Source organism: Piliocolobus tephrosceles, chromosome 2 (assembly GCF_002776525.5).
Source record: "Piliocolobus tephrosceles isolate RC106 chromosome 2, ASM277652v3, whole genome shotgun sequence".
In the NCBI taxonomy this organism is placed as follows: domain Eukaryota; kingdom Metazoa; phylum Chordata; class Mammalia; order Primates; family Cercopithecidae; genus Piliocolobus; species Piliocolobus tephrosceles.
The window spans coordinates 103,713,278-103,833,697 of record NC_045435.1 but is presented as its reverse complement, the minus strand read 5'-3'; the positions used below and the strand labels follow the sequence as shown (position 1 = coordinate 103,833,697).

At 42.1% G+C, this 120,420-nt stretch overlaps 1 protein-coding gene and 1 long non-coding RNA gene across 7 annotated transcripts; both read right to left on the bottom strand.

The window, feature by feature from the left end:
* Positions 1–15,132: 15,132 nt before the first annotated feature.
* Positions 15,133–98,077, bottom strand: MCCC1 (methylcrotonoyl-CoA carboxylase 1). Of its 6 annotated transcripts, none has more exons than XM_023187491.1 (19): positions 97,842–98,071; positions 92,406–92,452; positions 90,314–90,450; positions 84,657–84,752; positions 69,366–69,487; positions 68,169–68,316; positions 67,958–68,079; positions 55,853–55,964; positions 51,026–51,107; positions 43,998–44,125; positions 40,180–40,363; positions 37,646–37,755; positions 35,836–36,052; positions 32,710–32,796; positions 24,344–24,393; positions 21,002–21,139; positions 18,725–18,832; positions 16,768–16,839; positions 15,133–15,488 (listed from the first exon to the last, which is right to left on the bottom strand). In XM_023187491.1, exons 1-19 carry the CDS (start codon positions 97,928–97,930, stop codon positions 15,360–15,362), a joined length of 2,178 nt encoding a protein of 725 aa, XP_023043259.1. In that variant the 5' UTR covers positions 97,931–98,071; the 3' UTR covers positions 15,133–15,359. The 6 variants fall into 6 exon arrangements, with proteins under 6 accessions (XP_023043259.1, XP_023043260.1, XP_023043261.1 ...); XM_023187492.3 differs by lacking the exon at positions 97,842–98,071 and adding an exon at positions 96,973–97,783; XM_023187493.2 differs by lacking the exon at positions 90,314–90,450 and having other exon boundaries at positions 97,842–98,077.
* Positions 57,094–60,921, bottom strand: LOC111523147. Its single transcript, XR_002725458.1, has 3 exons — positions 59,381–60,921; positions 57,251–57,389; positions 57,094–57,153 (listed from the first exon to the last, which is right to left on the bottom strand). It is a non-coding gene; the product is annotated as an uncharacterized LOC111523147 (long non-coding RNA).
* Positions 98,078–120,420: the final 22,343 nt, after the last annotated feature.

Here is a 120,420-nt window from a genome sequence, read left to right as displayed (position 1 = left end):
AGCAGACCAAGGGGTGCTCAGGTCCAACTGGCCCTGTCTGGTGGACAAGACCACCCTGCAGAATTCAGGTCCATCAGTTCCCCTAGGGCAGAAGTCTCTTATGGGAGCAAGTTCAATCTAGGGGGATTGACATCCCTGGCTGTGCTCTGCTACAGATGCTCCCACATGAAATCTTCTGGGCTCCACATCCGCTGGTGTGCTGCCCCTATCACTTCCCTAAGCAGCTCTCCCTGCCAAATTGAGTGTCTGTTGTGGTCCAGGGGTCTCTTCCTGACAGGGTTCCAGAGGCCAATGGTGAGAGTGGATTGCTCCTTGCCAGTTCAACTCTCCCATTCCCCCGGAGCTCTTGGGGGCCAGGAAGGAGCCCAGGTGTGCTTAGCCTTGTGTAGGGTTCCCAGCTTTCTCCTGCTTCAGCCCAGCTTTTGTATTTTCCTCCACCCACTCAGTGCCTTCCCTCACAGTAAGGGTTTTCAATTGCTATTATTGAGTGTCACAAAACATGACAAACGTCCATTGGTATCCTCTCCTTCAGGACCCTGTTTAGGGTCACAAACTTGGGATGTTGACCCAGTTTAAATGTTCTAGGCTTAAAAAATAGAGGGACAAAGGCAATGTCAAGGGCAGGAAATACTTTGTGTGTAGATCTGCTCTTATCCCCCAAACACACAAAAGCAAGCTTTGCATACTAGCCCCCAGCAGCAAAATTGCTAGTCATTGCTTTGCCTCTTCCTTTTCCACATGAGCCTTCCAGATCTTCTAGCTACCCCTCACCTGAAATATATACGGGGCACCAGAACCAGGCTCTCCAGTCTGTCCTGTTCACCACTGCAATCTTGTCACTCAGGCCACGGTGCAGTGGCACAGTAACAGCTCACTGTAGCCTCAAACTCTTAGGCTCAAGTGATCCTCACACTTCAGCCTCCCAAGTAGCTGGGACTTCAGGAATGCACCCCTACTCCCAGCTAATTTTTAAATTTTTTGTAGAGATAGTGTCTCCCTAAGTTGCCCAGGCTAGTTTTGAACTCCTGGGTCTTGAACTCCTGGGCTCAAGCAATCCCCCCACCTCAGCCGCACAGAATGCTGGGATTACAGGCATGAGCCTCCATGCCCAGCCTCACACATGTCGCTTCTGGCTCAAAAAAGATTTCAGTGGCCACTCATTGTCCATATCAACCAAACTTTTTTTTTTTTTTTTTGAGACGGAGTTTCGCTCTTGTTGCCCAGGCTGGAGTGCAATGGCATGATCTTGGCTCACCGCAACCTACGCCTCCCAGGTTCAAGTGATTCTCCTGCCTCAGCCTTCCGAGTAGCTGGGATTACAGGCATGCACCACCAAGCCCAGCTAATTTTGTATTTTTAGTAGAGACGGAGTTTCACCATGTTAGTCAGGCTGGTCTTGAACTCCTGACCTCAAGTGATCCACCCACCTTGGCCTCCCAGGTGGGATTACAGGCATGAGCCACTGTGCCCGGCCCAACCAAACTCTTTAGCTTGATTTTCAGGAACTTTATAGTCTGGACACAACTCGTGCTGGCTTGGAATGCATCTCAACTATATTTCCCTGTATTCCTTTCCTTGTATGTTTCCCATTAGGAAGGGCCCTGAGGAAGATTCTTGGGAGATTTGAAGGGCACAAGGGAAGCAGCAGCCAAGCCTGAAATTTCTTTCCCTTGGATCTTCCTTTAGCTTCTCCAACTCTTAGGACAGGTTTAAGTGTTCAGTTCTTTGACAAAGGGCCCCAGCTTCTGCAGAACAGCCTTGACACCAAGATCAGAGACAAGAAAAACTGACACATCTTTTAGTTAGTTCATCCTTGTAGGTTTCTCTCATCCAAGAGAATTCAGGATTTCACTGGCCTCTGAGGAAACTCATAAGATGAACCATTTCTGTTTTATTCCTAAATAAGTGGAGATTTTAAAGTTCAGGCAAGAGTCAAGCCATCACAGTTTCTCACTAACCACACCATTGTCATTATATCCCTCCAGGGTACATGCTTCTGAGAACCACAGGACAGATACTGAGACCTATGTACAGGCAGTGGAGGAAACAAGAGGCAGGCTTGCTGGGATCTTAAAGTTGAGAAAGCTTCAAATGGTGATGGCAAATCACTGAGGCTCCAGTAATATTTAGTGTTTTCATTTCACAATGAAAGAAAGATTAAATAAGGTGTAGTAATTTTTATGCTAAAAGTTTATAAACGTATGCAAAAGTAGACTGAATGGTTTCCTATCCATGTACCCATCACCTGACTTCTACAATTATCAACTCAAGGCCAGCCTCATCTCATCTATACCGCAGTCATTCCCCATGAGCTGCTTTTTTTTTTTTTTTTTTTTGAGACAGGGTCTTGCTCTGTTGCCCAGGCTAGAGTGCAGTGGCTTGATCACAGCTCACTACTGCCTCAACTTTCTGGACTCAAGTGATCCTCCCACTCCAGCCTCCCAAAGTGCTGGGATTACAGGTGTGAGTCGCTGCACCCAGTCAACCTGCATAATTTTGATGCAAATCTCAGATATCATAACATTTGATTTGTAGTATTTCAGGATATGTCTCTAAAAGAAGGTGGCTCTAGGGGGAGAACTTACAATACTGTTAACTCACCTACAAAATTAAGAATAATTCCTGAGGTCGGGCGTGGTGGCTCTTGCCTGTAATCCCAGCACTTTGGGAGGCGCAGGTGGGCGGATCAGGAGGTCAGGAGATCAACACCATCCTGGCTAACACTGTGAAACCCGGTCTCTGCTAAAAATATAAAAAATTAGCTGGGCGTGGTGGCGGGCGCCTGTAGTCCCAGCTACTTGGGAGGCTGAGGCAGGAGAATGGCATGAACCTGGGAGGTGGAGCTTGCAGTGAGCCGAGATCGCACCAGACAGAGCGAGACTCAAAAAAAAAAAAAAAAAAGAATAATTCCTGAATGTCTTCAAATATCTAGTTTGTGTTTACATTTCCCTGGATGTTTTATACATTTTTTAAGAACATAAACTTTATTTAGCAAGTTAATTGATTCAGGTTTATGTTTCTGATTTCCTAGTAAATTATCAACTGCTTGAGCCGTGGGACTATTTTGTTTATGCCTCCTTCTGAGTGCTTTGCCCCCATATGTATGCCCAGACTTCACAGCAAAGGTAATTAATTAAACGTATAATAAAATAGCTCTTTAATAAGGTTTTACGTAACTACACATTCACAAATTAGGAAAAATTATCACACTACCTGTTCAGATTTTGATACTGAAAACAAGGATAATATAGATCCTTAATTTCTTGAATTAAATAGGAATGAAAATGGCACATGTAGTATAATTAGGTAATTGCAAATCTGAAAACTCTGGCTATTAAAAATCTCTCATGTGGCTATCCTAATTTCTGACTACTTGAGAAACTGATTTTCCAAAGAGTGATGTACTCTGTCAGTTTGGACACAATATCAAGCATCACCAAAGAAAAGTAGCAGAACATTTCTTTTAGGAGAAAGATGCATTTTATAAATTGTAATAAAAAAATTGAAGATTTGCCTTGGATTAACTCAAGATAAATAACTTCAAATATCTACACATGATGGATGTTCCCTTTTGTACCTCCCTCTACCTGTTTCTCTTGTCCATTTCTCCTCCAATCCTAGTTCCTTATTAGAGTGGACAAATATGGGTTTGTAGGATAAAAAAAACAGAGGGTCAGGCACAATGGCTCATTCCTGAAATCCCAGCAATTTGGGAGGCCGAGGCGGGTGGATCACTTGAGCCCAGGCATTCGGGACCAGCCTGGGCAATGAGGCAAAACCCTATCTCCACAAAAAATGCAAAAAATAGCCGGGTTTGGTGGTGCACACCTGTAATAGTCACAATTACTAGGGAGGCTAAGGTGGGAGGATCGCTAACCCCAGGAGGCAGAGGTTGCAGTGAACCATGATCACACCACTGCACTCCAGCCTGGGTGACAGAGACCCTGTCCCCCCCCAAGAAAAGGTAAAATGAAGTAAAATATAATTTTCTCTCATTAAATCTTACTTCTCTTTTTGCTTAAAATACTATACTATACTATAATAATACTATAACTTTTTTTTTTTGAGACAGAGTCTCGCTCTGTTGCCAAGGCTGGAGTGCAGTGGCGCGATCTCGGCTCACCAATCTAAGCTCACTGCAAGCTCCAGTCTCCTGCCTCATCCTCCCGAGTAGCTGGGACTACAGGCGCCCGCCACCACGCCCGGCTAATTTTTTGTATTTTTTAGTAGAGATGGGGTTTCACTGTATTAGCCAGGATGGTCTCGATCTCCTAACCTTGTCATCTGTCCACCTCGGCCTCCCAAAGTGCTGGGATGGTGTGAGCCACTGCACCCAGTCTTTTATTATTATTTTTTTTTGAGATGTAGTTTCACTCTTGTTGCCCAGGCTGGAGTGCAATGGTATCTCAGCTCATTGCCACCTCCACCTCCTGGCTTCAAGTTATTCTCCTGCCTCAGCCTCCCCAGTAGCTGGGATTACAGGTGCACACCACCACACCCTGCTAATTTTTGTATTTTTGGTGAGACTGGGTTTCACCATGTTGGTCAGGCTGGTCTCAAACTCCTGACCTCAGGTGATCTACTTTCCTCAGCTTCCCAAAGTGCTGGGATTACAGGTGTGAGCCGCCACACCCAGCCACTGTAAAATATTTAATAACATGTCCTTACACATTTAGGCCTTTACTATATATTTTCTGAATATATTTGAAAATCATTCATTCATTAAATTCAACAAGTATTTATTGAAGACCTACTTCATCCAATGAGTATTTTTCCTAACTTAGAAAAGGGCCAAATTATTTCTTAAATTATGAAATATAACAAGTATACATAAAAGTGCAAAAAGTAGGCCAGGCACCTTGGCTCATGCCTGTAATCCCAGCACTTTGGGAGGCTGAGGCAGGTGGACCACCTGAGGTCAGGAGTTCGAGAGCAGCCTGGCCAACATGGTGAAACCCCATCTCTTTTAAAAATACCCAAAATCAGCCGGGCGTAGTGGCAGGTGCCTGTAACCCCAGCTACTCAGGAGACAGAGATTGGAGAATCACTTGAACCTGGGAGGCGGAAGTTACAGTGAGCTGAGATTGCGCCATTGCACTCCAGCCTGGGCAACAAGAGCGAAACTCCATCTCAAAAAAAAAAAAAGCAAAAACCCAAGTGTGCAGCTTAACAGATTGTTGTGAAATTACCCACTGTGTAGTCACCTTCCTACCTAGGTCAAGACACAGAACATCACCAGCTTCCCAGAGCACCAACACTTGCATTCTGAACGCTACCCCTCCCAGCCCTCCAGTGGTCACCAGGACACAGGCTGATGTTCCAGGATACTTAGGAACCTCCAGGACCCCGGCTTGTATGGGCCCCTTCCAAGTCCCTAGTCATTTGATTTTTGTAAAATTTCAAAAGTAAACATTCTACCACATTTGGCTAAGACTGCCGTGTACTTTCAAAACTATTTTTGTATATGTCATTTCACACTCTTTTTCTTAAATAAGTTCTCTCCAAATTGTATAAGCTTCAGGACCTGCAAAACCTGGATCTGCCTCTGGAATTACTTTCCTGTTAAGTATTCTTTGCTTCTAGAGGGATTACACAATCTGAAACTTCATTTTCCAACATGAAGTGTTCCAACAATTTCCACGGGCGCTAACCCTCGACTGATCACTTTGCTACTTGGAGAGAGGAGCTGACTTACCTTTCATGGGGCCTGGAAAGTAATTGGTGGTTGGGTTTCCCAGCAGTGGACCACCAGAGCTGGGCGATACCTCAGCTTGCCTTGCTTCTTTGTTTGTATTTTCCTCATCTCCCCCTTCCCGCTGTGCACCTGTCCCATCCTTTCTGTGTAATTAATTGAGGAAGGCAAAGAGTAGTAGTCTCTGTAGAAACCTGTTTGGAGGCTTTGTAGTTTCCACAGCATGTTAGATGACATGGAATCTCAGATACTACTCTGGATTTAATTTGACAACAATGAAATACTCAATGGTGTTTTGAAAGCAAAGGACCTGCCAGGTGTGGCGGCTCACGCCTGTAATCCCAGCACTTTGAGAGGCCAAGGTGGAAGGATCATGAGGTCAAGAGATCGAGACCATCCTGCCCAATGTTGTGAAACCCTGTCTCTGCTAAAAATACAAAGATTAGCCGGGTGTGGGGGTGAGTGTCTGTAGTCCCAGCTAGTCGGAAGGCTGAGGCAGGAGAATCACTTGAACCCGGGAGGCGGAAGTTGCAGTGACCTGAGATCGCACCACTGTACGCCAGCCTGGGGGACAGAGTGAGACTATGTCTCAAAAAAACAAAAACAAACAAAAAACAGAAAGCAAAGGACTCCTGGGGAAAGTGTCCAAGGGAGAGAAGGGAATTCTCATATGTAAATTAATTCTTATGAAAACCCCAGAAGTAAGTAATAGTGTTATGGGAAAGGGGTCTCAATCCAGTCCCCAAGAGAGGGTTCTTGGATCTCACGCAAGAAAGAATTCAGGACGAATCTATAAAGTGAAAGCAAGTTTATTAAGAAAGTAAAGAAACAAAAGAACCACTACTCCATAGGCAGAGCAGCCTTGGCTTGCTTCTTTGTGAGGGTGACCCATGGAGGGGCAGCAAGACTGGTGAATCATCTTCCCAGCTAGTTCCTCCAAGGCAGAGCTGCCGACCAAGGCCAGCTTGGTCAGGCACACGGAATATTTACCATGAATCTAAGAGTTGGCCAAAATTTCAAAATCAGGAGATTTCATGCAAAAAGTTGGAAGTTGTGACCGCCCTGAGCCCACATTCCCGCCTAGCCTGGCACTAGCTGGGTGGGGCTGAGGAGCAGCTGCTCTCCAACGTCCAAAGCTCACCAAACCTCTCCTCCCCTTTACCCCATGCTGCCTCACTCACTGCTGTCTGTGTGCTTGTCCCTTTCCCATTTGCATTTGCAAAGCCTGTTCTAACCTAACGCGGTTTCCGTAGTGATCTTTAAACATTAAATTTGAAGCTAACAAGGAACAGGTTCCCCCAAAATACCCCAAGATGACTTTCTTGCCAATAGTCCCTGAACTCTTTACAAAGGGGCTAGCAAGGCACCTCCCCAAGTGGAGTTAAACTATGTAAATGTACACAAAACAAATAAGATTAGAAATATTCAAAGGTTCATCTCCAGTGAAATAACTTTCCAGCCAGAAGCAGTAAGAAGCAGCTAAGCCTAACTAACTACAGATCTGATCTGTGGTTCTTGATTTTTCATATGTATAAAAATCTCTCTGGACGTCTTGCTGAGCCTCACCTGCAAGATTCTGATGCCAGAGATGTAGGGTGGGGCTGAGAGTTTGCATTTCTAATAACTTCCCAGGTAGTGCTGCTGCTGCTGGCCCTGGACCACCTGTTGAACATCACTGATGCATGTCACTCAAAATGCAGTCCTCAGGCTGCGTGTGGTGGCTCATACTTGTAATCCTAGCATTTTGGGAGGCCGAGATGGGCGGATTACCTGAGGTCGGGAGTTCAAGACCAGACTGACCAACGTGGAGAAACCCTGTCTCTACTAAAAATACAAAATCAGCTGGGGATGGTGGCACATGCTTGTAATCCCAGCTACTTGGGGGGCTGAGGCAGGAGAATCAGTTGAACCTGGGAGGCGGAGGTTGCAGTGAGCCAAGACCATGCCATTGCCCTCCAACCTGGGCAACAAGAGCAAAACTCCATCTCAAAATAAAATAAACGCAGTCCTCGGGCTGCAAGCCTGGCAGCTTGTTAGAAATGGAGACTCTCTCATCCCTTCTCCACACCAGTGGAATTGGTGGCTGCAGGTGGTTAGTAGGAATGTTACATTTTGAGATGCACTAGACCAACTCATTGTTCCCAAACTTTCCTGGTCAGAACAACTTGGAGCATTTGTTAAGTATACAGAATGCCAGGCCTTTCCCTTAGAGATTCTAATTCAGAAATCTACTTTTGGCAAGCACTCCAGGTGATTCCTGTCATCAAACAATTTTAGGGAAAACAGGCTAATGGTATTAATACATCTAAAGAAAGAATATGTCAACAAAATGGAGATGAGCAAGTGAAGGAGAAAAATGGGAACTCTGCAGGGAGAGAACTCCTAGCGTGTATCTTCAACCTGTAGCCCCCATATGCATGCATTCCTTTTGTGGAGAGACATGTATCAAATTGTCATATCCTCTGCAGAACAAAACCATGTGCCATCTTCCTTTTATTCGGGTCCCTGCTCATCAAGGAACCTCATCATTATAATTTGGCTTCCATCCTCTTTTCACTCAGGAGAAACACACAAATCAGATCAATATAAATATTCTGATTTGAGCGAGAGGTACATTTCTCGCTGTGAATCAAGAAGTCATAAAAAGGCCAGGCACAATGGCTCACGCCTGTAATCTCAACACTTTGGGAGTCCGAGGTGGGAGGATCGCTTGAGACCCAGAGTTCAAGACCAGCCTGGGCAAAAAAGTGAGACTACAAAAATAATAAATAAATAAAAAACAGCTGGGCATGGTAGTGCATGCCTGTGGTTTCAGCTACTTGTGGGGCTGACGTGCGAGGGCCACTTGAGCCCAGGAGGCTGAGGCTGATGTAAGCTGTCATGATGACCATTGCACTCTAGCCTGGGTGACAGAGCAAGATCCTGTCTAAAAAAGATAAATATAAAAAAGAAGAAATCATAACTAAAGTGTTGATACATTATACTGTTTGTTTTATTAGTGTATCTAAGAAATCAAGTCACTTTGTTTTAACAGCAATGTGAAATTTCTGTTTGAGGAAGAGACAAATATTTCTGCTCATAAAGGAGTTTCCTAAATGTGGATTCCACTGTGCAGTTTTTAACTTCTTTAAACATTCACTTAAGCAAGTCAGATTTTTTTTTGGAAAGGAGAATTACATTAGCAAATAATAAAAATGTGCAAAAAATACAAGAATAAAAACATCTGAAAAAGCAGGGTTGATGATAAGAGTTTCTAAACTGGTATATTCTTTCAGTGTTCATAAATGTAATATTGCCCTTGGTGAGTCACATCTTTCTCATTAATCCATCTCCCTGATGTTCTAGGAGGAGGGTGAAATTTTGTCCTTGTGTATATAAGACGTAAACTGTCACAGACCCCACCTCCTAAGTACATTTCTCCAAATTTCAGAAACTTCCAAAGCCCTTTCATGAAATGCAAACCTCTGAACGTTGGCCCGCACTGCCTGTTCCTCTATTCACCACTTAATCCCAGAATTTTCATCTGCGAAGTTAACAAATTCCTCAGCAATGTTGAAACACATTATTCCTATTAAGGTTTCAAGTGATTAGTCTTCTTCTGTAAGTTAAGCAATCAGAGGATCAGTGAGTCTGAAGAAATGTTTTAATATAAACTCCCATTCTAAATAGATTTTTATTATTATTTTTTTTTTTTGGCTGAGTTTCGCTCTGTCGCTCAGTGGCGCGATCATGGCTCACCGCAGCCTCAAACTCCTAAGTTCAGCCAATCCTCCCACTTCAGCTTCCCAAGTAGCTGACACCACAGGTGCCTGCCACTATGCTCAGTTAATTTTTTAAATTATTTGTAGGGATAGGGTCTCCCTACCAGGCTGGTCTTTAACTCCTGAACTCCTGGGGTCAAGCAATCCCCCTGCCTCCTCCTTCCAAAATTCTGGGATTACAGGCGTGAGCCACTGCTCCTAGCCTGGTGGTTTCACCTTCTTATCATTTGTGTGTTCACTGGAGTAGCACTTTTAACTGCCTGCTTTCAATAATGGAAAAAAACCATAATGCTTTTATGACATAGTTGGTAATGATAAAGGAATAACTGGGAAGAGGGAGAAGCCCCAAATTACCCTGTTTTTGTTAGTGGATTTTTGTTTCTGGGGGAGGCTGGTTTTGGAATAAGAATTATTTCTAATCTAATCTAACAGTTTAGCAAAATGGTAATGAGGGGTGGTATACATACAGAGAATGACATCAGCCATTCTTAGCAGGGAGGGAGTTGACGTCTGTGCTGTGGCTTGGAGGTGGCAGAGGAGAGTGCACACTTCACTTGGAACTCGCTGCAGGAGACTGAGCCAGTTAGAGGCACCAAGGCATTCTGAGTCCCCAGGGATCCAGCAAATGCGAGACAAATGTCAGGGTGACAAGGTAATCATCGGTATCAGGGCTATAATCTCCTAAAGGCCCAGGCACCCCTTGGTCCAGAAGGAATGGTGTCCCCAGGGACATTCCCAGGGGTTGGGGGAGGATGGGCAAGAGTGTTTCCACTCAGCCTGTGGCAGAGAGCTGACAGCTGTGGGCAGGGCCTCTTGGGATGCCCTATACTCCCAGTCTGGTGGGGAAAAACTACTAACCTCTAGGGGCAGCACCCTGGGGTCAGCCCTCAGGGATCAGTGTTTTATTAGCAGGAGGAGACTGGTACCCTACAGTTCTCTGCACTAAGCAAGGAGCAAAGCATCTGGGGACAGCCATCTCTTCTACCACACAGTTTAAATCACATTTTCCTCTTCCGGGGTATTTTGAAGTCTAGTGTGAAAATCTAGAAGTGTGTGTTTTTTTTTTTTTGAGACAAAGTCTTGCTCTGTCACCCAGGCTGGAGTGCAGTGGCATAACCTAGGCTCACGGCAACCTCTGCCTCCCAGGCTCAAGCAGTTCTCCTGCCTCAGCCTCCCAAGTAGCTGGGACTACAGGCGCATGCCACCATGCCTGGCTAATTTTTGTATCTTTTTTTAGTAGAGACAGGATTTCACCATATCAGCCAGGTTGGTCTCGAACTCCTGACCTCAGGTGAAATGCCCACCTTGGCCTCCCAAAGTGCTGGAATTACAGACATGAGCCAACACTCCCTGCCTAGAAGTGCTTTTTTGAGATCTTCTGATGAAAGATGTAATAGAGGTGCAAACATTACTGTCAACACTGTAAATACTTTCATGACAACAGCAGAAGAGCCCCGGCTAGGCAGGGCACAGATGCACATTTCACCTTCTAATATTCTTAAGAGGACTAGTTGAGGGTTAACAGTAAGTGTGCAGGAGTGAGAAGTCGATTGTGGAGGAGGAAAAGGGGGAAAGAGTTCAGCTAAATGAAAGACCGCCCTACTTGGCTGCCCAGCAGCAGGTATGATGCCTGCCCACACTGAGGCGCAAGCCAGACACAGGCTTCCTCTCCAGCACCAGCTACAAACATGTGACAACTGATGGTGGCAGGTGGAGCAAGTCCAGACCCAGCCTTCATGCAAGTGAGTTGTTCCAAGTTGACCCTGCCTTCATGCAAATGGGTGGGCCGCTGTCCCACCAGCACACAGCTCTAGCTACTGACGGAGGCTTCCCCCACAGTCCGGCAGCAACACAGTCTGTCAGTGGTTGACAGGTTCCTGGGTCACACTGGAGCAGGCTACAGCTGGGGAAGGGAGGGGAGAGAGGGGTCAGGGTGATGCATGTCCAAGCAGGATTTTTCACCATCCTAGGACCTGGGATTTTTCCTGGCAAGAGTAACCAGCTAGGCTGAATTTACGGCAGTTTCTGAATTGCTCCCTAGCAAGAACCAGAGTTGGCAATAACTACCAGGCAAGTATAAATGATTTTCCAGGTACAATGCTAAAGGCAACCTCTACATTTTCTCCTTTAATCTCCAAAACAAGCATGTGAGGTAGTGCTGCCACCTCAGATTTTACAAATAAAGCTCAGAGAGGTTAAATGACTTGCCCAAGGCAATACAGCTAATAAGTGACAAAGCTAGGGTCTGAATGCAAGAATTTTAACTGCTGTATTTCAACTACAATGCTATGTGTTCTCCCCTGTGATCAAAAAGCAATCATTGGGGTTCTTAAATGTTGTTCTTCTCTTGGTTATTAAATATCTGAGCCACGCTGCTATCAAAGAGAAGGTAGTTAGCTGCTTTTTTCCAACCAATGACTGTTTTGGGCCATGCCTGCAATGGGTCTTATCCAAGGGAGAAGTACTTTTAAGTCACGATGTGCACCATAGTCTGTTTTCCCCACCCTGACCTGTACTTTTTCTTTTTCTTTCTGAGACAGGGTCTCACTCTGTTGTCCAGGCTGGAGTGCAGTGACATGTGATCATAGAGCAAGGTAACCTCGAACTTCTGGGCTCGAGCAATCCTCCCACCCCAGCCTCCCAAGTAGCTGGGACTACAGGGATGCGCCACCATGCCTAATTTTTCAATTTTTTGTAGAGACATGGGGCAGGCAGTGTGGGGTTGGTCTCCAACTCCTGGTGTCAAGTGATCCTCCAGACTCTGCCTCCCAAAGTGCTGGGATTATAGGCTTGAGCCGCTGCAGCCAGCCTGGCCCACATACCTGGTGTCTGGGACTGTCTCCAGCCTCTCTCCACTTTCCAGCCTGTACTCCAGACTGTGGACATTATACAACTTGAAAAACTTAAGTTGGTTGAAAATCTCCAGCAGCTCCTCACTGCCTCCAGAATGAAGTCCTCTGGGACAAGAGAAGGCCTTTTACTGCTAGACAGCTGCATCCCTTGCTTGCCCTTCTCTGCCTAGTGGCCTGAGCCATCCACTCTGTGCCCCGAACATGTTGCATGCCTTCATGCCTTACCGTTCTAGACCTTCCCAGTCCCTCTGCCTGCAACAGCCTGGACTCACCACCTTTCGCCATCTGGCAAATGGCTATCCTCCAAAGCCCAGTTCAAACATCACTGCCTCTCCCTCAGCTTCCTGACCCAAAGCAGAATTTAGTACCTCACTCACCTGACCGCACATGGCACCTAGTAGACAGGTATATTATACCACTTATTGTCAATTACATTACTTTTTTTTTTTGAGATGGAGCCTCACTCCATTGCCCAGGCTGGAGTGCAGTGGCACTATCTTGACTCGCTGCCATCTCTGCCTCCAGCATTCAAGCAATTCTCCTGCCTCAGCCCTCTGCGTAGCTGGGACCACAGGCATGTGCCACCATGCCCGACTAATTTTAGTAATTTTAGTAAGGATGGGGTTTCACCATGTTGGCCAGGCTGGTCTCGAACTCCTGACCTCAGGTGATCCACCTGCCTCGGTCTCCCAAAGTGCTGGGATTACAGATGTGAGCCACCACGCCTGGACTATATTACATTTTTCTATGCAGCTGGATCCTGTTTCCCATTAGATAGGGCAAGGGCAGAGATCATTTATTACCATCTTTGTTTCCAGAGGCCCTAGTATACAGCAAATGCTCTGTAAGTGTCTGTAGCATAAACAGATGCATTCACGTGCAAAACAACTCTGCTCACACAGCACCAGAACTGGCAAAGATCCTAAAGAAAGAATTCTACCAATATGTGGGTAATTGGGCTGGCTGGCTTCGAATTCCTTCAATACACATATCTCCAACACAGTCACTTAACAATGCAACAGTGAACTCAACCATGTTCCACTGAAGGATACAAACAGCATTCTCCAAAAGGGGGCAAACAGCAATGTGAAATTTCCATCACATCATCTTTGCTTTTCCCTCTTTTTTTTTGTAGACAGAGTCTCACTCTGTTATCAGGCTGGAGTGCAGTGGCACGATCTCAGCTCACTGCAACCTCCAACTCCCTGGTTCAAGCAATTCTCCTGCCTTAGCTTCCCGAGTAGCTGGGATTACAGGCACGCACCATCATACCCAGCTAATCTTTGTATTTTCAGTAGAGACGGGTTTCACCATGTTTTGCCAGGATGGTTTCGATCTCTTGACCTCATGATCTGTCCACCTCGGCCTCCCAAAGTGCTGGGATTATAAGCATGAGTCACTGTGCCGGCCGCTTTTCTGTCTTTTAAACAGAGAAAATTTTGTTTGGAAAGGGGAAAAGGCTCCCTTGCTAAAACCGTAACTTCTGACATTGTCATGGTCTGTTTTGCACTGCTAAAACAGAATATCACAGACTGGATAATTTATGAAGAAATTTGTTTCTTACAGTTATGAAGTCTGGGAAGTTCAAGATCAAGGGGCCAGTGTCTGCTGAGGGGCTTTTTCCTGTGTCATAACATGGTGTAGGGCATCACATGGCAAGAGGGCAAGAGCGAGCCAGCTCAGGTCTCTCTTTCTCTTTTAAAGCCACCAGTCCCTTCATGGGGGCCCCACCCTGATGACCATATCCGATCCTCCAATCCTAATTACTTCCCGAAGGTCCTACCTCTAATCAACGTATGAACTTGGGGATTAAGTTTTTAACACGTGAAATATAGGGCACACATTCTCATCATAGCAGACATGATTATGTTTTACTTTCCCAATTATAGGCATCTTAAAGTACGGAGACCATCTTTTATATTTCTCTATATTTTCCACAACACTTAGCATAGTCTTATGTATTCAACAAGAACTCAATTCAACAAATATTTAACACTTCAATGAATATATAAAAATGCAAAGGGCTGCACATCTGTTAGTAAAAGTAACACAGAATCTAGACAAAAGTAAACTGAATGGTTTTTCTTCATAATGAAAAAAGTATTTCTAAAAAAAAGTATTCAGCAGGCTCAGGCTTTTAATTCTTATCTTTTTCTGTAAAATTATGCTTTTCAAATTTACCATTTATATTAATATATTTTAGCATGTAATAGATATAAAATACATATATTTTTATAAGCTTAGAAAGTACAATAAAGGCAGAGGCAATCTAGATAGAAACTTTCCAATCACAAACACTAGAAACAATATCCATGTCTTTCCTTATTTATATTTATGCATTTGTTTTGAGATGGAGTCTCACTTTGTCACCCAGGTTGAAGTGCAGTGGTGCGGTCTTGACTTACCTCAACCTCTGCCTCCCAGGTTCAAGCGATTCTCCCACAGCCTCCCAAATAGCTGGGACTACAGGTGTACACCACCATACCCGGATTATTTTTTGTAGAGATGGGGTTTCACTATATTGGCCAGGCTGGTCTTGAACTCCTGAACTCAAGTGGCCCACCCGCCTCAGCCTCCCTAAGTGCTGGGATTATAGATGTAAGCCACTGTGCCCGGCTAATATCCATGTCTTTTAAACCACCTAGTAAGTTACTTTTTGGCCAGACAAAACCTTAGTTGTTGAACTCCAGGGTATCTCTGAAACATGTTACTGCCCATTTTCTTCATAACAGCAACTGGAAAGTAATTCATTTAATTAAATGTCCTTTTCTCTTCCTCCCTTCCTAAAAGAGACTACAGTGTATAAAATTTGAGGCAGAAATAAACATTGGTTTCCAATAAAAAGAATAATTCAACTTTGTGTGAAATATTTTGAGATAATTTATTATATTTGTGATCCAAATGCATGATTCTCAAATATGAAAGGCATTCAGCACAAGCATACAATCATTTAGTAAAACTGCTTTTTATGAGACCCCAAGAAAAGCAGGAGGCACTTTCTCTTTTTGGTGGAGACAGAAGACACTACTTAATTGGCCATTTCCTTGCTGGAGTTTATTCTGATTCCCTTTTGTCTGACTCTTCCTCCTCAAACTCCACTAAAGGAGTGTGTCTGTCGGCCTGAGCACCTTCTCTGTAGAACACTTTCTTTATTGTGCCATCCTTTGGCGCCTTTATGGTATGCTGCAGAGACACAAGATGGGACAAAAGACAGCTGCAATACTAATGAGGACAGTATACACCAAGTCAAGAAAGGGAGACCAAAAATGAAAACTGTAGCCAACTCTGATGTTTTGTCGTCTCTCAGTGCTTTCCAACACTTTGTTGTTGTTGTTTTTATTTTTAACATCATAGCACACAGGGAGAACGGTAACAAGTTGAGAGGAATTAACACTAGGACACAGCAGTGACCATTCAACGATATGACTGGGAAGCTCTGGTGTAGCTCTCAGTTCTCAACTTGAGCTTCATGTTAGAATTGCACCTAGGAAGCTTTCAACAGGTTTTGTTTTTTTTTTGTTGTTGTTGTTTGTTTTTTTAAATTGAGACAGAGTCTTGCTCTGTCACCCAGGATGGAGTGCAAGATCTCAGCTCACTGCAACCTCTGCCTCCCAGGTTCAAGCAATCCTCCTGCCTCAGCCTCCCGAGTAGCTGGGATTACAGGCATGCACCATCATGCCCAGCTAATTTTTGTATTTTTAATAGAGATGGGGTCTCACCATGTTGGCCAAGCTGGTTGTGAACTCCTAACCTCAAATGATCCACCTGCCTCGGCCTCCCAAAGTGCTGGGATTACAGGCATGAGCCACTGTGCCTGGCCTTTCAAAAGTATTGATCCTAGGGCTTTATCCTGGAGATCGCAATTCAATGGGTCTGGGGAAGCAGTTTTTAAGATCTCCCCAGGTGATTGTACACATGCTCCTTGACTTACGATGGGGTCAGGTCCAGATAAATTCAATGTAAGTTGAGGAGTATATTCAACGTGTATGGTTTTACACTATTGTCAAGCTGAAAAATCCTTAATTGAACCACTGTAAGTTAAGGACTGTCTGCAACATTCAGCCAGGGCTAAGAATCACTGACCTACCATTTGAACCAGCTAAAAACCTAAACAGCTAATTTAATTTGATTCAGGTTTTCACTTTGAAACTGATGCCTGGTATCCTTGATTCGGCCTTAGAAAACACCAACAGTTAACATTCCGTTGGGTTACTACCTGATTCCAAGCTACTGATAATTTCATTAATTTCAGAATCAGAAATGACAGGTACAATTTCACAAAATTAAAATAAAAATCTTTTTATAAGAAGGATAGTTTGGTTTTGTTTCCTACAATTAATGCTTTGTCAATTCATTGCTCTTCATATTTAAGGTGGTATTAACTTACAAAATAAGGCAAAAGAACAATTAGGTCTGATTGCTCCCAAAGTCCTCTTAGCAACTGAACTCATAATTTCCTTACCTCCATCTTCATGGCGATCATAACCATGAGGGAATCTCCCGCTTTCACTTTGTCTCCAGCTTTGACAAACACCTTGAGATTCAGTGCGACAGGTTAATATTTGAAAACACAGAGGTCCTAGATACGTTAATCTGCTTCCATTTTACTGTCTATATGTACTCACAACATGTTGTAAACCACGAATATACACAATAATACATTAATTAAAAGAAAAAAAAAAAACCACCAACACAGAGGTCCTTTGTGGTCCATAGAGTTGCTATATAAACTTACAGGCAGAAGTAGAGTCTATGTGGTTGTGCTATCTGCCAAATGTACTGGTCGAATCAGAGGCCTACAGCCCAAATGTACTGGTTAAATCAGAGGCCTGCAGGTCAATCTGGCATTGCTGGCACTGTCGTCGATGGGTAGCACTGCTTAGTCCCGTCCCCACCCCCAAAACCACTTAGTTTTGCTTGAATCACATGAATATACTCCATATATTTTGATATCCTTCCATTTTTTTCAAGAATGTAGAAACAAGACACATTGCCTACTGTAGGGAAGGACTAATATACTTAAATGTCTTCACCAGACAGGGAAGAGGGATGAGGGTCTTGACTGGTTTTCTTGTTTTGGGGTTGTCTAGGGCCAAGTATAGTAAGTGTGTCTTAAGTCTTCAGAGCCCTGTGAAAACAACCTTCATGCAACAGAATTCAACTTATTAGCGACCCCAGAAAGCGATTTCTGTTTTCCTTTGTATACATATGAGTGGACTCATAGATCCTGTGTGGTCTCACTTTCATTGTGGTTAACATGGCTACTAAGTGGGAGACTAACAGAGTTGTGCAGAGATGCCTACACTATGAGAGGCCGTGGGAATGAAATCCAATGAGCTAACGGCAGATCCAGGTCTCCTAGCTCATACCCACTTGGGATAAATATTTCCAAAGGAGAATGGTGGCTGAAATCACCCATGCTATTTAAGTAGTTATTTTCTTCTTCTTCTTTCTTTTTTTTGTTCCAAGCATATCCAGTTGAGTTTTTATGACTTAAATGGATTTGAGGAGACTCTACTGTATTCAAGTATATAAAAGGAGACTACGGATACTGATCTATCACCAGTTGATGTTATATCAATACGTGCTACGGTCTAAATGTCTATATCCCTCCCAGAATTCATTTGTTGAAATCCTGACCTCCAGGATGATCGTATTTGGAGGTGGGGCCTTTAGCAGGTGATTAGGTCATGAGGGATCTGACCTCATGAATGACATTAGTGCCCTTATGAAAGAGGCCTGAAGAGAGGTCCCTTGTCCTTTCCACCACGTGAGGACACAGAGAAAAAATGGCTGTTTATGAAATCGGTAAGTAGACTCTCACCAGACACCGAATCTGCTGGTGCTTTGATGGATTTCCCAGCCTCTAGCATCGTGAGAAATAAACTTCTATTGTTTAGAAGTTACCCAGTCTATGGTATTCTGTTCTAGCAGCCCGAACTGACTCAGACAGTATGGACTGCAAATGTGAATTATACACTGCATTTAACACGAAACCATATCGTTCTTCACCGATACCAGCCTTTTACATTAACACAGATGCAACTATGTACACTAAAGAAAATGTCACTATTTCATGAAAAATTTGTTGCTATTAAATTTAACATTCAAAACCAGCTTTTTGGAATAATGCTTAATGAATGCCCAGTTTTAATCATAAAAAGACAATTTACATTATTTGTACTTTGATGCAAATGCCTGCCTTCAAAAACAGCAGTCTTTTTCATAAATGAGGTAAATGGGTATTTTCAGAGAGGACTATATAAAACATTTGAATCTGTAATAGATCCTCGTTTTTGTGAAGTGGATGCTTGCCAATGGGCAAGGTTAAGAAAGGGAAAAGGCCATAAAGGACAAAGTTCAACAAAGCCACGTATTAAAACTTACTGAACATCACTCTACAGATGCTATGTAATTACCTTTTCAATGGTTCCAGTCATAGGAGCTAGGGGGCCTCCCTGAGTTCCTTCGGAGCTCACAGAAGATAAGTATTTGGGCACTGGAATGTCAATCTCAATACTTCCTTCCTAGAAACAGAAAACAAACTGAAAATGGAATCAAGATCCTATCACTATATTTTTACTAACATACCTGAGGTAATTGTTCCCCACTATTTGTTAAATATTAGTCATCATGGCTGGGCGCAGTGGCTTACGCTTGTAATCCCAGCACTTTGGGAGGCCAAGGCAGGCAGATGGCTTGAGCCCAGGAGTTCGAGATGAGCCTGGGCAACATAGCAAAACCTCATCTCTACAAAAAATACTAAAATCAGCCCAGTGTGGTGGTACGCACCTATAGTCCCAGCTATTCGGGAGCTGAGGCAGGAGGATCACTTGAACCTGGGAGGTAGAGGCTGTAGTGAGCTGAGACTACGCCACTGCACTCCAGCCTGGGTGACAGAGACTCTGACTCACACACACACACACAAAATTAGTCACCATTAATACCAGGGTTCTACTCTAGCTTTATGACCTTGAGCAAATTATTAAACCCCTCTCAGCCTTGGTTTCCAATTGTAAAGAGGTAACGGTATACATGCCTCACAGTATATTAAAAGATTTAGGCCAGGTGCTGTGGCTCACGCCTGTAATCCCAGCACTTTGGGAGGCCAAGGCGGGTGGATCACGAGGTCAGGAGATCGAGACTATCCTGGCTAACATGGTGAAACCCCGTCTCTACTAAAAAATACAAAAAATTAGCCGGGCGTGGTGGCAGGCGCCCGTAGTCCCAGCTACTTGGGAGGCCAAGGTAGGAGAATGGAGTGAACCCGGGAGGTGGAGCTTGCAGTGAGCCGAGATTGCGCCACTGCACTCCAGCCTGGGTGACAGAGTGAGACTCCATCTCAAAAAATAAAATAAAAATAAAGCATTAACTGTAGACCATAAGTAGCCACTGTGTGGAAGCCATTTTCAGTAGCACCGCCATTCTCAGACGCTCAGTATGCTAGAAACTGGTTTTAACACACATATATTATGTCATTAGTCATCACAACAACTCTATGAGGAAGGTATTGTTAATATTTTTTAGAGGCAGGGTCTTGCTCTGCCACCCAGGCTGGAATACAGTGGCACAATCATAGCTCACTGCAACCTTGAACTCCTAAGCCTATTAATCCTCCTGCATTAGCCTCCTGGGTAGCTAGGATTACAGGCACACACCACCATGCCTGGCTAATGTTTAAAATTTTTTGTAGAGATGGGGTCTCACTATGTTACCCAGACTGGTCTCAAACTCCTGGTCTCAAGCAATCTGCTTGCCGTGGCCTCCCAAAGTGTTGGGACTACAGGCACAAGCCACTGCACCTATTATTATTACTGTTACTGCTGCTATTATTACTGTTTATAGATAGGAGAACTAAAGCCCAGAGAGTTTAACAGCCAAGGTCACACAGCTGTTAAGTGGCAAGGCCAGGATTTGAACCAAAGCAGCTTCACATTTTAGAACTTGTGCTCTTCACCATTCCATCATACTGCCTCTATCATCATATTACTACAGTACAATTGGCTATGGAAAGGAATGCCTGGCAAAGTGGGATCATCCTCAACTCCATACATAGTAGTTTACTTACTAGACTACCAAAGGAATCTCATCACAAAGCCTGTGAGGCCACAGCATATTTGATAATGCATTATCCTCCTCTGCCCAGGCAGAAGGTTACAGACTCACTGGCCAGCAGGCTCCTAACCAAAACCATGCAAAGCCTGCCTCGGCTCTGACTGTCCAGAGACCACCACTAATGCCATCCACCTTCCTACTGTCCACCTTCCCCACAAGGAACATCTGGTCCACAGACTCCTCTCAGTGGTCACCTCCTCCAAAATCACCAGGATTCCAGTTGTCACGGTGATGGTGGGTGGGGGAAAAGTGTTCAGACATCAAAGCCCTGAGACAATACCACCCACTGAGCAGGGAGATACTCTTTGACAAAGAAAATGTAAGGATTTGTTTCAGAATTCAGGAAGAAAATGGAAATGTCTCTATCAATGAGCATCTGTGTGAACGAGAGAAGTGAATGGGAAACTAGAGAGGGCAGCAATTCAGCAAAGAAACACAGAATGGCGAGGGAAACTGAGGGAAAAGGGTCACAGCAATGGTCGAAGGAAGCTGGATCTTTCTAATCTCTTTCAGTGAAATGTCTCAGGTCAAACAGTTTTTTTCCATGCCCCAGGAGTGATATTATAAAGAAGAGACATTACCTTGGAAAATAGGTAAATAGTGTTTTCCAGGATAATCAGCTTAGCTTTACTAGCAACTCCATTAACAGAACATTTCAGGTAAGTGCAGTCTTCCTCGCTGTAAAGATCGCCAAGGACCTGGAAAGTTTTATCTTCAATCTGAAAAAAATGGAAAATAAGATCTTTAAAATAAATGAACAACCCTACAGAATTAATAAGATCAGAATCAATTCTTCACTATTGGTGGTTTTAAAACATAAAATATGTCTTAAACATATATATATATTTTAAAAAGTCATGGAACTTTCCCCCTATTCCTAACCAAGATACTTCATATAGAAATGACAGGAAGATAATTAAAAGGGGAAAAAAAGTTATATAACTTATCCATAATGCTATAGATTAAGGTTCATGTAAATATATAAAGATAGCACTAAAAATATGAAACAAAAACACAAATCAAGGTATGCAAAATTATTAAAATTCATTTGCATATATTACTTTTGTAATACAAAATTATTTCTGCGTATTTGAAGTCAAATTTAGTTTTCCTGTGCCAAAGTCAGTCACCAAAAAGAAAGCCAGAACCACATAATTAGACGATATTCTTTTATCAACACGTAGGCCCAATTCATGGGTTTCAGTTATGATTTAAGAACATAAATTAGCTGGAGATTGGCCATAATTTTCTCACTTTAAGAGACCATATGCCAAAGAACAAAGTTCACAATGTTTCAAGGAAGCTGATAAAAGGACATGGAACCTTTCTGTTTTAAAATTTCCCTTAGGTAAAAATTCCATTTAAATCTTCTCTCTATAGTCTTCATTTCAATTCCCACAATGCTAGTATAGAAGTTAAATGGCTATTCTTTTCAAATATATTACGTAGACTAAGGTGAAATAGGTCATACTGCAATATTTATACATTGGTTCTCATCTATCCTAAGTTAAATATGACATTTTACTATGCTTTGTAACCTACTAAAACAGCCATTTGAATGTTTGTGGAATTCTTAGGACAAAGGTTAGACTGGAAACTGTTTTGTTTAAAGATTCATGAAAACACATTTTAAAATTGTGAATGTAGTTCCATGAGCAGATTAGAACAAATTGGCAATCTACTTTACCAGCTACCATGGGATAAGAAATCATCTCAAACCAAAGGCATTAATATGAATTATAGCCCTTTTACGCAAGTAGGCAGACTTTCCATGGTTTTTCTGAAACTCAGAGAAAGAAAATCAATGTGTCTCAAAGTGTTGGGAGGTCTAATACATATCACTGACAAATCTATTCTGCAGGATTTGATATCTCTTAGCTCATATTAAAAATGAGTTATTCTATTTCCTGAAGTTGTACCTTACTATAGGAATTTGATTGAATTCCCACTTTTTAAAAACCATTTAAGCATTCCATTTAGCCAATGTAACAGTCTTCTTCTAATTGAGGATTACCATGAACTTTACACTAGAGGTTCTCAAAATATGACCTGTGTGTTCCTTGGGGTCCCTAATACCCTTTTAGGGCATCCACAAAGTCATAACAAGACTAAGAAGGCCAGGCGTGATGGCTCAGGCCCATAATCCCAGCACTTTGGGAGGTGGAGGTGGGCGGATCACCTGAGAGGCCGGGAGTTCGAGACCAGCCTGACCAATATGGTGAAACCCCGTCTGTACTGAAAACACAAAACTAGCCAGGCATGGTGGTGCATGCCTGTTATCCCAGTTACTTTGGAGGCTAAGGCAGGAGAATCACTTGAACCCGGGAGGCAGGGGTGGTGGTGAGCTGAGATCACGCCATTGCACTCCAGCCTGGGCAACAAGAGCATAACTCCATCTCAAAAAAAAAAAAAAAAAAAAAAAAGATTAAGGTATTGTTTTTAATAACCTCATTCTCTCGTAAGTACACAATGGAATTTTCGAGAGGCTACTGAACGTGTGATAATGTTATCACTGTTATCACTGTGATGACTAATGGAATGTGTACTTGTGATTAGGTTTTAAATTTTTTTCAATTTATCCTACAACTCAACAACAACGATAAAACAACCAGATTAAGAAATTGGCAGAGGACTCGAATACAGATTTTTCTAACAAGATACACAAATAGCCCATAAGTACATGAAAAGATGCTCAACATCATTAGTCATTATGGAAATGCAAGTCAAAGTCACGGTGAGATACTACTACCTCACATTCATTAGTATTGCTATTATAAAACAAAAAACTAAAACCCCAGAAAATAATAAGTGGTAGCAAGGATGTGAAGAGACTGGAGCCACTGTGTACTGTTGATGGGACTGCAAACTGCTGCAGCTGCGATGGAAAACACTATGGCAGTTTCTCAAAGAATCAGAATCACCATATGATCTAGCAATTCCACTACTGGATATATACCCAAAAGGACAAAAAACAGGGTCTTAAAGAAGTATTTGTACACCCCTGTTCATAGCAGCATTATTCACAATAGCCAAAAGCTAGAAACAACCCGAATGTTCATTAATGGCTGAATGGATAATCAATATGTGGTATATACATACAACAGAGTATTTTTCAGCCTTAAAAAAAAAAAACCAGGAAATTCTCACATATGCTACACCATGGAAGATACCTTGAAGATACTGTGCTAAGTGAAATAAGCCAGTTACAAAATAACAAATACCACATTATTCCGCTTTTATCAGGTACCTAGAGTAGTCAAATTCATAGAGACAGAGAGTAGAATTGTGGTTCTCAGGGGATGGGGGGAAAAGGATGGAGTGTTACTGTTTAATCAGTGAGTACAGAATTTTAGTTTCACAAGAAGAAAGAAGGTCTGGATATGGATGGTTGTGATGGTTACATAACAACTTGAATGCACTGAATGCAAATAGTTAAAATGGTAAATTCTATATTATGTGTATTTCACCACAATTAAAAAATAATAATAAATTAGTTCTTCTCAGTTAAATTGTCTAAATGGTAAATATCAAGAGATATAATTAACACAAACAGAAGTGCTCTGGTGGGTATTTTAAAGAGTGTACAGGGTTCCTGAGACAACAAATTTGAGAGAACTGCTGCTTTTGATGTAAACACATGCACATACTTTAGGGGCTTGTGAATGTCTGATTCGAGCTTTTGCTTTTTGCCAAGTTTTTATTCTTAAAGGAATAACAGCCCAACTGAGTAAACAATCAGTTAGAAACTGTATGGGGGTAATTTCCCCAAATTGGGTCTGAAATAAAAGCATAAGATATTCTCATAACTACAGTCATAATAGTCAAAGGCTTAAGAGAAACCACAGAGTAAAAAAAATACCCTATTCAGTATAAAAGAGGTCAGATTCAGCTCTGCACTGTAGAACAAAACCAGTAAGGCTTACCTGCATGCTATAAGACCCATCATGGTTATACGTTACAGCTATGGCTACATCTTTACAGAAAAAGGGAAAAAAATGAAGAAAAATTAGAAAACATTCATTTATTTAATAACTGAGATATAACGAATCTTACTCTCAACCTGAAGACAACCAACTATTCAAAGGAAAGTCAACATCTTTGAACTTCTTGGAAATATGTTGTTACAAAAGCATCTGTCAAATTAGTACCAATAAAGATGACTTTCAAACTTTTCTTTTTTAAAATGGAATTTCAGGGGTTTTATTTTCATTTTTATTTATTTTTTAAGACAGAGTCTCACTCTGGCTGGAGTGCAGTGGTGCAATCACGGCTTACTGCAGCCTTAACTTCCTGGGGTCAGGTGATCCTCCTCACCTCAGCCTCCCAAGTAGCTGGGACTACAGGTGTGCCACTACGCCTGGCTAATTTTTTGATTTTTTTTAGAGATGAGGTTTCACCATGTGCCCAGGCTGCTCTTGAACTCCTGGACTCAAGTGATCCATCCGCCTGGGCCTCCCAAAGTGCTGGAATTACAGGCATGAGTCACCACATCCAGCCTTGAGTTTTAGATATTTTAAGGCTGTCAAATATTTTACATATTTTTCCCTCAACAAAAAGGCTGCAGTATTATAATTTTAAAAATGCAGGCCAGGTGCGGTGGCTCACACCTGTAATCCCAGCACTTTGGGAGGCCGAGGTGGGCGGAGCACGAGATCAGGTGTTTAAGACCAGCCTGACCAACATGGTGAAACCCCATCTCTACTAAAAATACAAAAATGAGCCAGACATGGTGGCACGCGCCTGTAATCCCAGCTACTCAGGAGGCTGAGGCAGGAGAATAGCTTGAACCTGTGAGGCGGAGGCTGCAGTAATCCAAGATCGCACCACTGCATTCCAGCCTGGGCGACAGAGCGAGACTCCATCTCAAGAAAAAAAAAAAAAAAGCAATGAATTGGTAAAGAGAAGTGTTTGGTTGAGAATGGCATCTGCCACCTGATCACCTCTGTCATCCTGACTCACTAAATCTCTGAGCCTTGATTTTTCTGAGTCATTAAATGGGTATAAAATGTAATAATTATTAAATAAATGTGAAAATGCTTTATAAATGGTAAGACTACACACACCTAATAAATTATTCATGTTACAGGCCCATCTCACTTTACTGCACTCTGCAGACACTATGTTTTTTACATACTGAGTTTGTGGCAACACCATGTCAAGCATATTTTTCCATCAGCATGTGTTCACTTTGTGTCTCTAGGTCACATTCTTATAATTCTTACAATATTTAAAACTTAAATTATTATATCTGTTATGGTGATCTGTGATCTCTGATATTACTACTATGTAATAGTTTTACGGTGCCTCAATCTGTGCCCATGTAAGATAGAGAACTTCCTCAATCAACACTGTGTGTGTTCTTACTGCTCCACTGACCAGCCATCCCCCTGCCTCACTCCCTCTCTATGGGTCTCCCTATTCCCCGCGACACTACAATATTGAAATCAGACTAATTAATAACCCTACAATGGCCTGTAAGTGGTCAAATGAAGAGTTACATGTCTCTCACTTTAAGTCAAAAGCTTGAAGTGATTAAGCTTAGCGAGGAAAGAACGTCAAAAGCTGAGATAAGCCAAAAGTTAGGCTTCCGATGCCAAACCACCAACTTGTGAATGCAAAGAAAAGTTCTTGAAGGAAGTTAAAAGTGCTACTCCAGTGAACACATGAATGATAAAAAGGTGAAATAGCTGGGCTGGGAGCAGTGACTCATGCCTGTAATCCCAGTGCTTTGGGAGGCCAAAGCAGGACTGCTTGAGCCTGGGAGTTTGAGACCAACCTAGGAAACATAGCAAGACCCCATCTCTAAAATAATAATAATGATAATAATAAATACTGTGAAACAGCCTTGTTGCTGATATGGAGAAAGTTTTAGTGGTCTGGATAGAAGATCAAACCAGCCACAACATTCCCTTAAGCCAAAGTCAATCCAGAGCAAGGCCCTAACTCTCTTCAATTCAATTAAGGCCAAGAGAAGTGAGGAAGCTGCAGAAAAAACACTTGAAGCTAGCAGAGGCTGGTTCATGAGGTTCAAGATAAAGCAGAAAGTGCTGATGGAGGAGCTGCAGCAAGTTACCAGGAGATCTAGCTAAGATAATTGACAAATGTAGCTACAAAAAACAACAGACTTTTAATGGAGACAAAACAGTCTTCTATTGGAAGAATATGTCATCTAGGACTTTGATAGCTGGAGAGGAGAAGTCAATACCTGGTTTCAAAGCTTCAAAGGACAGGCTGACTCTCTTGCTAGGGGTTAATGCAGCCAGTGACTTTAAGTTGAATTAAATGCTCATTTACCATTCTGAAAATCGTAGGGCCTTTAAGAATGATGCTAAATCAACCTATGCCCTACAAATGGAACAACAAAGCCTGGATGACAGCACTTCTGTTTACATCATGGTTTACTGAATATTTTAAGCCCACTGTTGAGACCTACTCAATAGTGCTCAGATAAAAAAGATTCCTTTCAAAATATTATCACTCAGTGACAATGCACATAGTCACCACCCAACAGCTCTGATGGAGATATACAAGGAGATTAATGTTTTCATGCCTGCCAACACAACATCCTTTTTGCAGCCCATGGATCAAGGAGTAATTTCAACTTTCAAATCTTGTTAAGAAATATATTTTGTAAGGCAATAGCTGCCATAGACTGTGAGTCTTCTGATGGATCTGGGCAAAGTAAATTGAAAACCTTCTAGATGCCATTAAGAACATTTGTGATTCATGGGAGGAGGTCGGATTATCAACATTAACAAGTTTGCAAGACGTTAATGACTCATGGATGACTTTTAGGAGTTTGAAACTTTAGTGGAGGAAGTAACTGCAGATGTGGTAGAAAGAGGAAGGGACCTAGGATTAGAAGTGGAGCCTGAAGATGTGACCGAATTGCTACATCTCAACAATAATGCATACTGCAGAGAAATCTTTCATGAAAGGAAGTCACCTGAAGCAGCAAACCTACTTGGTGTCTTATTTTACAAAATCTGCTACAGTCACCCCAAACTTCAGCAACCACCACTCTAAATCAATCACAGTAATCAACACTAAGGCAAGACCCTTCGCCAGCAACAAGATTACAACTCACTGGAGGCTTAGATAATCATTAGCATTTTTTTTAGCCATAAAACATTTCTTAATTAAGGTATATACTTTGTTTTTTTTAGACATAATGTTATTGGCACACAATAAACTAAAGTATAATATAAACATAACTTTTATATGCATGAGGAAACCAAAAACTTTGACTCACTTTGTAGCAGTGGTCTGGAACCAAACCTGCAATAACTCCAGAGTATGCCTAGATTACATGAGTATGGAATTGGTTGACTATCTGAGGAGATGAAAATCTAAAGTTTTGTGGAGTAGAGTATAGAGGTCAAAATCAATTTGTCTGCTTTTGATACTTCAGTACTCATTTTGATGCTGCCAGCTCACATCTGTTTCCAGCCCCGACGTTCCTTCTCCAGGTGACCTCTCATTATTATTATCATTACCAGCTGGATGCTCCACTGATGACTTAAGATGAACACGGTGGGGCCAACCAATCTTCTCCCTCTACCTTCTTCTCCTCCAGACCTGTGAGCTCCCTGACTGGCACCCCGATGCTCCTTGTCATCCAGGCTTAAAACCTGTCATCCTTGCCTCCTCCTCCTTTGTTTTCCACATGCAACATGCTTGCCTCGTCCTCTTTGCTTTCCACATGCAACAGTTTACACTGCTGGGTTCTGTGAAACATGGCCTCTAATAGCAAAGTAAGAATAGCTTGCAAGTCTTGAATACTTAAAATAGTTGGTCATTCTCACTGAGGTCACTGAAAGTTGCTTCTGCTTTAGACTCATAAATGCTTCTGGCATCTTATTTTTTTTTCCTGTTTAAAAATTTTTATTTTATAAACAGGGACAGTTACTACAATGCTACCAAATTCTTCCCTGTCCTATGCATCTCTTCCGTCCATTCCTACTGCTCTACCCTGCCTCGGGCCCCACTGCTTCAGGCCTGGCTGAATCTGAGGAGGTCCTCTGGGGTGTTCCTGTTTCTCATCTCAATACTCAGAGCTGATGTCCTGACCCCATTCCAAATACTTCACCTGATATTGGAGGCCCCAACCTCTTAGTCTTATTTCCTACCATTCTCCTCCATGGACGGCCTGATACTCCACCCAAATGGGAAAGTGGGACAATTAACATTCCCTAGGCCGTGCACGGTGGCTCACACCTGTAATCCCAGTACTTTGGGAGGCCGAGGTGGGAGGATCGCCTGAGGTCAGGAATTGGAGACCAGCCTGGCCAACATGGTGAAACCCAATCTCTACTAAAAACACAAATATTAGCTGGGCATGGTGGCATTCACCTGTAGTCCCAGCTACTTAGGAGACTGAGGCAGGAGAATCGCTTGAACGCGGGAGGCAGAGATTGCAGTAAGCTGAGATCACACCACTGCACTCCTGCCTGGGCGACAGAGTGGGCCTCTGTCTCAGAAAAAAAAAAAAACAAAAAACCACACACACACAAAAACATTCCCCATGTATGCCCCCAGCTTTCCCTGCACTGTGGCTCTATGCTCACACTTCTCTTTTACTACACTGCTGGTGCCCTGCCACAGCACAGAAACCTCACTGCCCATTCACATCAGGCTCACTGTCCTTGGGAAGAGTCAGCCTGGGCAGAGTAAATTCTCCCTCCTCTGAACATTTAGCCTTCTGCATACAAAACACCCACTATGATTCTCCTCTCATCCTGGTTTATAAAGAGTGATTTTCCTCTCTATCAGTTGTTTCAGAAAAATTATCAAAATTAAAATGTTCACAAAAGTCAAATACTAAAGTACGAGAACTCCAGGGCCTGCACTCTTGACCACTATGCTCTCCATCTTCTCAACATACACACTTCCAAATGGCAAATTCCTTAACAGAAAAAAAGCAGGGACAAAGACATTTCCTTCTCTTCTCCACATCACTTGGCATATCTATTTTATCAAAAACTTTGTACTGAATGTATGAATGAATAAAACTTCTCCACCCTATATCATGTTGACAGGCTTTAACTCTTCTTATCAGAAAGTGCCTCCAATTACACCACAGCCATTTTCTTTGAATTTATAAAATATGACATGTATTTAACTGGCACGAATGCCAACAGATCACAGTAAAGACACTACCAAAAAAAACTCCTACCCTAGATATCTCTTGTCACCTACAAGAGAACCTTAAATATCCTCTTACACATTTAATAAGGTATGCAAGTATGGGTATGGAATTGGTTGACTATCTGAGGAGATGAAAGTCTAAAGTTTTGTGGAGTAGAGTATAGAGGTCAAAATCAATTTGTTCGTTCAGCACATGGATCCTGGAGTGTGGGTTCAAATCCCAGCTCCACCAATTACTTTTAGTGTGACTTTTTGGAAAATTACTCATCTCTCTCAGCCTTGACCTTGGCTTAGAGAGATTAGTAATTGATAAAGTTCACACTAATAATAACACCAATCTCATCGGCCAGTTCTGAAAATACAAATGAAATAATCTTTGGAAAATGTTTAATACAGTAACTGACATATATCAAATACTCAATAAATTTTAGCCATTATTATCATTGAGATTGGGCCGGGTTCTGTGAAACATGGCCTCTAGTAGCAAAGTAAGAATAGCTTGCAAGCCTTGAATACTTAAAATAGTTGGTCATTCTCACTGACTTCACTAGAAGTTGCTTCTGCTTTTGACTCATAAATGCTTCTGGTATCTTTTTTTTTTTTTTTTTTTTTTTTTTGAGATGGGAGTCCTGCTCTTCTGGTATCTTATTTTTTTTTTTCCCCCTTTTTAAAAATTTTTATTTTATAAATAGGGGCAGGATCTCACTATGTCACCTAGGCTGATCTCGAACTCCTGCCCTCAAGCAATCCTCCCACCTTGGCCTCCCAAAGTGCTGAGATTACAGGTGTGAGCCACTGTGGCCGGCCTGGTCTCTTAAGCTTCCTATTTCATGCATTCTATTTAATTGTGGTCATGGCTTATTAGCATTTTTTTGGAGACTTAGCAATATAACATTTTCTGAAAGCTGTTACATACACACTTGGATTATTTTCATAGAATATTGCCAAAAGGATGTAGTGAACAGCAATCATGTTGGCTTTTCAATTATGTACTCATTTTTTAATGAAAATATTTTTTAATTCCAAAAAACACAGCATACTTCCAATCAGTGCTTGCTGCTTTAGTGAAGAGCCATGCCAAATAACACAGTTGGCTTATATGAATTACAATCACATATTAATTCTTCTGTTTAATTCAGGTTGAAGAAGCCAGTGAAACTTTACCGCTTTTGATACTTGTATTTAGCATATAGGAGTCTAGAGTAAGATACTTCCAGATTTGGGGGGCTGTATTTCTTAGGATGAAATGAGCATAAATGGATGGGTTACCCATTTGCAGAATGCTACTATATAAAGGATGTTTGCAAATTTTCGTTATAAAGGCTTGACAATATGCCCAATGCACTTAAGGCAATGACCATCTAGGCTCAGAAGTGAAAAATAACTGAAGAGCTGTAACCCAATAAACTTGTGTGAACAAAATATTTGTTACTTGCCGGGCACGGTGGCTCACGCCTGTAATATCAGCACTTTGGGAGGCCAAGGTGGGCGGATCATGAGGTCAAGAGATAGAGACCATCCTGGCTAACACGGTGAAACCCCGTATCTACTAAAAATACAAAACATTAGCCGGGTGTGGTGGTGGGCGCCTGTAGTCCCAGCTACTCTGGAGGCTGAGGCAGGAGAATGGTGTGAACCCAGGAGGCGGAGCTTGCAGTGAGCCGACATTGTGCCACTGCACTGCAGCCTGGGCAACAGAGACTCTGTGTCAAAAAACAAAACAAAAAAAGTTGTTACTGAGTTAGTGTCTTCATAGAGGTGAAGTAAAAAGGATTTTCCTATGTCCAAGGAAGAAGATTCTGTGATCAGCTGACAAAAGTATTCTGCCCTACCTGGGAGGCATATTTTTATAACAGAACTGTCACAGTTCAATGACATCTCACACTCAAGGTCAGCCAGGACTCTGAGCTCTGACTCCTCCCATTGGGCTTCCCACACAAACTGTCTTACAGCAGAAGGGATACAATGACCAGCTATCAGAGAATTCTGGTCCTGCTGCTACACTGCTCCAGCCAGAAGTTTATAAACTGCCTTCTGGCTTAAGCATCAGCCTCTTTTGACTTCAGTTAAAGAAAGTCAGTCCCTAAGTTGAGTCAACTCAAATTAGCTGACAATCAAAAATCAATTTTCTATTGGAAAACTGGTGGAAATAGCCTAAGAGTCAATGTCACAAAGAGTGGGTGTGAATCCTAGCTTGGCCACTCACTAGCCTTGACTAAAGTACTTCACTTCTGTGCCTTATCATCCATGCTCTCATCATCCATACATGGGTATAACAGCGACTCCCCCTCATTTATGTTGTGAAGATAAAAACTTATATGAGATAAGGCACTTAATAAATTATAGCTCTGCAGTGACCCACTTCCACTTGAACCCCTGAAACACTGCCTGGGCAGTGGGTAATCGTCCCTCTCTGACATAGTTTTGAAAACTGTTTTTCTTTTTTCTTTTTTTTTTGTGATGGAGTCTCGATCTGTCGCCCAGGCTGGAGTGCAGTGGAGCGATCTCAGCTCATTGCAAGCTCCGCCTCCCTGGTTCACGCCATTCTCCTGCCTCAGTCTCCTGAGTAGCTGGGACTACAGGCACCCACCACTACGCCCAGCTAAGTTTTTGTATTTTTAGTAGATACGGGGTTTCACCGTGTTAGCCAGGATGGTCTCTATCTCTTGACCTCGTGATCTGCCTGCCTCAGCCTCCCAAAGTGCTGGGACCACAGGCATGAGCCAACGTGCCCACCTGAAAACTGTTTTTCTTATTTAAGAATAATACACTCTCGCTGCAGAAGAATTGCAAAGCAAGAAAAAAAGTACAAAGAATTAGGGAAAAAGAGGTGGGTTTTTTTTTGCATATTTCTAACTTTCTGGCATATTTCATTTCAGCTGTTTTGCTACGTTTATTTTATGACATATTTTTACAATATTTACAAAATATTTAAAAAGTGCAAAGAAGAAAAGCAAATACCATCAACTCTACTACCCAGAGCCAATCAATTCTATTATTTTGGCATATTTCCTTCCAATGTTTAGCCTAGGCATTTAAAAAATGTAACTGACTGATCATGACCAGGCTGGAATCCTCTTTTTCAGACTAATGTGATACATTTCTATGACTCACATTTCTCTTTTAATGAAACATTACTTACTGTTTTTACCATCTTTAAGAGTCATGTTTCTGGTATAAGAGATATTCAGTCTTCTTCCACTGCTAGACGAAAATGGAGAGAATTGATCTAGAAAAAATTTAAAATTCAGTAACAAATTTATGAGCATCAAGCCTATGAAATTTACACCTTACAAAAGAAAACATAAAATGCAAGTCCTGGTCAGGCATGGTGGCTCACACCTGTAATTCCAGCACTTTGGGAAGCCAAAGCAGGGAGATCACAAGGTCAGGAGATCGAGACCATCCTGGTTAACACAGTGAAACTCCGTCTCTACTAAAAATACAAAAAAATTAGCTGGGCATGGTGGTGGGTGCCTATAGTCCCAGCTCCTTGGGAGGTTGAGGCAAGAGAATGGCGTGAACCTGGGAGGCGGAGCTTGCAGTGAGCCAAGATTGTGCCACCACACTCCAGCCTGGGCGACAGAGCGAGACTCCATCTCCAAAAAAAAAAAAAAACCACACACAAGTCCTAAACTGGCAGCTCAGATGTGCTGTTTTTGTTTTTGTTGTTTTAAGTTTAAAGGGATACTTTTGTTTACATCTTATGAAATTTCATATGAAAAATTCTAGCTTCTACTGAAGAATCTATTTGCAACCTAAACTCTAATCCTACGGTGGCATAAACTGTACCATGGTCACCCCCTTTTGATGGGGCAAATTCATTCCAGGTCACCAAAGTCTCTACTGCTCACTATTTTTCTTTCACCTGGCCTCTTTTACTCTTTTATGTTGTTGGCTCAGCCCTTACAGCCTTTTTTTTTTTTTTTCGAGACGAGTCTCGTTCTGTTGCCCAGGCTGGAGAGCAATGGCATGATCTCGGCTCACTGCAACCTCCACCTCCTCCTGGGTTCAAGTGATTCTCCTGCCTCAGCCTCCTGAGTAGCTGGGATTACAGATGCATGCCACCATAGCCGGTTAATTTTGTATTTTTAGTGGAGACGGGGTTTCACCATGTTGGCCAGGCTGATTTAAGGTCAAACTCCTGACCTTAAGTGATCCACCTGCCCTGGGCCTCCCAAAGTGTTGGGATTATAAGCGTGAGCCACCGTGCCTGGCCCCTTATGGGCATTTGGGTGTACATCCTCTATTGGACAATATCCAGGTGCTTCAGCATAGCTAAGCTGATGCAATTTATTCTGAACCTCATATCTGTACCAATTATAAACTTTAAAAAGGAAGGTCACAGTAAGAGAACACTCCATTCTAAAAATGTTAAGTTCAGGCTCAGGAATACCACATGGGACATATTTAGATGCATTTTCATTCAATGTAAAAGGATAAAATGAGGATAGAGCACAAATCTTCTAAAGATGTAGTTTTCAGCACTTAAAACATGTTACATTTTAAGCTTTCAAAATAGCTATCTTGAATGAATCTAAATGATATAGAAGTTAAAGATTCTAATGATAGGATCGTATAATAATATAGGTTCAGTATCACTTATCCAAAATGCTTGGGACCAGAAGTGTTTTGAATTTCAGATTTTTTTTTTTTTTGATTTTGGATTATTTGCATTATATTTAACTGGCTTAGCATCCCTGATCCAAATATCTGGAATCTGAAATGTTCCAATGAGCATTTCCTTTGAGCATCATGTTAGTGCTGAAAAAGCTTCCGATTCTGGAGCATTTTGGATTTGGGGATTTGGGATGCTCAAACTGTATAGGGTAATATAATAATTACCAATAAAAGAGAAAAATAGATTAGATTTTTTAAAATTCTGTTTGTTCCGAAGGTCAGAGCTAGCCTGAAATGCAAAGAGTATGTGAGAGCTGAGATTCTGTATCAATTTAAAGGGCAGAATTTTTTTTTTTTAATACTTTAAGTTCTAGGGTACATGTGCACAACGTGCAGGTTTGTTATATATGTATACATGTGCCATGTTGGTGTGCTGCACCCATCAACTCGTCATTTACATTAGACATTTCTCCTAATGCTATCCCTTCCCCTTCTCCTTCCCCCAACCCCACAACAGGCCCTGGTGTGTGATGTTCTCCACCCTGTGTCCAAGTGTTCTGTTCTCATTGTTCAATTCCCACCTATGAGTGAGAACATGTGGTGTTTGGTTTAAGGGCAGAACTTTCTAATGGAGAACTGACTGAAAGTATAAACTACCCGATGAAGTAATGAACTTTCAGTTTCCCAAGGTGTTAGGAAGAAGTTGGGCAACAGCTTAGTGGGTGTGCTGGGGCAGGGATGCAATGTATGTGTGTGGTAGCCAGGATGAACCCCTGTTATGGCCATTCCTATGTTTGGATACTATGACACTATGAAGTCTCTAGGTAGACATTCAATCATAGGATGGAAAAAGAGGAAGAAGTAATTCGACAGTAAGTCATGGGTAACCCAAGGGAATCTAAGTCTCTGGTGTTCTGTCTTGAGACTCTGGGACAAAGGGAGTTGCTGCAGGTTCAAAGGACATAACAAAGTAGGGCCATGAGGAGTGGTGAACAAAATAAGTGGTAAGAAATTAGCACAGGATGTGGGGAGTACAAGTGCTTGACTGAAAAGAGATCCATTTCTTTCTTTTTTTTTTTTTTTTTTGAAATGGAGTCTCGCCCTGTTGCCCAGGCTGGAGCGCAGTGGCGTGATCTCGGTTCACTGCAACCTCCGCCTCCTGGGTTCAAGCAATTCTCTTGCCTCAGCCTACCAAGTAGCTGGGACTACAGGTGTGTGCCACCACGCCTGGCTTATTTTTTGTATTTTTAGTAGAGATGGGGTTTCACTGTGTTAGCCAGGATGGTCTTGATCTCCTGACATCATGATCCACCCACCCTGGCCTCCCAAAGTGCTGGGATTATAGACGTGAGCCACCGTGCTCACGTCTGTAAAAAAAGAGATCCATTTCTACAATTTTAGGTGATTCGTTACACTCCAGTTAACGGGTTAAACAGTGTTTATGGGTGCATCCATGGTAAGTGAAGAGCTTTCCTTCATACTAAAAAACACGTCTGCAAACTTCATACTAAAAAAGAAAGAATGCAAAGAATGATGTCAGTCACTGAGAGGAGAAAAGAGAGGCAAGGGTGCCATACAGAAAGAAAAGCATGTTCAATGATGATTTGCAAAACTTGACAAGCAGAGGAAAGAGAACAGCCTTCCGTACCATGTGCCTGAAGAGTGAAAGCGTCGGTCATGGCTTTCTCCTTGAGGATGAGACCCAGGGCTGCCTGGCATAAAGACTCTTTGGCTGCAGCCTTCCGACTAAGCAACAATTCTTTGTGGTGTTGAGGGATGAAATCAGTGTGCACGTTCCCAGCTTCAAACTCTGGGTGGCCAGACAGATTGAGTAAGAAGTCAATGTTGGTATGCAGTCCAACAATCTAGGAAGAGAATAAAGCCCCAGTTCCTCATGAGTGGGAAAAACAATATGTTCAGAAAACCATCTGCTCTTTTTATCTAAGCATTTTCTACTGTGAACAACTCTTACGAAAAATAAAAAACCTACTAAGGTACCATGTGGCAACAGGACAACTCTCAGGAAAAAAAACCACAAAAAACCATCTCACTATCACTATGTCCATCCACTATTACTATATCCATCTGGACTTGACACTCAAAATTACATTTTAATATGACAAAGAATATACTGGAAATACCGAGGCACTTACTTGACTCAGGTTAGGAACATAATGAATGTTAAGAAACATAAATGAAATTCATTTGCAAGGTATTGAAGACTTGCTGCTCAGAACGCTTCCACAGAATAGGAAGACTGCAAACAGCAAGCTGGATTGCTATACTGGGGAGAGGATAGGATTAAATGACCTCCTTCCATTAAAAGAGCTTCCTTCCAACAATAAAATCCAAATTTTATATACTGATACAAAAATTTTAAAAGGTATAAAATTAACTCAAATACACCAGTAAATGGGATCAAAAGTAAAACCAGCCATCTGAGCTTTGGGTTCATTCATTCACTCATCCATTCCTTCATTCATTTAAGAGCCATTTCCTGAGCATCTCTTAAGTGACAGGCTCTGATCCAGGCACTGTAAGGAACAAAAGGTATGAAGTCCCTGCCTTCACAGTCTCTGTTTACATTCTAGGGCAACAAGTAACAATATCTGTAAACAGGTATTGAATATAATGTCACATGCTACGGAGAAAATGAAGGCTGGCTACGAGGATAAAGAATAACAAAAGGTCATACTTTAAATGCGGCAGCCTGGGAAAGGGTTCAGAGCAGGAGAGCGGGGTAGTCAGGAGTGAGCCCTGCAATCATGTGGAGGAAGAACATTCTGGAAGATTGGACAGGAATGCATGGCTGCATGCTGAGTGAGTCTCAGAAGCAGCAAGGCGGCCAGTGTGGTTGAAGCCACAGAAACCAGAGCTTTGATCAATTATTAACACATAACAAGTTGAATAACTGGGTGAATAAATCCTTCTATGGGCCAAATCAATGTGATATGGGACTTTCTGCACCAAGGAAATTAATGTTCTACAGAAAAATAACAAACTCTATTAAAGGGATGAAACTGAACATAATTATTTTACTTTAGAGAAAATAAACCCAGACTGCAGGCATACTGGGTAGCGAAAACAACATTAAGGAAAACATCTGCCTTTATTTCCTAAGTATCTTCTACTGTGGACAGCTCTTAGGAAAAATAAAAAAACCTACTAAGGTACCATGTATAGTTGGATTTATCTACAGAGTGAATAGGATTTCACCGAAACATAGCACTGACACTAACAATTTTACTTCTGCAATCTTTCTTTTGTAACTGAAATGAAGAAGTCCTCAAACCCTGCTCTGGCCCTTGCAAAATTCTCCCATATGAAACTATTTTGTTTGGGCAATTGATGGAAATCGAAAATACGCTGACAAGACCAAGGCCTTGCCAAAGACAAAGGCTGACCTCTGGTGCTGAGCAAACACATCAAGGTCACTGGCACGGTCTCAGATCACTCACATTGTACTGACGAAGGCTGTACCTCAGTTTTGTCAATGCTGCCTGGCGATCTGCAGCCCACACGACCAGCTTTGCAATCATGGGGTCGTAATGCACAGAAACTTCATCTCCTGAAATTGAAAACCACGATAACCTCTTCAAGTCAAAACATAAAGGAATAAAATACAACAATCAAGACGTTTTGTTATGTACATTTCACGCTTAATCCTCATAAACCCCTGCATGATAAGTAACATCGACACAAATTTATTCTTGAGGACCCTGAGGTTCAGAGGGCTTTGAAAACTTGCCAGGTGTAACAAGGGTGGGTCACCCAATAGCACTAGGCCCTAATGTGGTGATTCAATGGCACACAAGCTGGCTTTCCCTCTCCTATCTTCTTCTGAAGCTTCTTTTCCCTTTTCATTTTCAAAGTCAGCACAATCATCCTCCACCCTCTCACATTCCCCTCATTTCTGCCCTTAGCATTCCCCACCCTCCACTCCTTCAGTTTCCACGCCAGTCAAGCAAGTTTAATAATTCCTCTGTCCTGCAGGGTTGCTGGGAGGAGTGATAATAAAGTGACAAGTGCCATACCTGGCAAAGCTGATAAACCAATGGCAACTATCATCACTAGGATGGTTACAGTCCTAGAGAACAAGAATTTGAACCAGGGCGCATTCCACTAGTTAGAAATGGTTCAAGTAGAAAGGATGTAGTGCGTTGTAAAGAATGTTGTTGTAGGGTCTTTCCACGATTTTGGCAAGTCACTTGACCTCTTTGAACCCCAGAGTCCTCACTGGTAAGATTAGATGCCTACAGGTGGCTCACGCCAGTACTCCCAAAACGTTGGGAGGCCAAGGTGGGCAGATCACAAGGTCAGGAGTTGGAGACCAGCCTGGCCAACATAGTGAAACCCTGTCTCTACTAAAAATACAAAAAATAAGCCAGGCGTGGTGGTGGGTGCCTATAATTCCAGCTACTCAGGAGGCTGAGGAAGGAGAATAATTTGAACCTGGGAAGCAGAGGTTGCAGTGAGCCAAAATTGTGCCACTGCACTCCAGCCTGGTCGACAAGAGTGAAACTCTGTCTCAAAAAAAAAAAAAAAAAAGAAGGAACCAGTGGGGCAAGCAGAGTTAAGATGCTTTGCTAAGTTAAAGAGTCTACTAACTACCAAATCTTGCTGTGGCTTATCCAGAGCTCTCAAAATGCTACCAATTTATTTTTAAGAAGACCTAAATCCTCATTTTGGCTTTCAGGACACTAGGATTTACCTTCAACCCATCTCCAGCCAGTAAGAAACATATTTTCTTACTATTCTTCGAACATACCTTTCTCTCTTTTCTTCACTCTTCATTATGCTGTTAAATCTACCTATCTAAATCCATTCCAGACATCCATTTAAAAACTTGTCCTGGCCAGGCACGGTGGTTCACCCCTGTAATCCCAGCACCTTAAAGGCCGAGGCAGGCAGATCACTTGAGGCTAGGAGTTTGAGACCAGCCTAGCCAACATGGTGAAAATCTGTCTCTACTAAAAAAAAAAAAAAAAAAAAAAAAAGAAATTAGCCAGGCATGGTGGTATACACCTGTAATCCCAGCTACTCGGGAGGCTGAGGCCTGAGAATCGTTTAAGTCAGGGAGATAAAGGTTGTAATGAGCCGAGATCATACCACTGTACTCCAGCCTGGGCACAGAGCGAGACCATCTCAAAAACAAAAACAAAAAAACAAACAAAAAAAATCTGTCCTGATTATATCAGTCTAGCGTGACTTCTTACCCCTGAAAATTGCTATATCCTATCACTGTATAACTTATTCCAGCAACTGCAATTAAGATGATAGGAGACCATGGAGGCTCAGAGCACTGACTCTGGAGCCAGACTGTCTGGGTCTGAATCTTGGCTCCAAGGATGACCTTGAACAAGTCACTTAACTCTTCTGTGCTCCAGTTTCCTCATCTAGAAAACAGGGATGATAATAATGCCTACTCACAGGGTAGTTCTCATGGTGAAAGGAACGCATGTAGAAAAATCACCTAGAGCAGTGCCTGTAAGTAGGAAGTCCTAAATAATCACGAGTTATGACCACTCTTATTAATCATATGCTGAACTGTGATAGCTCTTCCACTGTTTCTTCACTGTAATTTTTTTATTATTGTTCAGCTTAAACTAAGTTTATGTATTAATTCTCCAACTTATACTTTATGTACCTTGAAGGCAGTCTGCCTTGTGCATAGCAGGTATCAGTCATCTTAAATCAGTTTTGTAATGACGCAAGGTCAAAAACAGTATGCACAAAATATTTCCTGGTTAGGTTTGACCAAGTACTGCTGAATTTCAAAGAAAAGGAGTTCACTGCTTAAAAACACTCACTATTCTTTAAAAATAACAATTCCAGAGGGAAAAACTAATGGTTACTGGGAAATCACTTAAATTCTTTATTTTAAAATATGCTAGACAGTTCCGTAAGACTCAGGGATCAGAATTTGTCCAAAAATAATAATGTACTAAAAACTTAAAAACTGAGTGAGACTTTTCATTTTCTTTGACTTTACCTTGCCGTACTCCAGTTTCAATCCTGGTAGAAGGATCTGCTCGAGGGGTAGAGAGGTGCACTAATGGGCCAGCCCCAGGCATGAAGTTATTGCTAGGATCTTCTGCATATATTCTAGCTTCGAAGGCATGGCCCTGCAGAGTTATTTCTTCCTGGCTCAGAGGAATCTTCTCTCCTGCTGCAATCTGGTAACAGAATAGTGTTTCTTATGAAATCTACCATATAGCGGCTACCAGACTTAATAGATCAATGGTCTTGCTTTTTTTCTAGGTAAAACGTATATTTAGGTTTTGCAATGCAGCCAAATAAAAACTATTATTTTGTCTACTCATTTGAGTATTGGGCAAAACAAAAATAAATTAAAAAACAGACACAGCTCGGCAACAGTCTATCATTTGGGCATCAGAGTTTTTAAATGGCGAAAGCAGGCAAAGTGATGGCTAACTTACAAATATAAAAATCAATGTTTGTTCAATATAATCAAAACCAAAATTTCTTACTGGCAACATACTCTCAGTTTTCATTTAAAACATTAGCACTCAATTCCCAAATCAATTTTTTAAAAAAATAGTACATTACTAGTGTTTACAACTAGATTCACAGCCAAGCAAAAAGTGTGGCTGGCGTTGTCATCCTATGCTGTAATCTTCATCAGCAAGTGGGTGATAAAGCAAAACAGAAAGGGGAAAATTATGGTTTTTCAATTTTGTTATGTTGATGTGTACTGCATAATACCAGATTACAAACAGGGTGATCACTATGGTTTGTTGTTACTATAATTATTACTATTTTGGCTATTATGTACCAATACAACAAATCACTCTCTTCAATTAACTAGTATAAACTGGAAATGGCTATTGGAGGACACACTGCACTTTTCTCTATTTACTCTCAAGTTTTTTTCCAAGATGAGAAAATGACAACCTAAAAAAGCAATCTAGATACAGGAAAAAAGACTTAGCATGACATTGAACTACACCGGTTAAGTATAAAACAGAGGCAAAAGTTTCATTTTTCTGAATCTGTAAATATGAAAGATCAGGATGCACAGCAGTTAAGAATGAAAGGAAACGGAACTAAGTTAAATGCCTTTATGGCAGTATATTTTGAAAATACCTCAGGTTCTGCAGCCAGATTGCCTAGGTTCAAATTTTGTCTCTATACTTACTCATGTAGACAAGTTTCTTAAGCCTTCCAGGCTTCAGAGAAAAGTGTCTGGCATACAGTAAGCATTATGTTACCTATTATCATTCCATCCTTAGGATCTAGAACCAAAAATACCATTTGACCCAGCAATCACACTACTGGGTATATACCCAAAGGATTATAAATCATTCTACTAAAAAGATGCATGCACACGTATGTTTATTGCAGCACTGTTCACAATAGACTTGGAACAAATTCTTTAATATTTTAATAAAGAATTCTGGGCCAGGCGCAGTGGCGCATGCCTGTAATCCTAGCAATTTGGGAGGCTGAGGCAGGCAGATCGCCTGAGGTCAGTAGTTCAAGACTAGCCTGGCCAACATGGTAAAACCCCGTCTCTTCTAAAAACACACAAATTAGCTGGGCATGGTGGTGCACGCCTGTAATCCCAGCTACACAGGAGGCTGAGGCAGGAGAATCGCTTGAACCTGGAGGTGGAGGTTGCAGTGAGCTGAGATCACATCATTGCACTCCAGCCTGGGCAAAAAGAGCAAAACTCCGTCTCTTATGTTCACCTTGACTTGTCTTTGCCTGTCCATTTTCCTCCAAGCTTGGCATCCACTTGAGTGCCTCTGGGTCTTTGGAGATAGTGCCATTTGAGTTCTCTCAGGCTGACATTGGCTCTCTGGAACCCCTAACCTTGACATTTTCACCAGCTTTCCCTGAACACTGTTAACTATCTGTATCTGTAGCCTGAACCCGGGACACTCACATCAGTCACTGTTCAACCCTTGTTCTAGGAAGGCTTGACTACACAGGCAGATCCTCAAGCTTGGACTCTTGACTCACCAAATGGTGAGCCCCTTTGTTTTACCTCTGTTTAAAGGCCAGATGTCAAATGCCTTGAACTGTATAAACCAGGTCCAGCAGCTTCCCTGAGTTCTAGTGTCCCTCCCCAGATGATAAAAGCTGGCTTCTCTTTCTGAAGATCCTTGACAAGCTCTTACAAAAAATAAATGTCTGTTGGTTTCCCTAATGCCCAAAAGCTTTCTCCTTCCTTAATCCTTAGAAATCTTTTTTTCTCTTATGATTTCCAAAGTCAACTGCTTCAGAAAAATTATCCTCCTTTTCCTTGAATTCTGGAAATATAAACACTCTTTCCAGAAGTTTCCAAAGCCACTACAGTTTTTCTTGACACTCACTAAAACTTACTAGCTTGCTGTGCCTGGTTTTCATTAGTGCCCTAGGATATAGAACCCCAGAAGAACCTTTTGGCTCAATTAAAACCACCAATCACCCCCAAGGAACCAACAAAAGGAGTATTATATTATTATTTACAGAAGTTCTGAAAAGATAAAATTTTCAAAATAATCAAGACTTTAGCATCACACCATGAAAAAAATAATTTAGATTCAGGATATATAAGGAACCAAGAATCCTACAGATATCAGGAATGTCTATATTGCTTAACAAATTTTTTTCATGTTAAGAAAAAGAAGGCTAAAGTAAAATCTATTGTTCTCACGAGAACAAAAACAGACTAAGCTATTATTAATATTTGAGAAGTATGTTTTGTGGAATTCTGGTTTATACCAGTGCTTCTCAAATAATCCACAGTAAAAGAACAGTTATAACCTTACGTGTTTGAAAAATACAGTAGACATGTCATAGCAATGCCAAAATGCTTTATAAGTTTCCAAACAATCACTCTGAATGAACATTTACTCATGGGCCAGTAACAGCCATAAATCCGCACTTTACTTGGATCATTCTAGACCATCTCCTTGGCTCTTCATTCCCAACTCTGCCTTAGCTCATTTCATCTTGTCTAGCATCTGCCCTGCCTCTAAAATCGAATGATGGCCTGGTCCAGAATGCTGAGGCTTTAGGTAGACCATGAGGCTTTTCCCTTGAGGTGATGTGGTTGTGAGCAAGCCTCTGTGCCAGAATCTCACCTGCTGGCTGCCCATGCCTAAGGGGAAATGAATCTGAGTCCTTAATGTGCCAAAAAAAAAGCTACAGCATCAAATGTGGCTTCACTTTTTACGTCCCATCTTCCTGTTCTCATCACAACCACCAAGAACTGAATCCGGTCCAAAATGACACCTGCTTTAGGAGGTCAGAAGGTAGTAACCTATTCTCAAGACTGTGTTGTTGCTGTTGTTGTTTTTGGTATTTTGTAAATTATAGATTTAGGTGGAACATGTGAACGTTTGCTACACGGGTATTTTGCATAATGCTGGGGTTTGGGCTTCTGGTGCACCCATCACTCAAACAGTGAACATGGTACCATTTATGTAGTTTTTCAACCCTAGCCTCCCTCCCATCAAGACTGATTATTTTTTCTTTTCTTTTGTTAAGATGGAGTCTCGCTCTGTTGCCCAGGCTGGAATGCAGCAGTGTGATCTCGGCTCACTGCAACCTCTGCCTCCCCAGCTCAAGGGATTCTCCTGCCTCAGCCTCCTGAGTACCAGTGACTACAGGCACCCAGCACCACGCCCAGCTAATTTTTGTATTTTTAGTAGAGACAGGGTTTCACCATGCTGGCCAAGCTGGTCTTGAACTTCTGACCTCAGGTGATCCACCTGCCTTGGCCTGCCAAAGTGTTGGGACTACAGGCGTGAGCCATCGCACCCAGCCAAGGCTGATCTTTAATAGAAAAAATATTCGCACTCTAAGCTGCCACTCCACCAAGTCAGTTCCTGTGATCATCTCAGTAACAGGATGTTCCACTTGCAGCCTTGTATTCATCTCCATGAAATAGAAATTATGTTTCGAGTCCATAATAAACTCCACAGTCCCTAAAAGATAAAAAAACCAATGGTCATATTCAATAGTGTATAATCAATCAGTAGCAAACCAAAATCTCCCATGATGCACCACATCAAGTTTTACGGCTGCCTTCATTCAATGGTAACACTTTGCATTTCATGAAGAAAACGTCTTGCATTTGCAGCAGCATGAGGCTTAGTCAAAAATAGAGAGCTGTATGAAATTTGGCAACGGAAAGGTATATTCGGGGTTGTGAGCAAATGGTAAGCCCAAATTATGAATCCGTTTCAGCTGCTGTAACAGTGAGACCAAGAGTGGACCACATGTTACTGCCTCAGAGCACCAAGATCCTGGGAGCCTCATAGCATGACATCCCATCTCACCCTAACCCCATGGAGAAAAAGACAACTTTTTTTCCATGATTGTGGGCTCCGAGGAATTTCCTTTTAAAGTCCTTTGGCTGGTAACCCATTGAAAGATTGTTTGGCAACTAAACCTTATGTTAATATCTATTGGCATTCTATTAAGCTCTAAAAAAATTTCCCCTAACTTTATTAAGGTTTAATTTTGGACAACAAACTGTAACTACTGTAAGTGTAGGTGTGTGATTTAGCAATTGAATACAATCATAGAACCACAATGAAACTACAGAACATTTCCATCATAAAAAAAGTTCCCTTGTTCCCATTTGGAATCAGTCCCTTCACTAAACCCTGGGATCCAGGAAACCACCAATCTGCTTTCTGTCACTATAGTTTTTCTAGAATTTTATATAAATGAAATCATATAGTTTTTAGTCTTCTGTGTTTCTGTGTTTGTGTGTTTTTCTCTTAGCTTAAAGTGAATACAATGTAAAATTGTTTTTAAAAGTGTGGTCACAACCCATTAGTGGATTTTAAATTCAATTTTTTTTTTTTAAAGACGGAATCTCACTCTGTCACCCAGGCTGGGGTGCAATGGCGCAATCTCGGCTCACTGCAACCTCTGCCTCCCGGGTTCAAGCAATTCTTCCACCTCACCCTCCTTGTAGATGGGAACACAGGTGCACGCCACTATGTCCGGCTAATTTTTTGTATTTTTAGTAGAGATGGGGTTTCACCATGTTGGCCAGGCTGGTCTCGAACTCCTGACCTCAAGTGATCCACGTGCCTCGGCCTCCCAAAGTGCTGGGATTACAGGTGTGAGCCACTGTGCCCAGCTTAAAATCAATTTGAAGACTTTTGGCATCTGATCCAGCATCAAGGAGCTTAGAAGTTGCCACTCTGTCCTATCAAGTAAAAAGCTGAACAAGCTGAAAATCAACAATTCTTAAATTTGTCAGAGAAATCAGGTCACAGGGCAAGCTGCTTGTCCACAGAACCAGAGAGACAGACAACTGACAGGCAGATACAGAGATGCCATGAGGATAAGCCTGAGCTGTAATTGACAAATTCCTGGCAGCTCAGTGTGGACAACTCTGAGAGTTAAAAACTCCAAGGCGACCCAGTTACAGGAGGACCCCACACTTTTGTGAGTTTTACCTCCAGGAGCTCTGCCAGGGCTTCACAGTGAATATCAGAGAAAAATCCTCCCATGCTTCCAGCATCAGAAGAAGGGAAATGAAACCAGTTTGAAATACACCAAAACATTCAAGGTTTGCCCTTGAGAAAAACTATTTTATCAGAGCCTAAACGATTGGGATTTTATCAGAGCCTAACCTCACTGAGGGAGAAGAAATACCCAATCCCAGCCTTTGCCAGACATCCTGTCCAATCTAAGGGGTGGAGGAGAACAAAACAAAAACATACTGGGAAGCGCTGGTGAAGTTCACACACCAGGGGCACAGGCTCAGCAAGACTGACATCCAATCATGGGACAGTAGAACACGCCCCCTCCAGCCATATCACATTACAAAAGGCCTGTTTAGCAAAATTCTCTTTACCCAGTACACCATGTCCATCTTTCAACAAAAAATTACAAGGCATACTAAAAGGCAAAAAACACAGTTCGAAGAGACTGAAGAAGCATCAGGTATGGCAGGAATGTTAGAATTATCAGACACAGAAATTCTAAACTGTGATTAACAGGCTAAGGGCTTTAATGAAAAAAGTAGACAATATGCAAGAACAGATGGACAATGTAAGCAGAGAGGTGAAAATTCTAAGAAAGAATAAAAAGGAAATGCTAGAATTGAAAAAAAAAACAAAAAACCATAACCCTAATAGAAATGAAGCATGCTTTGGCGGGGCTCATTAGCACATTGGGTATGGCAGGGGAAAGAACCTCTGAACTTGAGGATATGACAACAGAAACTTCCAATTCTGAAAAACAATGAGAAAAAAACCTTAAACAGAACAATACCTAGCACTGTAAGCCAACTACAAAAGGTACACAGAATGAGAATACCAGAAGGAGAAGAAAGGAACGGAAGTAATATTTGAAACAGTAACAACATGTTACTGCATACTGTAGGCAACTGTAACACAGTGGTAAGTATTTGTATATCTAAATATATCTAAACCTAAAAAAAGTAATGCATTGTACTATGATGTTATAGTGGCCACAATGTTACTAGATAGGAATTTTTCAGCTGCATTTCAATCTTATGGAACCACTGTTATATTGAACAAAACGGTGTTATGCAGCATATGACCATACTTGATATGCTAAAACAGGAGAGGAAATTGGATCATATAAGATGCTCAATTAAAACCATGAAAGGCAGAAAAAGTCTGAAAGATAAAAATAGGAAAAAGGGGAATAAACAGAAAACAAGAATAAATATGGTAAATATTAATCAAAGTATATTAACAATCACTTTAAATGTTGATGTCTGAATATACCAATTAAAGGACAGAGGTTGTTCGAGTAGATAAAAAAGCAACAGACAAATATATGTTATCTACAAGAAATCCACTTTAAATATAAAGACTTGTAGATTTAAAGTAGAAACAGAGAAAGATAGAATATGCTAACACCAAAGAGAGTGGGAGTAGCCATCTTAATTTTAGAGCAAATTTCAGAGCAGGAAAAGTTATCAGGGATGAGGGGCATTAAACAATGATAAAGGGGTAGACATAACAATTTTTAACATGCAAGTACCTAACAACAGAGCATAAAATATATGTGGCAAAAAAGAATTGTAAGGAGAAATAGATTAATTCACTATTATAGTTGGAGACTTTAACACCTGTTATTAAATAAATATGGATGATCCAGCAGGCAGAAAATCAACAAGGACATAGTTGAACTCAACAGCACCATCAATCAACTGGATACAACTGTCATCTATAGACTATTTCATCCAACGACAGCAGAACACATTCTCAAACTAGAAAAGAATATTCACTAGGATAGACCACATTCTGGAACATAAACCACATCTTAACAAATTTAAAAGAATAGTAATCACACAGTGTCTGCTCTCAGAACATAACAGAATTAAACTAGAAATCACTAACAGAAGGATATCCGGAAAATCCTAAGATATTTGTATATTAAACAACACACTTCTAAATGACACCTGAATCAATAAAGAAATCTCAAGAAAAAATTTTAAATATTTTGAATTAAATAAAAATACAACTTTCAAAATTTGAAGAATGTATCAAAAGCAGTGCATAGTGGGAAATTTATAGCATTGAATGTATATATTAGAAAAGAAGAAAATACCAAAATTGATAATCTAAGCTTATATTTTAATTAATGAGAACAGCAAATTAAATCCAAAGTAAGCAGAAGAAATAATAAAAATTAAAGCAAAAATTAATGAAATTGAAAATGGAAAATCAATAGAAAAAAATCACCAAAACCCAAACCAGTTCCTTGAAAAGATCAATAAAATCAATAACCTTGGCTGCGGCAGGCAGATCACAAGGTCAAGAGATCAAGACCATCCTGGCCAAGATGGTGAAACCCCGTTTCTACTAAAAATACAAAAACTGAGCTGGGTGTGGTGGTGCACGCCTGTAGTCCCAGCTACTCAGGAGGCTGAGGCAGGAGAATCACTTGAACCCAGTGGGTGGAGGTTGCAGTGAGCCAAGATCTCACCACTGCACTCCAGCCTGGTGACAGAGTGAGATTCTGTTTCAAAAACAAAACAAAACAAAAACACAGTAACCTTTAGCCAGGTTAACCAAGAAAAAAAGAAGAGAGAAAACACAAATTGCCAGTAATGGAACAAAAAGAGGGTTATCACTACAGATCCCATGGATATTAAAATGATAAGAAATACGAATAATTCTATGCCCACAAATGTGATAACCTAGATGAAATGAACCGATTCCTTCAAAGACACAATCTGTCAAAACTCATACAAGAAAGAGAGAACCTAGGGCCAGGTGCAGTGGCTCATGTGTGTAATCCCAACACTTTGGGAGGCCAAGGTGGGAGGAATGCTTGAGCTCAGGGGTTTGAGACCAGCTTTGGCAATATAGGGGGACCCTGTCTCTACTAAAAGTTTAAAAATTAGCTGAGTGTTGTGGCACATGCCTGTAGTCCCAGCTACTTGGGAGGCTGAGGTGGGAAGACTGCTTGAGTTCAGAAAGTGATAGTTGCAGTGAGGATTGGCCAGGCATGGTGGCTCATGCCTGTAATCCCAGCACTTTGGGAGGCTAAGGCAGGAGGATCTCTTGAGGCCAAGAGTCTAAGACCAGCCTGGGCAATATAATGAGACCCTGTCTCTATAAAGAGAAATAATCTGAATAGCTATGTTTATTAAAGAGATTGAATCAATAATTAATAACCTTCCAAAAGAGCACAAGGCCAGCCGAGTATAATACAACCTAGACAAGCTTGACTATGGTGATGACTTTCTATATACAACACCAAAGGTATGATCTACAAATAACTGATATGCTGGACTTCATTAAAACTTAAAACTTCTGCTCTGTGAAAAGGAAAGTCAGCCGGGTGTGGTGGCTCATGCCTGTAATCCCAGCACTTTGGGAGGCCAAGGCAGGCGAATCACCTGAGGTCAAGAGTTCAAGATCAGCCTGGCTAATGTGGTGAAACCCCGTCTCTACCTAAAATGCAAAAAAGTAGCTGGGTGTGTGATGGCGCATGCCCGTAATCCCAGCCACTTGGGGGGCTGGGATAGGAGAATAGCTTGAATCTGGGAGGCGGAGGTTGCAGTGAGCCGAGATCGAGCCACTACACTCCAGCCTCAGAGACACAGTGAGACTCTCTCTCAAAAAAAGAAAAAAAGAAAGGGAAAGTCAAGAGAAGTGAAGACAAGCCTCAGACGGACAGGTTTGAAAAGGCACATCTGATAAATAACTGTTATTCAAAATATACAAAGAACTCTTAAAACTCAACAATAGGAAAACAAACAACCTGATTAAAAAATGGGTGAAAGACCTGAACAGACACTTTATTAAAGAAGATACACAGATGGCAAGTATGCATATGAAAATATGTTCAATATTGTATGTCATTAGCGAAATGCAAATTAAAACAATGAGATACCAAATGACCCGAATCCAAAACACTGACATCACCAAAAGCTGTTGAGGATTTGGAGCAACAGGAAATCTCTTTTGTAGCCGGTAGGAATGCAAAATAGTACAGTCACTCTAGAAGAGAGTTTGTCAGTTTCTTCCAAAACTAAACATTCTCTCACCATATGACCTAGTAGCACGCTCCCTAGTATTCACCCAAATAAACTAAAAAATTATGTCCATACAGGCCGGGTGCGATGTCTCATGCCTGTAATCCCAGCACTTTGGGAGGCCGAGATGGGCAGATCACGAGGTCAGGAGATCGAGACCATCCTGGCTAACACGGTGAAACCCCGTCTCTACTAAAAATATAAAAAATTAGCCAGGTGCAGTGGTGGGCGCCTATAGTCCAGCTACTCAGGAGGCTGAGGCAGGAGAATGGCGTGAACTTGGGAGGCGGAGCTTGCAGTGAGCCGAGATTGCGCCACTGCACTCCAGCCTGGGGCACAGAGCGAGACTCCGTCTCAAAAAAAAAAAAAAAAAATTATGTCCATACAAAAGCCTGTTTGTTTCCAGGGCGTTCATAGCAGCTTTATTCATAATTGCCAAAACCTGGAAGCAACCAGCATGTCCTTCAGTAGCTGAATGGATAATAAACTCTGGGACATCGAGACAACAAAATATTATTCAGCATAAAAAAGAAATGAACTATCAAGCCGTGAAAAGATATGGAGGAAACTTAAATGCATATTATAAAGAAGCCAATCTGAAAAGGCTAAATACTGTAGGATTCCAGCTATATGACATTCTTGAAAAGGCAAAACTACGGAGGCAGTAAAAACATGAATGGCTGCCAGGGTTTAGGGGGAATGGAGGGATGAATAGACAGAGCACAGAGGATATTTAGGTTACTGAAACTATTCTATACCATAGTACAATGGTGGATACATATCATTACACATTTGTCAAAACTCACAGAATGTACAACACCAAAAGTGAGCCCCAATGTCAACTACGGACTTGGGTGATAATGATGTGTCACTGTAGGGTCACTGACTTTAACAAACGTTACCACTCTGGTACAGGGATGCTGATACTGTGGGAGCTTGTGTGTTGGGGAGTGTCAGCGGGGGACGGGGGTATATGGGAATTCTCTGTACTTTTTGCTCAATTTTGCTGTAGGCTTAAAACTGCTCTAAAAAATAAAGTTTATTAACTATAAAGAAGTAAAAAAAAATCAATCTAGTGATTTTAAAATAGAATACAAAATATCAAAACTCATATAATTAAGACAGGTACTGTTTAATGAAACGTTTGTTTCAAATATATATGTATGTAAAAATAAACATTTATGTGTACATACCAGGTCTCAATATAAAACGTATTTCTTACTGTGAATATGGTCAAAACAGCTTGAAAGTGACTGATTTAAAACTTGTGTTTCTCCTGCCTTCTAAAACATAAATTAATCACTGTTAACATCTCTTCCATTAGAAGCAAATCTTAACATACCTGCTCCAACATAATTTACAGCTTTAGCAGCTCTGACTGCAGCTTCTCCCAGCTTTTTTCTTACTTCAGGTTTAATACCAGGCTATGAAAAAGATATTTAAATAAATCTCCATTAGTAGCTTGCCTTACTAGAAATTCCATTAAAATTCAATTCAGTCAGGTGCCACGTAATGACGTTTCTCAGTCAACGACAGATCACACATACAACAGTTGTCCCATAAGATTATAATGGAGCTGAAAAATCCCTATCACCTAGTGACACTGTAGCTGCCATAACATCACAGCACAGTCATTACTCATGTGTTTTGTGGTGAGGCTGGTGTAAACAAAACGAATTCACTGCCAGTATACAAAAGTATAGCACAATCGGCCGGCCACGGTGGCTCACGCCTATAATCCCAGCACTTTTGGAGGCTGAGGCAGGCAGATCACGAGGTCAGGAGATCCAGACCATCCTGGCTAACACGGTGAAACCCTGTCTCTACTAAAAATACAAAGAAAATTAGCTGGGTGTGGTGGCAGGCACCTGTAGTCCCAGCTACTCGGGAGGCTGAGGCAGGAGAATGATGTGAACCCAGGAGGTGGAGCTTGCAGTGAGCCAAGATCGCGCCACTGCACTCCAGCCTGGGTGACAGCGAGATTCCGTCTCAAAAAAAAAAAAAAAGTATAGCACAATGATGTGCTGCATATAATACTTGATAATACAACTACTTTTTTTTTTTTAATTTACTATACTATACAATTTTAATAGTTACTTTAAAGTGTATCCCTTTTACTGGAAAAAAAAAAAAGTCACCTGTAAAACAGCCTCAGGCAGGTCCTTCAGGAGGTATTTCTGAAAGTGGCATTGTTATCATAGAATATGACAGCTCCAAAGATGTTATTGACCCTGAAAACTTTTAGTAGGACAAGATGTGGAGAAAAGAAAGTGACACTGATGATCCTGACTCTGTTTAGGTCTAATGGGTGTGATTGTATCTTCATTTTTAAAAGAAAAGTTTAAAAAGTTAAAACAGGCCAGGTGTGGTGGCTCACCCCTGTCATCCCAATATTTTGGGAGGCTGAGATGGGTGAAGCGCTTGAGCCCAGGAGACTGATAACAGCCTGGCGAGAATCAAACCATAGAGCAACATGGTGAGCCCCCGTCTCTACAAAAATAAAAAAAATTGGCCAGGCATGATAGCACACAACTATAGTTTTAGTCACTCAGGAGGCTCAGGTGGGAGGATCACTTGAGCCCAAGATGTCAGGGGTCTAGTGAGCCATGTTTGTGCCACTGCACTCCATCCAGCCTGGGTGACACAGCAAGACCCTGTCTTGAAAAAATTTAATTTAATTTAATTTAAAAATTTTAAAATAGGGGCCGGGTGCAGTGGCTTACACCTGTAATCCCAGCACTTTGGGAGGCTGAGGTGGGCGGATCATGACGTCAAGAGTTCGAGACCAGCCTGACCAACATAGTGAAACCCCGTATCTACTAAAAATACAAAAATTAGCCGGGTGTGATGGCAAGTACCAGTAGTCCCAGCTACTCTGGAGGCTGAGGCAGGAGAATCACTTGAACCCAGGAGGCAGAGGCTGCATTGAGTCAAGACTGCACCACTGCACTCCAGCCTAGGCTACAGAGTGAGACTATATCTCAAAAAAAAAAATAAATAAATAAAAAAAAATAAAAATCAGGAAAAAGGTTATAGAATAAGGCTATAAATAATTTTTTTCTTTTTTTGGAGATGGAGTCTCACTCTGTTGCCCAGGCTAGAGTGCAGTGGTGTGATCTCGGCTCATTGTAACCTCTGCCTCCTGGGTTTTTTAAAGCAATTCTGTCTCAGCCTCCTGAGTAGCTGGGATTACAGGTGCCTGACACCACACCCAGATAATTCTTATATTTTTAGTAAAGACAGGGTTTCAGTATGTTGGCCAGGCTGGTCTCGAACTCCTGACCTCAAGTGACCCACCCGTCTCAGTCTCCTAAAGCCCTGGGATTACAGGTATGAGCCACCATACCTAGCCAAGAAAAAATATTTTTATATGTCTGTATAATGTGTTTGTGTTTTAAGCTAAGTATTATTAAAAAAGAGGCAAAAAGTGAAAAAAAAATTTGAAAGTTTATAAAGTAAAAAAGTTACAGTAAGTTAAGGCTAATTTATTAAATATTTTTTATAAATTTAATTGAGTGTAAGTGTACAGTGTTTACCAGGTGTACAGTGATGTACTAGGTCTTCACATTCACTCACTGTCCCACCCAGAGCAACTGAAAATCTTGCAGGCTCCATTCATGGTAAGTATTCCATACAGGTGTATCATTTTAATAATCTTTTTTACTGTATTTTTACTGTACCTTTTCTATGTTTACATATGTTTAGATACACAAATACCACTGTGTTACAACTGCCTACAGTATTCAGTACAGTAACATGCCGTATAGGTTTGTAACCTAGGAGCAATGGGCTCTACCAGCAGCCTAGGTGTGTGGTAGGCTTTGCTATTTAGGTTTAAATACACTCTATGATGTTCACACAATTACAAAATGACCTAAGGACACATTTCTCAGAATGTATTCCTATTGTTAAGCAATGCATGACTGCATTATATTTCTATGTATCAAATTCTGCATTAAAAAGGATAAAAAGTTGGCCGGGTGCGGTGGCTCACACCTGTAATCCCAGCACTTTGGGAGGTCAAGGTGGGTTGATCATGAGGTTAGGAGTTCAAGATCAGCCTGGCCAAGATGGTGAAACCCTGTCTCTATTAAAAAATACAAAACAAAAATTAGCCAAGTGTGGTGGTGGGTGCCTGTAATCCCAGCTACTTGGGAGGCTGAGGCAGAGAATTGCTTAAACGCATGAGGCGGAGGATGCAGTGAGCGGAGATAGCGCCACTGCACTACAGCCTGGGTGACAGAGCAAAACTCCGTCTCAAAAAAAAAAAAAAAAAAGGATAAAAAGCTAATATTACATACTTCATGAAGAACTGTCCCATGCTAATTTAACTGTCAATATACCAAAGTTTAATGATTCTGCTACTAATTTCTATGCATTGCAGATATTACTCAGCATAATTACATATCTTTGTCCATTTGTATCTACGTGACAGCTTTCATAACTATATGTCCACTTAAAATTATATGCTTCAGGCTGAGCACAGTGGCTTGGGCCTATAATCCAAGTGCTTGGGAGGCTGAGGTTAAAGGATCACTTGAAGCCAGAAGTTTGAGACCAGCATGGTCAACACAGTAAGACCCTATCTCTACAATAAATTAAAAAAAAATTAGCCAGGCATGGTGGCATGCGCTTGTAGTCCCAAGTACTCTGGAGGCTGAGGAGGGGACAGCTTGAGCCCAGGAGTTGGAGACTGCAATAAGCTATGATCACGCCACTGCACTCCAGCCTGGATGACAAAGCCAGACCTTGTCTCAAAAAAACAAAACAAAACTATATGTATCAATACGGTAACTTTCAACAGTCCTTATTGTGTTTCAGGATGATAAGCAATCTGAGTGATGTGACTAATGATTATCTTAAAATAATGGGAAACCTTGAGATTCCAAGTTAATAAGAAAGGTATATAAAATGAAATATATGTCAAGAAGTAAACAAAGTTTTTAACTTTTTAAAAACAGTGCTATACAGGTATAAATTTAAGTAATCACCACTTGAAAATAAGGCTTTACTGCAATTTCTATTGACATTTAATATGTCAATATTCACGGCATAACATATTCTGGTATAATATATAATGGTATAATATATTCTACAACAGAAGTTAATATATTCTGCAACATAAATTAAAATTTGAATGGTATAAGAATAATGTACTGATTAACCAGAAACCTCTGATCCCTGACTTTTTGGAAATAAATATATATTGGAAAAAACATCTATATAACATTGAACAAGAACCCTTGGCAGTAGCAATCTTCACAGAAATGTAAATCCAAAAATAGGTAGTCCTAGTTGCAGGCTTTGACCCAGGTAATCACCTCAACCAATCAGGGGTAAGGCTCAAAGAGATGTAAACAAATAATGTTAAGCGAGCAAGCGCTGCCAAATGAGAGACCCTCTCATCTCTATAATATAACCAATAAGGCAGGAAAATCTCTCACATATTTTGGGAACATATGAAACGGTAATTAAAAAAGCCTTCTCCACAAAAAATACATTCAATTAATCAGACCATTCTATTGCAGTAATTAATTCTAGTTCATTACGATTTTCTGTATTTTTTTTTTTGAGACGGAGTTTTGCTCGTTGCCCAGGCTGGAGTGCAATGGCGTGATCTTGGCTCACCGCAACCTCCGCCTCCCAGGTTCAAGCAATTCTCCTGCCTCAGCCTTCACGAGTAGCTGGGATTATAGGCACACGCCACCAAACCTGGCTAATTTTGTATTTTTAGTAGAGATGGGGGTTTCTCCATGTGGGTCTAGCTGGTCTTGAACTCCCAACCTCAGGTGATCCACCCACCTTGGCCTCCCGAAGTGCTGGGAATACAGGCGTGAGCCACCGCACCCAGCCGTTCATTACAATGTAAAATGTGCACTGAAACCTCACTATACAGCTTTTCACTGTAAATCAGATAGGTGAATCAGAGTAGATTTTCCCATATTTTATCCAGAAGGAACATGGCCCTGTTGTGTCTACCCCCAGAACATCAATCTCCTCCTCATCCCCAATACCGCAGGAGGTCTTTTCATTACACTGTTATTAGGAAACAGCTGTCCAGCAGGAGTTTGAGGGGTCAGAGACACCAGATTTGCAGACTTCTGATGTGAAAATCAGAATAAGATTCACATTATAGAGAAGCTTAGAAATTTCTTTCCAAGGTACTTACCGCTGGGGCCTCCTCAATGATCTTCTGATGTCGTCTCTGCACACTACAGTCTCTTTCAAACAAGTACACAGCATTGCCATGGTGGTCACCAAACACCTGGACTTCTACATGCCTATATAAAAGCAAACACATGTTAATATATTTGTTAGGGGTGATAAATATCACATTTGTTAAGCTAAACTGTTAGGTACAATCACCAGGATTTCTCCACTTTTATTTTATTTAAGTAAGATCTGATATTTTGACCTCAAATTAGAGGTTACAGACTTAGAAAAAGAACCACAGGCCAAATGAGATGGCTTACGCCTGTAATCCCAGCACTTCAGGTGCCAAGGCAGGCAGAATGCTTGAGCCCAGGAGTTCAAGATGAGCCTGGGCAACATGGTGAAACCCCAATCTCTACAAAAAAACTAGCCAGGCATGGTAGCACATGCCTGCAGTCCCAGCTACTCAGGAGGCTGCGGTGGGAGGATCATTTGAGCCCAGAAGGTTGTGGCTGCAGTAAGCTGAGATTGTGCCACGGCACTCCAACGTGGGTGACAGAGTGAGAGACCCTGTCAAAACAAAGAAACTATAATCTTGTAAAACTCAGTGAAAACATTACCATTTGCAGGATGAATATTAAAGAGAAAAAAATCTCACTACATAAAATGGCAAATAATAAAAGACATTTCTCCAACCTGAAGGAGAATGAATAAATGAATGAATATTTTTAAAAGACAGAAAATAGAGACTAAAGTAGGGATACATAACAAAAAGAACTGTCAAAGAAAAGACTAATAAATTTGACTACATTAATATTACAAATTATAGTCACTTCATATATTGTCAAAAGACCAATGAAAAATTTTTGTGACCTTTTGCTTTTAAGCAACTCTTACAGTTAAATTTTATGAAAATAGAAGACTGAAATTAAAATGGCTCATCCAGAAAAGTTAAATATATTACATTAATATGGACCATTAGTATCTTAGAAATATACTAATAATAAATCATAATAAAACCCAAAAAAGGGCCGGGCACAGTGCCTCACACTTATAAATCCCAGCACTTCGGGAGGCCGAGGCAGGAGGACTGCTTGAACCCAGGAGTTCAAAACCAGCCTGGGCAACATAGTGAGACTGTTTCTTAAAAAAATTTTTTAAAGAATAAATTAGCCAGGCATGGTGGTACATGCCTGTAGTCCTAGCCACTCAGGAGGCTCAGGCGGGAGGATTCCTCAAGCCCAGGAATTCAAGGTGGTAGTGAGCTACGATTGTGCCACTGCATTCCAGCCTGGCTGATAAAGTCAGACCCCATCTCTAAGGAAAAAAAAAAAACAACCAACAAAGGTACTTACATGTTGATTATAAAATAGTAAAATTATGATAAATCATATTAAGAGTGAATGCACATAACCTTTGTGGAAATAAGGCTAATACGGTCTATTTGGTGAACATGAAAGCATTCTTCTCGGTAGATTTGTGATATGGTCACACTGCAGTTCACTTCACCTATTCACCATCATAATTCAGGGGTGATCAGCAAATATGTTTTCCTGTTGATTTTTTAAAATAAAAACTGTCAAACATAGAAGAGGCAAAAAGAAAAAAAAAGCCAGGAAGTTGTACAAATGTATTGCTTCAGCACAATAGGTCATTTCTATTCTTGTTTACTTCATGAAGTATGTTATTTAACCACTTCAAAGAATTTCTCTTCTTGCTGGGCATCGTTGGTGCACACTTGCAATCCCAGCACTTTGGGAAGCCAAGGTGGGCAGATCACCTGAGGCCAGGAGTTTGAGACCAGCTGGGCAACATGGTGAAATCCCGTTTCTACTAAAAATACAAAAATTAGCCAGGTGTGGTAGTGCACACCTGTAATCCCAGCTAATCAGGAGGCTGAGGCATGAGAATCACTTGAACCTGGGAGGCAGAGGCTGCAGAGGGCCGAAATTGTGCCATTGCACTCCAGTCTGGGTGACAGAGTAAAACTCTGTCTCAAAAATAAAAAGAATTTATCTTCTTGATATATCAACTTTTCTGAATGTTCCCGTTTTGAATTTTCTAACCTGTCCAATACGTTCTCTTAATAAAATTCTTGGAGCTGATTTTTTTTTTGGATTTCTTGCCTTGTTGACTTTTCCTCTTTATCCATAAGCTATATAATCACCAAATACATTGTTGCCATTATTTTGAACAAACTGTTATCTGTTAAATCCATTCAGAATAGGAAAACATTCCTATGTTAGAACAGGAAAATATTTTACTTCCACCTATTCCTTAATTCTTTTCTGCTCTTTATGTAGCTCCAAGTTTCTGACCAAAAACATTTTATTTCACTCTAAAGAACATCTACTAATATGTCCTGCAAGGCAGGTCTACTGGTGACAAATTCTCTTAATTTCTGTTTGTCTAAGAAAGTCTTTATTGCTCCTTCATACTTGAAGCATAATTTCACTGGATACAGAAGACTAGCTTAGTTGTTTTTCTCTGAACACTTTATATGTCACTCCACTCTGTTCTTGCATGGTTTCTGGTAAGATTTCTTATCTTTATTCCTCTAGTATTGTCCTTCCTTGTGGTTTCTTTCAGTATTTTCTATTTGTCTTTCTTTTCCTGCATTTGAAGATGATGTGCATAGGTGTATATATCTTGGTATTTATTCTTCTTGGTGTCCTCTAAGCTTCCTGGTTCTGTAGTTTTGCATCTGTCACTAATTTTGGAAAATTCTTGGCCATTACTACTTTAAATATCTCTCCTGCTGCTAATTCTTGTGGTATTCAAATAACGTGTTACATCCTTTCAAATTGTCCCAGAGTTCTTGGACATTCTGTCCTTTTTTCTTTCATTTGTTTCTCCTTGCATTTCCGTTTGGGAAAGTTCTATTTACCTATGTTCAGGATCACTGATTCTTTTTGTAGCTGTGTCTAATCCACTGATGAGCCCAACAAAGGCATTCTTCATTTCTATTATAGTGTTTTTTATTTCTAGCATTTTCTTTTGATTCATTTTCAGTGTTCCCAACTCTCTGCCTGCATTATGCATGTTCTTGCATGTTGTCTATTTGTTCCATTACAGCTTTTAATATATTAATCAGTTAAATTCCTTATCTGATAATTCCTAAATTTGTATCATATCCGTCTAGTACTGCTTACTTTGTTTTAGTCCGTTTTTTTCCCTTGCCTTTTAGCATGCTTTGTAATTGCTAAAAGTAGAACATGATGTATTAGGTAATAGGATCTGAGGTAGACAGTCTTTTAAAGTGAGGCCTTAGGGTAATCTGGCTAGAAAGTAGGCAGTGTTTAATGTATGCAGTAGCTGTAGGTGCCAGATGTTTCCGTTTCCTTTAGTGTCTTTGTTGTGTTTTGTTTTTAATACCAGTGTCTCTGGTTTCCCTAAGAACTCCTTACATAGTTACAGCTCCTCCATTTGTAATCCATTGTTACTATATGGGAGTTTTGAAGACATGTGTCTTAGTCTTTTTGTACTGCTATAACAGAATACCTTAAATTGTGCAACTTATAAACAACAGAAAATTATTTCTTACAGTTTTCAGGCTGAGAAATCCAACATCAAGGTACTGGCAGATTCAGTGTCTGGTTCGAGTCCGTTCCTCATAGATGGCATCATGTTGCTGTGTCCTCACATGGAGGAAAAAGGAAGGGGCAAATAGGTTCCTCAAGCTCTTTTATTGGGGGAACTAATTCCATTCATCAGGGCAGAACACTCAGGACCTAATCACCCACCAAAGGCCCCACCTCTTAATACCTTGGGGATAGGGGGTTAGGTTTCAACATGTAAATTTTGGAGGGATACAAACATTTAGACCATTACAACCTGGTAGTGGGGTGTGGGGTAGGGAAAGCAAACTTATGACTAAATCTCAAGTCTTTTAGTGGTTCTGTGTTTGTGCTGTGAAGTGTTTCTAAGTTTTTGTTTTTTTTGCCCTCCCCTTAGGTGAAATGGGAAGGCTAAAGGGGGTTGTGGTTGGCTAACTACCTTCCCCTTGAACACAAAAGGCTCTGGCACCACCTCCCTTGGAGTTAACGATTTCTTTTGTTATGGAGAATAGAATGCTCTGGATCTCTTTCAGATTGGTTACTTTTCCCTTCTCACTGCTGTAAAACATGAGGGATTTATTTTTCTTCTTGGATTTTTACTGTGGGAAGCTGATGAGGTTCTTGGAGGCAAACCCCATGAAAGTGAGAGGTTCCTCTAGGACTGGGTCCCAAGGAGTTTCTCACTTGCACACTGACCCACACTTAGCCTCAGCCATTTCTGCTCCAGGTAAACTGATCTGGCTGTGACTCACTGTACTTGCATGCTTGTCCCATGGCCTCAATTCTCTGATGGTTCTAAAGCCACGGACTTTCATTTTGGTTAGGCTTTTTCTTTTTAGATGTGACTGATGACTTTCAAGCTCTTTACATGTTAGAGCTGAAATGTTTGTTTTTCTAATTCCAATTGTAAAATTCTACCATGATATGGTTTGGCTGTGTCCCCACGCAAATCTCATCTTGAATTGTGGCTCCCCATAATCCCCATGTGTGGTGGGTGGGACCCAGTGGGAGGTAACTGAATCATGGAGGTAGGTTTTTCCCATGTTGTTCTCGTGAAAGTAAGTCTCACCAGATCTGACAGTTTTATAAAGGGTAGTTTCCCTGCACAGGCTCTCTTGCTTCCTGTCATGTAAGACATGCCTTTGTTCCTCCTTTGCCTCCTGCCATGATTGTGAGGCCTCCCCAGCCATGTGGAACTGTGAGTCCATTAAACCTCTTTCCTTTAATAAATTACCCAGTCACAGGTATGTCTTTATTAACAGCATGAGAACAGACTAACACATACCACTTCTGACTCTCCCTCATCTTTTAGCTGCTCCAGGTAAGAGGAAACACTACAGTAGGGATTCCAGGTTATGAAGGGAATGTGTGGGTGCCACATCAAGAGCACAGAGCAATTCTTGCCTGAGTTTTGTTTTGTTTTGTTTTTGAGATGGAGTCTCGCTCTGTTACCCAGGCTAGAGTGTAATGGTGCGATCTCAGCTCACTGCAACCTCTACCTTCCAGGTTCAAGCGATTCTCCTGCCTCAGCCTCCCGAGTAGCTGGGACTACAAGCCATGCCGCCATGCCTGGCTAATTTTTTTTTTTTTTTTTTTTTTTTTGGAGATGGGGTCTCCCCCCCCCCCCCCGGCGGGAGTGCAGTGGTGCGATCTGGGCTCACTGCAAGCTCCACCTCCCAGGTTCACGCCATTCTCCTGCCTCAGCCTCCAAGTAGCTGGGACTACAGGCGCGCACCACCACGCCCGGCTAATTTTTTGTATTTTTAGCAGAGACGGGTTTTCATCGTGTTATCCAGGTGGTCTTGCTCGTATCTCCTGACCTCGTGATCCGCCCGCCTCGGCCTCCCAAAGTGCTGGGATTACAGGCATGAGCCACCAAGCCTGGCTAATTTTTTGTATTTCAGTAGAGACGGGGTTTCACCGTGTTGCTCAGGCTAGTCTCGAACTCCTGAGCTCAGGCAATCTGCCCTCCTTGGCCTTTCAAAGTGCTGGGATTACAGGCATGAGTCATTGTGGTCAGCCTTGTCTGAGGTCTTAGAAGTTGGAAACACTTTTCCTTTGGCTGCTTATAAGGGAAGTTCAATGAAGATCTGTGTTCTGTTAAGATTTCTGTAGTTATTAAATCAGTCTTATTTACCTTTTTCTGATTGACCCTTTTCTGTGCAGCTTTATCTAACTTAGAGTTTCTGGAGCACAGCGTCTAGAAGTGTCTGAGAACCAGGCAGTGCATCAAATCCCAGCTGCCCTAATTCAGCCACTGCCAGAGTATGGTGAAAGAGACAGACAGATGCAGCTAAGTCCTATCATGAGTGCCTTGATATTTTCTAAGAGTCTTAACATTTTCATTTTCATATTTACTTTTTTTTTTTTTTTTAAGATGGAGTCTTGCTCTTTCACCCAGGCTGTAGTGCAGTGGTGTGATCTTGGCTCACTGCAAGCTCCACCTTCTGGGTTCACACCATTCTCCTGCCTCAGCCTCCCGAGTATCTGGGACTGCACGCGCCCAACACCATACCTCGCTAAGTTTTTGTATTTTTAGTAGAGATGGGGTTTCACTGTGTTAGCCAAGATGGTCTTGATCTCCTGACCTTGTGATTCACCCACCTCGGCCTCCCGAAGTACTGTGATTACAGGCGTGAGCCACCGTGCCTGGCCCCAATTTACATTTTTAATCCATCTAGAATATGTATTATATATGAACTGAGGAAGAAATCTGATTTCTGTTTTTTCTTTCAAAATAGTATACTTTAAAGGTGGTTTCTTATCCCAGTCTTTAAGATGTATTAAACAGTTTTGATAAGATTTGTGAAATATCTTGATATTGACTCTTCTCAGTTATCAGCACCATTTTGACACTCTTCTGGCACTGCATTAGTTCAACAGGTAATTATTTAGCAGGACATGAACACACAGTATGATTATCAGGATATTTAAATGTTATTAGTAGAGGCTATTCTCTCTATGGAGTAGCCATTCTTTATTCCTTTACTTTCTTAATAAACTTGCTTTCACTGTACTGTATGAACTCGCCCTGAATTCTTTCTTGTGTGACAGCCAAGAATCCTCTCTTGGGGTCTGGATCAGGACCCCTGTCTGGTAACATCTTTCTGGTGACCACAGAAGGAACAATACTAAGGAAATCCTGACCCAAAGGCTAACTCTGGGTAAGTACTGGGGTCTGGTAACGTCTTTCTGATGAATCACGGAAGGGATGATACTGAGGAGACCCTCCAACCCAAAGACTGCAGCACTGATTGGCCAACTGTGGGTAAGTGGGGTGCATATACCTGGGTAAAGAATGGGATTGGGTTACAGGCCCAACTTAGTGGAGTTAAAGTCTCTCCTAAGACAGAGTGGGTTAAAGGCCCCTCTCAATAAAAGGCAAGGATGCTTGACTGAACTTGGGTTTGAAGCCCAACTTAGGAAGGTTAGATTCCTTCCTAAGATTTAGGGGGTTAGAGGCTCCTCTCAGTAAAATCCCTCTTGGCTAAGAATTGGTTTGGCACTACGGATGTTAACTGCTTTTCTGTTTGAATTAATCTGCCTTGCACTCTTTGCTGATGGTGGTGGGTGACAGGATTAGGCATGTACAGGATGGTGGGATATGGGGAGCTTTTACCTCCCCAAAAGGAGAAACTTGAGAGCTGAAGGAACTGCTAGAAAAGATCCCTCTTAACTGACAAATGGCCACCTGAACTTTTGATTTAGTGTCAGTTGCAATGGGTGGGTCTTTCTCTGGCCTCTCTGAGCACCTTGCCTTCCCCGTCCTGCCACAAAGCAATGCTTTTCTTCCTTCCCTTCCCTTTCTCTTTCTGTGCAAACTGATTGAATGAATGGCAAAAATCACTGTTTATCTCCTCTGTAAAGTTTTGATTAATAAAAAAAGGATTTGTGAGGCTAGTCTTAAGCTGTAGTGAATTTGGTGTGCTTTGTGTGTCTTTCTGTATTGTTCTGTCATAGAGATGGGTACCTTAGGATAAAACACAGGCTTAGAACCCCACAAGCCCACTGTTTAAGATGGCCCAGCAAACTAGTGAGTTATAAACTTTGCTGCAGGTCCCTGGGAAAAAAACTGGATGAGGTTTCCCTCTTGTATGTCCTTGGGAGCTTGACCACGTGATCATGTGGCCTAGCTTTGTCTTTTCACAATGGTGGCCCAGGTTCAGGGTCCAATTCCTGGCTTAGGAAATGAGTCCTTTTCTTCTGTTTGTCTGTGTATTTATATGTGTTGTGTGTATAATATGAAAGAGCTTTGATTAAATGGTTTAAAAATAAGTGCTTTTATCAATTATTTTGTCAGAAAAGCAAAAAGTATAATGTCTTTTAGTTTACGTGATTTAAGTAATTTTTGAGAAATTGAAACAATTCTACACGTAAGGTGTGTATAGAAAGTGAAATGCGTTTTTGGCAAAAGATTATAAGAAGGCATAGGAATGTGGATTTTTTTTTGTCTAGATTTAAAAGTTAAAGGATTGTTTTAAGTTAGGTAAGATAAAGCTTAAGGTTTAAGCAAGTTTTGGAAGGTTTGTAAAAAATTAATCTTTATAAAAGAAATTGTGTGAACATATCGTCTAAAGTTAAAGGGGTATTCAGGCTTTCTGTAAATTGAACATTGGAATAAAAGCACAACAGATTTTTCTTAGAGCATTAATCTGCTCTTTAACAAAAATTTGTAAAGGGTTATAAAAGGTTTATGAGAACCTCACTTTATGGTCAAACATGAAAATTGGGTAGATATGTCTATAGGTTTTATTGAAAATTGGGTTTAACATTAATAGTACAGTTATGTAAAGGTGAAATCTGGCATAAAAGTCATACAGGAAGCAGTGTCAAATGTGAAACAGTGTTTAGCTTTTCTCGGGCTATATTTGTATAAATATGTTATTAGTATGCGTTCCAAAATAATGGGAAACTCCTATAATTCTGATATGACTTAGTGCACCTTATCAGTATAATTGTTACATAAAACCATTGTATGTAACAGAGGTAACCAAATTTCTTTGTCAATTGTGTTTTTAACTGTGGCTGTCTTAAAACTTTTTGCCATCCATAGACAATTATTTTGTTTTGATCCTCTTCAAAAGGAGATTTTTATTATTATTATTATTATTTTGAGACTGAGTCTCACTCTGTTGCCCAAGCTGGAGTGCAGTGGTACAATCTCAGTTCACTGCAACCTCCGCCTCCCAGGTTCAAGTGATTCTCGTGCCTCAGCCTCCCAAGTAGCTGGGATTACAGGAGCGTGCCACCACGCCTGGCTAATTTTTGTGTTTTTATTAGAGACAGTGTTTCACCATGTTGGTCAGGCTGGTCATGAACTCCTGACCCTTGTGTAGAAATGCAGGATAAGCTTACCAAATGTTTTTTTAAAAAACACGCATTAATCTTCCAGACATCACCTTTTGTTGGAACTCAAGAGTTATGAGTGGCTCTCGACATACTGATGCTTTCTAACTAAGCTCCTCTCTATCCTGAACATGAGAGATCCTAATAGTTAGGCAGGAATATCATCGCCCCATTCAGCCTGAAGAAGTTACAGAAGATGGATTTTTGTCCCTCTGCAACCCTTAGGATTAAGCGTTCTCTTACAAAAGAGAACAGGGAAATGTCAGAGGCATTTGAACTAGAGCAACTCCCATCTTAAATAGGAGCTGGGTAAAATAAGGCTAAGACCTGCTGGGCTGCATTCCCAGTGGCAAGTTAAGGCATTTTTAATCACAGAAAGAGACAGAAGGTCAGCAGAAGATACAGGTCATATGGACCTTGCAGACAAAACAGGTTGCAGTAAAGAAGTTGGTTAAATCCCACTAAAATCAAGATGGTAACAACAGTGACCTCTGGTCGTCTTCACTGCTACACTCCCACCAGCGGCATGACAGTTTACAAATGCCATGGCAACGTCAGGAAGTTACCCTATATGGTCTAAAAAGGCGAGGCATGAATACTCCACCCCTTGTTTGGCATATCATCAAGAAATAACCATAAAAATGGGCAACCAGCAGCCCTTGGGACTCCTCTGTCTATGGAGTAGCCATTCTTTATTCCTTTACTTTCTTAATAAACTTGCTTTCAATTAAAAAAAAATTATTAATAGAAATACAGAATAGAAATAGAGTCACACAATGTGCCACACAATGACGTTCAGTCAATGCCAGACTGCATATATGATGGTGATTTCATAAGATTATGATGGAGCTGAAAAATTCCTATAATTTAGTTACATAATAGCACAATGCATTACCTTTCCTGTTTTGAGATGTTTAGATACATAAATACTTACCACTGTGTTACAAATGCCTACAGTATTTAATACAGTAAACTGTTGTACAGCTTTGTAGCTCAGAAGCAACAGGCTGTACCATAGCTTAGGTGTGTAGTCGGCTATACTACCTCAGTTTGTGTAAGTACACTCTATGTGTGCACAACAATGAAATTGCCTAACAATGCATTTCTCAGAATGTATCGTCATTAAGCAACACGACTGTATATAGAAATATTAATAATAATTAGGAGAATACAATTATGGGTTGGTTTCCATCTTCTGCATTTTCCAAAAGTTTGTAATGTATTCATATTATTTCTACAGTTCAAAAAATATTACTGATGCCTGTTACAAGGAAAGTGGTATGCCAGGCAATATATACAAAAAAGTAAAAATGTATATACTACCATGTCTTTGATTCCCAGGGGCTTTCCAGCTATTGGGGGAATAAATTACAATGTGAGGCAATGTATGGCTAACATTTCATAAGTAAAGAACTTACATATTCAAAAAATGTTGCAGGCATTGAGTTACATAGTTACTGAAATAAGCTATTGATGTCTCCACAATTCTAACTTAAGAGCATACTAATTTGGATGGCTAGCCTATTCTTTCTTGAAAGGAAGCCTTCAATTTACCTTAGAAATGCCTTTTTTTTTTGTCTTACTTCTCACTAACAGATGGCATAGGCTGTGTTCTCCTTATCAATTTACCCATTTTAAGACTGACTTCTTTTTTTTTTTTTTAACTATCAAATTCTAATCGAATTTCATTTACTACGTCATGCTCAGGATAGTTCTCAGTTTTATAGGGCCTGAAACAAAAAACAATTTTGGGGTCTTCTTTAAGGAGAAGAATACAAAACTGCAAATACAAAATTAGGTCAGGGTCTTGGAAGAGGTTAATGCCAAAGAAGGGCCTGAAGCTTCAAGTCTGTTACCTTTAAGGTAAATCTTTTTCCAGTCACGGTTCCCAAATGAATTATTCTTTTCATTTGACTTACAAGTCAAAAAGAAAAAAATATATATATATGTATCATTTTTTTAACAACTGTCATAAAAATCTATGAAATGAGAAACTTTATAATCAGCATCTTAAACAAACATGAAAATAAAATTCCAGAAAAAAAAGTAGGGAGTCACATTGCATTTGCTATAGTGGTACTCAGAGAAGTAGCTTAGTGCAGTGGCTTAGATATGAACTCTGGAGTCAAACTGCCTGGGTTCAAATCTCAGCTTTACTACTTCACAGCTGAATGACCTCAGACAAGTAACACAATACAACCACTCTGTTGCTTAGTGTCCTCACCTGTAAAATGAAAACAGTACTTACCTAATGAGATTGTTGTAAGAATTATATTAGAAATAGAAGGACAGCAAGATTATTTAGCATGTGTAAAATACTTAGAATCTGGCACATGATAAGTGCAATATAAGTGTTAGCTCCTATTATTATTAGTATATCACTTATAATTCAATTTAGAAAATTACTTCCATTTCCTGAGCATCTCAACTGACAGAGTTCTATAAATATAGCTGAATTTATTACAATAATTTGCTAATATTGAAAAAAACCCTAAATTTCATCAACAAGAAACATACTGAATGAATTAATGGTATATTAAGATCATAGAACCACTAGGTCACCAACAAAAAGAATGAGGTTGATCTATAATTACTGACATGGAAAGATATCTGTGATAATAGTATTAGTAAATAATATTAGTGTATAAGATTCTATTCACTGGCTGGGCACGGTGGCTCACACCTGTAATCCCAGCATTTTGGGAGGCTGAGGCAGGTGAATCACAAGGTCAGGAGTTTGAGACCCGCCTGACCAACATGGTAAAATCCCATCTCTACTAAAAACACAAAAATTAGCCAGGCATGGTGGTGTGTGCCTGTGATTCCAGCTACTTAGGAGGTTGAGGCAGGATGACTGCTTGAACTTGGGAGGCAGAGGTTGCAATGAGTCGAGATCATGCCACTGCACTCCAGCCTGGGCAACAGAATGAGAGACTCTAGCTCAAAAAAAAAAAAGATTCTCTTCACTGTTCTCAAGTATGTATTTTGTTTGCTGTATGTGTATATATATATATATATATATATATATAGGCTTCTATTCACATAGAAAATGCCTGGAAGAATGCATACCGTCCAGTGGTTACATCACAGGACAGAACTGGGAAACTTATAATAATATACTTATATACTATTATAGTTTTATATTTTATAGAATGTGCATGCATTATTTTTACAATTTAATTTTCCAACTCTGAGTCAGAAAAATAAGGTCAGCCCACCTCGGTGTGTCTACAAACTTCTCGATCAGCACAGCATCATCATTGAAAGACTTCTTAGCTTCTCTCCGTGCTGATTCTAACTGTTCTTGAAATTCTTGCTCCGATCTAACGATCCTCATTCCCTAAGAGAGAAAAGATGATTATGACTACAACATAAATAAAACAAAGAAGAGGAGCCTGAATTGGCAAACACAAGCATGCACAATCTTACTTTTCCTCCTCCACCCCGGATGGCTTTAATCATGACAGGATAGCCAATTCTCCCGGCGTGTTCCTTCAGGCACCGATCTGATTGGTCCTCACCATGATAACCCTCCACAACAGGTACTCCAGCAGCAGCCATTATGGATTTGGATGTGCTTTAGAGTGGGAAAGCAAAAACATGCCCCAAATTCTATAAACTGTTTCATTCAAAAGAAACACAAATATAGCCCAGTCTATAAATTACAATGGAACCCTTTAAAGAAAACATCTTTAAATGTTTTCTCTTATTAAAACATCATATTAAATGTTTTGAGATGACAAAATAATACAAATTCAAGATGTCTATTAGTTAGTTTCCCTCAATTCATGTGGTAGCTCATCTCACCCTATTTTTAATCCCAAAATACTAATATGTTGATTAGGAACATTAAGTATTTTCTGTAACTCAATGGAATTTCCCTGTCGCAGATAAATAACTTATGCCTATGACAACAGAAGGGTAGAATTAAAATATCTATTAGGGGTAAAACAAACTATTTTTTTTTGTTTTTAAAGAGACAGGGTCTCACAATGTTGCCCATGCCAGAGTGCAGTAGTGCAATTACACCTCACTACAGCCTTAAACTCCTGAGCTCAAGTGATCCTTCTGCCTCAGCCTCCTAAGCAGCTGGGATTACAGGTGTGTGTCACCATACCCAGCTGAAATCTTTTTTTTTTTTTTGAGATGGGGTCTTACTCTGTCACCCAGACTGAAGTATGATGGTGTGATCACAGCTCACCACAGCCTTGATTTCCTGGGCTCAACCAATCCTCCTACCTCAGCATCCCAAGATGTTGGACCCACAGGCACGTGCCACCAAGCCTGGAATTCTTAAAAAATGTTGTAGAGACAAGGTCTCCCTATGTTGCCCAGGCTGGTCTTAAACTTTTGGGCTCAAGCGATCCTCCCACCTTTGCCTCCCAAAGTGCTGGATTACAGGTGTGAGCCACTGTGCCCAGGCCTGGATGAATTAAAAAAAAAAAAACAATTTAGAGACAAGGTCTCAATAAGTTGCCCAGGCTGGTCTTGAATTTCTGGCCTCAAGCTATCCTCCTGCCTCAGTCTCCCAAAACACTGATATTACAGGCATAGCCACCATGCCTGGCCCAAACTATTTCAACTGACCTTTATACAGTTAAAATTTTAAAAGATATAAACTCATACCTCTTTATACCCATGTCTCTAATTGCAGATGGAGGAGGGCCTATAAAAATAATTCCTTCTTGCTTACAAAGTTCAGCAAATTCCATGTTTTCTGAAAGAAAACCATATCCTGGATGGATAGCCTAGAAATGAGAAATAAAATAAAAAACTTACTCATTAGTGCTCAGCTGGCAACACCTTAATGCAGGTGAGGCTGTCTTCCTCTGGGAGGCCTCTCCCTACACTGCTAACAGTATGATCTCTATTAAAATCTGTTTCCAAAGAAATATCGGAAATATTCACATGAAAGCTCTGAAGCCTTACCTAAACTAGATGAATCTATATTTCTTTTTATTGTGATAATATATACATAGCAAAACATTGACCATTTTAGTTACTTTTAAGTATATAATTCAGTGGCATTAAGTACACTGACAACGTTGGGCAATTGTCATCACCATCCATCCTCAGGATGTTTTAATCTCCAAACATAATTCTCCGTTCCCTCCCTTTCCTTAGTGCCTGGTAACCAGCATTTTACTTTCTGTGTTTATGAATTTGTCTAGCCAAAGTACCTCATGTAAGTGGAAGTATATAATAATTTGTCTGAGTTTGGCTTATTTCACCTGCATAATGTTTTCAAGGTTCATTCATGTAACATGTGTCAGAATTCCATTTGTTTTTAAGGTCGAATAATATCCAGTTTGTATACATATTGTTTACCCATTCATCTCTTGATGGACATTGTGTTATTTCTACATATTGTGAATACTGATGCTATGAAAAACAAGTATTGGTATACAAGTATCTGTTTGAGTCCCCGCTTTAAATTCTTCTAGTTGTATACCAAAAGTGGAATTGCTGGATCATATGGCACAGAAGTTACTGTATACTTAAATTTAAAACAACACTGCAATTAGGGTAGAATGTCAAGGAGTAAAGAGCTTCAGAGTGGTAAGGGAAATTTGTCTATTCTGTCTCTATAAAACTGGCCTAGAATTGAAATCATGGCATCCAAAAACCCCAAAGAGAACACTAGCTCAATAAATACCTCACTTATCTTCAGGTCACTATTTATCAATGTCATCTTTCCAGAAAAAAGCTAAGAAGCAAATGAAAGTCATGTATTAAAGTCCACAGGAGTGCCCCTTATCCAGGGGGGATATATTCCAAGATCACTAGTGGATGCCTGAAACTATGAATACTACAGAACTGGACTGATACCAATTGGACCACGCTTCTGTTCTTGTCTTCCAAACACAAATTTAATGCCTTTCCCATCTTAACTAAGCACTTGCCATGCACTGTGGCCGTAACTTTCGCAGTTTGAGGTGCAACAGGAAAATAACATGAATTTGTTTTTTCTTCTTCACAATTTCACAGATAGAAACTTTGTCCTTACCAAGAACCAAGAAATCTCAACATATACATATATATTTTTTCTTTCCTTGAGAATGTTCACCTTTTCACTTAAAAGAAGCATTTTATGGCTTCTCTTTGGCATAAGTGAATTGTTACCATCATTACTCTTGCACTTTGAGGCCATGATTTAAATAAAATAAGGGTCACTTGAACACAAGCATGGTGGTACCATGACAGTCGATTTGATAACCTAGATGGCTCCTGAGTGACTATGTTGGGGAGTGTAGACAGCGTGGAGACACTGGACAAAAGGACGATTCACATCCTGGGAGGGACAAAGCAGACCGTGCAAGATCTCACTGTGTAATTCAGAATGGCGTGGAATTTAAAACTTATCAATTGTTGATTTCTGGAATTTTCCATTTAATATTTTCAAACCATAGTAGACTGCAGGTAACTGAAACCACTCAAAGAGAAACCTTGGATAAAGGCGGACAACTGTATGTGTACTTTTAGTGAAAAGGGCATCCCTCAGACTTCAGCCTAGTTACTTCTAATGTACTCAGAATTTTAACGAACATACTTACTCGGATTTAGCCCACAGAACAGGAAATTCAGTAACTGAAGGACAGCAAGATTTCTAAGAGCAAACACACTGACAGCAAAAAGGGAAGAAACAGAAGGAGGCAAAAGGCAGAGTGGGCTTGGATGATTTAATGAGTGATGAAGTCACTCCCTCTCCAGTATCAGTAGCCCTGAGGGGATTTGTTCTTCTAACATGTATTATAATTATGACCAAAACAATATAAAAAGACAAATGCTTCGCCAATACTATTTCAAAATAGTTACACTCAAAGAACATTTCAAAATTAAAGGGGCAAGCTTCAGATATCTGGGAAACTCATACGAATGGAAAAACCCACATCCTAGTGACAGAAAACAAAAAAATGCCAGATACAGATAAAATGCTGGATAGTCACAAGTTGCAGCCAGTGTGGAGTTTTATTTCTTTTAAACCAAAGTTCAATTTTATTTTATTAACTTTTATTTTAGGTTTGGGGTGCATGTGAAGATTACACAGGTGAATACATGTCACAGAGGTTTGTTGTACAGATTATTTCATCATCCAGGTATTAAGCCCAGTACTCAATAGTTATCTTTTCAGCTCCTCTCCCTCCCACCTTCCCCACTCAAGTATACCCCAATGTCTTTTGTTTCCTTCTTTGTGTTCATAAGTTCTTATCATTCAGCTCCCACTTCTAAGTGAGAACATGCAGTATTTGATTTTCTGTTCCTGTGTGAGTTTGCCAAGGATAATAGCTTCCAGCTCCATCCACGTTCCTGCAAAAGATGTGATCTCATGCTTTATTACAGCTGCATAGTATTCCGCGGTGTTTATGTACCAACTTTTCTTTATCCAATCTGTCACTGATGGGCATTTAGGCTGATTCAATGACTCTGCTATTGTGAATGATGCAATGAACATACATGCACATGTGTCTTTATGGCAGAATGATTTACATTCCTCTGGGTATACAACCAGTAATGGGATTGCTGCGTTGAATGGCAGTTTTGCTTTTAGCGCTCTGAGGAATCACCCTGCTGCCTTCCACAATGGTTGAACTAATTTACATTCCCACCAACAGCATATAAATGTTACCTTTTCTCCACAACCTCCTGGCATCTGTTATTTTTCTGACTTCTTAATAATAGCCATTCTGACTGGTATGAGATGGTGTCTCACTGTGGTTTTGATTTGCATTTCTTAATGATCAGTGATATTGAGCTTTTTTTCATGTCTGTTGGTCGCATGTATGTCTTCTTTTGAGAAGTGCCTGTTCATGTCCTTTGCCCACTTTTTTTTTTTTTTTTTTTGAGACGGAGTCTCGCTCTGTCGCCCAGGCTGGAGTGCAGTGGCCGGATCTCAGCTCACTGCAACCTCCACCTCCCAGGTTCACGCCATTCTCCTGCCTCAGCCTCCCAAGTAGCTGGGACTACAGGTGCCCGCCACCACGCCCTGCTAATTTTTTTGTATTTTTAGTAGAGACAGGGTTTCACCATGTTAGCCAGGATGGTCTTGATCTCCTGGCCTTGTGATCCCCCTGCCTCAGCCTCCCAAAGTTATGGGATTACAGGCATGAGTCATCGTGCCCAGCTGTCCTTTGCCCACTTTTTAATGGGGTTGTTTTTCTCTTGTACATCTGTTTAAGTTCCTTATAGATACTAGATATTAGACTTTTGTCAGATGCAAAGTTTGCAAATATTTTCTCTCACAATTTGGGTACTTTATATAAAATGGTCAAACATCTACACTACGAAAATGAAACAAGTCTATGTCCTAGTCCTCCCTGGGTTGGGTTTTCTTTTGAGATGTGATTTATAATACATAGCATTCATTCATTCATAGTTTGGTGAATTTAGTAAATCTATACAATTGTGCAACTATCACTACAATCCAGTTTGAGAACACTTGCATCACTAGAGAAAGTTCCCATGTGCCCACCTGCAATCTGTTCCCACACCCAAGCAACAACTGAGTTGCTGTCTCTATGGTTTCGCCTTTAAAAAAATTCATATAAACAGAATCATACAGTATTATGTGTCTGGCTTCTTTAACTTCACATAATTTTTCAAGGTTTATTCATGTTGTGGAGTGTGTCAGTAGATCATTTCTTTTTATAATATGGATTCTGTTACATGGATATACCACATTTTGTTTACCCATTCATTTGAATTGTTTCCCAGTTTGTGGTTATCATGAATAACGGTGTTATAAACATTCACAGACAAGTCTGTGTGAAAATATTTTTCATTTCTCTTGGGAAAATACCCAGGAGTGCAACTGTCATAATATGGTAAGAATACATTTAACTTTTCTAAAGGGATGATTTTATTTTGCATTTCCACCAGCAATTTATGATGCTTTCAAGGGTATCCATATCCCTGCCCACATATTGTATTGTCAGTCTTTTTGATTTTGGCCAACCTCGTGGGTGCATAGTGTTACTGCACTTTTTAAACATAGTTGTTGAGATATAATTCATATACCATAAAACTCGGCCAACCCAATGATTTGTAGTATACTCAGAGTTGCACAATTATCACTATAATCTAAAATATTAAGATCTAATAATGTAAGTTTTTAACACTGCAAAAAGAAATCCTGTGCCTATTAGCCATTTCTCATTCCCCATAAACCCCCAGCCCTAGGCAACTGTGAATCTACTGTCTCTATAGATTTACCTATATGAACATTTCGTATAAATGGAATCATATAATATATGCAGTCTTTTGTGACCAGCTCTGTCACTGAACATAATGTTTTCAAGGTTCAGCCATTTTTTTTTTTAACACAAATCAGTAATCCATTCCTTTCTGATGGCAAAATAATACTCCATTGTATGGCTATGCTACATTTTATTTATGCATTCATCAGCTGATAGACATTTGCGTTGCTCCTACTTTTTTGGCTACTATAAATAATGCTATGAACATTCAGGCATAAATTTCTGTGTGGATGTGTTTTCATTTCTTTTGGATACAGACTGAAGAAGTAGAGTTACTAGTTCATAAAGTAACTCTACGTTTAACATTTTGAGAAACTGCAAAACTGTTTTCCAAAGTGGCTGCTCCAGTTTACATTCCCATCAATAACGTAGAAGGGTTCCAATTTCTCTAAGTCCTCACCAATACTTGTTATCATCTCTTTTTGATTATAGCATCCTAGTGAGTATGAAGTGGTATCTCACTGAGGTTTTGATTTGTATTTCCCTAACAGCTAATATGTTGAACATCTTTTAATGGGCTTTCTGGTCATTTGTGTACCTTCTTTGGTGCAGGATCTATTCAAACATTTTGTTCATTTTTTAAAAATTGGGTTTCTTAGCAACAGTTTCAAGCTTTGAAGTCAATTTATCATTTCTTTATTTCATGAACCTTTCTTATAGTATTATGTCTAAGAAATCTTTGCCTAATCCAAGGTCTCAAAGATTTTCTCCTATGTTTTCGTCTAGAAGTTTTAGTTTTAGTTCTCACATTTAGGTCTATGATATATTTTAATTTTTTTGTTTAAGGTGTAAGAGTCTAGGATCTAGGCTTCAGGTTCATCTTTTTACAAAGAGATATCAAATTACTGCAGCAACATTGTTTAAAAAACTCTCCTCTATTGAACTACTTTAGCATCTTTATTCAAAAATCAATTGACTACATACGTGGGAGTTTATTTTTGGATTTTCTATCCTGTTCTACTGACCTATGTTTTTATCCTTATACAAATACCACACTGTTTTGGTTATTGTAGATACATTTATTCATTTATTTATTTATTTATTTATTGAGATAGAGCCTTGTTCTGTCACCCAGGCTGGAGTACAATGCCACGATCTTGGCTCACTGCAACCTCCATCTCCTGGGTTCCAGTGATTCTCCTGCCTCAGCTTCCTGAGTAGCTGGGATTACAGGCACCTGCTGCCATGCCTGGCTAATTTTTGTATTTTTAGTAGAGACAGGGTTTCACCATGTTGGCCAGGCTGGTCTTGAACTCCTGACCTCAAGTGATCTGACCACCTTGGCCTCCCAAAATGCTGGGATTACAGGCATGAGCCACTGCACCTGGCATAATGAGTTCTGAGACAGTCTAAACCCTACAAATTAGTTAAGCTTTTCAAAAATTGTTTTAGGTATATATTAGGCTCTTTAGCTATTTTAGGATTAGCTTGTCAATTTCTATTTAAAAAAAAAAAGCCTTCCAGGATTTTTATAAAGATTGCATTAAATATATAATGCCACTTGAATAATATTGAGTGTTCTGATGAAATATCTGTTTCTTTAGAATTTCTTTAGTATCTCTCAGCAATGTTTTACAGTTTTCAGTAAATACGTCTTGAACTGCTTTTGCTAACTTTATTCCTAAGTATTTGATTGCTATTGTGAATGTAACCATTTCCTTAATTTCATTTCCAGAGTATGTGTTACTAGTCTCCTTTCTTTTTAACAGATACTGAATTCGATGGAACTTTTTGGTACACTAGATAAATGTTCTCCTTTCATAACCGTATTAGTCTGTTTTCATGCTGCTGATAAAGACATATCCAAGACTGAGCAATTTACAAAAGAAAGAAGTTTATTGGACTCACAGTTCCACATGGCTGGGGAGGCCTCACAATCATGGCAGAAGGTAGGGAGGAGGAATTCATGTCTTACATGGATAGTGGCAAGCAAAGAGAGCTTGTGCAAGGAAACTCCCATTTTTAAAACCATCAGATCTCATGAGACTCATTCACTACCATGAGAACAGTGCAGGAAAGACCTGTCCCCATAATTCAATCACCTCCCACTGGGTTCCTCCCACGATACGTGGGAATTGTAAGAGTTACAATTGAAGATGAGATGTGGGTGGGGACACAGACCCAAACCATATCATTTCGCTCCGGGCCCCTCCCAAATCTCATGTCCTCACATTTCGAAACCAATCATGCCTTCCCACAGCCCCCCAAAGTCTTAACTCATTTTAGCATTAACCCAAAAGTCCACAGTCCAACGTCTCATCTGAGACAAGGCAAGTCCCCTCCACTTAAGAGCCTGTAAAATCAAAAGCAAGCTATTTACTTCCCAGATACAATGGGGGTATAGGCATTGGGTAAATACAGCCATTCCACATGTGAGAAACTGGCTAAAACATAAGGGCTACAGGCTCCATGCAAGTCTGAAATCCAGCAGGGCAGTCAAATCTTAAAGTTCTGAAATGATCTCCTTTGACTCCACGTCTTGCATCTGGATCACACGGATGCAAGAGGTAGGTTCCCACGGTCTTGGGCAGCTCCACCCTTGTGACTTTGCAGGGTATAGCCCTTCTCCTGGCTGCTTTCACAGGCTGGTGTTGAGTGTCTGTGGCTTTTCCAGGTACATGGTGCAAGCTGTCAGTGGACCTACCATTCTGGGGTCTGGAGGACGGTGGACCTCTTCTCACAGCTCCACTAGGCAGTGCCCCAAAAGGGACTCTGTGTGGGAGCTCTGACCCCACATTTCCCTTCTGCACTGCCCTAACAGAGGTTCTCCATGAGGGATCCACCCCTGCAGCAAACTTCTGCCTGGACATCCTCTGAAATCTAGGCGGAGGTTCTCAAACCTCAATTCTTGACTTTTGTGCACCCACAGGCTCCACAACATGTGGAAGCTTCCAAGGCTTGGGGATTCCACCCTCTGAAACAACAGCCCAAGTAGTACCTTGGCCCCTTTTAGTCACAGCTGGAGCAGCTGGGACTGAGGGTACCAAATTCCTAGACTGTACACAGCAGTCTGGCCTGGCCCAAGAAACCATTTTTTTCTCTCCTGGGCCTGCGGGCCTGTGATGGGAGGGGCTGCCACGAAGACCTCTGACATGCCCTGGAGACATTTTCCCCATTGTCTTGGGGATTAACATTTGGCTTTTTGTTACTTATGCAAATTTCTGCAGCCAGCTTGAATATCTCCTCAGAAAATGGGATTTTCTTTTCTATCACATTGTCAGGCTGCACATTTTCTGAACTTTTATGCTCTGCTTCCCTTACAAAACTGAATCCCTTTAATAGCATCCAATTGAATGCTTTGCTGCTTAGAAATTTCTTCTGCTAGCTCCCTAAATCATCTCTCTCAAGTTTGAAGGTCGACAAATCTCTAGGGCAGGAGCAAAATGCTGCCAGTCTCTTTGCTAAAACATAACAAGAGTCACCTTTGCTCCAGTTCCTAACAAGTTTCTCATCTCCATCTGAGACCACCTCAGCCTAGACTTCACTGTCCACACTGCTATCAGTATTTTGGGCAAAGCCATTCAACAAGTCTCTAGGAAGTTCCAAACTTTACTACTTTTTCCTGTCTTCTTCTGAGCCCTCCAAACTGTTCCAATGTCTGCCTGTTACCCAGTTCCAAAGTCACTTGAACATTTTTAAGTATCTTTTCACCTGTGCTCCACTCTACTGGAACCAATTTTCTGTATTAGTCTGTTTTCATGCTGCTGATAAAGACATACCTGACACTGGGCAATTTACAAAAGAAAGAGGTTTAGGCCTCACAACCATGGTGGAAAGGCAAGGAGGAGCAAGTTACAACTTACATGGATGGCGGCAGGCAAAGAGCTTGTGCAGGGAAACTCCTGTTTCTTAAAACCATCAGACCTCATGAGACTCATTCACTATCATGAGAACAGCACAGTAAAGATCCACCCCCATAATTTAATCACCTCCTACCGGGTTCCTCCCATGATATGTCAGAATTGTAGGAGCTGCAATTCAAGATGAGATTGGGGTGGGGACACAGCAAAACCGTATCAATAACTAAAAACAAAAGGAGCTATCTCCTTGCGAAGATAAAATTCAGTCGTACACTCTGGGAACAGCCTTAAGAAGTTTAACTAATTTCTCTTAGGAAGAACAATTTAATATACCCAAACCATGATGTTCTTGAGCATCTGAATGGATTAAAAGGGAAAACAACAGCACCACTACTATTACCAGCGGGCTAATTCCCTTGTTTCAGGCATGTATTGAGCTGCCACTTCACCCTGGTGGTCACAAGATTGCAAACCTGTCGAGATTGTTCATTGCACAGTACTAATATGTCTTTATTAGTAAACACAGAAAACTATTATCTCTTGTCCTCCTTAATGTCTGCCAAAATAATTTCTTCCAAACTTTTAGTTTGTATTTACTTTGCTCTGTAACTTGCTCAAGAAGACACATACAAGCAAAGTTGTTGGTTCTACTCTCAAGCACAGTTTGCCAAAAACTTCAAGCAAAAATGAGAAGTGTCCTTTCCATGGTGAAGCGGACAAGTCATGGTCTTTAAATTCTTATCACCAAGTGTAAGGTACATGGATGTGCTCTGGTCAAGGAACAGGCTGAGGCAGACGTCCAGGCCTGCATGACTCAGCAAATTTACGGCACAGGCACATACTGCACTTGTTATATAACTGTTTGTGTAAGCTCATACTTGGCTTTATGCCACTATTGTCTGTAAAAGGTATAATTGCCTGGCTAACGCTGTTCAGGGGCTCTTGGGGCACAGCTCGGCTCAACATGGCTTGACATGGTGGGAGTGTTGGCACCCAGAGAGAGAGAGAGAGCGAGCCAAAGTTGTCCGTCTTGCAGCCGGACAGGTGGTAGCCAGGACACAGCTTGGCTTGCTCATGCCCAGAGAGAAAAAGGTTAAGCTGCTGACCCTGAAGGCAAAGGAGAGCCAGCTATGCAGCTGCAAGCATGGGAGTGGCAGGAGCCACAGAGCCAGAGCAGACAGCTAAGATAAAGGTGAACAGTGTGAGAGAGCTGGTGTAACTAAGCTGCTAATAAGAGCTGCTGCTGAATAAAACCATATTCACCTGCCTATGGCCCCCTAAGTGTTTTTTCTGCTCATCCACCCACTCTCCTCAGACTTCAGCATGGGCTGGACAGACCCTGGGACCTGACACCAAGAATTTCCTACCTTCATCTGTGATACTTAAAACATATGGGCTTCCTTTTGGTCAACCACAGAGTACCTGTATTTAGTAAATAACTTGCTATATGCATTTAAGTTACTTGTCACTGATTTTCTAGTACCTGTAATAAAGTTCCTAATTCTTGGTAGCACAAAAAAAAAAAAAAAAAAAAAATGGAGCACTTTTATAAAACATTCATGCCCAGGAGCTACTTCAGATAACTGAGGGGACTAAAGTATAATACACATATAGAAAACTGCATTTGCCCTAAGTGTACAGCTCTTACGTCCACAGTTTACTTAAACTGAACACACCTGTGCAGCCAGTGCTCGGCTCAAGAATCACAACATCACAAGCATTCCAGAAACTGCTTCATGCTCCTTTGCAGTTACTACAGACCTCTTCCACAAGGCAGTGCAACAGTCTCTTTAAAAGCTCAGGGGGTTCTAATCTTCAGACAGGGTTAACTATGGCCTCTTTCCCAACCAGAGAAGACTGAAGACAACCGACAATCAAGAGAACTAGTGTGGCCAGAGTTGTGGCTCACGTCGGTAACCCCAACACGTTGGGAGGCCAAGAGGGAAGGATCACTTGAGCCCAGGAGTTTGAGACCAGCCTGGGAAACATAGTGAGGCTTTGTTTCAAAAACAAACAAACAAAAAATTAGCTGGGCATAGTGACGTGTGCCTACAGTCCCATCACAGCTACTTGGGAGGCTGAGGTGGCAGGATCACTTGAGTCCATGAGTTCAAGGCTGCAGTGAGCCATGATCATAACACTGCACTCCAGCCTGGGAGACAGAGTGAGACATCATCTTAAAAAAAAAAAAAAAAAGCCAGCCTAAAACATATTGATATCTTCTTGAGTTTCTCAATATAGCTATATCACCAGGCATCACCAGAAATTTAGCTCACTTATAAATTTTACTTTAATTTCTTTTTTTTTTTTTGAGACGGAGTCTTGCTGTGTCTCCTGGGCTGGAGTGCAGTGGCCGGATCTCAGCTCACTGCAAGCTCCGCCTCCCGGGTTCACACCATTCTCCTGCCTCAGCCTCTGGAGTAGCTGGGACTACAGGCACCCGCCACCTCGCCCGGCTAGTTTTTTGTATTTTTAGTAGAGACGGGGTTTCACCGTGTTAGCCAGGATGGTCTCGATCTCCTGACCTCATGATCCGCCCGTCACGGCCTCCCAAAGTGCTGGGATTACAGGCTTGAGCCACCGCGCCCGGCCTTACTTTAATTTCTATAAAAGTGCTTATGTCAAAATGGCCACATTAAGAACAATTCTAGGCTGGGCGCGGTGGCTCACGCCTGTAATCCCAGCACTTTGGGAGGCCGAGACGGGCGGATCACGAGGTCAGGAGATCAAGACCATCCTGGCTCACACGGTGAAACCCCGTCTCTACTAAAAAATACAAAAAAGTAGCTGGGCGAGGTGGTGGCGCCTGTAGTCCCAGCTACTCGGGAGGCTGAGGCAGGAGAATGGCGGGAACCCAGGAGGCAGAGCTTGCAGTGAGCTGAGATCCGGCCACTGCACTCCAGCCTGGGTGACAGAGCCAGACTCCGTCTCCAAAAAAAAAAAAAAAAAAAGAACAATTCTAGAGTTTTAGAAAACTTCTTTCAAATCACTGTACAAGTGTTATTCAATGTCCTTTACTAGATGGCCAATAGGTTTCTTCTTTAAAGTCGACATTAAAGGAAGGTTTGCTCTAATTGGCAAGTATCTTTTTATTAGAGGAGAACTTTGTAAATTATAACCCACCAAATTTCCTTTCTGATCTGGTCTGTCCCAAAGAGCTAAATAGCTTTACTTAGGCTAAATTTTCTGATTTAATTCCAACGTTCATTCACTCATGTTACTTGGCTTCTGTTCTTTTATCCTTTGTTTTCACCACTAATTTTTGCAAGACACTCCAAATCTTCAATATCCAGGCCAAATGAATATTTTTTGAAAATATTTTATTCTTTTAAAAATACTGTCTAAAAATATTTTATTATTTTCAAACATTCTTTGGAATATACTTCAAAATAAGTATTACTCCTTTCTCATTGTTTGTGTTATAGCAACTAACATGATACTATTGTAAATAGTACAAGCTTGATAAAGTCCCTCGAATTAGAATATCATACATTTGCTAGAGGGTTGTTATTTAAACTAAAAAAATGGTCTCAGAAAAATGGCCATTAAAAAGAAAGTGGATTTTCAACTCTTGAGGAGGCAGCTTAGAAGAGAAAGCAATAATAAAATAAAAAGGAAGCTCACTGGCCTACAAGAAGTAATTTTTAATTAATAAAAATTTCTAATTAAACAACACCTTCCCTTTTTCCAAAATGCAGGGAAAGAAAGTTCTACTGCTCAGTCTGGTCCAGTGAACAGGGAATGGGGCTGGGAGTCAGAATACTCTTGTTTAATCCTTTTCTCTTTCAGTGATTAGACATGTTTTGATATCAGATCACTGGGGTATCTTGATAAAAATGCAAATTTTGCATAAAATGCAAATTACAGTGGGTTTAGGGTAGGACTTAAAGGCTGTTATTGTTTTTTATTTAGAGATGGGGTTTTGCTATCTTCTACAGGCTGGCCTCAAACTCCCGGGTTCAAGCAATCCTCCTGCCTCAGCCTTCTGAGTAGCTGGGATTACAGATGTGAGCCACTGTGCCCAGTTTAAAAGTCTGAATTCCTAACAAGTTCACAAGTAATGTCAAACCTGCTGTCCATGGACCACACTTTGACGCAAGATTTACATGATCTGGAATAACATCATGCAACCTTCTGTGCATTAGATGTTACGCCCATAAGATGAAGGTAATAATACCATGGCATTTATGCTTAAACACATGATAAATACATAAAGTGATGTTTATGTTAAAGGGCCTGAATGCCTAAGGAGATGTGAGAGAGATATATATATATATATATCTCTCTCTCCATGTATTATCATCATCTTCTTACCCTCCTAAGGACCTTTTACTTCAAGCTATAACCAAAAAAGCTTTATAAACAAGCATATTTTAAATATGCGTTTGTATAAATTAATACCTATTCAGTTTAAGAACTCTATTCTAAAGAAGAGAACACTGATTTAGGGACACATCAATACAAAACAACTATACATATTCACTAATTTGAGTTAAGGACTTGGCTGGGTGCAGTGGATTACACTTGTAATCCCAACACTTTGGGAGGCTGAGGTGGGAGGAGGACTTGAGGCCAGGAGTTTGAGACCAGTCTGGGCAACATAGGGAGGCTCCATCTCTACAAAAATTTAGAAAATCAGCTGGGTATGGTGATGCAAGCCCGTAGCTCTAGCTACTTGGGAGGCTGAGGTGGGAAGATCACTTGAACCCTCACTGCTGCACTCCAGCCTGGATGATAAGTGAACCACTGTCTTAAAAAACAAAAATAAAAACAAATTGAGGACTGTGTACAAGCTCACTGGGTTGCTAGGAGGTATGCTAAAAAGAAAAGGTGTAAGATATGAGTTCTTCCCTTAGGAGAGCACAAAGGAGTTATGGAGGAGCCAATATCTATATTAAACTTGTTAAACAAAGCACTAATTAAGTATAAATATGACAAGAACAGGAAATCAAATGCTGAATGATCAATGTGCTAGAGGCAACAACGAAGAATTTTTTTTTTTTTTTTTTGAGACGGAGTCTTGCTCTGTTGCCCAGACTGGAGTGCAGTGGCCGGATCTCAGCTCACTGCAAGCTCTGCCTCCCGGGTTTACGCCATTCTCCTGCCTCAGCCTCCCGTGTAGCTGGGACTACAGGCACCTGCCACCTCGCCCAGCTAGTTTTTTTTTTTTTTTGTATTTTTTAGTAGAGACGGGGTTTCACCGTGTTAGCCAGGATGGTCTTGATCTCCTGACCTCGTGATCCGCCCGCCTCGGCCTCCCAAAGTGCTGGGATTACAGGCTTGAGCCACCGCACCCGGCGACAACGAAGAATTTCTAAGGAGCAGGAATTCAGGCGAGGGTGATGGGCAACACTACAGCAATTTACTTTTAATTGTTTTGCCTTCTTTCAGTGTTGCTGTCCCTACCTTTGCCCCCACTCCAATCATCCATTTCCCTGCCCAGAAGCCACAATGATTTTATTAAAAAGTAAAGCCGATGGCTTTACTCCTCAGCTTTAAAAAACCCCCCAATGGCTACTCAGAATGAAATACGAACTCCTTATCAAGACCTATAATGTTTTCACTTTGGGAGGCTGAGACAGGCAGAACGCTTGAGCCCAGAAGTTCAAGACCAGCCTGGGCAACAGGCAGAAAGCCCATCCCTACAAAAAATAAAAAATTAGCCAGGTGTGGCGATGTGCATCTGTGGTCCCAGCTATTTGGGACGCTGAAGTGGGAGCCTGGGAGTTGGAAGCTGCAGTGAGCCATGATTGTGCCACTGCACTGCAGCCTGGGCAGCAGAGCAAAGACCCTGTCAAAAACAAACAAACAAACAAACAACACTTGTAATGCTCTAAATGATGCTACCCCTACTTCTCTCTGCTCCATCATCTCCTACCACTTTCTTCCTGTAAGTTGGTTCTCCCAGCTGCAAACCCAACCTTCTACCTGGTGCCTTGTGAAGGAGCTCTGCCTGTTTGCCAGTGGGCTTCCTGTTAGGTTTCGCCAGTAGGGGTCACTGTAGGCAAACCTGAACAAGGAAGCTTTCCTACTCCTTGCCGCTAGGAAGCGGCGGTTGGTTCCAGTCTTCAGGTTCTTTTGGAACTCCAAGAACTAGCCTCATTAAGCCCCCTGCAGCCAGGTAGGGCCCCTCCACAGATCTGAGAACAGCTGCAGAAGGTCCCTCCACCAGTCTCTCCTACAGCCCAAAGGGTGGTTGTCAATTTCTGTTATTATTATGGGGCAATTTCAACATCCCCAGCCCGCCTTCAGCTCTCTAACACTGGTGGAACTAATTCCTCAACTAAGTTCCTTCTGCTGAAATGTCAAATGGAATTTTGGTTTTACTGACTATACCTGAATGACACAGCCCCTTACTGCCTTCACTCCAACCACACTGAACACTTTCCTCCCTTGAACACCAGCTTGTTTTCATCTCAGAGTCTTGGCAATTCCATTTGCCTGAACCGTCTTCCTTAAGTTCCTTACGTGGCCCTAGAATGAGACTGGGAAGTTGGGGTGGAAAAATATTTCTTTCTTGCTTATATTTTACCTTGAAATTTAGAGCCCTACCTACCTATTTCTCCCAAAGGATTTGAGCATGTAGTTTTGAGGACAGAAGAGCTGAATTCTCTCCTAATTTTAACTTATAATTTAGACCCTCTTTCCACCTATTTCCCAAAGTATCTGAAGTACAAAGGAGCCAGTAAAAAGGCAGCCTGGCTGAGAAATGAGATGGGACATGCCTAGTTTACAATGATAATCCAATAATCAAATGTAAAGATCTTGTGAAGGGCTAAAAATAGAAAATTTCTATAAGTAACTTTGCATCAGTTGCACAAAACGTATTCCTTTTGCACTGCAAATCTCTTCACAACCCTCACCTGTGCAGCAGAGGTCTTGGCCACTTGAATGATTTTCTCCATAGATAGGTAGCTCTGCTGGGAGGGAGCGGGACCGATGGAATATGCTTCATCTGCCTGTTTAAGAAACATCACATGCTTAGAAGACTTTGTGGCTAGTACATACTCATACACTATACAGAACTGCTTCGGGGTCATTTTATTATTGTAAATAAAAATGCCACTCCCTCAAGAACAGTGCAAAAATTGAAAAACTGAAGTACCAGCATATGTCTATGCTATAAAAATAAGCCAGTCTTAGAATCTTTTGCATGAAGAGGGTAACAAAACTTGGTTTTCATGCACAAGCCACACACTGGTGTGAAACTAAAGTGTCTCAGGATAGAAAGCAACAGACATTAGTCATGATATTATTACAAAAACAATAATAACCTTAAATGTATTCAATGCCAAAAATTTATATTTGGTAATAGAAACAAAATATGTGACAGATATACACAAAGAAAAAAGCTTACAAAGTTGATTAAAGTTTATATAATTATCAGAGTATGATGATAATGCTCCTTTCGTACATTTGTGAATTATTTTATATCATTCCTTAAAACTTTCACATAATCATAGCATCCCTTAAAGTAGACCATTTAGAGTACATCATTCATTCATCCCAAAATGTAGGCCTTACTGAAGGCCTACTATGTGCCACACTTTGAGGTGGGAGCTGCCTGTACCATAGTGAACAAATGTCCCTGTCTAGGGAGAGAGACAGACATTAAACATACACGTACACACTTAATGACAACTGTGATGAACATCATGGAGGAAAAACCAAGGGCATAAAGGCTATAGGAGGAAGGCCTGATCTGGTCTGAAGGTGGTCAGGAAATGCCTAGGAGGGAAGTCAGGGGAGGCTCCTCAAGGATGATCAAGACTTTGCCTGGCAAACAGATCAAGAATGTGGAGTTGGGAACAGGAATGGAGCTGAGGTTGAGGCTCTCAGGCAGAGAAAACAACCTACAAAAAGGTGGGAGGAAAACTGGTCCATTTGAGCGACCGAAGAAAGGTTTGTGTGGCTGGAACACAATGAGCAAGGGGTCCAGAGGCCAGAGAGGATGCTGGACAGAAAGCTGGGCACAGATTTCAAAGGGCCTATAAGAGGTTAAAAAGCTTTGGGCTTTCTCCTAAGTGAGCACACAAAGAGATCATTTTAAATGTTTTTTGTTGTTGTTGTTGCTGTCTTGTGGTTTTTTTTTTTTTTTTTTTTTTGAGGTAAGTCTTGCTCTGTCGCCCAGGCTGAAGTGTAGTGGTGTGATCTCGGCTCACTGCAACCTGTGCCTCCCGGGTTCAACTGATTCTCTTGCCTCAGCCTCCCGAGTAGCTGGGATTACAGGTGCATGCCACCACACCCAGCTAATTTTTGTATTTGTAGTAAAGAAGGGCCTCACCATGTTAGCCACGACCTCAGGTGATCCGCCTGCCTGGGCCTCTCCAAGTGCTGGGATTACAGGCATGAGCCACAGCACCCAGACTGGTTTTTACTTTTAACTCCACAAAACACAAATCTATTCTCATTCTATAAGAATATGAATATAATACAAATGCAAAGTAGCCCTTTGGTACTCCCTCCATTGCAGTCTCCTTCCAGATAGAACATCCACTATAATCAACTCGGGACATATTGTTCCATATCCATATTCCAAACTAGTCATATATGTTTATATAAACACATGCAGTTTTAGTTCTTGTTTTTACATAAATAGGAGCATACTATATAATTATCTTCTGCAACTGCTTTTTCCATTAACAGTATGTCTTGGGAGCTCTTTTTCTTGCTAGTACACATGTCTATACCTTATTTTGTTTAACATTTGCAAAATATTCCATAGTATGGCGGTATTACAGCTCATTTAATCATGTAGCTCTTAATGCGCACCTAGGTTATAATGGCAAAAACCTGGGTGTGGGCAAGGCTAAAGCAGACATTCCTGTACACACTTCTCTTAGCACATATATGTGAGCATGCCTGAAGGACAGAAACCTACAAGAATGTTTGCAGGGTTGGGTTGAAGGATATGCATAGTTTATTAGCTTCTGGTTAATCAGCCTTGAAATGGTTTTACCAATATATATTTCCATCAACATACCAGTTTCTAACCACCCTCATCAACAATGAATATTATCCACCTTTTAAATTACTGATAAGCTGGTGGACCATATAAAGGTTTAAAGCATTTAAGAAGAGGAGTAACTTAAGTACATTTTTATTTTATACTCTCAGTCTGGCTGAAAAGCAGAAAACAGACTGTTGGCTGGGGATGGGGGACAGTTAAGAGTGGAGGTAGACAGGCTACTTAGGAGGCTGCAGCATTTGGTCAAGCAAGGAGTGATAGTGGGGCCGGGCATGGTGGCTTATGCCTATAATCCCTATAATCTCAGCACTTTGGGACAACATAGTGAGACATCATCTCTACAAAAAAATTTTAAAAATTAGCCGGCCATGGTAGCAAGTGTCTGTAGTTCCAGCTACTCAGGAGGCTGAGGTGGGAGGACTGCTTGAGCCTGGGGAGTTGCGGCTGCAGTGAGCTGCGATTGTGCCACTGCACTTCAGCGAGGTGACAGAGTGAGACCCTGGCTCAGAAAAAAAGAAGGTGATTGTGGCTTTGAGTTAAGTTATAGGTGGGACGGGGTAGAAAGAAGTGGAAAGAAATGTTTGCGAAATACAATTAATAGTACTTGGTCATTTACTAGATGAGGGGGGAAGGATGTAGAGTGGGAAAGAAGACAGAAAAATGTTCAAAGACTTCTAGATCTCTGACATTATTGTTTTTATTAGCAATGGTGTTGTCCTCTATGGGGTTAGGGAATTCTGTAAGAAATGCAGGTTCAGTACAGGTGAAGGGTCATGAGTTCAATTTCAGTCACACTAGTTTGGTATCTGTGGCAATATCAAAGTGGAGATGTTGAATGGGCAGCTGTATATACATCTATCATGCTCAAAAGAAAGTCTGGGCTAAAAATAGAAATTTGTTTCTCAAAGCTACAGGAGTATTTAAAATGATCCAGAATGAGAGTATACACTGAGAAAAAGAGGGCCAAGGACCAAGTCCCAAGAAACTTCAACGTAAGGTTCTGGTAGATGGGCAGGGTCCAGAGTAAAGGACACTGGGAGAACACAAGAAGGCAAGAGGTTGAGAAAGCCATGAGAACTTATTTCTAAAAGAAGGGAGCAGTGTACAAGTTGTTAAATGCTGCTGAGGGGTAGAGTCAGCTCAGTCCTGGAGATTCCACTGGATTTTGGGACACGGATATTACCAGTCTAGTAGAGAGTGGTTGAAGACCCATCACTGAAAAATGGAAGATCCTTTTCTTTTTGACATAGGAATGTCTCCTTTTGCTTTATGTTTTGTTAATACTGTTTTTTTTTTTTGAGGCGGAGTCTCGCTCTGTCGCCGGGACTGGAGTGCAGTGGCCGGATCTCAGCTCACTGCAAGCTCCGCCTCCCAGGTTTACGCTATTCTCCTGTCTCAGCCTCCTGAGTAGCTGGGACTACAGGCGCCCGCCACCTCGCCCGGCTAGTTTTTGTATTTTTAGTAGAGACGGGGTTTCACCGTGTTAGCCAGGATGGTCTCGATCTCCTGACCTCGTGATCCGCCCGTCTCGGCCTCCCAAAGTGCTGGGATTACAGGCTTGAGCCACCGCGCCCGGCCATATTAATACTGTTAATTGACAAATCATAATTGTATGCATTTATGGCGTACAATGTGATGTTTTGCCACATGCAATGTGGAATGATTGAATCAAGCCAATTAACCTAGCCATCATCTCACTTACCTACTATTTTTCATGATAATACATTTAAAATTTACTCTCTTGCTTTGGGAAATTTTTTTTTTCTTTGACATGGAGTATTGCTCTTGTTGCCCAGGCTGGAGTGCAATGACACGATCTCAGTTCACTGCAACCTCCGCCTCCCGGGTTCAAGCGATTCTCCTGCCTCAGCCTCCCCAGTAGCTGGGATTACAGGCATGTGACACCACACCCAGCTAATTTTGTATTTTTAGTAGACACGGGATTTCTCCATGTTGGTCAGGCTGGTCTCGAACTCCTGACTTCAGGTGATTCACCTGCCTTGGCTTCCCAAAGTGCTGGGATTACAGGCGTGAGCCACTGTGCCCAGCAGGGGAAATTCTTAAAAAGACAAGAGAAGGGATCCAGAGGGATTGAACTTCGATGGGAAAAGATGGATGCAGACGTAACTAAGTCAGCAGATTCTGTGTCAGGAAGCTCAATTTTATTTTCTCTGTGAAATCAAGATGACCTGCTGCAAGTAGGTGGGTGGAGGGAGAATTGGAAGTTGGAATGAAGAGAAACAGGTATGAAATACTCATTGGACAGAATGAGAAAAAAAGTGGCTAGAGAGCCACAAGGGCCTGCTGTACATTGATAAAAGCCCGGGTGAGGCTGCTCATCATGAATCGATGCTAGTGCTTGGAGCCTTGCGGCAGGTATAATGAAGGCCAACAGTTGAATTCACCCACACTTGGAGTTATTTCTGGTGGATAAAAGCTAGTGATAGGCTGGACGCAGTGGCTCACACCTGTAATCTCAGCACTCTGGGAGGCCAAGGTGGGTGGATCATTTGAGGCCAGGAGTTCGCGACCATTTTGGCCAATGTGGTGAAATCCCATCTCTACTTAAAATACAAAAAACTAGCTGGGCATGGTGGTGCATGTCTGTAATCCAGCTACTCAGGAGGCTGAGGCATGAGAATCACTTGAACCTGGGAGGCAGAGGTTGCAGTGAGCCAAGATGAACACCCCACTCCACTCCAGCCTGGGCAACAGAGTGAAACTCTGTCAAAAACAAAAACAAAACGAAAAAAAACTAGTAATAACTCACTCATAACATTCACAAACTTCAGGGAGTTGGGTCTTTTTAGTTATAATTTTACAGATGAAGCAAGGCTCAGAGACATGAAGTGACTTGGCTAAGATCACTCAGCCAGTAAGTAGCAGTTGCTAAGAATACAGCCTGGATTGGCCGGGCGCAGTGGTTCACGCCTGTAATCCCAGCACTTTGGGAGGCTGAGGCAGGAGGATCATGAGGTCAGCAGATCAAGACCATCCTGACTAACACGGTGAAACCCCTTCTCTACTAAAAATACAAAAAATTAGCCGGTCATGGTGGTGGGTGCCTATAGTCCCAGCTACTCGAGAGGCTGAGGCAGGAGAATGGAGGCAGGAGAATCGCTTGAACCTGAGAGGCAGAGCTTGCAGTGAGCTGAGATAGGGCCACTGCACTCCAGCCTGGGCAAGAGAGCAAGACTCAGTCACAAAAAAAAAAAAGAATAGAGCCTGGATCTTTCTCCTTGTATATAGGGAATGTGGACATGAGCTACTGAAAGTGTAGTCAATGGATCAGCAACATTCTGTGAACTGTTTTAACCAATCCTCAAGGAGATAAAGACCTTCCCTGTAAATCAACTGCTCTACCAAGCACACTGCTTAGTTCAACTATGTTGTATCTGAAAAATGTTCCCAAGAATTATCAGTGAGCAGTTTGAACTTACCTACTTCAACCCTGTTAACACTAGCAAATATCAACTGTCATCATAAAGAACTGAAATACTGACACAGTAAATGAATAAACGTAAGACGTGGCTTCCAATTTTTAACACATACCATATCTACATGCATGGAATTCCTGTCAGCCTCACTATAAACTGCCACAGACTGTACACCCAGTTTTCTGGCTGTGCGCATCACCCTGCAGGCAATTTCTCCTCTGTTTGCAATGAGGACCTTGGTAATGTTTCTTCCTGTTTAAAACACCATGAAAATCACACAGAAATGTTACTGGAGAGCAAAGAATGAGAATGAGAATACGATATTAACTGGCTGATAAGGACTCGAACTGGTAAGTTCAGACTTTTTGGTAAAACTAGCAAAACTGAGCCCAAAATGACCACTTTAACTAATATTAGACAGTGCACTTCTTTTCACTGAAATTCAAGATACTCATTAACATAAATTACTCAGCCTTTTTAACTTAAAATACAAAGCAACACAAAATAAAAGATGCTTTGTTATGCCAAAGATCAAATTATAATAGTGCTAAAAATTATCATCATTAATAATAATGAATCTTTATTTTATTTATTTATTTATTTTTGAGACACAGGTTTTGCTCGTCCCCCAGGCTGGAGTGCAATGGTGCGATCTCAGCTCACTGCAACCTCCACCTCCCAGGGTCAAGCAATTCTCCTGCTTCAGCCTCCTGAGTAGCTGAAATTACAGGTGCCTGCCACCACACCCAGCTAATTTTTGTATTTTTAGTAAAGACAGGGTTTCACCACATTGGCCAGGCTGGTCTTGAACTCCTGACCTCAGGTGATCCACCTGCCCTGGCCTCCCAAAGTGCTGGGATTGCAGGTGTGAGCCACCACATCCGGCCAATAATAACTAATCTTTAATAAGCACTTTCTGTGCCTCAGGTCCTGTGCTAAAGACTCAACATTGACTTAAATTTTCACAATAATCCTAATGAAATAGATACTATCATTGTTACATCAATTTTAAAGATGAAGAAATTAATGCTGAAAGAGCTATTCTTTTCCCAAAATTACACAGCTAAAGGAAGAATCCGGGATTTCAACCTAGATCTGTGTCACTCCAGAATTTAAGGTCTCAGTTACTCTGCTCCTCTGCCTCTACCCCTATGTACACAGGTGTGTGTGGTTCTCCTGCAACACAAGTGACTTTTGTACTAGTCTACTGGCATGGCACCGTAATGACAAGCTACTGCATGTATAAAATGTACTTCTAATATCACACATGAAATAAATGTTCTTTGACAGTTCATAATAAAGTTATTTATTAAATAGAATCCATAGGCTCAACATAATAAAGTTATTTCTTCTTTAAAAAAAAAATAAGGTTGCACCCAATTCAAAAGTGTTTTTCCATGGGGCTCTATAGAGCCCAAGAGTTGTCACAGGGGCTGATGGACGACATATGTATGACTGTGGGCAGGGGAAGGAGAGCAGGGTAGGGAGAGGGTTATACCCATTCAGCTGGAAGTTATACTTTATTACACTTTTATATGTTTTATAGTTGGGAATTCCATGTTAAAGTTTATTTGGAAAAAAAGGTTTTACTACTTAAAACAGCTTTTTCAAAGCACTGCTTTAGACCATCGTAGTTATGATTTTCCAATGCAATACACTAAGAAGGTCAAACAGACAGAAAGAACAACACGGATATAAAATGTTCTCCATTATTGCCCTCTGTATTTTATTTATTTATTTATTTTACTTTTTTTTTTGAGACGGAGTCTTGCACTGTCACCCAGGCTGGAGTGCAGTGGCATGATCTTGGCTCACTGCAACCGACGACGCCTCCTGGGTTCAAGCGATTCTCCTGCCTCAGCCTCCCAAGTATCTGGGATTACAGGCACCAGGGTTTCACCATGTTGTCCAGGCTGGTCTTGAACTCCTGACCTCAGGTGATCCACCTACCTCAGCCTCCCAAACTGCTGGGATACAGGCATGAGCCACTGCACCCGGCTGCCCTCTGTATTTTAGACTTAACAGCAAGAGAGATTTGATATAAAAGAGGTGAAAACCATGACTTAACACTTCCTAGAAAATTATCATGAAAATCCAAATGTTATAACTAATTATATTACGCACATATTAAGGGATTAAACATTTCCCTTTCTTAAACACTTCCAATCTGAAGCAAAATCAAATAGAACAACAAAGTCTGTCAGTACCTGTGGTGGTTGTGTACTTCATGGTTCTTTGCCTCCACACCCATGTCCTATAACATAAATCCAAAAGGAATTATAATTAAACAGAATAGGCAACGCAATTGTTCTTTCAAAAGAATTTCAGTTTCTTAAAACATGAAACCTTAAGTCAACTAACAGTGCTTTAGTAAGGCTTTCTTAGTGGGTAGAAAACTAACCTAGAGCTCAAGCCTGTAATCCCAGCACTTTGGGAGGCCGAGGCGGGCGGATCACGAGGTCAGGAGATCGAGACCATCCTGGCTAACATGGTGAAACCCCATCTCTACTAAAAATACAAAAAACTAGCCGGGCGAGGTGGCGGGCGCCTGTAGTCCCAGCTACTCGGGAGGCTGAGGCAGGAGAATGGCATAAAAACCCAGGAGGCGGAGCTTGCAGTGAGCTGAGATCCGGCCACTGCACTCCAGCCTGGGCGACAGAGCGAGACTCCGTCTCAAAAAAAGAAAAAAAGAAAGAAAGAAAACTAATCTAGAACTCAAGAGTTAGAGATCTGGCTGTTTTCCTTCATACTACCTGTCCTTGAATGGGTCACCTAGCTGCTTGTTCCTGTGGGGAAAAGAGAGGTCAGCCTGTTACTGTGTCTATATAGAAAGAAGTAGATTTAAGAGACTCCATTTGGTTCTGTATTTGAGATGCTGTTAATCTGTGACCCTACCCCCAACCTTGTCCTTGCAAGAGACATGTGCTGTGGTGACTTAAGGTTTAAAGGATTTTGGGCTGTACAGAATGTGCTTTGTTAAACAAGTGCCTAAAGGCTGCTTGTGGTTAAAGGTCATCACCATTCTGTTAATCTCAAGTAAGAGAAAAACATTTGTCTCCTGCCCATCCCTGGGCAATGGAACATCTTGGTGTAAAACCCATTGTGTGCTTTGTTTACTGAGCAAGGAGAAAACCGCCTTTAGGAATAAGGTGGGACTTGCTGGAGCAATGCTGCTTAAAGGTTTATGGAGATGTTTGCATATGCATCTCAAGGCACAGCATTTTCCTTTAAACTTATTCATGTCACAGAGAATTTTTGTTCTTATGTCTTACTGCTGATTTCCTCCCTAAAACAATCATGTTGTCCAGCCTCTCCCTTATGTTTAAGATGGTAAAGATAATTATCAATAAATACTAAGGGAACTCAGAGACCGGTGCCTGCGTGGGTCCTCTGTAAGCTGAGCGCCGGTCCCCTGGGCCCCGCTTTTCTTTCTCTATACTTTGTCTCTGTGTCTTACTTCTTTTCTAAAGTCTCTAGTTCCACCTAATGAGAAACACCCACAGGTGTGGAGGGGTAGGCCACCCCTTCAGTTCCTGAGCTGGCATAAGACCACAGAGTCAGAGATGATTAAACAACCAAGGTATACCAACATCATCTAGTTTAGCTTTTTTGAAACCTTTTTTGGCTACTACTCACAATACAAACCACCGAGGACACACACTTCATGAAAACAGATGTTTTGTTAAAAATGACTCATTCTGCCTTTTGGTACTTTCAGTTGTATCCTATTTTATTAAAATATGTTGGTCAATCTACAGTTTGAAAAATACCAATCAAGTTGAAACATGAGACATGTTTAAAAAGTAAGACCAGAGAAATAAACGGAAGTTAAACAGGGGCAGCAGAAAGAATGTTGGCTGTGGGACCAGAAGAGCTGCGTTCTCATCCGAGTCCCTCCAATGACCAGCTTGCCCAGAGTCGAGTCACTTTACATCAGTGTTTCTCAAACTTTTTTTCATTATTACTCTCCTAATGAGAAAACTTGTAAAAGATTTTATTCCTTGCAGGAAGGGTGGGGTAAAGCTGAGCTTAGGTAAGCCGTAAACCATGAAAAAAATCTAAGATTTTCTGGCTCTCCCAAGAATCAATTTCCACCCTTTAACGGTGATATCATCCCAGTTGAGGATGCAAGATTTAATATCTTGGGCTTCAGTGTTCTCACACATGAGATGAGACTGTAAGAGGTGATCTTGAAGGTACCTCTCAGTTTTAAAAGTATTATATAATGCTATTCCAAGTCCTTGTACTAAAAGAAAATGAAATGGGGAGACAAGATGATTTGAGGTATCTTAACGAGGTAGAAATCTCAACAATTTTTAAGTTTCATGATACCTGTTTATAAAAGAAGGTAACAATGAACCATTAACCAAGAGCTGACAGAAAACAGGCCAGATTCACTTTACGAACAAAAAAGTATAACGTCTATTAAGTTTCAGCTAAAGAGGTTAAGTGGGCTGGGCGCGGTGGCTCACACCTGTAATCTCAGCACTTTGGGAGGCTGAGGCTGGGACATCACCTGAGGTCAGGAGTTCGGGACCAGCCTGGCCAATATGGTGAAACCCCATCTCTACTAACAATACAAAAATTAGCCAGGTGTGGTGGTGCATGCCTGTAATCACAGCTACTTGGGAGGCTGAGGTAGGAGAATCACTTGAACTTGGGAGGCGGGGGTTGCAGTGAGGCAAGATCACGCCACTACACTCCAGCCTGGGTGACAGAGTTAGACTCCGTCTCAAAAATAAATAAATAAATAAAAATTTTAACAATTTAAAAAAGCATAGGCAGGGAAACCAACAGATTACAGAAGCAATTCCACCTATCTTTTTGTCTATACCTAGAAGATGTGGTTATAAAGGACTAACTAACCATTTTAGATTATTCACAAAGCACAAGATAAAAGCACAGCATGTGCATTAGAAACTATGTAACTAGGCAATAGTATATACATACTATGTATATGATTATGTAGTTGAGCAGGACTAGTATTTCACTGGAGCCAAGATGCGGGAGATACCTACACATCTATATGCATCTGTACACTCACTGCCCTACAAAGCACACTCAGATGCTGCCATCCATGAGGAGCTGCTGGGAAGACCCACAGCTTTGGCAGGAGAGTTCCCTGAGCTGGCTTCCTCAGGAGGCTGCTGCTTTCCCACACCTTTCCATTTCAGCTGACCTTACCTTCTTGATCATGAAGGAGGGGGATCATCTTTCCTGATCTTTATGAAGTATTTTCTAGCTCATAGCATCATCTTCCCTTCACATTCTTCAGATAGGTTTCTGACACATTTCAAGGCCTATTCTGGGCAGATTTATCTATTAAATGGTTGTTTGTTGGTAAAGGTAGCTTAAGACTGATTAAGTTTCAAGGCTACTGTTGACCTAAAGCTTTCTTTTGCAATCTTCTAGTGAAGACAGAAGAAAGGAGGCAGGGGGAAGGGGGGGGGGGGGGAGGGAGAGGGAGAGGGGGAGGGGGAGGGAGAGGGAGAGGGAGCCCACTTAACTATAATCCTCTATCCCAACAACGTTCTGATCGTCTATTCCATTTTTCACAATTTGCTAAGCTGCAACTTAAAAGCAATGGCTTAAACAAGATTAAGAAGCTGCTTCCCTGATTCAAGGTGGCTCTATACCAGCTTACTGTCATGTCTACAATTCTGCCACGAGAAATTATTTTCTCTGAGCTACTAGAGATTCGTAACATAAAAATAGTGTAAACTATCTGCACTGTTAAGATTTTTTTTTTTGTTTTGAGATGGGATGTTACCTAGGATGGAGTACAGTGGTGTGATCATGGCACACTATGGCCTGGAACTCATGGGCTCAAGCTGTCCTCACCCTCCTCATCCTCCCAAGTAGCTGTGGCTACAAGTGTGTGCCACTACGCCTGGCTAATTTTTTAACGTTTTGTAGAGATGAAGCCTCACTATGTTGCCCAGGCTCGTCTTGAACTCTTGAGCTCAAGCAATCCTCCCACCTTGGATCCCACAGTGCTGAGAAAGTGCTAAGAATACAGGCATGAACCAACTCTCCTGGCGAAGAGCTTTACTTCTATAAGCCATTAACAACTCTAACACTCTCCAGAGAGAAAATGGGTCTATGGTACTAACCTGAAGAGCCCTGGAAACCTAAGAAAACAAAAACCAGAACAAGAAGAACATTAACATTACTTTCACCAACTTGTTTGTTTTAGATGGAGTCTCACTCTGTCGCCCAGGCTGGAGTACAGTGGCATGATCTCAGCTCACTGCAAGTTCCGCCTCCTGGGTTCACGCCATTCCCCTGCCTCAGCCTCCTGAGTAGCTGGGACTACAAGCGGGACTACGGGACTACAAGCGAGACTACAGGACTACAGGCGCGCGCCACCACGCCCAGCTAATTTTTTTGTATTTTTTTTTTTTTAGTAGAGACGGGGTTTCACCGTGTTAGCCAGGATGGTCCTGATCTCCTGACCTCGTGATCTGCCCGTCTCAGCCTCCCAAAGTGCTAGGATTACAGGCGTGAGCCACCGCGCCCAGCCAACTTGCCACAACTTTCTTATGTTTCTCTTGAGCAGTCCTACAATTAACTAAAAAGGGCATCTACAATATTTCTGGAAAAAGCAAGCAAACGTTCATTTAAATGGTTGAATTTGCGTTTATAGACTGATTTTATGTACGAGATTGTGCTTAAATCTCATTCCATGGGTTAATTCATTTGATTTTCACAACCCAAGGTACTAGTATCATCTCCAAGGTGAGAAAATTAAAGAAGAAATATTAAGTAACTTACCCAAAGTCACACACCTAGTGAGTAGCTAACTAAGACCCCAGCCTTGACTGCAGAATCTGTGCCCTTGAACACTAAACTGTCAATCTTTCCAGAATGATGGAGGATGATAACCATGAAGCAAAAGAAGACAAAGAGGCAAGCTATCTACAAGCCTGAGGGTGTTTCCACTGCCAGAGTTATTGCCACCAAAGCTTAGAGCTCAAAATTTGAAACAGAGCTGGAGTCAGGTGAGCTAGACTGAGTCATCTGATAGCGTTGTTCAAACTTGGGTACAAGAGTTTTTGACAAAATAATTTCCCAGCTCTGTGGAAGGTACATTTGCTCTTCTTGACAACTTCATTCCTTCTAACAATGAGAATGAACTCCAGGAGTCTTTTTCTGAACCGGACACCTGATGGGGCACAGCTGAACTGAAAAAGGCTTTGAGGGCATCCTGACCCCATTTCTTAACAGCTGTGTTCCATTAAGCAAGTCGTTGATCCCTTCGGGCTTCCCCGGAACCGGATTATAACAACGCTCCCACCTAAGAGGTGCTGCGAAAGCCCGATGCAAACGGCTACGAGCTGCAGCGACGGCGAGGGGGGCCTGGAGGATGGTGGGCCCAGTCCTCAGAAACGGAAAACCGGAAGCCAACGGCGCGCTGAAGCGTGGATGTGCGGAAGCGGGGAAAAAGGGAAGGACCGGTGGGGATGTCTTCCTCCCGACGCCGTGACTGCCAGCAGACCCGCCCCGCGAAAGAGGCTGGGGTTTTTCTACCGTCCTCCGCACCCCGACCCTGGGTCCTGCCGCACCTCCCACCGCTCACTCAGGTCGGCGCACCCTCGCTTCCGCTCCGCTTCTGCCCACTGCGCCACGGCCCCTCCACCCACCTCGGCGGCAGGAGCAGGCTCGGGAGACGATGCCACCGGTTCCTCTCCGCCGCCACCAGAAGGACCGACACCGCAGAGGCCGCCGCCATGTCCCTGGAGCCCGGTCGCTCCGCGACTACCCAGCACAGAGGCGGCTGCGTCCCACAAGCCAAACCCTTCCCTTCACTCCGAAGCTTCGTGACCCCCACCGGCCACCGTCGGAGCCTGAGCCTAGCTTTGGGCAGATCCAAGAATGTGAGGGCGTCTCCAGGAACACCAATCAAAGACCAGAGCCCAGCTTCAGTAGCGACGATTGGACAGTCTGGCCACGTGCTCGTGGGGGGTGTGGCCTTTGTTTCTGCGCCCCGTGGGGCCTGCGCCAACTTTAGGCAACGGCGTTCTCGGTCCTCCGCCTCCTGGTGCCCTGTCACTGTTTCTTCCTGCAGCCGGTGTAGTTCTTTTCTCTCGTCAGCTTCTGGACGAAGAACCCTGGGGAAGAAGCCAAATGCGGATGGAGAGCAGGATACACAATTCTCTAGTGCTCTCGGGGGATGAAAAAATAAATAAATAAATAAGCTAAAGTGAAAATCTTTAAACCACCTGAGCTTAAAACAGGTGTTCTAACGGACTATTGGGAAAAAGAGGACGTCAAAGAGCAAACTGAGGAATATCGAGGGAATAAAGAAACTGTAAACACTACATGCAGATGCTTCATGAGGAACGCAAGAGGGAGAAATTAGGGAAGATAAAGGAAGAAATAAATGAATTCAGGAAACCAATTTCAAAAGACTAATAAACCCACAGGTTCACAAAAAATAAAATAGTTATCTAATCAGAAATAGAGAAAAATGTACATTTGACATGATTTAAAAAACATAAGCGGGGTAAAATCACAGACATAGGAAACAAATTATAGATTTGTAAGATGCTAATTTTGCTTAACTTCAAGTGAACTTAAAATTCTGGATGACCGAGGCGGGCGGATCACGAGATCAGGAGATCGAGACCATCCTGGCTAACATGGTGAAACCCCGTCTCTATTAAAAATACAAAAAATTAGCCGGGCGTGGTGGCAGGAGCTACTCGGGAGGCTGAGGCAGGAGAATGGCGGGAACCCGGGAGGCGGAGCTTGCAGTGCTCCGAGATCGCGCCACTGCACTCCAGCCTGGGCGGCAGAGCGAGACTCCCTCTCAGAAAAAGAAAAAAAGAAAACTCTGGATGAAATGGATGATGTTACAAGAAAATACAATTTATCGACCAGGCGCGGTGGCTCACGCCTGTAATCCCAGCACTTTGGGAGGCCGAGGCGGGCGGATCACGAGGTCAGGAGATCGAGACCATCCTGGCTAACACGGTGAAACCGCGTCTCTACTGAAAATACAAAAAATTAGCCGGGCGTGGTGACGGGCGCCTGTAGTCCCAGCTACTCGGGAGGCTGGGGCAGGAGAATGACCTGAACCTGGGAGGCAGAGTTGCAGTGAGCGGAGATCGCGTCACTGCGCTCCGGCCTGGGCGACAGAGCCAGACTTTGTCTCAAAAAATAAAATAAAATAAAATAAAAATACAATTTATCAAAATAGATCCTGGAAGAGACAAAATGTAAGCAAACCATTACCATAGAAAAAATAGATAAGTTTATCAAAGAACTACCCTTGCTACCACCAAGACCCACTTTCACTTTCACCTTCACCCCTAAAAGTTACAAAAGCCCTCCATGTCTTGCAAGAAAATTCCACACAAATGAGTAGTTGACTAAAATGCTATTAATTCTGTCCCAGAGCACAAAAAAGATGGAAGTCTTCCAAATTCTTTTAAAAAAGTAAACATAACTTTGATACCAAAATCAACAAAGATACCATGCACACACACACGACAGACCAATTTTTATGAGTATCAGTGGAAAAATTCTAAATAAAATATTAACTGCTCTGGGTCCTGTGGCTCATGTCTTGTAACCCCATCACTTTGGGAGGCCAAGGTGGGAAGACTGCTTAAGCCTAAGAGTTTGAGACCAACCTGGGCAACATAGTGAGACCCCCATCTGTACAAGAAATTTTTTAAAAAACTGGGCGTGATGAGGCACACCTGCAGTCCCAGCTACTCGGGAGACTGAGGCAGGATCACTTGAGCCCAGGAGTTTGAAGCTGCAATGAGCTCTTATCATGCCACTATAATCCAGCCTGAGTAACAGGGTGAGAGAATGTCTCTAAAAAAAAAAAGCAAAAAAATTAACTGAAGTATCCTGTAGCATATGAAAAGAATAACACACTGTAAATAGGCAAGGTTTATTCCAGAAGTGTAAGGATGATTCACTATTAAGAAATCAGTTAATAAAGGCCGGGCGCGGTGGCTCAAGCCTGTAATCCCAGCACTTTGGGAGGCCGAGGCGGGCGGATCACGAGGTCAGGAGATCGAGACCATCCTGGCTAACACGGTGAAACCCCCGTCTCTACTAAAAAAAAAAAAATACAAAACACTAGCTGGGCGAGTTGGCGGGTGCCTGTAGTCCCAGCTACTCGGGAGGCTGAGGCAGGAGAATGAGGTAAAACCCAGGAGGCGGAGCTTGCAGTGAGCTGAGATCCGGCCACTGCACTCCAGCTGGGAGGTCTTAAGAGTAGAGAAAGTTTTTCCTCTTCTTTTTCTTCTTCTTCTTTTTTTTTTTTTCTTTTTTGAGAGTGTCGCCCAGCTTGGAGTGCAATGGCATGATCTCGGCCCTCTGCAACCTCCACCTCCCAAGTTCAAATCATTCTCCTGTCTCAACCTCCCAAATAACTAGGATTACAGGCATCCACCACCACGCCTAGCTAATTTTTTGTATTTTTAGTAGAGACGGGGTTTCACCATGTTGGCCAGGCTGGTCTTGACCTCCTGACTTCAAGTGATCCACCTGCCTTGGCCTCCCAAAGTGCTGGGATTACAGGCATGAGCCACTATGCCCAGCCAGAGAAAGCTTCTCTAAATATAACACAATACTCGGAGGCTATAATGGAAAAAAAAGAGGAAGGATAACTTCAACTACATGAAAAACTTTTAAAATCTGCACAGCAAAACATACACTTAGAGAAAGTCAAACAGCAAACAGAATAATTCTGCAACTGTTATCACAGATTAAGGGCTACTTTCCTTAATATATAAAGAATTATAAATCGATAACAAAAAATCTATAATGAAAGAGAAAATGGTCAAAGAATAGGAGGAATTCACAGAATAGAAAAAGTAAGCAAATATAAAACCCACTTAATCTCATACCATAAAAGAGAAATACAAAATAAAACTATAATGATACACCACACTTCACCTATCATATTAGCAGATAACATAAAGTTTAGCACACTGTAATTAGTGAGGGGTGTGGGAATATTATTACACTTTACTGTTGCAAGTAAAAATTGGTACAACCATTCTGCATAGCACTTTTACAATATTTATCAGAAATGCAAATTCACAAACTCTTTGATCTAGCAAAAGTATTTCTTAGAATTCACCTACAGTTACACCCATAGATGTTTGAAATGATATATGATTAAGGAAATTTTTTATAGCATTGTTGGAAATAGCAAACTAATTAAAGAAACTAGTTACATAATGTACATGCAGGCCAGGCATAGTGGCTCACGCCTGTAATCCCAGCACTTTGGGAGGCTAAGGCAGGCAAATCACCTGAGGTCGGGAGTTGGAGATCATCCTGACCAACAGAAACCCTATCTCTAGTAAAAATACAAAATTAGCTGGGCATGGTGGCACATGCCTGTAATCCCAGCTACTCGGGAGGCTGAGGCAGGAGAAGTGCTTGAACCCGGGAGGCGAAAGTTATGGTGAGCTGAGATCATGCCATTGCACCCCAGCCTGGGCAACAAGAGCAAAAATCCGTTTCAAAAAAAAAAAAAAAGAAAGAAAGAAAAGGCCGGGCGCGGTGGCTCACGCCTGTAATCCCAGCACTTTGGGAGGCCGAGACGGGCGGATCACGAGGTCAGGAGATCGAGACCATCCTGGCTAACAGGGTGAAACCCCGTCTCTACTAAAAAAAAAAAAACCAAAAACAAAAAACTAGCCGGGCGTGGTGGTGCGCGCCTGTAGTCCCAGCTACTTGGAGGCTGAGGCAGGAGAATGGCGTGAACCCAGGAGGCGGAGCTTGTGGTGAGCCGAGATCTCGCCACTGTACTCCAGCCTGGGCGACAAAGCGAGACTCCCTCTCAAAAAAAAAAAACAGTACATGCAGAAAAGCAATGAATTACTATGCAGTCATTGAAAAAGAATGAGACAGAGCAATATGTACTCATAAAACACTGATGAGTGAAAAAAAGCAAAATAAAAAACTGTGATTATTATTTCATCATTTACGTAAAAGTAGGAGAAAGAAAATTCCCATATGCTTATACATGTGGAAATATCCTCTAGGCAAGAAAAGTTTTCTTGTTGTCTTGAGGACAGAGACGATGGAGGTGAACATTTATTGTACACATTTTTACATCTTTTGCATTTAGTACCTTAGGCCTGTATTAGCTATTGTGAAAGCTGTCATAATCAAAATGGCATCACTAATGGTATTCTACAGACCTACTTCGACTTTCAACAATTGTTCCAAAAGAAAACACTGTAGTGGCTGGGTGCGGTGGCTCATGCCTGTAATCCCAGCACTTTGGGAGGCTGAGGCGGATGGATCATTTGAGGTCAGGAGTTCGAGACCAGCCTGGCCAACACGGTAAAACCCCATCTCTACTAAAAATACAAAAAAATAAAAAAGTAGCTGGGCATGGTGGCACTCACCTGTAGTCCCAGCCACTGGGGAGGCTGGGGCAGGAGAATCGCTTGAACACAGGAGATAAAGGTTGCAGTGAGCTGAGATAGTGCCATTGCATTCCAGCCTAGGCAACAAGAGCGAAACTCCATCTCAAAAAAAAAGAAAAAAGAAAAAGAAAAAGAAAACACTGTAGTACACATTGCATTGACTCTTAGGTCACTTAATTTGGAATGATTCCTCTGTTTTGTTTTTATTATTATTATTATTATTATTTGTTGTTGTTGTTGTTGAAATGAAGTCTCACTGTGTCTCCCAGGCTGGAGTTCAGTGGCGTAATCTCGGCTTACTGCAACCTCTGCCTCCTGTATTCAAGTGGTTCTCATGCCTCAGCCTCTCGAGTAGCTGGGATTGCAGGCACACACCACCAAGCCTAGCTAATTTTTTTTTTCTTTTTTTCTTTTTTTTTTTTGTAGAAACAGGGGTTTCACCATGTTGGCCAGGCTGGTCTCAAACTCCTGACCTCAAGTGATCTACCCGCCTCAGCCTCCCAAAGTGCTGGGATTACAGGTGTGAGTCACTGCACTCAGTCTGATTCCTTCATTTTTAAAAAGATGCTCATGATGCTGACATTTTTTATGAGCACAGGCCAGTTGTTTTGTACAATATCCTTGAATGTGAGTTTGTCTAAAATAAAATCAGATCAAATTTAAATTTTTAAAAAGATTATTGAGCATACAAAACAACAGTTCCCTAACTAGAGATCTCTGTGCAGCTTCCTAAATGAGGAAGTACATTGATCTTTGTTGTGCAAATAAAGCGGCATAAGCTTGTTTGTATTGGCTTAATGTTATTAGGCTGACAAGGAGGGAAAAGTGTGTTATGGTTAGAGCTAGCATTTTCAGGGAAATTAGGATAGTTTAATTTTTAACTACACATGGCTGTGGGTTGTTGGCCTGGGGAAATATCCAAACTGTGGCCTCTAATTTTATTTTCCTTTAACAGGTTCATCTGGTATTTCCTCATGATTCGATTAGGTAATTAGATTCCTCCCTTTGGGCAGGAACACCACAGAAGTGACATCGTACCCATTTCAGTGCATCGTATCTGGAGGTACGTAATGTGAGTAAGTTCCATCACTGCTGATGTTTACTTTATCACTTGATTAAATTGGTGTCTGCCAGGTTTCCTCACTGTAAATATATATATATTTTTACATTCCATATGATTTTGTCTCTGAGAGGTAGAATTGTGTTTCATTCTCTACCACTCCTTCTCAACATTACTTCTTAGTAATTTTCTGCACTTTGCAAAGTTCTACAAGAAACAGACATGACTTTAACAACAAGCAATGTTTAAATCTGGTTGAAGAAAATGTTGGTGGGGAGGAAGCGGAAGTGGAGGTACAGAGTTAGAAGCTGGTGTGCTGTTCTCTCTATAACTCCACCCACTGTTTTAGAGCAGGCATGATTATTTCCAATTTCTGGGGCAAGGGCAGTTATATTAATCCATCATCCTCGCAATTGCTCCAACAGAAGCGTAGAACAGCCCGAGTAGCCTCTTGGGTGTTCAATAGGTGTATCTGGGATAAAACTAAAGCCCAAAGGAATAACCCATTATACCATCAGATGTATTGAAGGACTTTGACATGCTGGTTTTTTTTTTTTTTTAATTTTTATTTTAGGTTCGGGGGTACACATGCAAGTTTGTGGTTTTTTGTTTTGTTTTGTTTTGTTTTTTGAGACGAAGCTTCTCTCTTTGTTGCCTAGGCTGGAAGGCAGTGGTGCAATCTCTGCTCGCTACAACCTCCGCCTCCTGGGTCCAAGTGATTCTTCTGTCTCAGCCTCCCAAGTAGCTGGGATTACAGGCGCTGGCCACCATGCCTGGCCACGTGTAGGTTTTTTATATGGGTATATTGCATGTTGCTGAGGTTTAGTGTACAAATGATCCCGTCACCCAGGTGAGCATAGTACCTCATAGTTCTTCAACTACTGCCTCCCTCCCACCATCTCTCCTCTAGTGGTACCCAGTGTCTATTGTTCTAATGTTTGTATAGATGTGTACTCAACGTTTACCTCCCACTTGTACGTGAGAACATGTGATATTTGGTTTTCTGTTCCTGTGTTAATTTGCTTAGGATAATGGCCCCTAGCTGCATCCATGTTGCTGCAAAGGACATGATTTCTTTCTTTTTGATGGCTGTGTAGTATTCCATAGTATATGTGTATAACATTTTCTCTTCCAGTCCATTGTTGATGGGCATCTAGGTTGACTCCATGTCTTTGCTATTGTGAATAGTGCTATGATGAACATACTAGTGTGTGTGTCTCTTTGGTAGAATGATTTATATTCCTTTGGGTATATACCCAGTAATGGGATTGGTGGGTCATATGGTAGTTCTGTTTTAAGTTCTTTGAGAAATCTCCAAACTGCTTTCCACAGTGGCTGAACTAATTTACATTTCCACCAGCAGTGTATAAACATTCTCTTTTCTCTACAACCTTACTGTCTGTTATGTTTTTGACTTTTTAATAATAGCCATTCTGATTGGTGCAAAATGGATGTCATTGTGATTTTGATTTGTATTTCTCTAATGATTAGTGATATTGAGAATTTTTTTCATGTATTTGTAGGCTGCATGTATGTCCTCTTTTGAGAAGTGTCCATTCATGTCCTTTGCCCATTTTTAATAGGATTATTTGTCTTTTGCTTGTTGAATTAAGTTCCCTATAGATTCTGGGTACTAGACCTTTGTCAGATGCATAATTTGCAAATATTTTCTCCCATTCTGTAGGTTATCTGTGCATTCTGTTGATGGTTTATTTTGCTGTGTGGAAGCTCTGTAGCTTAATTAGGTCCCACCTGTTGATTTTTGGTTTTGTTGCCATTGCTTTTGGAGACCTAGTCACAAATTTTTTGCCAAGGCTGATGTTCAGAATGGTATTTTCTAGGTATTTTTCTAGGACTTTTATAGTTTTAGATCCCTTTAGTCACAATTTTTTTTTTTTCTTTTTGAGACAGAGTCTCACTCTGTTGCCCAGGCTGGAGTGTAGTGGCACGATCTCAGCTCACTGCAAGCTCCTCCTCCTAGGTTCACGCCATTCTCCTGCCTCAGCCTCCTGAGTAGCTGGGACAACAGGCTCCCACCACCATGCCCGGCTAATTTTTTTGTATTTTTTAGTGTAGATGGGGTTTCACCGTGTTAGCCAGGATGGTCTCGATCTCATGACCTCGTGATCTACCTGCCTCAGCCTCCCAAAGTGCTGGGATTACAGGCGTGAGCCACGGCAACCAGCATAGTCACAAATTTTTTGGCAAGGCTGATGTTCAGAATGGTATTTTCTAGGTAGTCTTCTAGGACTTTTATAGTTATAGATCTTATATTTAAGTCTTTAATCCATCTTGGGTTAATTTTTGTATATGGAGAAAGGTAGGAATCTAGTTTCAATCTTCTGCATCTGGCTAGCCAGTTAGCAGCACCATTTATTGAATAGGGAGTTCTTTCCCCATTGCTTATTATTATCAACTCTGTTGAAGATCAGATGATTGTAGGTGTGTAGCTTTATTTCCAGATTCTCTATTCTGCTCCATTGGTCTATGCGTCTTGTTTTTGTACAAGTACCATTTGACATGCTTTTTAATGGTGATAAAGATGTTTACATATGTATTATATCACAGGACTGTTGTTTGCTTGTGTCTCTTTGGGAAAATTCCATAAAAGTTCCTTATTCTCCTGAAACAGGCAAACTCAGGACAGGATACACAGCATGGCAAGTCGAGTACAAGTCTGGATTTCGGCTTCCATCAACCCCCTTGGCTGGGAACCCCAGTGCAATAAGCAGCACCCTGTATTTCTGTTATCTCACAGGGTCATTATGAAGATTAAATAAGTTACGTCAAATGACCTTTTGTTTTGTTTTGTTTTGAGATGGAGTCTCGCTCTGTCGCTTAGGCTGGAGTGCAGTGGCATGATCTCGGTTCACTGCAAACTTTGCCTCCCAGGCTCAAGTGATTCTCCTGCCTCAGCCTCCCAAGTAGCTGGGATTATAGACGCCCACCACCATGCCTGGCTAATTTTGGTATTTTTAGTAGAGATGGAGTTTTGCCATGTTGGCCAGGCTGGTTTTGAACTCCTGACCTCAGGTGATCTGCCCGCCTTGGCCTCCCAAAGTGCTAGGATTACAGGCGTGAGCCACCACGCCCGGCCTTCAGATGACCTTTGAAGACTGTAAAGTGGTACATGCATGTGAGTTATTCTTAGGCCTATTGCAGGAAAGACCAGGAGGTCCAGGAGGGCTGTCAACCCAGACTTTGCATTCAAAAAGGGTTTTAAATTTAAACCTTCTCCGAATGAAGTCATTCATGTAGTCCCAGCAACACAGTGATCAGACGGACAGAAATTTGAACCTGTGCCTCAGTGCGGGACCACACTCTCTACACTGTGCCATGAATTGATATTTTATTTTTATCTTATAATTATCCTATGAATAGCCACAACTTTGCGTTGTAATTTTTGTGTTAAAATGTTATTTTGTTATATGTCAACATGTAAAATATACCATCATTTTTGAAACATTGTTTTGGCTTTCCTAAATTTAAAAAAATACATTCCTCAATCAATGGAAGTGCTCTGAGTCTCTCCGGTCTTCTGAAAATCCATTTTGTAAAATAGAGCAAGGCTCAGTGGTTCTGAAAAAAAATGTATGCCAGCTCAGCTTTCTAATACCTAAAAAGGGCCCAGGCATTTTCCTTATCATCAATCTCATCATTTTAAATGAAACTCTATGACTCCGTTAGTCCTACAAATTTCTTGGTGTTTCCCATGTCAGTTAAGATGTTTTTGCCTGTAATTCACAGAACATCGAACTGAAAATGAGGGACACTTATTTCACATAACAAGGATAGAAGGTAGGGTGTTTCCAGGACTGGTTAACTCAATAGCTCAATGTTACCACCAAGGATGTGGCCATGTGCTTTCTATCCTGCTCTGCCATTTTCAGCGAGTGTCAAAAGAAGGCTGCAGTGGCTCCTGCCATCACAGCAGACACAACATCAAGCAAAGAAAAGACATTTTCTCTCATGCATATGAGTTTTTCTCCCCCAGTTTAAAAAACCTTTTATTATGGAACAGCTTTACTATTACAAGAGTGGGTAGAATTATAGAATTATATAATAAATCCCTGTACCCATTACACAATTTTAAAAATTATCAACTCACGATTAACCTTTTTCATCTATATCCCACCTATCACCACTTCCTATCAGATCTTTCTGTGGCAAATTTCAACCATCATTTAATTTCATCCATAAATATTTCAGCATATATATATTCAAAAGTAGCAACTCTTTAAAAAATAATCAAGGCTAGATATGGTGGCTCACACCTGTAATCCTAGCACTTTGGGAAGCCAAGACAGGAGGATCACTTGAGGCTAGGAGTTCAAGACCAGCCTGGACAACATAGTGAGACCCTGCCTCTACAAAAAATTTTTAAAGATTAGCCAGGTGTGGTGCTCACCTGTAATCCCAGTTACTAGGGAGGCTGAGGTGAGAGGATCACTTGAGCTCAAGAGGTCAAGGCTGCAGTGAACCATGATCACACAACTGCACTCCAGCCTGGGTGATAGAGTGAGACCCTGTCTCTAAAAAAAAAAAAATCAAAATATCATAATCACACCTAAAAGTATTAACAATAATTGCTTAATATTATCAAATATACTTAGTTTTTGCATTTCCCTAATTGCCTTATGAATATTCTTTTTAAATTTATACATATATATTTTTTGAGACAGAGTCTCACTCTGTAGCCCAGGCTGGAAGGCAGTGGCATGATCATGGTACACTATAACCTGATGGTACACTTGATCCTGGGCTCAAGTGATCCTCCTCCATCAACCTCCCAAAGTATTGGAATTATCGGCATGAGCCACCCCAACTGGACTATTTTTTTCTTTCTTTTTAACTTTATAAAATGTATTATTTGCAGTTTTTTTGAGCCGCCTTCCAAAAAAGTTTCAACCTTTACAGTCGGTGGGTGAATTTCTTGTGATTCTTCCAATCTATAGGTTCTTCTGTGTCTTTTTCTTTTTTGAGACAGAGTCTTGCTCTGTTGCCCAAGCTGGAGTGCAGTGGCACGATCTTGGCTCACTGCAACCTGCATCTCCCAGGTTCAGGTGATTCTCCTGCCATAGCCTCCTGAGTAGCTGGGATTACAAGTGTGTGCCACCACACCTGGCTAATCTTTGTATTTTTAGTAGAGACAAGATTTCATCATGTTGGCCAGGCTGGTCTCAAACTCCTGACCTCATGATCCCCCTGCCTCGGCCTCCCAAAGTGCTGGGATTACAGGTGTGAGCCACCGCACCCAGCCCTTCTATCTCTCTTTTAATTCCCTTGACTACTTTTTCTAAAGGATTTAAATTGTTCTCTAGTTCCCTAAAGTTCAGATTTTGCTACTGTCTCCTCTTGGTCTCTTTGAATATGATCATCTGTCCTTTGCATTTCCCATAAATTGGTGGTTGTACCAGCCAGCGCCTGCTGGGTCAGACTGCAGACGCATGAATGCACCTGGCCAAGATCAGAAATACAGCCTTTGCTGGTTAACGTTAGGTGTCAGCCTGACTAGATTAAAGAACACCTAGATAACTGGTAAAGCATTATGCATTAGTCAGGGTTCTCTAGAGGGACAGAACTAGTGGAATATACATATATTATAAATATATATTTATATATATATAAAGGGAAGTTTATTAAGTATTAACTCACATGGTCACAAGGTCCCACAAAAGTCTGTCTGTCTGTAGGCTGAGGAGCAAGGAGAGCCAGTCCGAGTTCCGAAACTGAAGATCTTGGAGTCTGATGTGCAAGGGCAGAAGCATCCAGCACGGGAGAAAGATGTAGGCTGGGAAGCTACGCCGGTCTCTCTTTCCACATTTTTCTGCCTGCTTACATTCTAGCTGTGCTAGCAGCTGATTAGATGGTGCCCACGCATATTAAGGGTGGGTCCGCCTTTCCCAGCCCACGGACTCAAATGTTAATCTCCTTTGGCAACACCCTCACAGACACGCCCAGGATCAATATTTTGTATCCTTCAATCCAGTCAAGTTGACACTCAGTATTAGCCATCACACATTATTTTGGGGTGTGTCTATGAGGGTGTTTCCAGAGGAGATTGGCATGTGGGTCTCAGTGGACTAAGTGAGGAAGATCCACCCTCAACTATCCAATCCACCGGGAACCCAGAGAGAACAAAAACAGAGGAAAAGCTAGTTGGTGCCTCTTTCTCCTGGAGCTGGTATACACACTTCTCCTGTCCTGGGACATGAGAACTCCAGGCTCTCCTGTCTTTGGACTCGAGGACTTACATCAGTGTCCTCTCATCCCCTGCACTCCCGCCCTGGGCTCTTAGGTCTTTGGACTTGGACTGACCCATGCCATGAAGTCTCACTCTGTCACCCAGGCTAGAGTGCAGTGGCATGATCTCGGCTCACGGCAACCTCCGCCTCCCAGGTTCAAGCGATTCTCCTGCCTCAGCCTCCTGAGTAGCTGGGATTACAGGTGCGTGCCACCACGCCTGGGTAATTTTTGTATTTTTAGTAGAGATGGGGTTTCACCATGTAGGTCAGGCTGGTCTTGAACTCCTGACCTCGTGACCTGCCCTGCCCGCCTCAGTCTCCCAAAGTGTTGGGATTACAGGCATGAGCCACTGCGCCCAGCCCACTACCTACTTTTATAAATAAAGTTTTCTGAATATGGAATATAGACAAGCCTATATTTTCACTTGTTGTCTATAGTTCCTTTTCATGCTACAACAGCTGAGTAGAGTAGTTGCCGTAGAAACCATCTGACCCACAAAACCTAAAATATTTACTATCTTTCCCTTTACAGGAAAGGGTTGGGACAGTTGTATGTTTAAGTTTACAAGAAACTGCCAAAAACTTTTTCTATAATGATTGTATCTTTTTTCTATCAGCAATAAATAGCATTTCCTCATCAATACTTGGTATTGCCCATCTTTTAAATTGTATCAATTTTGGAGATTGTGGAATGATATCTCACTGTGGTTTTAATTTGCAATAGCTAGACTGGCCTTGGCAAGTGGGAAGTCATGCCACCATGTTCACCTATTCACATGCGCATTGTGCAAACACTGTTGTCATTTATGACAAAGCCTAGCTAACTCGCTGGCTGAGTTAATTTGTTGACTTGTTTAGGCCAAGTGTGGTGGCTCACACCTGTAATCTTGCACTTTGTCAGGCCAAAATGGGAGGATTACTTGAGTCCAGGATTTTGAGACCAGCCTGGGCAACATGGTGAGACCCCATCTCTACAAAATTAAAAAAATTAGATGGGGCCGGGTACAGTGGCTTATGCCTGTAATCCCAGCACTTTGGGAGGCAGAGGCAGGCCACTCACCTGAGGTCAGGAGCTCAAGACCAGCCTGACCAACATGGTGAAACCCCATCTCTACTAAAAATACAAAAATTAGCCAGCATGGTGGTGGGTGCCTGTAATCCCAGCTACTTGGGAGGCTGAGGCAGAAAAATTGCTTGAACCTGGGAGGCAGAAGTTGCGGTGAGCTGAGATCACGCCACTGCACTGCAGCCTGAGCAACAGAGTGAGACTCCATCTCAAAAAAAAAAAATTAGCCGGGTGTGGTGGTGCATGCCTGTGTGTGGTCACAGCTACTCAGGAGGCTGAGGCAGGAGGATCGCTTCCATCCAGGAGTTTGAGGCTGCAGTGAGCTATATTCATACCATTGCACTCCAGCCTGGGTGATACAGTGAGAACTTATCTCAAAAAAAAAAAAAAAAAAAAAAATTGCTGACTTGTTTGTTCAGTGACTCTTTTATGGTGGGTACTTTCTCGTGGACATTAACATGTGATGCAAAAATATTTACACTTCATATCTACTCTAATATGTCCATCCACATACCTCTACCCCAGACCTCCTTGTCTCTGATGCTCCAGTCTCTTTCTCCAGACCCTTGGCCAGATGACTAGGCCACAGCATTGTCCAAGAATTTGTGTATTTTCTCATCCCACGCCACTTTTCCTGCAGTGTCCTGCTTGCTGCTCTGCCCATTGGGAAGATTTTCTTTCCCCACTGTGTTTCGGGGCATCTCTGAATGTGACTGTAATACAGCTGCTGCCCACTTTTGGCTTATACCCACAAACCAAGCCCACTTGTGTGTAAACCAATGTGTGCTTTTCCTCCATTTTCAACTTCTTACCTGTTCCCTCCTGCTGGCCCCTAATAAAATTGATGCAAGCTAGGGGAGGGGCACTGATACAACTCTGGTGGGTGACATGGGGGCTGGACTGCCTTCTCAAGAAACCTATTCATGCCCTCTGGTCCTGTATTTACTTGATACTGGATGTACCATTCCCTTCTCACAGTTGACTACTGCTGAACCCATCTGACTTTATTACTCAGTGGGTTTGACAGAATCTACCCCAAAATGGGCCGTGCTCCAGGACCCAGTCACATGTCAAGAGCAATTTCTCAAAAGTATACATCTCTGTCTGCTACAAATGGCAGCATGGCCTCGACCTTGCTCAAAACACCTGGGGTCTGTGTTATGATTCTTCCACTGGCGTTTGCCAGATATTCCATACTGCACCTTTTCTCACCACTGACACCTTCAACACCGTAAGGTCTGCCTACCTGGCTCAGGCAGCAGGGCTGATTGCACCATGGCCTGGACCTGCTATACTGCTCTTTCCTAACTCTGGCCACATCAAAAGTGGTAACTTTCTATGTCACCTGGTAAACGCACCAGAGGAATTTTCCCAGGTATGAAACGCAGCCTCCAGAGCCTAAAGAGGCCTACCAGCCTCTGGTGCTTCCTTCTTTGTGGAAGGGATGCAAGATGCAAAAAATATGTACTTTAATTTTGGCGGGGGGGATATTCTGGAAAGCCTCTGACCTCCTGGGCCCCTAAAAACGTCACAGAAGCAGTCAAATCCCTGAATCTTCTACCTCCTGGAACATACGTATCTCACCAAGGGCTCCGGCATACTAACCACTTCTTCCTTATCTGTCCAGTTAGCATAATGTCAATGTCATGGATCAGAGTACTGTCCCTACGGGATGCCTGTGTGGTGCTGATCTCTTTGGACTATATGACAGAGCGCAGGAGAGTTAACAAAGCTCTGAGGCAAAACTGCAGATGAATACTGCTGTCCATTCCATGTGAATGAGAACTGGTTTTGATGCTGTTTTTAGCTGGAATGGAAAAGAACATATTTGCCAAATCAATGGCTGCATACCCGTACCAGAGGCCTTCGTAATCTGCTCCAGCAATGATACCACATCAGACACAGCGGCTGCAATCAGCCTGCTATTTAAGTTTGTAGGAATCTCCAAACTGAGATTCATCCTGTTTCCGCAGGGCCTAGACTAATGAATATGGAGAGATGACTGGGAATTCTCTAGGTCTTTAATGGTGATACCGATTCCAACCATCGTGTTCCAGAATATGATATTATTTTTTGTTTACTGTCTTGGTGGAGACAAGGAAGAAGGCATTTCAGTGATTCCCACTTGGCCTTTCCTACAATAGTAGCTCTTACTCTACAGACTGGGCACCCAATATGAAGGTTACTCCAACTGCCAAATATATGAATCCTTGTTGCTCATTGATACTGTGGAAATGAGCACTGAATAGGTCCACGGAACCCATGGACCTATTCTTGGGGTCCAAGGAGCCCACTATGAGCCAGACTTTAGCCAGGACTCCATGTTTTTCTTTTTCTTTCTTTTTTTTTTTGAGATGGAGTCTTGATCTGGTGGCCAGGCTGGAGTGCAGTGGTGTGATCTTGGCTCACTGCAACCTCTGCCTCCCAGGTTCAAGCGATTCTCCTGCCTCAGCCTCCCGAGTAGCTGGGATTATAGGCACGCATCACTATGCCTGGTTAATTTTTGTATTTTTGGTAGAGATGGGGTTTCGCCATGTTGGCAGTCTGGTCTGGAACTCCTGACCTCATGATCTACCCACCTCAGCCTCCCAAAGTACTGGGATTACAGGCGTGAGCCACTGTGCCCGGTCTGAGGACTCCATTTTCTACTTGGTTCCTATAAGCCCGGAATTTATCAGGAGTGTCATGATGACAGTTTAGGTCTCTGGGAATCAATGTCAGCTCAGACCCTGTATCCAATAGTGCTTGAAACACGTGGTTCTTTCCTTCTGGTGTACGGTCAGTCAATAAATGGCCGTAGGTCGTGCAATACTGTGAAATATGTATCACCCTTTGTCCCTGTTTCCTGGCATACAACTCCTGAAATCCTTAGGATCTCCACAGTGACAGTTTATTGTATGCTAATGAGCTGACTGATGGCTGGCCCCCCGCTAGGTAGCTCCAGGATGGGGGCTGGTCACTGGAAGAACCGAGGCAGGATTAGAAGAAGGTTAGGACTTTGGATCTCTCTTGCTTAGAGTTTCAATTAGCCTAATTGTGCCAACTCCCACAGGGGTACCCAAGAGGTTTCACAGTGACTCAATGGCCACTTAAGTGATTACGAATTCACAGTTTATTACAAGTTTCACACACCAACAGTCATGCAAATACACTTGGCACACACACAGGCAGTAACAAGAGAGAGTGGGAGGAACCACAGCAAGTAGCTCAGGAGACCAGCAGGCTGACTAACAACCCTTGGGGCTGGTTTTTCTCAGAATGTCACCAGGGTGGGGTCCATTGCCTCATGGAAAAGAGGCCTCAGAGTTCTCATCGGCAGAGCTTCTGCAGGCATCTTAGCAATGGTCAGTTTCTTTGCAGTTTTTATGGTCCTCCCCAGGAGTGTCCTTAACTGTTAACTCAGCCGTCTTTTAGCTCCACTTTCTTGTCAGGTCTCAGGGGTGCCTGGCCACACAGGCATCTTCACCTCAGAACACCATACACATGCTTAGGGGTCAGCAGTTTCACGGTAGGCTGAGTAACCTGTCACAAGTGATTCCATTTTGAGACATTTAGAGTCATAAAACTTTATTATAAATCACAGTCCCACCCCGCAACCTCCAGGGAGGGAGGGGGCTGAAGGTTAAGCTGATCATCAATGGCCAATGTTAATTAATCTTGTCTACACAAGAAAGCTTTTGTAAAAATACAACAGGGACAAGGTTTGGGAGCTTGCAGATAGCCATACATATAGGGGCTTACGCATCCGTGTGCCCAGAGGGTGGTGCACCCCAACTCCATGGGGACAAAAGCTCCTGCATTCTGGACCCTTCCAGACTTTGCCCTATGTGTCTCTTCATCTGTCTGTGTATTTGTAACCTTTAAAACATCCTTTGAAGGCTGGGTGCATTGGCTCACACCTGTAATCTCAGCACTTTGGGAGCTGAAGCAGGAGGATTGCTTGAGACCAGAAGTTGGAGACTAGCCTGGCAATGTAGTGAGACCCCATCTTAAAAAAAAAAAAAAAATGGCCAGGCATGGTGGCTCACACCTGTAATCCCACCCTTTTGGAAGGCCAAGGGGGGCGAATCACGAGGTCAAGAGATAGAGACCACCCTGACCAAGATGGTGAAACTCCATCTCTACTAAAAATACAAAAATTAACTGGGCGTGGTGGTGGGTGCCTGTAATCCCAGCTACTCAGGAGGCTGAGGCAGAAGAATCGCTTGAACCCAGAAGGGGAGGTTGCAGTGAGCCAAGATGGCGCCACTGCACTCCAACCTGGTGACAGAGTGAGACTCCGTCTAAAAAAATAAAAGAAAGAAAAAAATTAGCTGGGCTCAGAGGTGCGAGCCTATGGTTCCAGCTACTTAGAAAGCTGAGGTGGGGGGAAAAAAAATGAAAGCAAGCTGAGGTGGGAGGTTCCCTTGAGTCCAGGAGGTCAAGGCTGCAAGGAGCCGTGGTCACACCGCTGTGGTCCAACCTGGATGACAGAAGAAGACTCTGTCTTAAAAAAAAAAAGGTCCTTTATAATAAACTGGTAAAAGTGTTTCCCTGAGTTCTGGAAGCCACTCTAGCAAATTAATAGAACCCGAGGAGGGAGGAAGTTGTGGAAACCCTGATTTTTAGCCGGTGGGTCAAAAGTACAGGCAAAATAACTCAGGGCTTGCAATTGGCGTTGGAAGTGCAGAGGGGATGAGGAACAGTCTTGGAGAGTGAGTCCTCAACCCGTGGGATCTGATGCTGTCTCCAGGTAGTGTCAGAATTGAATTGAAGGAACCCATGTGGTGTCCACTGCAGAACTGATGGCTTGCTTGGTATTTGGGAGTGGGGAGAAACATACACATTTGGTCACAGCAGTTTTCCATGTTGATTGTTGTGGTGTAAAAGAAGAAGTAAAACAGTTTTTTCCTCTCAAGTCCCTTTGGGGGAAGAAGGGGAAGAATCTTCATAGGCTCTTCCTCTTAGAGACCAAGCCACTTCTTCAGGCAGTGGGCTCCAGATCTAAAAATTGCCTCGGTTCAGGAAACCGAGCAAGGAATCGTGGTATTTTACTGGAATGACCACCCTTAGCCTCCTGCCTCTCTACTGTCTGTTGTCATTGCTGTTGCTTTAGATGTTAAGCAGGACCCATGCTGGCTGGCCCTTTATTTTGTTCCTTGGGATTCCCTCCTCCATTAACCACATCCACGAACGCTGCAAACCATGCTCCTTTGGATGTCTCTCTACCTTGCCAGTTGTTATGGTAATGACAGTCTCCCGGCTTGTGGTGGCTAAATCTGCCACCTGGCTAGTTTCAGGGGACCCACAGTCCCAGCTTTGGTGTGTTACAAAAGAGCCACACCAATGTGCTCAGGAATGCCAGCACCCCTCTGACGGCCTTGGTAAAAGATGTATCCTGAGCCCTGTCATGGAAAACAATCCACTAGCGTGTCTTCTGACCTTATTAAAATACATCTACTCAACAGTCTCCTCAACCTCCTTATTCCTTCCTCTGCTGTCTGCCGGGGCCACTCAGGCATCTCCGCTTTGCTTAGAATTGGGTATCATTTCTTCCAGGGTTCTAAGAGCCACCTCATAGCAAGTGGCCATTCCCTAGAGTACTTGCTGGGTGTTAAATACCATATTCAAGAATCTACCCTCCGGTCAGTGAATTCTTGCTCACCCAGATTTACCTTCTGGCTCTAGTGATCAAGCACCTTCAAAATCCAACCCCAGGAGTATTCACCTGGGTCCAGCCTGTCCGTGCCAGCGGATTCTTGCCATTTTGTGTGTGTGTAGTCTCTTTCCCCACTTATCATGTTACCAGATAGAAGGTCCTAAATGTGGCCAGGCACAGTGGCCCATGCCCATAATCCCAGCACTTTGGGAGGCCGAGGTGGGTGGATCACCTGAGGTCAGGAGTTCGAGACCAGCCTGGCCAACACGGTGAAACACCATTTCCACTAAAATTACAAAAATTAGCTGAGCATGGTGTTGGACACCTGTAATCCCAGCTACTCGGGAGGCTGAGGCAGAAGAATGGCTTGAACCCAGAAGGCGAAGGTTGCAGCGAGCTAAGATCGTGCCATTGCACTCTAGCCTGAGCGGCAAGAAAAAGACACAAAAAAAAAAAAAAAAAAAAAAAAAAAAAAAGTCCTAAATGTGATGTCCAGGTTCTTGGCATATTGGACAAAGAATTGAACACAACGCCACAGAGTGGGCACAGATTTATTGAAGACAATTCACAGAGTGGGAGCAGGCTCAAGCAAGCAGCTGCTGAAAAGCCCCCTCAGTTAGAGTTTTTACTCAGCTAGAAAGAACCCAGCAAAACCCTAGGAAACCCTTAGAGGCCTCCAATTGGCCACATCCCACGAAGGACTGGCCGGTGGCCAATCGGGGGCTGAAGTGGCTTGCTGTCACAGAGACAAGGCTGTGACCTATATGCTGCACCTGCAGCTCTCCTGCTCATGCGCACTGACTGCACCTGCTGCTCCCCTGCCCTTGCAGACCGGCTGCACCGGCTGCTCCCCTGCCTGTGCGGACTGGCTGCACCCGCTGTTCCCCTGCCGGTGCGGACTGGCTGCACCTGTTGTTTCCCTGCCCGTGCGGACTGGCTGCACTTGCTGAAACCCTGCTAACCCCATCTTCCCTATTCTCCTGCCTCAATCAGGCCAAGCATGTGTTCAGTTGCATTTTAATCCTAGTTCTCAGCCTGGTAAGGAGGAGAGGAGGGGGTCACCTCTTGCCTTGTGAGAGAGGCTTCAGTAGCATCTTCCAGAAAACTGATGTGCTAGCACCAAGTAGGGAAGGCTGGGCTACATCTGAAATCCCAGATGTTCTGGGCTTTTGCAGAGTCAAATATCACTGGTGGAATCCATCTCAGTGCCCCTGTGCTGTGGTTCAGGATCCCAGATTTCCCCATCAGGGCCCTGTGCTTTCTATCCTGGACCTGCGTACACCAGACACTCAGATCTCTTTGAAGCTCTGTAGACTTGCAACCTTTTTTTTTTTTTTGAGACAGGGTCTTGCCCTGTCACCCAGGCTACAATGCAGTGGTGAGATCACTGCTCACTGCAGCCTTGACCTCCCGGGCTCAAGCTAGCCTCCCATCCCAGCCTCCCGAATAGCTGGGACCATAGGTGAGCACGACCATGCCCAGCTAATTTTTTAACTTTTTGTAGAGACAGGAGTCTCTCTATGTTGCCACACTGGTCTCAAACTCCTGGGCTCAAGTAGTCCTCCCACCTCGGCCACCCAAGGTGCTGGTATTACAGGCATGAGCCATCAAGCCCAGCTTTCAATTAGATTTTTGACCAGCTGTTCAAAACCGAGTCTGTCTTGCCACTACGGAAGATAATACCTGTTATGTAAGCTACCTCTAGGCTCTCCTACTCTCATACTTGGTGATTCACTGCTTGTTAACAGCCCTCAGTCTCTGTTATTCCCCTGAAGGGCTATCAACACAATTTAGTAGGACAGCCCATTCTGCTATGGTAGGCATTGTTCTCCCATATTGTTAAATGCTTGTGAAGTCACACCTGCCACAACATTCCCCTCCAACAGCATCTTTTCTCAGGTCACCACCAATGAAATCTTTAGCAACTGAGCTGCCACCCAGGGCCAGGGACTATCTGTGCCTACCTATCAACCAGGACAACATCCCCTCTGTCTGCTGGGTGATGGGTGAGCCAGTTCCAAATCCCCTTCTTACTGCCTCTTTTCTTGTGCCACTTTCAGCACCACTTATGTTAGTCTGGGACTTTCAAGAAAAAGATGCCAAGATGGGATTAACCATACCAGATTTTATCAGGGGAAAAGTCTGTGGGAGAAAATGGTGAGGGAGCCAAGGTGCTAGAGAGTTTTTAGACCATGATGCCAGCTTGAACCTGCATGAAGGGGAAAGGGAAGGAGCACTGGACAGAAGCATTTCTGTTGTGCAGTCTAAGGAAGGTCTGGCAGTTGAGAAGTCCTCAAGCCAAAGTCAGCTGTCAGATCAGCTCTGTGTGTCCTGGGAATGGTTTCACCTTAGTATCCCTGCACACTCAGTCCTTGTCTGGGAGCTGCCTGTGGAAGATGCTTGTGGCTTTGGGGCAAACGTGGCAATAGCTCTGTCTCTTTTTTTGAGACGGAGTCTCGCTCTGTCACCCAGGCTGGAGTGCAGTGGCACTATCTTGACTCACTGCAACCTCCGCCTCCCGGGTTCAAGCAATTCTCCTGCCTCAGCCTCTTGAGTAGCTGGAATTACAGGTGTGCACCACCATGCCTGGCTAATTTTTTATTTTATTTTATTATTATTTTTTTGAGATGGAGTCTTGCTGTGTTATCAGGCTGGAATGCAGTGGTGCGATCTCAGCTCACTGCAACCTCCGCCTCCCGGGTTCAAGAGATTCTCCTGCCTCAGCCTCCCAAGTAGCTGGGACTACAGGTGCACACCACCACACTTAGATAATTTTTGTATTTTTAGTAGTGATGGGGTTTCACCATGTTGGCCAGGCTGGTCTTGAACTCCTGACTTCGTGATCTGCCCACCTCGGCCTCCCAAAGTGCTGGGATTACAGGTGTGAGCCACCATGGCTGGCCAGTAATAGCTTTCAAAGCACAGCAGCTGGGGCCTTTGGCCAATGACACGTCCTGTAGTTGGAGGTCTGTATGGCACATTCTCACAGCCACCACAGGCTGAAACATGCCACTCCCCTGTGCTGCCTCCATCTGCCCATCATGAAACATACAGGACAGTTGGGAAGCAGAAAAGAGACAAGATCCTTTCCATTAGAGATTGAGTGTATGATGAAAATGAGCAGGGTAGTAAGACAAGAGTGACCAGGCACGTGGGGTGGGTCTACTTTAGGTAGGGAAACCCCAGAAACCTCTCTGTGTTGTCCCCTGAATGAAAAGGAGTGAGATATAGTATCTGGAGAATTTAATGTCGAGGACCAGAAGCAAGTTGGCATGGCTTGCCTGTGGTGAGTCAAGGGGAGGGAAGCAGGACCTGCGAGGAGGGAGGAATATGGGGACCAGACAGGCAGGTCTCTGAAGGCCAAAGTAGAAGGCCATCAAAAGGGGTTTTACCAGAAGGGCAATGTGATCTGACCTATGTTTCAATGAATGGACTCAGTGAGCCAGAAGAGAGGACTGCTAGCCTCCTTTAGCCTGGGAGAGAGGCTTTGACTGCAGCAGTAGTGGTAGAGATAGTAAGAAGTGATTGGTACGGCTGGGCATGGTGGCTCACGCCTGTAATCCCAGCACTTTGGGAGGCCGAGGCCGGTGGATCAAGAGGTCGAGAGATCGAGACCATCCTGGCTAACATGACGAAACCCTGTCTCTACTAAAAATACAAAAAATTAGCTGGGCGTGATGGCACATGCCTGTAATCCCAGCTACTCGAGAGGCTGACGCAGGAGAATTGCTTGAACCAGGGAGGTGGAGGTTGCAGTGAGCCGAGATCATGCCACCGCACTCCAGCCTGGGTGACAGAGTGAA

What these genes read in the sequence shown, in the direction of transcription:
- MCCC1 (XM_023187491.1), bottom strand. Translation starts at nt 97,930, where the DNA reads ATGGCGGCGGCCTCTGCGGTGTCGGTCCTTCTGGTGGCGGCGGAGAGG. An exon ending in TGAAACTGGAGTACGGCAAG is followed by an intron (nt 37,756 to 40,179) that starts GTAAAGTCAAAG and finishes TTTCAATTTCAG; the next exon opens with GAGATGAAGTTTCTGTGCAT. An exon ending in ACAGCCTTCGTCAGTACAAT is followed by an intron (nt 36,053 to 37,645) that starts GTGAGTGATCTG and finishes TTCTCTTCCTAG; the next exon opens with ATTGTTGGACTGCATACCAA.